The sequence below is a fragment of the Anas platyrhynchos genome, chromosome Z (assembly GCF_047663525.1).
Source record: "Anas platyrhynchos isolate ZD024472 breed Pekin duck chromosome Z, IASCAAS_PekinDuck_T2T, whole genome shotgun sequence".
NCBI classification, from domain to species: Eukaryota; Metazoa; Chordata; class Aves; order Anseriformes; family Anatidae; genus Anas; species Anas platyrhynchos.
This window is the reverse complement of record NC_092621.1, coordinates 79,094,906-79,239,084: the sequence shown is the minus strand read 5'-3', so window position 1 is coordinate 79,239,084 and position 144,179 is coordinate 79,094,906. Positions and strand designations below refer to the sequence as shown.

General features: G+C 39.9%; 1 protein-coding gene across 4 annotated transcripts; it reads right to left on the bottom strand.

Moving 5' to 3' along the window:
• Positions 1–28,571: 28,571 nt before the first annotated feature.
• On the bottom strand, positions 28,572–142,977 carry VCAN (versican). Of its 4 annotated transcripts, XM_038169742.2 has the most exons (16): positions 142,694–142,918; positions 142,504–142,604; positions 135,432–135,507; positions 125,845–126,216; positions 115,329–115,503; positions 115,087–115,214; positions 100,692–100,985; positions 85,385–88,546; positions 60,477–65,987; positions 58,587–58,700; positions 56,207–56,320; positions 48,767–48,925; positions 47,719–47,801; positions 33,757–33,901; positions 31,238–31,420; positions 28,572–30,742 (listed from the first exon to the last, which is right to left on the bottom strand). In XM_038169742.2, the coding sequence occupies exons 3-16, from the start codon at positions 135,499–135,501 to the stop codon at positions 30,612–30,614; spliced, it is 10,641 nt and encodes a 3,546-aa protein (XP_038025670.2). In that variant the 5' UTR covers positions 135,502–135,507; positions 142,504–142,604; positions 142,694–142,918; the 3' UTR covers positions 28,572–30,611. The 4 variants fall into 4 exon arrangements, with proteins under 4 accessions (XP_038025670.2, XP_038025671.2, XP_038025667.2 ...); XM_038169743.2 differs by lacking the exon at positions 142,504–142,604 and having other exon boundaries at positions 88,130–88,546; positions 142,694–142,977; XM_038169739.2 differs by lacking the exon at positions 142,504–142,604 and having other exon boundaries at positions 142,694–142,974.
• Positions 142,978–144,179: the final 1,202 nt, after the last annotated feature.

Here is a 144,179-nt window from a genome sequence, read left to right as displayed (position 1 = left end):
CACCAAAAATGCAGCAATATTCAGAAATTGGATACCTATCAAAGTAAGATAGCAAAGATCACCTTCTTGTGAAAGAACACTTGCGGCCTTGAAAACGCAGAAAGTGCCTATTACTCATACTGTCAAAACAAGTGCTTGAAAGTAGCTAATCTTGTGTCAAATGCACTGCTCAACAAAATAAAGAAGAAATAATTCTTGATCAACACACCATCAAGAGTTTAGGAGATAAAGCAACCACCTTCCTGGGAGCAGTGGAACCTCTATTTTAAAAGTTACTGGTCTGTCTTGTGCTACCAGCACTGCTAAGAAGGCCCACAAAGACGCAGTAAACTTGCTCAACAAAACTTAATTCAGGACTTTCAAAGTAGAAGATGATGTTTCTTTTAATCAAAAGTAATTCATTCTGTCTTGTTTCACCCACTCGTTTCCTCATCTGGACAAAAATGCTATGTCCAGCTGTTTTGGCCAGTGTTACTGACATGCAACATCGACAACAAGGGACACCAGCTTCCCATCACATCTCCAAGGTTTGTCTTGATGGCAGCAAGCTAGCTTGTATGTAAGTCTTTAAGCTCCTTAGGAGTCAACAGTCATTACTCTTACCTCAGTGTCTTACAAGGTTGGTGCTTTACTCACCACTCTCCTCAGGATTTGATTTCATATGGCTAAATAGTTCCTGAAAGCCACACAGTCCCAAGACCCGTAGGTGTTTTATGGTCATGGGTTTGAAGTGACTCTAGGCACTTTCCTAGCCAGCCAGCTCATCTCTCCCAAAATAAAGACAAAGAGATTCAGAAAGTTTTTTTTACAATGTTTCCTAGATTTAATTGAAAGGATATTTTCTTCATCGTGCCTAATGCCAAGGCCTGAACCACTGCTTTCAAAACTCAGGAGAAGGACTTCATTGTGAAGTGCAGAGATGTCTCAAGCTCAGCAAATACTCTATTAAAGCCATTGCATTCATGTCCTTCCTGCCAAAATGTCAGTGCTGCTATGTCACAGCATCCAAAGATTTCCATGTTTGGTTGCAGCAATATACTTCAATCAGAGCCAAGATAATGGAAGAAAAAATAAGGACTGGTGAAAAAAAAATAATATAAAAAAAAATAAAGAGAAAAGAAAACACCATCAAAACCCCCAAAGCAAAACACACACAGCTAATACTTCCTGCTTCAAATTTTTGAACACCATCAATTTCTCTCAAGCTTTGAACACTCTCAAGAGACCTGTCAGGAACATGTCAAGCAATAAATTTCACTGGAAGTCTTCCAATGAAAACTTCACTTTGTATTGATTTTTGGTGAGTGGCTGTTGCTTGATCAGTATGTCTTCTTCCCTCTTGCAATGAGGTCTCTGTTAAGGTGAAGAATAGAAGTTAGAGCAGGTGGCTAGGATGTTTTCGTTTTGTATAGGCTGGATTCAGGCATGTTATTCAACACTGAGTCCCTGTGTGGTCTTACACAGTTTGTGTTTGTATCTTCTGTGTGTGTCCCATGTAAAATGGAAATAATTTTCCCTGCCTCATCCAAGCTGTTATCAGGCACAGAGATACTACAGCTGTAGGAGCCCTGCAGTACCCACAACAGAGTAAGTGTAAGCGCAGTCATTTGAGCAAAGAGCAACACAGTGGGTTATCCTAAGTGTTGTCAGAAATGATGCCTACCAGAGGAGATAGTTGATATGTAATAATCCCTAGCCTCTCTCCTCGAATAAAACATTTAGCACTAGGACAGAAGGATAATATGCACAAAACTTTAATCGGAAAGCTTGGAAGTTGATTCTTCCCCCCTGGGTGAGAAGGAGAAACTTCAGGAGGGTCTTGTGGGTCTCAGGTTTCAAGGGAGGATCAGGGGCCATTTGGAAACCAGCAGGAACTCATAAATCAGCCGGGAGGGGACTTTATGCCCATGGAGGAGGGAAAGGAGATCACTAACCCCTTCATCTTACATGTTGACTTAGCCGCATTGACTGGACATCTCAAGATAAACTGCCAGGCGTCTTTTGAAGAGAAGGCCCTGCTGCTTACTGTCTCTTGCCAAGAAATCAGCAAGTTTTGTCTGCATCTCAGCTGGAGTTCACAGCTGTGGTCCCAGAAGCCATGAAAATGCCTTACCTAAATTCCTCTCTGGCTGTTTAGTGCTTTGTTCAAGGCTTTCAGGTCTCCTTCGCTGCAGGGCCTGCATTATTCACCACCGCGGCCCTGCCTGTATTATAGCACAGCAGTGCGGATTGCCGTCTGTCAGCAGGCCTGCTCGTTTGTCCCTTTGAACTGCCAATGTCTTTCAGATTGGGCTTCCTTTACTGTCAAATGGGGCTTGAAATGTCCCTGGTCCCCTGCCCTTCTGCTACAGCTGCACCACGAGGCTGAGACCAACCCGGTTCCTCACAGAAATGCTGTTCCTCAAAGAATGCACCCCCAGAGCTCTTGGAAGCAAAAGCACTGGGAGCCAGCACAGCTCCCCTGTGAACAACAGTATTGACTACATGGTCTTTAGTGCTTACAGATGCTTTTTTCAATATAGAGTCCAAATAAAATAGGCTCTGTGGAGGCTGGGGACTCAAGGAGTGCACCAGAGCACCGCCAGGATCCCCCCTTCCACTTTCTAATAAGAAACTTGTTACTGCTCCTGTCTAGGGTCTTCTTTTATATTTACTTGTACAACACTTAGTACAATCACTTTATTTAATGCCCATTTTTGAATAAACATGAAGTAGATGGACTTTGATATGTGAATTCCACTAAGTTTGCCTGTTTTGCCCACTAATATCATGACTAAAAAATAAAAAGTTTCTGTTAATAAAATTATAAAACACATTAATCAAATTATAAAACAACAGCTAAAATTAGCTTACAGACCTTTCACAGAAAACAGAGTTTAGATTCACATTCCACATTTCAATCTAGATTTTATCTAGAGAAAGTAGCCTCTGTCTCTAGATGATTGGTTTGTTTGGTAATTCCAGATGTTGGGCTTAGTCATCAACACTATTCCAATCCTTCACAGTATTCAAGCAATTACAAGGAGATGGAAAGACAATTTGCATCGCATTATAGATTTTCCTCTTGCAGAAGACATACAATTAGCTATGCGTTTCCCGCCCTTTGCCTCTATATGACAAGTTTTGAGGGGAAATACTGAAGAAGCTGCACTCTGGATATGCAGCTCAGGTTCACAAATGTATTTTTCTTGCATATTAAAATGACAAAGCCAATTCTCATAGCAGGCCCAGAATCACAGGAAGAGTACTTCAGATTTACACATGATTTAGCAAACTTTCCTCTCATCCCACTTCCCAGACAGGCCCTAACCGTACCCAGCAAGATCTCACTCTCCTGTTTCTCTCAGTATTAGTCTATGCTGCCTGGCAAAGAGGGTCTTTGTATTGCACAACTGGGAAGCTTCTGTAGACCTTAAAGGGTGTTTAGGAGAAGAGATGGAGAACTGGCCTAAAATAAACATGGAAAACAATTGCTCAATGTTCTTCTTGTATATTTAACATTACTTGCTGCAATTGCCATGGTCATTATAAGTTATCTTTAATACAGCATAACGAGACCCACATTTAGCTCTGCTGTTCCTCCATGTGTGGAATACTGTGGCTCTCAGTTTAGAGAATGCTAAGGTTTTCAGGCAGGCCTCAGGGAGACTGCCTCTATTCAGCTTCCTATTGCAAAACTACTAGAAGTGAAGTAAAACATGACCTTCCACAGGAATCCTTTGAGTTATATATAGACACTAGTTTTGTTTTGCAAAGAGACTCTGGAGATAAATGTTCGGGAAAAAATGGAAAAAAAAAAAAAAAAAAAAAAAAAGGAAGCCATCATGCAAAAGTTGCAGAGGTCTTTATCATGGTCAGAAGAAAGAGTGCAGATACCACCATTGTGGATAATTTTTGCCCCAAGGTGCCTGCCTGTCACTTTGTTTGGATGAAATGCTACCTAATTTCTAAAATTAGGGATTGTTTCTGACTTGTCGTGCTTACTGCCATACCAACAAAAATGGAAGTGGAGATCACTGTCAAGGTTTTCAAAAAAGTGTGGGGCAAGTATGGGGATGTACAAAAAGAAGATACAAAGAGAAGAAAATAAAGATGTACCTACCATGTAACAGACCTTCTTAGAAAAACTATGATTAAATGAAACTTAAGAGAAAAAAAAAAAAAAAGTGTAAGACTGGATCAAAGGGAAGAGAAAATAACTGCTTTGTTTCTAATAGTGGGTGATTTTTATTACCACTTAACAGTGGGTAATTCCTGTAGTATCATCCAAGCTTAAATGGCGGTTGCACTTGTGTGAAAAGACAGCTAACCACTGCAATGAGAACTTTAAGATTTAACTTTTTTTAATTATAGATCTAAATTAAATTAAAATAAAATAAATAGACCAGATGCCTTTAATTTCTTCAGAGTGAGTAAGATGAGACAAACAAAACACAATCAAGCTATTATTCATGTTGAGAGTCACACTTACTTCGTGATAGAGTTACAATCCTATCCCCAAAAGATCCCGTATAAATGCAACTAATTGGACATAAACATAAACATGCAAATCAAGTCAGAGTACTGGACAGTTCTCAACAACTTATGAAAAGACTGATTCTCTCCTAACTCTGCAATGATCTGTCACACCGTGACTGTACTTAGTTCAACAGCAGATTCTCAATGAGAGCACAAGAGAAAATAACCTCCATCTGGTTGGCGTTCGCCTTTGGTACTTGAGCCCAGGGTCACTGCACTGAGGTTTCATTGCCAAGGGCTTGGTGGAAAGTTTTGTGCAATGAGGGAAGAAGAAACTTATGCCCAGATCCCACCAGGGAAGTGCCCTTGGCACTCAGTGGAGCTTCTGGGAATTACCTTTTCTGGGGTGAGGCCTAAAACTCATATTTGGGTGAGGAATAAATGCTAAGTCCTGCAGAGGGTCATCAAGGGCTAGCTAGACTGTGAACTCCAAGGTCATATTGAAATGACCTTTGAACACTGGTTGTACAGGGGATGTGTCTGCTTTATCAATATGTAAATCAACCCTTATATAAACCAAGTAGAAATATATTTCTACATATTGAAACATTCATCCATTGATCTATCCAGGGTTCTAACACCTCCCCCTCATGCTGATAGCCTTCTTTCACTCCTCACAGTGCCCAATTCCCAGGTGCTAGTATCATCATAGACTAGTCCTGAATTCTTTATTTGATTAAAAGATTATTTAATAGCATTACTTGACAGATAAACATTTTTGCAGGGCACTCAGGCAAAAGACTTTGCTGCTTGCCTCTTTCATATAACATCATAACTTAACAGATAACCTTTGTGATATTTGGTCATATAGTCTTGCCACTTCAGCTGTTCCTGCCAGAAGCATAGCTCACCAGATTGTCCAGTGATACTTTGGTTCTTTCACTTGTCATTTTCTGAGACACTGCAAATACATTTGAAAATTGTGTTCCCATATTAAACATATTAAAATTGCCTTCTCTCTGATCTTGGAATACTCATGTAGGAACAAATATTCTTCCCAGTCCTACTTAATCTGCATCTGACCTTTGCAGTTACAGAGACTACAAAGGAATCATAGAATGGCTTGGGTTGAAAGAGACCTTTAAAGATCATTTAGTTGTACCATTACAGATTTCAGTTCTGGGTGCACTTCAATTTGAACTCATTTCTTGTCACAAGGATCCACATAAGATATCTATTGTATGCACAACATTCACTTTCTGATGCCTTTGTCAAGAATACATGCCCTGAGAAGAAGAAAGAAAACGATTATTCTAGCAAATATTTTAAGGATAACAACAATATTAAGGATACCAACAAATATTTTAAGGATACATAATAAACATTTTCGTGTAACAATATACACACAGTCAAAAACTATATCTTGTCCCTGCCAACTTCAGCTGTTCTGTGATGCTAGTTCATCCAAATGATGACATGCCAGCTTCACACCTTCTGGAACATGTTGCACTACTGCTACATAAAATTTTGAATGAAAGTTCTGGTCCATGGATACATATCTTCAGTGTTGACCAGTTCTCTCATCAGGCATCAGTTTTTAATTGCCTCATCAGTGCCTCAACACGGAGTCAGTCAGACCTGAGAAACAGGTCTGAGAAACTAAGAAACAGGTCCCTACCATTCTGAGATATTTTTCATGATGTTTATTACAACCAAGTGTAGTAGAAATCTTGTGAGATTGGACAGTTTAGCTATGCTTCCAAAATGCTGGATTCCACTCTCTATGCAAACTCTATAGTTTCATTTCAACATTGAATCAAAACTTGAAACCATATCCACAACCCAACAGGTCTGAATACTAATACCTTGGTTGTTATTTCATTTGTTTCATATTTCTGCTTGAGTAGTTAAGTCATCCTATTTAAAAGGAAACTCTTTTCTCTTACCCTAGGTAACCGTTAATTGTAAAAGATCATGAAAATTTAGGGCTTTGGGTATTCCATTTAACATTTCCTACATTACTTATGGTTACATGACGTTATATGACCCCTATAAGCTGAGGCAGCTGACTGACTTTCCAGACACCATACCACTATTCAGCTGAGATGGATGTTTGGAAATATTCTGAGACTTAAGAAAAATAATTGGCAGGACTCCATCCTGGATGTAATATCAAAGTCCAGCACCCAGGCACAGATTGAAACAGGTTTTCAAAGAAGAAGGGATGGTTGTTGTCATGCTGCAGTCAGACCTGGGAGCTGAGCATGAAATCACACATGGAACCTGATTGCCTGCTACCATGGGACACTCAGGCATCACCAGGTACCATGTACTGCTGTGCAGAACTTCGCTTCCAGAAGTGCATGCAGCTTTATCTCAATAACACCAAGCCACAGAAAGTTCATGTTCCAATTCACTTCAGTGGTAATTGTACAGACTGTGAAAACACTTTCCTTTTGTTCATCTTTCCCTTGTATTGCTTGTTAGCCATTCCTTCCCAAAGTGACATAGAGTTTGTCAGTGTCCTCTTATAGCCATTTTTTGTGCCTTGAATGATCGTTGCTGTCTGTGCACACTTGTTCCCTAAAGCACCCAGTTAACACTAAGCCTATATTCAGCACCAGCTGCAGACACAAACACTCACCTTCCTACTTCTACCCTATGCAGCGCTGCTTATAAATCCATGTAGCAGGAAAATCGTAGTCTGTCTGTGCATTTCACCTGAACTTCACAGCCTTTGGGCATTATGTTCACAACAGGCATGCCTGCACTGCAGCATCTCGCAGGATGGATCTGCACTGCTGACACGCTGGCAAAGCACAGTAACAGAGACATGGCTAGGACAGGTGCTTCTTTCCCTTGTTAGGGCAATGCCTCCACCTCCACAAATTCTATAATATCAGAGCTAAATTCCATTCACAAAATTTAAATAAAAACAAACAGTGGCAGTTATCAAAACAGCATTTATTTTTCTGTCAATGACTAGAATAGCAAAATATATTATTTTAAAATTTTAGGGCTCGGGTCCCAGACATCAAATTACCATTTAAAGCAATTAGCAATAAAATCAGCCAAATCTGCAGATGAACTTCAGGACAACTCATACAACAGCATAATAGTAATGTTTTTAGTAGAAATAAGAGACACAGAGTTGCCTCTCTACCCAAAATAGTCTGCAAAGACCAAATAATAAAAGGATTTCAAATATGATTTGTAGAATTCTCCATGGTTTTGTGGAATTTTAAGGCACATACTTTAACTAAGACAACTACTGATCTTTGCAGCCAGGACAAAGAAGTATGTATAAGGAATGTTGTACAACCCCCCATTTTTCATTATTCAGTACCTAGTGTGGCATGAAAATTGAGGGCATTAACGAGAAGAGGAGACAAATAGTTAAAACTGAGTTGGACAGCGCTGTGTGTAAAGAAAAAGAGGCTGATTCATCTGAAGCACCTCATGCAGCTTTGGGTTCATTTAATTGTTCCACATCGTAATTAGCTGCAGCAAGGACTTACATTTCTGTAGCACCTGCCCCCAGCAACTCCTCAAGTCTGTGGAGCACAATTTTAAGCCACCTTTACCCACAGACGAGTCTCCCCACCTTAACCAGCCCTAAGCACAACTGAAGACAGAGTTGCACCGAAGCACGAGGCATGATCTGGAAGCACGGTCCGGTTCCTACAGAAGATTGCTTCCCTCTGATAACGCGGGGCACACATTGCTCTGACGCCAAGCGTGGCAGGCTAGGTCGTGGCCCCAAATTCTGCTCCCCCAGCCCACCCGCAGGCGGCCCCACGCAATAGCCCGCCGCTGTCTGACATCTAGCGTTGGATTGCGCGAAGGACAAGGTCCCGCATCCTGCCGCCTCGCCTGAGGGTGTCAGGACCCCTGCACCGTGCAACATGGGCCCTGTGCTGCCCGCACTCAGGCTGGCAGAGCCAGGCCACTGCCAAGTCCTTGCTCGTCCTGATGGGTTCGCCTCTTGTTGGGGGGACATTGGACTCGCAGATGTCCCCCCCAGTGGGGTGACCTGTGGGGTGGTTGTGGCATGGTCAACATGTCAGGCCAGGGGAAAAACCCAAAGGCATGCAGCCTAACCACAAATGGATATTTTTGTCCCAAACCAAAATCCTGTCTGCCCTCCGAGCCTCTCCTCTGCAAAGGGCTGGGGGCAGGAAGTGGTGGCAGAGCTGTCCCCCATCACTGCTTCTTCGGGGCCAGCCCCTCAGTGCTGGAGGGCACCATCCAGTCACACTGTGAGGGAAAGGACAGCAGAGATCATCCAAGGTGTCCGATGCAGCCTCTTACTGGTGCCAGAGAGGGAAAAAGAAAAGTACATTGTTAAGATAGAATAACTTGATAACATATAGCTTGATAACATAGGCTATTACTAGTACTGATCCCAAAATAAATTAACCAAGTTAATTCCATCAGAAGAGTGAATAAAATAGTGTTGTTCAGGCCTTCTCTTGACAGTACACAAGATCAGTTCATAACCAAAAAACATCTGAGGAAATAAACATCACTGAGTGAGTTTTAGTGCTGTAATTTCTATGCAAATTGCAAGGAATGCTGGGGTTGTATTTTAGATCCTTAATTGGATATCAATGTAATGGTCACTGCTATACAGAGTTATTAACACTTATAATTTCAGTTCTTGTCTGTGGACTGCCAAATAAACAAAGCATAAAGAGATTTTCAGACAATCCTGATAGAATTATAAACAAACAAACAAACAAACAAACAAACAAACAAAAAAGCTTGCAGAGAGCAACAGTGCTTGCATTCCCAAATCCACTTCATGCTTTTGTACACTTACCCTTGCCTTTGCACCTCTTATAACACTCCACCTTTATCACTTACTGTCAGGTGAAAAAGCAAAATCTGCAAGAAGAGTCTTTCTTTTTGACTGGATGATAAGAAAAAAAAAAAAAGTTCTATACACATGGTGTGTATTTTCTATTTGAAACTGTATTTCTGAATTGTTATTAAATTTGCTATTTTCACAGGGGTTGTGTAGGAATATAATAAAAGGTGAAGGTTATAGGTAGATACATGTCTTTCATTCAACTCACTGATGCAGTTTGGAAAAAGGACTTTTTTACATTAAAGGGGAAAATGAATGCCCCTCCATCATTTGTTCTGAAAAGAAGGCTTTTAGTCTTTCTTACAGTGCTTTCTTTTAACCCTTTCCATGCTGACAATACTTAGGTCAAACTGGAGAGGTCTAACTTGAATCTCCATATTGCTAAATTCCTGCAGTACACTGTTACTCAAAGAGCTGTCATACACTCCATCATGACTACAGGATGCTGAAGACAGACATTGTAAAATTCAAGGATATGCCTTTTCCTTGAAAAATGTCCCCTGAGAAAGCACACAGTACACTTTCCTTGTAAGAAACCAGAATAAACAAAAAATTCATAGGCCATATGAGGTGACTTTTTTTCTTATGAGCCTGAAAAAAATAAAAATTAAAATCAACAGATGAAGTATTTGAGGGTAATTTTGCCTGGCATTGCTAGAAGCCAAATCAGATTGTGAGAATAACTCCTCATATTGTAAAGGACAGAAACTAATCACAAAGCTAATAAAAATAACACTTGCCATACTCAGCTACTAACAGGAAATAAAACTGCCAATGAAGTAGCAGAGAATGAAATGCACAAGAAAGTCATTTAAAAAGTCTTGGCATATTAAGCACTGATATTTTCACTGAAAATGCCCCATCACCGTACATTGGTAAGGCCATCAATTTAGAGTGTTTAGGGTAGAAGGACAGAGGCTTTAGAGCCAACATCCTGTAAACCCCTTCAGCCAAGGACGATTAAATCCATGGTAGTTACGGAAGAAAGATATGTCAGGAAAGGAGAAATCCTAGATGACAGCTTCAAACGCTTCTCCCCCGTGTGGTGAAGGGAGAAGGTTACATCCCCAACCAGCGATAGCTGTCAGTCCTAAACGCTATCTAGGCTAGGGATGTATGCCGCAATCACCTCTCAAGGTCAGTCCCCCAGAAACTAATCAGGATGCTATCAACAGCACTTTGGAGCTGAAATAAATAACGTGTGCTCACCTGATCAATGGACAAAAACAAACAAACAAAAACCACCAAAACAGACATTGTGCAGAGGTTTTTTTTTTGTTTTCTACATTTTCTGACAACACTATTGAAAAGTGAGTTTAGAAAACTACAGGTCTAGGGAGCTAAAAAATTAGTTGCAGTCACTGACATTGATTTTCTTTAGCTCTAGACATTGCTGTTTGTATGTTTAGCAGCAGGGTGATGTCACTTTGCTCTTGTTAGTTTACTTGATATTCTTCCTCATTAATGATATATGATTTTAAAAGATATAGTAATAACCACTACATCTTGGACATCAATCCCCAGGAAGGATGTACTAGATTACAAAGACTGTCACATGTATTCTTTATAAAAGTTTCATCTCTGATCCACATCAGGTAGCTTTGAACAGGAGCTTGCCCGGGAGCATTTCAAAGCATCTTATCTTTATTGCTTCTTGAAAAGCAAAATAAAGTCAAACTCATGGCACGTGTCCCTGCACAGCACGTGTGAAGAAATATCCTGAGAAATATGCCCGAGTGCAGCCGATTTTTTTAAAGCACAGTGAAACCCTCTTCTTCCTAGATTTCTCCATGAATACACACATATATATATGTTTTAAAGAATAGTTTTGCTACAAGTCAACCAACCAGCCCCCATCCAAGAAAGCATACCACACTTTGCTCCAAGGAACAGCTCACAGAAGCTTCATGGGGACCAGTCAGTGCTCACACAAACACCTCCCAAAGGATCTGTGTGTGCGCTGTGGGATGCTGTATACCATAGTTTGATCAAATGGTCCTCAGACAGAGCTGGTCTTACTTCAGTTAAATCCACAGGCAGAAAAATAACGTGATGTTTCAGGCTTCTAACTTCACAGGGACAGACTGCTGCCAGTGAGCTTCCTTATCTGCATGGCATTTGTTGCTGTTTGTCCAGTTTAATATCAGTCCTCAGTGGAAACACACACTATGCATCTTCATGTCAAAGTAAAATTCGAAAGTGTACCTTAAAATAGTGGCCAACATCACATTTCTTGAAGAAGCTAAATTACAGCAAAGGAGGAAAACAAGCAACATTTTCACTGAAAACACACAATTTTAACCCCCCCTTTATTGTTTTCTGCTTTTATGAATGATGCCCCTACCATAAAGACTGAGACAATGGAGGGAAATGTTTTTCACCTCAGTTTCAAGACTTTGGCAGTGGCCATAATGAAAAAAATATAGTAATAGGCAGTGGAATTTCCCCAGTTAGTTAACCACAACATAGCCAATGAAACACACATAGTAGTCATCCATGCAAATCTTATGCCTCAAGATATGTCTTTTAAAGGTGATTTTGATGTATAGAACCCGAGATTATTATTACTATTATTAGTTTGGATTTCCTATGCGGGCTTCAGATTCAGCATTTATAGCAAAGGTTAACATTCCAACCAGATCCAGTATAGCCCTGCATGTTTTTTGTCAAAGTCCCCAATCATGCAACTATGCAAGAATGTAGCTTTCATTAAAAAGTGAAGATATTCAACCTGAGAGTTTGCAAAAAAAAAAAAAAAAAAAAAAAAAAAAAAAAAAAAAAAATAAATAAATAAATAGCATTACAACATTTCCAAAGTTAGAAACCAATTTTCTTAAGAAATCCTACAGTCTGACAACCTGTCTGAGGACTTTTTTTAGTGTCTGACATTAACAAGACTCTCCTTTGCTAAAAATGCCGGGCTTGAAGGAAAAAAGAAAAAAAAAAAAAAGTGTCTTACTTCACAACTCTGTACTGTAGTTGGAGAAATGTTGTTATCATTTTCACAATTTGCTTTAAAATAGGAGAAAAGAGATGTGTATAAAATATAAAGGTGCTGCACACCAGCAGCTTATGGTTCAAATAAAAGGTAGATGCATGTGCTGTAACTATAAAAATCTCAGTGGATCCACACAGAACTTCAATGGGACTTTTTCAGAAGACCAAGATGGCATTTTCTTGCAAGCATAACCCTTGAGTAACGTGCAGTCTGTTGGTGCAGTGGGGTGCTTGGTGATAGAGATAAGTTCTGTTGGTGTGGAGGAAGTCAGATCACACCAAGATCATGGTATTTCAGAAGTCCAGGTAGAGCACCTACAACTCATTCAGGCAAGAGCACCAACAGAGCAAGAGAAGGGTGCTAGAAAGCAAGACAGGGTTAAAGCACAAAGCTGGGAAAATCGTACTAAAACCGGAGTCCAAGGAGCATGTCAACATTGCTTGATGAAATGCTGAGGCCCAGGAGAAGGATGCTGTTGCAACAGATAGGAGACGAGAATCCACACTGTCATAGCAGCCATGTGGATGGCTTCAGTGACCCAAGCATTGAAGATTCAGAAATCTCCAGAACCTGCAGTGTGATGACTGCAGACAGAGAGGAGGAGCAGGATCTCTCTCCCTTTCCCAAAGATCTCTGTAAGATGGGGTCTGGGAGCTGGGGAAGACCCTTGTGCTGAACAGGTTGATTAGCAATAAGGGAGGAAGCAATATGGACACACCAAGGGTGGGCACCACGAACCTCCAAGGCCACTTCTACAAAACTGAGATAAGCCAAGCTCTGAAGCGAAAGGAAGGGACTTGTGTAGACGAAAGGGAGATCACTGTAGTCATCTTTTCATTTGCCAAACCATTATCAGTTGTGAAAAGCAGACATTGGCCCATAGAATCAGAGGGAAGCATCATCCTTCTGCACAAGCATGCCATGACCACCAGGAGGGATTTTGGGAAGGAAGACTTTTATCAACAGCAACACCAAATTTTGCACTGCTCTGTAACATTTCTGAGATAGCACCCAGTTTGGCTAAACTTCCACTTCTGCTTTCAGGGATGTGTTTGTAGCTCCTGAAAAACACAAACCTTAAAAATTGAAATTACACTTCCACAGTAAACAGTGCTTCCCCATGCCTTTTCTGTCTGAATGTCTGAGATGACAGAAAATGGCAGCAACCCACTTTAACCCAGCCATTTTGAACTTGGTCCTGAACACACAATAAAGCAAAACATGTACATTTCAACATTTTTTTATGTAGTTGTCTTTGGCTTCATATTGGTAAACATTGCCTATAGGCATAATGTTAATTGCATTGCATAATAAGATACCTATTACATTAAAAAAAATTGGAACAAAGCCTCAAATCCTGGGTGTACTGAATCTTTTATTGCTGAAAATCTGTTTGTACAGCCCAAATCCTTTTGAAGAACAAGTGTGAGGAGGTGTTAAAATATTGTGAGAGCAACCTTGTCATGCTTATGTGTTTCCTTATGATCCTTGGACAGAAGGTGTGTCTACCCAGCATCTTGCAACAGAGTGCAGCTGTAAAAAATTTCTTTTTAGCATGGCTCATACTTCATAAATATGATTAGAAATTAGTACAATCATTTTTTTAAGCTATCCCTTGTTTTCCTTCCTGACTCTGTTCCACATCAGCACAGATTATATAAATCTGCAGATGATATAAGACTATGCAGTTACCCAAAGCAATATTCTGAAAAGCTGAAAAGCAATATTAATTATCACTGACTAAAAAAAAAAAAAAAAAAAAAAAAAAAAAAAAAAAAAAAAGTATACTGTAGTTTTGCAAGGTTTAGGCACATATGCACCTAATTTGGGTCTTTAAATAGATAAATTTTCTTTTAGATAAGTAATACAGAGAAGTAAATAAAGTGCCTTCACTTCTAACTCTCTGACTGACGGTATCTCTCAGAAATTAGGTAGCTATGTGTCTGCTGCAGGAAAAATACAAAGGAGAAAGATACACCCCCCCCCTCCACTTTTTGTCCTTTAAAAAAAAAAAAAAAAGATTTTCCTTAGCTTCTGCTATCGTCATCCCAAGTTGTTTTGCCCTGGGGTATAATTACATGGATTCAGTTTTTACATGTGTATGAAACTGAAGAAGTGATAAACTTTAATAAAATCCACGTACTCTAACACTTAGAGTTTATCTCATTTTTGGGTGTGGAAAGAATGTTTTTGAAAGGAGACTTCCTAATGCCCACCAAAACTGATCCCAAGACAATGATTATTTTTCCTAATATGTCTCTGTTTTTATAGAATCTTGGAATGGTTTCTGTTGGAAGGGGCACTAAAAGATTTCCTGTTCTTCCCTTTTCCTGTTCTTTTTCCTTATCTGTACTTATAATGTATATACTTCCAATTGTGCTTTTTCTTTTTCTTTTTCTTTTTTTCTTTTTCTTTTTCTTTTTCTTTTTCTTTTTCTTTTTCTTTTTCTTTTTCTTTTTCTTTTTCTTTTTCTTTTTCTTTTTCTTTTTCTTTTTCTTTTTCTTTTTCTTTTCCTTTTCCTTTTCCTTTTCCTTTTCCTTTTTTTTTTTCTTCTTCTTTTTCTTCTTCTTTTTCTTCTTCTTTTTTCTTCTTCTTTTTCTTTTTTTTGTGCTTTCCCCACAATTAAGGTAAGTCTAAATGAAATGACCCCATGTGTTTTCATTTCCTTGCACAATGCTAGCTTGTACAATTGGTCCTTGCTGAAAGTAGGTGGCAGGGGCAACACTTTTCCCACACAAGCTCTGACTGTAAGTGAGGGATCCCAGATGGCATTTTTGGCAGTGGGATCTGCCAAGCAGCAACTGCCTGCTTGCTTTGGAGTGAGAGGTCCTAAGCAAAAACAGATTCAGGCAGGGGTGGTTTGGGGTGCTCGGTTGCTCTTGGAAGAGCACCAGCCAAAGGAAATTTATGCTGTTGGCCCCACAGAAGGCAGCAAGCCTCCTGCCACATCTGGTCTCCCTCACCCCAAAATGTCTCTTCAGGGTGGAGGGAAAGAGATGTACAGGTTTGCCTTAGACTTGTGTTGGGCTCTGCTCCACAAGCTGTGGAGCCTCGCATGCTCCCAGCAGGCTGCATGGGCATATTAGGCTGAAATTGCACATGCCATAGAAGAGCCAAGAATGACCATGAAGCTGGGTATCAGACCAGTGGGTATCAGCCCTTTTACCTGGGAAGGCCCCTTTTTTCCTTCAACCATACAATTAAATCCCAGTTTATTATATGTATTCTGGCCCATCTTTCAGATTGGTTTATTTGCCTCTGCAAAACCAGATCACAATACATCACTGGAAGAGGGTTCCTCCTCTGCCTGGCTTTCTCGTAAACTTCTAGCCAGGGTTCTGCATTGGTCCTGCAGAAACTTCCTATGCCTTTATCCCTGAATCTCATGCCATGGGTAATTTAGATAGCTGCAAGCAAATGCTAGAACACTCTGCCAGTGAGTATTTGTAACAGTACCTTCACATGTCCTCCTGGGAATCTGTGCTGAGTTCTCCCACGCTCAGATTGCACAGACACACAGGTGGTTGAGTGAACCCATGAAACACTGGAACATTGCTGTAGAAAGGTGCTCAGTTTTTGAGTTAACCATTAGCCACATACCTTATGCCACAAAAATGGACATAGAAAAACTTTTGTCAGAAAAGCTCGTGGTTCATGTAAGGCAATATAATTGATTAAAAGTAAACTGGATTTCTCCAGTTTTGAGGACATAACATCCCATTCACTACGGGCTGAATCTGTACTTAAACCATGTGTGACAACTATTTTAAGCTCTAATGGAGTGAAATTAAGGCTATTAAAGATTTTCAGTTTCTCATTACTCTAGGAGACACACACCTTATTGTGATATGCTATACATCTTTTTCAGTCTGACAGCTTTTGTGAGTTTTTGCAAGCTCGAGAGCATTACCTACTGAATGACACTTTCTGGGTGAGATAGAGGGATGCCTGCTGAGGTCAAAAACTGTTTCTCAGATGCTGGACCATGTAGCATCAGGGTGGGATATCTATTATGAAAAGTAAGGAGGCAGCAGCAGTTAAATGCTAAGACTGCTGGTTACTTAAATGGTGATACAGCCAAGATGGAAAAGAAGTTTACAAAGAAGTTACTGATTTTCCCCTTGAGCTCTTTGCTCATCACCAGTGCAACACAAACTGAAGATTTTCAGCCAAAATATATTATTTCCACAGTGTGAGATAAGCTAGAGGCATTTATACCCCTGTGACCTCAGGAGGTCACTGAACACATTGAGAGGCAGTGCTGGATTTCCAGGTACAGACAGCACTGGACACTTGAAAGAGAGTAAGAAAACAAAACAAAACAAAACAAAACAAAACAAACAAACAAACAAAAAGCAACAACAACAAGAAAACAAGAAAATAAAACTACACATTAACTTTGGTGGATTATCACCACAGAAGTTGAGAGAATTGTTTTGAACACTTTATTATTTCTTTACAAAGGAAGGGCAAGATCTGCGAGCTTCAGAGATGTAAAGTGAAGCTTAGCAGCAGCTGGGGAAGGTTTGAAGATGTGCCCTCGAAGGAAGGTGGCTACTCCAAGCCACACATGCAGCAGAGTAGCCAACTGTGTTGTGTGCAGGGACAATTGTTTTGATCTGCACACACTTTTGAGAAGCATGGTGATTTAACAGAAAGAAGATTTACTCCAACAGGAATGAGCTGCAATTATCCAAGTAGCCTGAAGATTTTTTGGACCATGCATATTACCTCTAGTTGCAAATGTAACTCTATTTTCAGGGCATTACCTTGGATGTTTCAGAATACCTGTAGCACCAGCACCAGTTATCCTATGTTCTCCCTTCATCCAACAGCACTTCCCTCCTGCTGTTGCTGAGGCTGGGGGCACATCTCAGCTGCTCCATGGCTGCCAACACCACAGCCCCAGTGCTGACCTCAGCAGCCCAGAATCATCCCTAATCCCACTCCCTTTGGAGGACCAAAGCTGTGCCTGGAGCCAGCTGGGCAGGGCATGACAAAAAGGGCTAAATTTCTGTGATTTCATTCATCTCTCCTTTGGCAAACACTTTTTTTTTTCTTCCGACCTAAATCATTCCATGATTCTCTGTAATCCTCTAAGGTGAATGCTGATGGTGTTAATACTGCCTTGCAGTCACCCATCTGACTCCATTAATATACAAATATTTTTTTTATTTTTTTTTCCTGAAAAACAAAGCTTCCAATATGTAAAGCTTGTGATAAAAACAGTGTGATAAAATATAAAGTAACTCACTTAGTGTAATTACACATCAGGTACTGTCCACTGTACTTGAAAGCTCAAAAAACGTTTGTTGACCAACCTCCAAGCTTTTCCATAATTTTCATATTCAGAATCTCATGTTCAGGAGGAATCTGCTACTCAAGCAACAGTAAGGGTTGCTGGATATCCTAAGCTTTTCACTTTAGAAGTCCTTTCACTTCAGGAGTAGGTTGATGTCACTCCAAGTACCTTGAAAAATCTTGTATCTCCATTGCTTGTCATTTTAAACTCGAATGGTCAGCTATATATGTACAAACAGCTGTTTCTAACAATTTCCCAGAACAGGAAAGCCAACAAAAGTGTAGTCCACTTGTACAAACACAGGCTAAAAGTTGTGTATTAAGTCCTAAAGGATAGTAGCAGCTTAAAAATATTGTAACGGAGAGTGCAAATAAACACTGTATTACCAAATGAGAAATCACACAATTAGGTCTATTTACTGAAAACTACAGCTGTGTATCTTTTGCTATAGCTAGCAATGATACTCATGTGCATTCACTGAGGATGCCACTGGCTGGCTGGTATAAATTGTTTTGTATAAGCTCAAGTTCTTCCCTAATACAAAGTTAACATGGATTGATTTTCCATTTTCAAATCAATACCTATGTTCTGTTCCTCCCATCATTCTCCCTGCATTTTTCTCACTGACATAACAATTCCCTTTTATAACAGTATTAATTTCACGTGATTTTCATCTGTCTTAGTCTGCCTTCAGAAATGGCTGTCTGGAAAGCACACACTTGGGGAGGGAGCCAGGCTGCTTGTATGGAAGGGACACAGGACAGAAGGAATCAAAACATCCCTTTTCCCTTATTTATTTATTTTTTGTATTTCTCCTTCAAACCACTTTAACTGCTCCTTGACAGTGACGATGCAGTGCCAACAGATAAACCTTTGCTCCGAAATGCTGCAGATACCACATGGTAATACCAGATGGATATTGGCTCCACAAGACGAAATGGTGTGAATGATTAGGTGTCATGAATCGCTCTATGCTGTGTGTAGGATCTCCTTATACACTGCAACTACTAGAAAGCTAGAACAAACTGTCCAACCCGTTGAAAAGAAGACAATTTTATTTTACCCAGAGCAAAGGGAAATAACCAAATGTGAGGGAAGGGAGTCAAGAGGCTGTAGAGATGCCAGGCAGGGAAAAACAGGGCTTTGGCTTAAACATCCACCTGAGGGCCAGCTCAGGCTGCAGCACTGAAAAAAAAGGTTTGATAATGACTTTTGGGAAGGGTTTAAGAGTTGGAACAGTCCACGGTCCTGACACCACTGGGAGTGTTCAAGTAAAGGTTGGACTTGGTGCGTAGGGACGTGGTTTAGTGGGTGACATCGGAAGCAGGGTGATGGTTGGACCAGATGATCTTGGAGGTCTTTTTCAACCTTAATGTTTCTATGATTCTATATTACACTGCTCAGAGGCAAGAGCCAGAACTGGAAAAGATCGTCTGGAACACAGCACAGGACACAGCCGTGGCCGTAGCCTCTTGGATGGAAGGCATCCCGTGCGACAAGTCGCAAGCAAGGATGGGCATGGTCATCAGCCATCCTGGGCCATGCACAGTCCTTCTTGGCATCCATCCAGAGACTACAGGCCTTGTTCCTACGATTGGCACAACAGCAGCGTAGGGAGAAGGCAGGAGGATCAGTCAGACAGCCGCAGGGATCACAGGCGTGCCTATCAGCCCTACCATGGCGCAGGACCCAGCAGTGGCCATAGCATAGACAGCAGCGTTGAACCAATGCATGGAAATCAAACGCACCGTGGCATGGTACCAAGGCATGCAAGTGGACAGCCCTCTGGTTCCACACCCCAGCCTTGGTGAGTTCCTCTACCTGAGTACTTGTTAACGAGAGACATGGAGAAAGCTGAGGTACTCAACAACTTCTTTGCCTCTGTCTGCACTGGTAGACAGGCTTGCTCAGTCTTTCATTTCCCTGAACTCCTAGATGGAGGCTGGGGGAGCAAAGTCCCACCCCCTGTAAGGGAAGAGTGGGTTCGAGACAACCTGATGAGTCTAAACAACAGGTCTATGGGACCTGATGACATGAATCGCAGGGTACGCAGGGAACCGGCTGAAAGCCTCTCTCCATCCAAGTTCTAAAGTCCTGGCCCTCCAGCGATGTCCCTGGTGAGTGGAAAAAGGGAAACATCACGCCCCTTGTTCAAAAGGGCTGAGAAAGCCAGGTCGTTTAGAAAGCAGAGGAACTCCTACTCAGTCTGGGGAGGGAGAAGAAGAAGACGAGATAGGCTACTCCAAAGTGGCTGCGCCATCCAAGGAACAGGAAGACAAAGGGGAAGATATCGTAAGGGCATCAAGAACTACCCGAGGCCTATAGCAGCATAAGCCGAAGAGGGAATGAGTGGTAAAAGCACCCTATTGGGACTGGCCTGGATGCTCCGTGCATCCTTGGCATAGGCTACCTCAGGAGAGGATATTTCAAGGGCCTTTTTTCTTCAGGGAACCAATCTATGCAGGTGGCAGGCGGAGATGGTTTTTCCCACTTGTTCGTTCCCCGCTTTCTCCTTCACCCGCCTCTTCTCGTCCAGACTAGTGAAGGCAGCTCTTCAGGTCTTTGAATATCCTGGGGGTGTTCAGGCCAGCATGTTCTTCTTGTAACGTCTCCCGAGTGAGCTTCAGCTATTGTCCAACGTTAACCGACTGCTTAGGAATGCCATCCAGAGGTCTGTTCTGAGGCAGGAGAGGTGTGAGTGGCAGGCAGTGTGGGAGGATATGGACAGGCACGTAGAGCAGCGGACACCTCCAGTGCTTTGGAAGTTCACCCCTGAACAGGTGCAAAATCCTAACAAAATGGCAGAATGGAAGGCTTGGAAGAGGTGTGTCATCACCCTGGCAATTCCAGAGAGACTCAAATCACTGCAACGCGCTGGGGCTTGGCCCAGTGCAGTTGCTCAGCACCCGCTGAGAGATGCCCAGCCTGCCCCCGAGCAGCCAGTAGCCCTGCCGTCCCCCAGCCAGCCACCCCACAGTACTTGTCCAGCATGACGCCAGATGGTATGGAATAGCCCTTTGGCTAGTTGGGCTCAGCTGTCCTGCTTCTGTCCCCTCCCAGCTCCTCCTGCACGCCCAGCCTCCTCGCTGGCAGGACAGAGTGGGAAGCTGACCAGTCCTTGACTCCGTGTAAGCACTGCTCTGCAACTAGTCAAACACGTAGAAGACTTTTCTTCTCAGAAAGAGCGGACGGGCGTTGGAACAGGTTGCCCAGGGAAGTGGTGACATCAGCGTCCCTGGGGGTGTTCAAGGCAAGGTTGGACCTGGTGCATGGGGACATGGTTTAGTGGGTGACATTGGAAGCAGGGTGATAGTTGGACCGGATGATCTTGGAGGTCTTTTCCAACCTTAATGTTTCTATGACTCTGTATTCCACTGATCAGAGGCTAGAGCCTGAGCTGGATAAGGTCATGTGGAACGTGTGGAACAAGGTAGATGGGGCTGCCATTTGCTAGGTCCTGCATTTTTGACACCTAACCTCACCCACAAAAGTGGCCTAAAAGAAAGCCAGAGAGGGACTCTGTCGGGGAGGGTAGCCACGGAACAAGGGATAACGGCTTAGAACAAATGGAGGGCAGATTTAGATTAGATGCGATGTGGGGAAGAAATTCTTCACTCAGAGCACAAGCGCACCTGGGAATTAGGGCTGAAGATGCACCTTGCTTCTCTTCTTGTGCATAAGGAATAGAACTAATGACCTAAAAAGCAGTGTTAAAAATAAATGCAGGGCACAAGATGGGAGGTGCAGGGCAGTCCCCGTGGCCAAGGCGCAGCCTTTCACTCTGGCAAGCCAAATGGCCCGGGCGAGCCAGCCCCAGCACAAGGGGCCCTCAACCCTCCTCCTTCCTCCACATGAGGGCATCTTCCAGAACACTCCCAACGCAGCCGCCCAAACTTGGCCACGCATGGTCCATTGCATCACTGAGGCTTGCCGGGGTCACAGTGGCCACCACTGCACCGCCCTTGCCTATAAAAAGGCCCCCCTGCCGCTGGCCCGCCACTCGCTGAGCTTCTAGGCCCTCTGAGAGCCGGCATTGGCGGCAGAAGGAAGACCAGAAGCAGCAAGGTGAGAGGCGGTCCTCGTTGGTGCGAGCGGACAGCGATGCAGTCCCAGCAAGCACCAGCAAGGAAAGCAACTGAGAAGAAGCGTCACGGGCAGAGGCAGAGCACCAGCGGCACAACAGACACCAGTGCCCAAGGCAGCTCTGGCATGCAGCCCGTTGACCACTATAAGCGGTACCATTGGCACCGCAATGATGCTGGGAACAGGCCAGCCCCTCAGCCATCCAGCAACAGGGGGCCCGGGCCTTCCCAGTGGCGCAACGGCGGCGTGGGGAGACAGTGGGAGCATCAGATGGACACCCACGTGAAGCACAGGCGTGCCCCCAGTCCACAGCAGAGCGCGGGACCCAGCCACGGCCGCTACACAGATGGCAGCGTCGGCCCCACAAAGGGCAAGGAAGCACACCGTGGCATGGGACAGCAGCGTGGAAGCAGACAACCCTCTCGTTGCGCACCCCAGCCTGGAACCGTCCCAGATGGAAGGCATCCCATGCAGCCTGTCCCAAGAAGGGACGGACTTGATCATCAGCCATCCCGGGCCACGCGCAGTCCTTCCCGGCAACGATACAACGACTACAGGCCCTGGTCCTACGACTGGCGCAACAGCAGCGTGGGAAGAAGGCAGCAGGATCAGTCAGACAGCCGCAGGGAGCACAGGCGTGCCTATCAGCCCTACCATGGTGCGGGACCCAGCCAGGGCCATAAACGAGATGGCAACGTCGGATCCACGCATGGCAATCCAGCTGACAGTGGACGTCGTCATGGAACGGAACGATCGCCTGGTTCAGCACCCCGGCCTGGAAAGCTCTCGTCTGGAAGGCATCCTGTTTGGGCAGTCCTGGGCAAGGACTGGCTCAGCCTTTTGCCCAACACCGAGGAGCCCATGGAGGTGGAACCTCCACAAAACCTGGACGAACCAATGCAAGTAGATCCACCTCGGCCAGAACAGGCATGGGACTTCCGCAGCGCGTCTTTGCTGTCTGCTCTGCAAACACAAAAACAGCGTCGCAGGAGTGCGCGGCCAGCCCCCTACTCGTTGTTGCACAGGCTCCATCGCAAGCATTAGCTTGCGATGGAGCCCCCAAACACCATGGACGTCCTGCAGGCTGACCTGCATGACGTCCCGGCAATAAACCACTCCGTTGCCAATTCTCAGGGGTTGTGTGAGTGCTTCTTTCCCATCCCCCAGCCCTTGTGCCAGAGGTGGCATCTCTTCTGCACAGAGCCTCAAGGAAGAGCACAAGAGCACAGGGCAGGCTACGACTTGGTTGCCATCATGGAGACATGGTGGGACCAGTCTCATGACTGGAGTGCTGCAATGCCTGGCTTAGCTCTTCAGAAAGGACAGGCAGCACGGAAGGGGTGGTGGTGTGGCTCTCTATATTAGAGAGTCTTTCGATGTTGTAGAACTCGAGGCTAGGAATGACAAGGTCGAGTCCCGTTGGGTTAGGATCGGCAGGGACAACAAGGCTAGTGTCCTGGTCAGGGTCTGCTATAGACTGCCGAACCAGGATGAGGAGAAGGATGAGGAGTTCTACAGGCAGCTGACAGAAGTTGCAAAATCTTCAGCGCTTGTACTCGTGGGGGACTTCAACTTCCCTGACATATCCTGGAAGCACAACACAGCCCAGTGAAAGCAGTCTAGGAGGTTTCTGGAGAGAGTGGAAGAGAGCTTCCTGACGCAGCTGGTTAGTGAACCTACCAGGGGTGGTGCCCCGCTAGACCTTCTCTTCACAAACAGAGAAGGATTGGTGGAGGATGTGATTGTCGGGAGCTGTCTTGGGCAGAGTGACCACGAAATGGTGGAGTTCACTATTCTTGGCGAGGCCAGGAAGGGGACCAGTAAAACCACTGTATTGGACTTTCGGAGGGCTGACTTTGGGCTGCTCAAGACACTAGTTGGTGGAGTTCCTTGGGAGGCGGTTCTGAAGGGCAGAGGGGTCCAGGAAGGCTGGGTGCTCTTCAAGAGGGAAATCCTAATGGCGAAGGAGCAGTCTGTCCCCATGTGCCCAAAGATGAACCAGCGGGGAAGAAGACCAGCCTGGCTCAACAGAGAACTGTGGCAGATTAGGAGGGGGAGAAGTAAAGCAAGGAACCACTCACGGGTTGAGATAAGGATAATTTAATTAAAGGGAAATAATAATAATAATTAAAGAATAATCATTATGAACTAAACAATTTAACTAAAGGGAAATAAAAAGGGAAAGGGGAAAGGGGAGGGGGAAAGGGAAAAAAAAAAAAAAAGTGAGGTAAACAAGCCACTAAAACAAATGAAGGCTATGTGGAAGTGCATAGGAAAGAAATTACTCTCTACTTCCCACAAATGAGCGATGCTTGAGCACGTCCTTGAAGCAGGGCCTCAACGCACGTAGCCGGTGTTCGGGAGGAGGACCGACGTTTTCACAACGAGAGCCCACCCCTCCCCTCTTCTTCCTGTTTCCACCTTTTATTGCTGAGTGTGACATCACATGGTTTGGAATATCCCTGCGGTTGGTTTAGGTCAGCTACCCTGGTGATGTTTCTCTTCTCACTTTTTGCCCACCCCCTAGGAGGGTTAGAGAGAGGCCCAATGCTGTGCCAGTGCTGCTCAGCAGTAGACACAACACTGGTGTGATAACACTGCTGTTCCAGCTACAAGTGCAGAGTACAGCACTGTATGGGCTGCTGCCGGGAAAGTTAACATTCCAGCCAGACCCAGTACACCAGCCACCCCGTATTACTTGTCCAGCATGACACCATATGGTATGCAATACCCCTTTGGCCAGTTGGGGTCAGCTGTCTTGCTTCTGTCCCTTCCTAGCTCCCGCTGCTCTCCCAGCCTGCCTGCTTGCAGGATAGAGCAAGAAGGTGAAAATTGTAGCTGTCTCAGCAGCCATGGGGGATGGGGGCTGTCTCCTCTCCTGCCACGAGGTCTGTATGGATGCTGTATTGGGAGTTGTCTCTCGCCCTGTTGATCTACGATGCGCTTACTAAGTCAGGGTTTGATCACCTTAAAAAGCTGCCCGAGTTTAAGATGATCAAGCTGCAGCAGAAGAGGTATGGTCTTTGCTGTCGAAGGAATTCTTCATTCAGAAAGGCATTTAAAATGATAATAGTAATAAGATATTAACATATATTGTACATGGGCGAGACCAAAGTTTATTTTAACCCTGAAGAGAGCAGCCTTGGATTCTAATTTTGGACTCGATGATCTTGAGGTCTCTTCCAACCTAGAAATTCTGTGATTCTGTAATACATTTGGAATCAAAACTTCCATCTTCTGCTTAGAAAAAGTCACACTTGCTTTTAACCTGTGAAGGAACAGGGCCCTTAAAAACCACAAAACCTTTTCCTGGATCTGCTACAGATTTTTGTGTATTACCTCTCCCAAGCCTCTGCATTATGGCTTTTCATACCATGTAGGAAAATTATTTTTGATTAACAACTTGAACACACTAGTGTAAGAAACACAGGAGCAAAACTCCTGCTATTCACCTGCTACCAAAGGCAACCACACCATTTCTTCCCTCTTCTGAACTGTTCTCCTCCTGTGCTAAAGTAGTAAGGACTTCTACCATCACAGAACTTCTCACCACTGGACGAAGCAATTTCTACAGCTTACAACCAGAACTCATGTAGCTGGTACATCAAACTGTTGTGTCTGTGCAGGACCACAACCGGTGTTTGCATTGTGTGTAGCTTCCCCATTCTTCTGACCATCCCAGAAGCAGGATTCTGGGTCACTTCCTGCTTGAATTTGGTTGCCAGTGTCATGAATCCATTCTCATCCTTGGAAGAAATTCCTCACTGACACATCTCCAGGACTGATTTCTCTCTCCCTTTTATTTTATTTTCTTCCACCTGCATTAAACCATAAGTTAGCCACTATCATAGTAGCAGCCGATGGCTTCTTCACTTGAAAATATTTGTTTTCCATGGAAGTTAAAGTTTGCATTACGTTGTGTTTTACAGGCCCTTAAATTTCCTTCTATTTCTACCACTTGGGTGTTCAGGTGATACATATTTTTCTGTATTTCCTCATTTTTCTTCTTTCCTTAGAATGGCTGTGCTTGGCTTCACCATGTTAACAACCTTGCTTGGTGTGTTCACATGTTACAGCTTCCACCAGTGCTTAGTCCAAATATCGCTTGTATCCCTTTCACAGCTTGTCAGGAAAAGCAGCATGGTCACAAAGGCCTATGCACATTGCTGCTTACAATAAATAATACAATGAAAAGTGGTATGTTTTTGCTGAAAGAGACTACATTTGCCTTTGAGTTTTGGTGCAGCTGAACTGAAAACATTTTTTTTCCCAGTTGTTTTCAGTATATAAAGACTTAAACATTTCCTGGAGCACTGAAGCTCTGAGACAGCTGTGGTTAGCTGCCCAGCAGGGCACACTGCAAGTCTTTTAATCGAGCTAAGAAGGTGGTCACCCATTCGCCCTGCTACGATAGCTCTGGTTCACACCAGGGTTCATACCTCTCTGCCCATTAATGCCATGGAAGTTGATGGACCTGCTCTGAAGCCCTAGGAGGCATCTCTGCAGCCTTCCTTGGGGGACGAGGCCTCAGGCTTCAGGCCTCCTGTTTTGGAGAAATAACTGCAAGACTTCTTTTTTGGGTAGACATTTAACAGACAACAGCCCAGCAGATAAAAACATGGCCCTTCTGGATGAAGAGTCAGCATCTACATTGTGGAAATAACAAAGGGAGAGGTAACTTATTAAAGCAGCAAACAGCAGCAGAGGGCACTAAGGATTTAATTTTAGTCAGAACTCGTGCTCTTAGGACTCTTGCCAATATCCAGCTTTTCAGCAGTTACACAATAATATATAAATTGGTAGCTGCTGCTGCTCCTCCTCCTCTTGCTTCAGGTTGTCTTCAGTCTGCCAAGCTCCTGTGCTGCAGAGCTTCTTACAGCTCAAACTTGCACTGGTTTTTGCAGGCTCACCATCCTCTTATCAAGGAAATATCTCTGCATGTGTGTGCTAGTTTTTGCACCCGCTCAGTGCAAGGATGCTGGCTGCAGAAATGAAGACCTTTCGCTTAAGAAAGTATCAGACATGGACCCATACCATACCCATAGACTGACCCTTGAACAATGTTCCTTCAGCCACTGCCCTAGGAAAAAATATCCTCACTCCAAAGCTCCTTGCAGGCTGTCCCTTCCTTTGGCAGCCCCTTGCCAGCCCACTTGTATCTTGCTGGCATGCATGTTGCATGCCAAGGAACTTGTGTTTTCTCCTACATGCCACTTCCATCCACAGTCTCCATCTTGGGTGAGATGTCCCACAGAAATAAATGGCCTGCCAGAAGATCTGCCATCAGGAAGCTGTCTCTTCCTACCTAGCTTCAAGTTGTGTGACACTAAAATGGCACAGCTGGGATACAGGGATGATTCCAGTAAGCAGTACATCCTCTTGAGAACAAAACAAGTAGCCTGGCTCATTTCTACCCTGTGTAGTGCCAGCCTCTAGAGGAGGTAGAGGTGGAGGACTCTCCATCTGCTGGGAAGTCAAATTCAGCCAATGTGGTAAGGGGCAGGAAGACTCTTGGAATAATGAAGTCTACTCTATTTGGGTATTCATAGGCACATGAAACACAGATGCTCCCATGTGGCATTTGAGCCCTCTGCACTGACCTGCAGCTTGAGCCTTGTTTGGTCCAAATGCTCCACATGCTGACAGCAATCTGAGGACGTGCAGTGCACACCTGGACTCCTTTCGGCTAAAGACTGTAACCATCAACACCCCATCCTCTACTAACCTTTCCATCTTCTCCTCTACAGCTGTTTCTGCATCCCATTAACAGGACAAAGTGGATTAGTAGAGAAAAAGTGTTTAATACTTATGCAGCAGGGGGAGACTACTACAGGAGTACTACTCTGGTGTTTGTCTTGCATGGATTTGTCAAATGCAACTTAAAGCAGAGTTTCTGGAGCAGACACCGGGGAACTGGAAAATATTTGACAGGATTCTGGGTTTACCTGGAAGGCAAGAAAGCAGAGCTAAGGAATACTCGTTAAAATAAATACATAAATAAGTGATCTGTGTTTGAATCTCTGGCTTTGTCTTCTGTTTCTATAGGCTGATCACAGCATCCTGCCACACTCCTGAGCTTGGTGATGCTGCAGGTACAGGAATGCAGCTGCTTGCTGTGATAATGTCCCGGTGTCCCACCAGACCTGGCCCTGCAATGTGAGTAGATGTGTTCCAACTGCATGCTAGCACTGCACCACTTGGGGTTTAAATCAGGGTTAAAAAAAGTCTTCAGAGCTGAAGAAAGCTCCATTCTCTGTCTAAATAAACAAGCATGGGTAACAGGTTGGTTAGTTTTTTTTTTCTTTTTTTTTTTTTTTTTTAATAAGGAATGTTGTCAGTCCTATTTTATTATGCGTAATAGAAGGAGGTGAAAAAAATCAATATAAGCACTGCACCTAATCTACTTAAACTACAATCACAATGTTATGTGAATGCCTTACAACATTGTTTAAATCCAACAAGAAGACAAGAAAACAACAAATCTATGCAGGGTTTTTTATACATACGGTGAGAAAGTTTGTAAAGTGTTAAAATATATTTTCTGTTCTGTATGCTTCTGGTACAAGGAAGTGATGTGCGGAATACTGTATACTTATGAGCAGAGCCTTGACTTATACAAGCAAAATTCGACTTCAAAACATATACCGTATATCTTAAAATATTACTCCAAATCTCCTACAGTTGCTCATATAAAGTCAAATCCAGCACCTACTAAAGTTCAGCCAGCTGACTCTCTGACTCCAGTGGGCAATTGACTAAGCCCATGATAACTGTGAAGTACCTGACAGTCTAACCGTATTCATATGAAAAAAATCACATTGCATAGATTTAAACAGGAAGACATGCAATAACAAGACAAGTCACAGTATAGCAAAACCTTGTTTCTTTGGTGAAACAGAAGCAGATATAAAAGTTACAAAGATTTTAGACTTTCATTCACAAAAAACAGACATTCACATTATACACTATACAAGATAATATAAATAGAGAAAAGTATTATGTGCATTGTTTGGGGGTAGGGGTGGGGAATGAACCGGCCAACGCAGTGACGCATTGCCATGTTGAACGCACAAAGACTGGGTATCCATGGTGGAGCAGTCACTGCAATTTTTTAAGAGATGTTGCCTGGGACTGTAATCAATGTTCCCAATAAACCATGGCAAGGTCGCCTCATGGGCAGTTCTGCCTGGGACAAACTTGTACATGTTGGCTGGGTTTTCAATTCTTTTCCTTTCCTTTTCAACTTCTTGCATCATATCCCCACACTAACACAGAGGCATAAGCCTCCCAACTCTGTTTGTATTTGCAGTGTTATTTTGAAAGTTGTACATATGTATCCTAGGGAACTTACTTTATTTATCTTTTATTATTTATTTCTTTTCCTGTGTCCAAAGACGTGCAGGGAACTTTGCAGAAATAACCAGACACAATCCTTTATGTGGAGAAGTCCGTTCAAACATTACCTTCTACACTTACTATACACATCCAGGTCAGTTGTCGCGCTGACCAGGGTAAGAAATCATAATAGAAAACTCCTACGCACACACTGCACCAACTACAACCTAAAACCTCTTTGTGCACACAATTCTTCCTAGAAAGCCAAGATCCTGATTCTTCCATAAGTCACACAGTTCTCACCCATCTAACCACAAACAAATGATCCTGTTTAGCAGGAATTTTGTTCTCTGGGAAAATAGCAAAAGATGGTTCCAAAAGTGGAGCTCAGGGGCTAATACTGCACTGGCGAGCTCTTTTAATCTTCTTTGCATGGGTAAAATAACATCCAATAAATTAAATCAGTATGGCTTACTTCATTTATTTATGTACGCTTCACAGCTGCAGCATTCATACACAAACATTCATTACTTTATAAAAAGATTAAAAAATGGTTATATATACAAAATTATTTACTTTTTTGATTTTTGTTTGTTTTTTACAAAAAAAGATCCCCCAAACGCTAGGTCTATCTCCATTTTAGAATGCAGAGACCTGTAATATAGACCTTGTGGTTAATGTTGTGAAAGTCATTTTTTTTTTCATTTTTTTTCTTTTTTTTTTTCCTCTTTTTTCTTTCTTTCAGAAAAGGTGGCCCTGGTTGATAAAGTTAATGTATTAGCACTTGGATTTTTACAGGCCCTCCTTGTCATATACAAGTCCTCCATGCAGTCCTTTCTCATGAATGATGAGGCTGGAATGGAGAGCAGAAAAAAAGTTCCACATTGCAGTCCCTAGTTCATGCTATATCCCCACTTTATGTGCTCTAAATTTTGCATCACATGGACACACACTGTACCTTGGATGGTAACTGGCACAGTTTGCATTAAAAAGAAAAAGTCATGTCACTTGTGTGTTTATCTTCACCTTGTAATAGCAAATTTCAGTCAGTGAAGTTATTTCAACCATTTCCAGCCTAGGTAAACAACATAAAAACAATGTCACAAATGACTGAAGACCTCTGAGGCCATTCTAACCATAAATATGCCTGAACTTAGTGTGACTTTTCATTTTATATACAGGATTTTTAAAACAACACACAATTAAACAACATTAAAATCATCTTATTTACATTTTCATTGGTGCTAAAATTGAGCTGTTTAAATATTGCAGAAGGCTGGTATATGTCATAAAATGGTCCACACTGATGGCATATAGAAAACTAATAATCATTATAGGCTGGAAATGGTCTCTTTTTATCCCCATAAGCACTTCTCCTCTATATAATTTTTATTTTTTTATTTTTTTTGTTTTGTGATAAACACAATATTTTTGCAAAATGCATTGTGAATACCGGAGTCCATAGTTTCAAAACAATTTGATAATACTCCTATAAGTGATAGAAAAGGCACAGAAAGTTAGAACTTTGGCTGAAATGGTGGAAATCCCCATTCACCATTTAGCACTCAGCGCCTTGAGTCCTGCCACGTCCTGATCCAGCGATGGTAGTGTTTTGATGAATTTAATGATGTTCCCTTTCCTGATGAAGAATGTTTATAGTAGTATTTCTTAGAATAAGTCCTTTGGTATGTGGACGCTGCAATGAAAAGGAGGGAGAAAAAGAATATATTAATTAATTTGAAATGATTTCAGCATGAATGGACTGGCTATGCTTCACATTAATTTTCTATTATTCGTGATTAATTAGGGAGTTAACAAATGATTAACTGATACTAAGGCCATGTTACAGACAGGAGAAGCATCTCTTGAAAACAGTTAGACCACATCTGCAGAAGGCATTGTTAGCATTATTGAGAACCTATGAATTCAGAGACTTTGTAAGAATGTTGCTGCTTAATTGAAAAGAATCTTAATGGCTTTTCTAAAAACAGAAAAGTAATGTTTTTATTAGTTGTTGATTTTTCTACAGATAGTGTGAGCTGTACTGCTGTCATAATCTATAATATAAGGTTTGCACTTCTCTTAAAAATATACTAATTACTTTTCATTATTTATCATTACGGATGCTCATCTTTACATTAATGAATCTATTGTTTCTGAGGCAGCACTGATTCCTTTTCAGAGAACTTACGATTCATGCATGTAATTTTAGGCATATCCCATCTTCCATTCCCTTGGCACCGGATGGTTGGAATATGACGCTGGATGAAGCCATCTTTGCAGTGATATCTAATAAGTGAGTTGATCTCATAACGAGGTTTCATCTTTCCAAAGGTCTTTGCATTTTCCACAACAGGAGGCTGACCACAGGCAACTTAAAGGAAGACAAAACCCCAAACATCAGTTTGTAAATGCCTTTCTGAGGTAAATTCTGTCTATGGGGACGTGTCAAGAGATTTTAGCAAAAATCCCAAGAGACATGTCCAAATAAGGATAGGGAGATCAGTCTTTTCTGTAGTTCTCCAGTTGTAAACTGCAAAAACTGGTAAAACTGCAAAACACATGGTTAATATTTCCTTTTTGGTTTAAATTTGTGATATAAATTTGAACCAAAAAAGTTTTCATACTCACACAAAGAAAAGATTTTCACTGGAAAGCTGCAAAACCTGAAGAGCAGTGAAGTTATTACAAGCATTTAATAATAATAAAAAAAAAATAATAAAAAATCTCATTCTCAAAACTTCTCATGTCTTCCTCAACAGCAGACTTTTTAAAAGCACTTAAAACTCATGCACCCTTCAACACACAATGAACATGTTATCAAAATGCTGTAAATGATAACTGGGCAACAGTGGAGTGCACAAGAGATTTTGGTTTCTTCTTTACTTTCCCAGTCTAAAAAGACAGAGAACAACTAAAGTGTTAATATACATCCCCTGGCAACTCTCATGTTTGAGGGTTCATTGACCCAGGGAACTACTGTGTTCAGCAGCATCATGGAGCAGGCCCTCCTGGAAGACCCTCCTTAGCTTGGTCTAAGGCACATGGAAAATAAGGAAGTGATTGGTAACAGCCAGCATGGCTTCACTAAGGGTAGGTTGTGCCTCACAAATCTGATGGCGTTCTATGATGGGGTTACAGCAATGAAGGATAGGGGAAGAGCAACTGACATTATCTACCTGGACATGTGCAAAGCATCTGACACTGACCGCATGATATCCTTGTCCCTAAATTGGAGAGACATGGATTTGATGGATGGAGCATTCACTGGGTAAGGAATGGTTGCACTCAAACAGCTGTGGCAGACAGCTCAATAACCATGTGGAGATCAGGAAGGAGTGGTGAACCTCAGGGATTGGTGTTGGGACCATTGCTGTTTGACATCTTTGTCAGTGACATGGGCAGTAGGACCTAGTGCACCCTCAGCAAGTTTGCTGACAGCGAGCTGGGTGGTGTGGTGGACATGCTGGAGGGAAGGGATGCCATCCAGAGGGACCTGGATGGGCCTGAGAGGTGGGCCTATGCGAACCTCATGAAGTTCAACAAGGCCAAGTGCAAGGTCCTGCATATGGGTCAGGGCGATCCCAAGCCCAAATACAGGCTGAGCAGAGAATGGATTGAGACCAGCTCTGAGAAGAATAACCTGGGAATGTTTGTTGACAAGAAGCTCGACACAAGCCAGCAATGTGTGCTTGCAGCCTGGAAAGCGAACCGTACCCTGGGCTACACCAACAGCAGCATGAATCATCTGGGTGAAGGAGGGGATTGCCCTCCTCTGCTCTGCTCTTGTGAGACCCCACCTGGAGTCCTGCACTCAGCTCTGGGACCCCAGCAGAAGAAGGACAGGGGCCTGTAAGAGTGTCCTATATGATCAAAGAGCTGGAGCACCTCTCCTGTGAAGACAGGCTGAGGGAGTTGGGGTTGTTCAGCCTGGAGAAGAGAAGGCTCTGGGAAAACCTTACAATGGCCTGCCAGTGCCGAAAGGGGGCTATAGGAAATCTGGGGAGGGACTCTGTGTCAGGGGGTATAGTGAGAAGACAAGGAGTAATGATTTTAAACTAAAAGAGAATAGGTTTAGATTACCTATAAAGAAGAAATTCTTCACTCTGAGGTTGGTGAATCCCTGGTACAGGTTGCCCAGAGAAGCTGTGGATGCCTGATCCCTGGAGGTGTACAAGGCCAGGCTGGATGGGGCTTTGGGCAACCTCATCTGGTGAGAGGTGTCCCTGCTCATAGCAAGGGGGTTGGAACCAGATGATCTTTAAATTCCCTTCCAACCCAAGCTATTCTGTGATTGTATGTAAGCACCAGCTCTAACAGTGCATAAGCCCAATGTGCCTTTCAGATTCCTTCAGTCTGAACCTCCCCTGGTGCAGCTTTGTGCCATTCCTGTGCATTCTGTCACTGCTATGCACATCGTTCACAGTGGCACGCAGGTAAAGCAGGCCTGCCAAGTACGTAAATGCCTCTTTTGTTGAGATCTGCAAATGAGAAATTTGTCTGGTTTCAACTAGGAGTTTCTATTGTGTACCATTTTGACCTTGACTCAAGAGCAGATTAAGAAAAGTTTAATACGTGGATAGAGAAAAACAAGTTTGTGAGGCTAACTCAGCTCTAGGCTCACTGTATTGGTCACCAGAAATCACTTAGAATTTGTCCCTTTGTGTTTATAAAACTGGAATTATGCTATAGTTACTGCAAAGTTTGTACCTGTTCCTTTCTTGCAGGTATAGGTCAGGTGATAATTGCATGGAACATCATTCCACTGCCCATTCTCATGCCATATTATAACAACACAGTCTTCTCCAGCAGAAAAGAAACTGTCTGGCTGGTTTGGTCGCCAGTTCTCATATTGCTGCAGAAAAGAGAAGCACACCCATTATTCCCAGTGTTGGAATATATTTACATTTCATTTTACAGAACACAAAATATTACTGTTGATGATGAGCAACCTCAATTGTTTGGTTCAGGCAGTTAAGCACAAACTAAACAAAACTAGATTTACAATATCTTCCCACTCTATTAACAGACAAAAAGTATTTTGATGCAACATTTTACTTACTGTAGACTGGTATCAGGTGAGTAAAACAAGTTGACACAATTCAGTTCAAGGACTATCTCAACAAAAATGTGTTGGATCACACTCTACCTTACATAGGCTGAAAGCACAAAGCCAGGAAATGCAATGAATAAGCTACTACCCCTACTAGTCCATGTCTACTAAATGACAAACCACAGGCTGCGTTCTCAAATTCAAATTATTTATTCTTTGACTTCAATTAATGAAGCCATGCAATAGGATGACTTTCAGAATTTTGTGTGAAATAAGTAAAGGTGTCAGAAAGTGGCCCCAGATCACTGCAGATTGATATTGCCATTAAAGGTCTTAGGTGGCAGACTGAGAGTATAGAGCAGCTTGAGAAATGATGATCCAAATTCTGCCTTCTGCAGAGAAATTACCACCACAGACATCTGGATCACATACATATGAGTGAAAATGGAAACTGGCACGGTAGTTTTAGAAGTAAAAATCTGATTGTCAGTATGTAACAACAAGTTTCAAATGGCAGAAAAATAGCTTTAGCATTAAATATATATATATATATATATATATATATACATATTTTTTTTTTTTTTTTCTTCCTGGCACTGCACCTGGAACTTCAACACTGACATGTTGATTTGGGCTGACTCTGCTTTTTAGGTTCAAAGCTGTCAATTTGCAGGTTTGCACTTAATTTAACCAAACAGCTCTGCACCTCCCAGCTCAGCACCTGCCCAAAGGTGTGTCCCTATCAAGAGGGACAGCAGGAAACCAGCAGGAAAACAAAGGGATTATCATACAGATAGATAATCTATCCAGCGTCTTTGATAGGGGACATATGCACTACTGTCCTTGAAGTTAGCAGTGGTGGGTTACTGTTTACTCCACTTCTTGTTTCATCTTGATCCCAACTGAAGCTCAGTAACTTGAGATTTCCTTAATGTTATGCAAAGAAAAGCTAGAGGAAATATGGGAAACTATTCTTAGCAATTTTCTTTGAGATTCCTGTTGTGTCACTCCAAGAATTTGATGGTGGCTAAAAATAGATATCTAAAAGAACAGGAATTCACATAAATGCCAGGCTTTAATTGGCAGATAGTTCCTTGTATGGTCAAAATGACAGAGTTCCTACAATGCTTACATCTTTCTGTCTAGAGTTGGCCCACATAAATGTCATAAAAGTTTAGCTTTCTATTTGCTTAGCTTTATGAAATAACCACTATTCATTGCCTGTGCGAAAACGTTTTAGTAATACAGTTTACATATTCTGTGCGAGTAGTATTTACCTTACAAGGAATCAAGCTATGAACAACAATAACAACAACAACAACAACAGCAAAAGAGTTAAATGCATATTTTCCTGTTATGTGTCCATCACAGGTTTTAATTATCCAAGCAATTTAACAATCATTATTTAAATAAATTTGTTCTGCACTGAATCTGTTACCTCTAGCAATTCATAAAACATCTTCCTACTTATGTGGGACCAGCTTAACTTCACCTCTATGCTTTAGACTCTCATAGTCCTAAACTGCAACACATTCTAACTTCTTTACTGATGTCCAGAATTCGAAAACTCACATCAACTGAGAAATGAAGAGTATGAGCTTTTGTAAGCACGGTAGTAAAATACCATATACATGTGTCAAATGGGATCTGTTGTGTGTGGGCCTCCTGCAACACCTGGTACAAAAAAATAACCAACAAAATTAGCTAAAGAAAATTCTGCATATACCTCATGATATCTCCTGGGCTGGTGAGGACAATGGGAGGTAAGGGATGTGCCCATGCACAGTGTGTATTATTGTAATTTAGAGTGCTCCCTTTTGCAAAAGGATATGTTGGAAGTGCTGCCTCGCCTCAGGTCTAGTGACTTGGCACAGCCGAGCTGGTGAAGGGTCTGGGAGTGTGCCGAGGCCATGTGAGATGCCTATTGCTGGCTAAGGCAGGGTGCACACACACACCAAAGGCTTAGGCTTACCCGTGTTATGGCCCCCCTCTACTTGCAGGAGGACACAATCACACCTCACATCTCACCACCAACCCTACTGAAAGGTACCATCTGCTCCTTTGAGAATATGCCAAGACATAGGGACACAAGAAAAAAGCTGTGAAAACAGCCAGGTTAATGGTAGAAAAGTTTGGTTAGTGATGCCCTGACAGCAAAGCCTCGCGGCTCTGTCTTGTGGAACTGCAGCTGCAGAGAGCTGCATGCTTCTGCAGGGGTCAGTGTGTGGGAACTGGGATACTTCATGGCAACTGGGGGCATGTGAGCTGAAGGTGCTCAGCAGCTTGCCAGCTCCCACCCGAGCCCAAAATTTGTCTGCTTTGTTGGCAGGGCTGCAGCATAATGGCAAGGGATTATATCTGGGCTGTGTGGTTTACTCAAGAATGTCTGATATCCTCCAGCATGACATGCTGTTACCTCATATCTAATATCATCATTGCATGAGTTTATTTTGGCTGAATACCTCTGATTTCATTTGGTTTCAGTGCCAGAATTGCTTAGCAGAGGAAGTTCCAGACTGCTGAATTGTTTCTTAGGTCCCCACCCAGCTCCTCTGTAGTTTTTCAGATCCTTATTTAGCCCCTGATAACATGATAATGATACAAAAAGATTCTCACAGTTTGAGTGGAATAAGTTGTTACAAAAATAAACGAATATTTTGCTTTCTTCTTACAGATGACATTTTTGCATGACCATGAGCTTGACTCTGTTTTCCACTTAAACTACTGTAAACCAGGGGTGCCTGCACTATGTCCAGTAAAACTACATCAGCAGAAACGTAATGGGAAAGAACCAAATCCCATGTTACATACTGCATTGTACTGTTTGTTTTCAGAGATATTCCTCACAATCTCTCATACAAAGTCTGTGAAATGTACAGACACCCCTCCCCTTGCAAAAAGAAGTATCCTAAACACTCAATTCATAAATCTCCTGTTGGAAAACACCACTCAAAATAATCTAAATAAGATGCCATACTTTAAGTGGCTACATCATTTAAGTTCTTTGTATATCAATGCAATTACTGTCTTGTAGAACAGCTATATTGTACAAAGAAAAAAAATAATAAAAGAAAACAAAGCCCAATATTTCAATTTCATTCCTTGGCAACATCTACCATTTGGGTTTGTTCATTTTTTAAGATCATGTCCAAAACAGATCAGCTATGTTCACAGAGGAGCCAAAGCCCACTTGTATCATTCCAGCCACCCTGCTACTACCTTGTCTTCAGGGAAACTGATGCTGTCTCAGCACACCAGCGAAGCCATGCTAAGCAGTGCTGTGTTGGAATTGATAAAGTCCAAGGCATCCTTTTACCAACAGTCATGCTTCAATCAGCACCATTAGCACTAGTTTTAGCTGTATCATTCATAAGGTATGATTTAGGGTCCTGAAAACCTAAAGAGATTCAAATGCTAAGTTCATACATGGAAGAAAGACCATGAGAAGAAGAAAGGCACTCAGCAGAAATAATTATATTGACCTAAATATTTTTACTGCCCTGGCTAATGTTAAAGCGCTTAAAATGAAAAGCACTTCCATACTATAGGACATGTAAGCTTATAGTGAGCTTCACAGAAGGTCTAGCCCTTTTCCTCCAGCTGTGAAGTATGTCTTGGCGGGGAGGCTGCAGGATGCTGACACTGCTGTGCCAGGCTCTTGGCAAAGCCCTCAGCATCCATGAAGGCAGGACACTTGCTTCATGTTATGAAAAAAAAACTGTGTTTTGGTGTGACCAGAAAACAGCAGGAACTGGCCTTGGCAACAACATTTTGATATCTGTACATGCATTTGGTCCTTTGGGAACCACACACTGTTATGTCTTGCCATCATTTCATGCCAAAAACAGGAGCTCCCACTGCACTCTTTTTGCCTTTCAGGAAATCTTTCTTGTACAGTCTTTTGGCGAAACTGAAACCCATACTAACACATTGGACTTAGTTGTTCTAGTTTCCTTTGATGAAGAGTACTGAAAACTTCCCCGTAGAAAGAGGGCAGAAGGTCCATGGGCTGGAGCCACAGTGAGGCAGGGGACCAGCTCCTCAGGCTTCCCACCTGGCAGCAGACAACACATGGCTGACTGTTTGGAAACTGATAGCCTGGGGAACAGTGGCTATGTATTTTCTTGCCTCATGGGAGGACCATGGATCTGATGATTACAAAAGTCCATGAAGATGTTTTTATAATAAAAGTTCAATTTATTTATTTATTTCCCCCCCCCCCCCCCTTATATCAGAATGAATTAAATCACAGCCTTAATCTGCCAGTTAGGTGGCAGGATGACAGTCCACCAATTAAATCCAAGAAAACCAGGATTACAGCAATAGCTGTAAAGTGGCTGATTTTATTAGCTGGTCACTATTTTTGTCATTCAGATGGTTGGTAATTAAACTGAATGAGCAGAGCCTTCCTGTCACAAACAAGATCCTGCCTTGTGGGAGATTTGTTATTTAAATTTTCAGATAACCAGCCTTACTTGAGGGACTCATTTCCTTTTTAACAAGTAATCCATTCAGCTTTCAGATGTTTGCCCTGTCAAGGTGAATCCAGGAGTGAGTAGTATCTCAGCTTTGAGACATGCACTTAGACATTTCAGCAGTTCCTTTATCTCCAAAAGGCACACCAAGTGGCTGAGATCAATAGCATGGGCTTTGCATTCCAGAATAGTCAACAAACACCATGTTTAACCAAGCACAGCTACTGATGCAAACAAAATGTTACTGCTTGACCTCGTTATTGTGCAAAGGCTAATGATCTTTTCTACAAAACTAAAGCTAGGAAACAGTTTACTTGGAATACATGTCTTATTTATATTTGTAGGGTTAGTGCCTTTCCTGCAGGGAAAATAAAGCATGTTTTCAGCATGTCCAAATGAGTTTAAAGTATAAACCTTTCTTGGCACTTTTTGGGACTTATAATTTCCGATAGTATTTTTATTCTATTTCTTTCTATCTGCTTCCCCCTCTGATTGCTTCAAGATTAATGTAGCAAATAAAATAAAACAAACAACCAAACAAACAAACTCAAGAACAAAAATAAATAAATAAATAAAATAACAAAAGTAAAGCTGTAGGGACTTGGCTGACACGATGCTCTCTGTGCCATGTCATCTTAAAGTGAAGTACTATTTCCTGTCTCATATTTTGTCACTAAATTAGTGTAAGACACCACTGCAAAACTTATTGGCTGCTATCCTCTTTTTTTCCCGCAATTCTGCTATGGAACAGGAATACTTTTTTTTTTTTTTTTTTTTTTTTTTTTTTTTTTTTTGCACAATAGCATGCATTTCTTAAAAAAAAAAAAAACACAAAACCTTTATCAGGGAAATCTAGTGAACAAGTCCAGCACTGGGGAAGTTCTCTTACAGCTTGATTGCTTAACTAAAAACTACATCTCGCTTTTAGAGATGTAATAACTTGTTATTGCCCATGGTTTTAGGTTGGCTGAACTACCACAAGATAGATCAGCACAAAGGTAGAATGAGAATAAAGACCAGCTCAGAATGTTTGTGGCTTATGCTGTTAGACAGCACTGAAACTGTTACTTGAGACACTCATAGGAAGTTTGAAAGGGATTGCATTTCTTTTTGGTAGAAATAAAATCAAACAGATCGCTGAGAAGATTTGGCAATGAATAAAATACTTACATTAACTTCACCTAGTATTTAAATACATTTATATACTGAGAAAGACAAGAAACTACCTTACAGCATAGGCTCTGTTTCACTTAATTTCACCCCAAAGGTCTGCAAAAGATCTTCTGTTTAATTTTATGAATGGGAGTAGTTTGACAGAATTTACCAAAAGTATTTGTGAGATTAAAAATTCCAGTCAGTGAATGCTTAAGCACATGCCTTGCATTAAAGACATGGGTGGTACCCAAACTCCATAGGGTAGATCCCATGCATACTTTAGGCGCATGCTAAAATAAAAGCTAAATGTATTGGCAAATCTTTGCTGGGAGAAATATGAGTCAATCAGAAGACAATTGCTATGTCTAAACTTGCCTATGGGTACAAAAAATATCACATGCCACAATCCCAATATTCTTAATACAGAGATCACAGTAGAATGACTTCCCTCAAGCCTCTAATCTGCGTATTTTGTTCATGGGATTTGGGAAAGAGGCAGGATTTGGACTGGGCAGGCACCCAAAACTGGCTCCCCATTGCAGTCATACAGGGAGAAAGAAGGAGTTTTGAACTAGAAATGAAATAAGTAAAAATCATCAGCTGATGTAGCTGAAATAAAAATCAATATGTATATGTTTTTTTTTTGTTTGTTTTGTTTTTTTTGTTTGTTTGTTTTTTTTGGGGGGGGGGGCGGGGTATGGAGGAGACGACTAGTTTTTTGACTTTTTTTTTTAAACAGAACCTCAATGTAACAAACTACACGAAAAGCACAAAGTGGCAGGTATGTCAAGAAATTCCCACTAGATGGCAGTGTCTACTCACTTCTGAGCCCTGAAGCGAACTAAGTAGTTCCGAGATCACAATTCTTCAGAAAAGATCTCTCTCTTATAAACGCCTTAAAAGCTAACTGAAGTCAATGGACAGCACCCCGATGACTTTGACCTGTTTGATCTGCTCTGCACCAAGTCCTCTCAGGGCAGTGACTTTTATCATGGTTCACACACTCTAGAGTTCAATTTTCTGGGTATATTGTGCGTGTTAGATATCCAGAAGTTCCCTTAGGATGGAGAATGAAAAATGAATGGCACAGGGAGCCGGTGAAATTCTCTTGTTAATGGGCAGGTGTCTTACCGTGGAAGATAAGTGTGGTAGGATGTTAAATGGCATAATACATATTTTCTGGGATTAACACCAGCTTAATTATGTATTATCAATGTGATGCAAATTGTGTAGGGTGTGACTTACTCTTTTTGTGCACAGCTTCCAGAAGAGTCACTGGAAAAAGAAAATCCTCCACTTTGTCATTTATTTCAACAGTTATTGCAGGTTTGAAGCTGTCCAAGAGCTTTAGCACAGGGCCAGCTGTAATGAGGCTCTGAAGAAACTGCTGGCCCCCTTGGTAAAAATAAGACAAAAAACCGCTTTGTACAAGAGGCCCTTCCTTCAGCCTACAACAGGCTGAACTAAAAACATAACTGTCATTAATAACATTATATAGTTCTCCCCCAGTTAAATGCAGGTCAAATGAGCATCTTAAAAAGAGTCTGTAATGACTGACTGCAGCACAAAATCAAAACATTTGGTAGATTTAAAATCTCCTTCTGCAGGGATCCTGTGGGACATTGGCACAATGAGCTTTTTGTTTGCAGCTGACTACAGTATTTTTTAGTTTGTTTGCTTTATTTAACCCTCGGAGACAGGCTACCTCCCTACAAAACCCCGTGCCTTTTGAAGGGCTTTGTGTTCAATAACGTTACTCTTTATGCGAGGGGTGCAGTTTTAGATTTGCTCAGGTCAGACCATTCTGATTCACTGACCAATAAAGTGGGGAAAAGAGAGGGCTTTGTTTTCTCCAGGATTAAACTTGGGTTTGGTTTTACTGTGTTTTTTATGCAGCTACCTAGGACTGACAACCGGAGGGCCAGCACTGCGAACACACGGCGTAAAGGTGCTGTGCCAAAGGGAAGAAAAACTAACGTGGAGTCTCTGGACAGTTTTAAAAGTGGCAATATGCCCCATTACTCTCCTAGCTGGCAGCACTCTCCCAGTGACAGACAATCTGGCCACAGACACTAGCCAGCTCCTTATTACGGCACTAATCTTATGTAATGGGAGTGAGCTTACTGCCCTACAAAGCACTAATTATCAACAGCATTTTCCGAAGGATATGAATAACTCCCCTTGTGAGACAGAGGCCCAAGGCACAACCCCAAGTAGCTATATGCGCTTAATCCATAACATGAATAGCTCCAAAGGACTCCTTTACCGCTGTGCCTGCTCACAAGGGCCCTTAACAGAGAAACGCCAGCAGCCCAAATACAATGGGGAAGCTGCCAAAAGCAACACCAGATTTCTTCTATTTGGATGGGTGTGCTTTACAGCTGTAAAAGTTACTATTCACAGAGCTAAGTGAATTATTTAAATTCAATTTCCCTAAGATACCTTCAAATGTCGCATTGTATTCACAGTGCCTTTGATCAAGCCAATTATTAAATGTTTCCAATGACAGTGTAAATTTTGTTATTTTGTAGTTTGTATTACATCAAATTTAAGATATACAAGGACCTAAGTAGGAATGGACTTCTTTTTATATAGTTGTATAGAAGTACAGAAGTTGTATAGAAGTATAGACTTCTTTTTATATAGTTGTATTACTATTTGGGCTTTGTCTTTTTCTCCTGTACCACTGTGATTTTACCAAAGTTATTTGACTTTTTTTCAAGAATTTTATAACATAAGTGAAATGAAGACTCTCTATGAATCATTGTAAAAGAGTTATTCACTATCCCATAAAAGCAAGAGAAAAAATTACAGAAAAGTGCAAGAATAATTTTGATTCTGTATTATTATTATTTGTAAACAAGCTCTTATTTGTAGCTGTTTTGATTCCCTTGTAAAATATCAAGCTGAGGAAAACTAATGCATTTCCACACTAAGTATCAATGGGACAGCCCCACAACCACACTGTAATAGAAGGAAAGCAAATAAAAAAAATGCTTTTAAAAATGTTATATTATTTCCTTCTGCCTCTTCTGTCTGTCAGTGCAGTGAAATGCATATACCTCAAACGTGCTGAGCAGAAATTTGCCTGATTTTGAGGACACAATGAATAATGAAGCTCTAGGAATGCTGGGGTTCTGTGAGCACTCTGAGCTCACTTCAGTGCCTTTGTTTTTGAGATTAACCTTCTGGAAATTAGGGTCTAGGTGGATGAGCCAAAATTTGCAGGCTACAAATCCCCTGCCTCTGGCCCACATGATCTTGTGTGTGGCTGATGCTACAGGTCCAGGCATGTGGCAGTGCCCAATAACTTACAGCTCTCACCACAGTGAGAGGTGAACTTGCTCCACAAGCCTGGGTCTCAGTTTCTTGATAGAACATTTTCTTTTTGTGTTGCACTCACACAGCTGCAATCAGCTCTTTTCCCTTGATAGGCAATGGGAACACTGGAAACACTGCCTAAGTGTTTTTCATGTGGCCCATCAGCTCCAGAAGGCAAATCCAACTCTCCCAACCACCGGAAATTCCGGAAAGCTCTTTCTTTTCCAAAAGAAAAGAAGCAAGAACACGTTGTAGATGAGAAAAAAAAATTGCTTCTTGCCATACAGCTACAGTACAACAAATCAGAATAAATTGGATTCGTGCAGGTGGCCAGCAATACTTTCCAGTGTTAGTGAAATTACATCTCATTTTGGTTTACATATTGGACTAGGTGCCCTAAGCTTAGCCAATGAGCTCCAGAGCTTTTGCCCTGACCATATCCAAGAAGCTCCCATTTTGTCTTTAAGGGGAATTTGCAATAAAAAAAAAAAAAAACAAAAAACGAAAAACAAACAACAAAAAAAGGGGGGGGGGGGAGGACAAATATAATGTCTGGCCAATAAAAATCTATATAATAAAATACCAGTTTCATGGAAAGCAATCTGTTTATGTGAAAGTAGTACCTGGACTGCCAGCTGAACTTTAGGGCACCAAAGGTATGACCTAACTACTTTAATCATGTTATTTTGCAGTTTTCAAGATCAATACATTTTTGGAATACAGGGAGTACAGCATGATGAAAAGGTAATGCTTAGCGGGAAGTGCTGAAACTATCTAGACTGCCCAATATGCTGCACAAGGTTATGACATTTTGCCTGAAAAGCAGGAAACTGCTGAGAAGGTTTACCTTGAGAACTACTGTACTACTAAGACCTAAAACTTGTCAAAATCCCCTAAAAGCACGCAGATAACTATTCATCACACAGTTCAGTGGGGTAGATCTAAAGGTCTCCTTACATACTGTTTGCAGGAACAGAATCTCACAATAATACAAATTAAGACTGTACATGTTTCTACTTAAAGATAAATTTTCCTTGTCCTAAGAGTTTGTGTTAAAGAAAACATTTTGAAGTTTTCAGCATTTAATGTTGAACATATATTCAAACGTAATCAATCTACAATACAGGCATGGAAAAATGTCATGTGGATCAAAAAATAAAAAAAACGAAAAAGTGTTTTGAACACTGTTACTTCTTTTCTCACTGAATTTGATTGTACCTGTTTTGTTATTCAAGAAACAAACATTTTATTTGGGTAACTCTGAGAATTAGACCATTTCTTCCAAAAGTTGGTTATTGGCTTTATTTTTGCAAGTCACATAAATTCCGGTTGGCATATGAAAAATAAACACAAGGAGAAATGGGCTCTTTTGACTTCTGATTTTTTTGACAGTCACTGTTTTCTATGGGGGATCACCAAGAATGTCAAGATACCAAAACTGATTGACAATAGGCAGTCCACTATTAGGCACCTAAATAATTGCCCCTTTTTTCAATATAAGTGTGAATCTGCCCAGGGTAATCTAGGTACAGTTTAGGCTTCCCAGTTAGAACCCTAATTTTATATGCTCACTTTTTAAAAGTCTTGGTCATATTCTCCCTACACAAACTTAACAAATCTCCTGTCCCACTGAAGTGGCATGATCTGATCTCACAGAAAACCTAAAGGCCCTTGCATATTTGATTGGCAAAACTGATATCCATTGGTTGGTCAGGGAGGGGAAATTTCCACAACTGCATCTGAGATTCTAACCCTTCTCACATTACCAGAACAATGACAAAGATGAATTCATCACATTCTCTAGCCCCACCACTGCAGCTTTTTAACACTCATCTCACATTAACAGACAAGAAGGCTCTGCAGGAAAAAAAAAAAAAAAAAGAAAAAAAGAAAAAGAAAAAAACAAAAACAAAAACACGGTAAAACAAAACAAAACTGTATTTTGGGAGCATATGGAAGTGAGGCAGCACAAGATTTATGTCATTGCTGCATATGACCATGAAGCCCACAAAAAATAGCTGAGCTGGACATGTGTATTCAAGAGCACACTGTAACTGGAAACAATGTACAGTGCACTTGAATGTATGTTTGTTCTTTTTCACTAAGGAACTTATGCAGGTGCTTTTGTTTGACTATCATATTTAATGGTGGCTGGCATTTAGTGTCAGTTTAAAAATTCTGGAAAAACACTTGGCTTGGTTTTGAGCTGAAAATGCCAAAAAGAGGACTGATTTTCTTCCATCAGACTCATTGGTTGAAATACCTTTTAGGTGCAAGTAAAATAATAACAATAAAGAAAAAAAGTCAACTGATCCTTTTTCCAGAAATTGCTAATAAAAGACATGCCAACACCTAGCAAAAGAGTTCTTTTCAACATACTGACTATTTGAGTTGTGGTCTTCTTATGTCCATGGAAAATGTGTACCAGAGTAATCCAGACCTTATCCCATATTGTCCAAAGGTAAAGCCTGTGGTTCAGGGATTTCTGATTCCAGTTCTAGGTTTGTGTCTCCTTTTATTTTTTTGGTTCAGGAAAACAAACAAACAAACAAACAAAAAAACTCTTGTGAAAGAGAAGTTGCAACTCTTATGTGTAAACACTGGTTATCACAGCTATTAATCTGCGCAGTACTAGGTTAGCTGTAGCACTGGGACAATAATTTCATCCATGATGTGTCTTGCTGCTGCTGCTATTCATTTGGTTTTTTCTTTTAAATCTACTGAGCATCACAACCCTTTTTAAACCAAAAACTTATGAAATATTGTAAGTATGATTTTCAGCTTAAACCAAGCTGTTGTCAGAAAACTATCAAGATAAAGATGAATGAATATATATTACTTCTATATGCACTGTCCACCTGAAAGTTGGTGTGGCTTTTCTGATATTGATAGTGTCTCCAACTTATCAGGGGGATCCCCAGCAGACTTGAAGAATTTTCTACTACACCAGAATTGTTGAATAGAATTCTAGACAGACAATAATCTCTTGGAGAGGAGCTGGGCAACAAGGACAAAAAAAGCTGATGCACCCTGATATGTAGAACACCAGAAGGCTGTTTAGATTTTGGTATGTGCAACAGTTGTCTCTCTACTCATAAATTTATTTTAGAACCTGAGGATGTATGAAATAATGCTTATTTTCATTATTGTAAATTATATTGATTCATTTAACACTATCACAACTGCTTTTCATCTGCAAATGCATAAATGATGTACATTTTTCAACTACATGGTATTCAAATTCATTGGAACTTAAGGACACCATCAAGGAACTAAATTTTATGCTTACAGTTGATATTTTCATTATTTCTGTTTATTACCTGAGGTGTAATGAATCACCACCACTAGAGGATAGTGTCATCAAAGTTAAACTATCCTCAGAGAGTGCCTGTTTCAGACAGTGAGGTGCAAGATGCCACATAAGAAACAGAGAATGAAATAATCCAGAATGAGTGAAGCTCAAGGCCATGCCCCATCTTGTGTTCTCAAAAATACACGAGAGGCAAGAGAAAGTGATGAAAAGAAATTCCTTCACTTACATCCTGCAAGACTATGTGGCTCCAAGCACAAATGGGTACAAACATGAATTAAGTCGTTTTCACCAAAGAATAACCAAGCAGTCCACTGGGCAACAAACATTTTCATCTTCCTTCCTTTTCTCCCCATTCTGTCACCTCCTACACATGTTTCCCAAGAAATGGCTCATTTATAAGTTATTTTAAAGGACATTGTGGCTATTTAAATAAAAATGTAATAAGTAAAGCTTGCTTTGATCCAGGTGTCTCTCTACCTAAGCTGTAGTCACATAGTATGCAGCAATGATCACTGTGTGCATGTGTGAGCATGTGCACATCTGTGTCCTGTAGTCCAGATGCTTTCTCCTTTAAGAAGAATTCACAGTTGGGGGTGGGGGGAAATAATAATCATAACTGTTTTTTTATATATATAGTGCTATTCAGTGGGTGTTAAACAGCAATAAATCACCTGTCCCTTCTACAGAAGTGTCTGTTTTGAATTGGAGAGACTGTATCAAGCAACTATTTGATTTAGGTCTGCTAAAGGTGGACAGGGAGTGTTTTCCCTCTCCTTCTGCTGACTTTCCTTCCTTCGTGTTTTAAGGCATCAGGAGGTATCAACAGCAACTTAAAACTTTATGGACAGATTATTGGTTGCAGGCCTCCTGAACTACCTAAGAATGACTGCTTCAACATCCTAGCCATCAGACTGCCACACCAACTAAAACAGCTCCCCAAAAGACCTGAAAGGCTTCTTCATGCACTCAAAAAGACAAGGGCTCATATGCCATATCTTCATCTGAAAAAATGCATTCTGCTCTATATATGTAAGGAATCATCTTAGAGATGAAAAACAAAACCATCTGCAGCACTGACCCCTAAGTAATAGGGGTCAGTGCTGCAGACTTTCTGAGCTTTTCTCTTTGGAAACACTAGGAGGTCCCACATATAAAATAATAAGAACTAAAATTAAGATTTTAGAACTACATCACAAATAGAAATTATCCTGAAACAAGACAGTATCCTGGCTGTTTGCTTGGATGCATATTTAGTGACTGCATGTTATCATGCAGCTTCCCTCAGTTCTGATGGGAAATTGATAAGACAGAGCAAAAAGAAAGGAGTGGATGATTTAATTTCAGAGGCATCTTACCAGTGGGCTACCATCAGTCCAGCGGAAGTCACGCTCAAACATTTTGTCATTGAGGCCAATCCACTGGTAGTCATGCCCAATACCTAATGGGAAAGGAAACAGAAGGATATTTTTATTAACTTTCCCATAAATGGGAGAGATTTCATCAAAGAAAAGAAAAAGAATTTGCACAGAATGAATCAGACATCCTGTTCTTAAGATTCTTCTACTCCCTGTGCAAACAACTATTTACAGGCTGGTTTTCAGCATTTTTATATTAATTTGGATGTCTATAAAAATGGAGATTCTTATCTAACTGTTTTAAACAATCATGCCTATTACTGACTGCATCCCCCCCAAAGAAAACAGATGAGTTTCCTATCTGGGTACACATCAGAAGAAAAAAAAGAAAAGAAAGAAAAAAAAAAAGAAAAGAAAGAGAGAGAGAGAGAGAAAGAGAGAAAGAGAGAAAGAGAGAGAGAGAGAGAGAGAGACAGAGGAAGGAAGGAAGGAAGGAAGGAAGGAAGGAAGGAAGGAAGGAAGGAAGGAAGGAAGGAAGGAAGGAAGGAAGGAAGGAAGGAAGGAAGGAAGGAAGGAAGGAAGGAAGGAAGGAAGGAAGGAAGGGGCAAATATTTTAATTTACAGTATTTTTCAAGTTTTGTCTAGGCTGTGACTGAGGTCAAGATTTTGCAGCATTAACTCATAGGAGCTATTCTTTTATACATGCCTACTAACATGGTGGCCTGGCCATTTTTGCCATGTGAAGAAAAGATCTAAAGCTACCAGAAAAAAATGTTTCATTAATTTTCTATACCAAAACCATAGGACTAGTTCACTTTCCCCCAAAATGAAACATTTTCTATGTAATAAGTCATAGCTTAATAGAGATTAAGGATCTTGCACTTAAAGACAAAGTGACAACCAAGAAAACAAAGTGCATCTTTGCATCTCTACATTCTAAAAGCATATTTTAACACGGAGATGTAAAAGTTTAGGGAACAGCCAATATGATCCTCTCTCTGAATCCTCAGTGCCAGTGCTTGCTTAGAGAGATGACAACAGTACATACGGTTCACAAAGATCTGCTCCTCGTGGGACAAGATGCTTGTCAGGTGGGCTCCCTGCAGACGGCATTCCCTTTCAGCTGTGTCCCATGTGCGCCGGTGGGCAAAGTATTTGTAGCACTGTCCTTGGAACTTGTGCCAGCCGTAATCACAGGTCTCCGTGTCTGTGACAAATAAACAAACCGTGTTTCTGATAATGGGCATGGAACATGGACATGTTTCACATGCATGGACTCTGTTGAGCAAAAGATTGAAGAAGATGCCCAAAACTCATTAAGTATCTTGAGTTCTAATTAAATTTTCATGTTTTTCTCTTTACCCAGTTTTGGTGTAAACCGCAAGTATATTATTTACGTAACCAGTATAACTGTACTCGGCAGCTTTCTGATCTTCTACTTTTCAAGTTATGCTGTACCCAGACAATCTCATAGGGATATTTTTACTCCATCACTCAGGGTGAATGAAATGACTTTATGTTAGACTGTCATTAGTCTACATTTCATCTAAATTTTCTGAGTCTGTTAAGCGGGGATTAAATTTTTCATTTATAAGGGGGAGTAGTTCTTTGAATGACTGCACTGAATTACCTTGGTTTGAAAGAAACTGATAACGGAAAATAATCATATAGGAACGTGCTTGTTATTGTTCAGTCCAGACACAAAGCTGCAGTATTATTCTTCTGAATTTACCCCTCCAAATCCTCCTCCAAAACCCATCTTCCATGATAAACTATAATTTAATAAACTCTAGGCATCAGTTTCTAAAGAAGGCTACAAAGCTGAAATACAATGTAATGAAATGCACATTGTCTGTGCTTGTACAAGGGATTGTGCTGATAAGAATACATAATAGACAGAAGTTCATATCAGCCAGTATTTCTTTTCAACTAAAGAGATATAAACGTGAGCCTTGGAAGAGTAACAATCTGTGGATTTGACGTTAATTATTTCGTCAAGGTTAGGCAGCTGCAAACAGAATAGATGGCAAGAAGCAAGGTTCTCATCCCAAGTCTCTTTCTGCACCAGCACTGTAGGAATGAATCATAGGCAAAAATCAGTGTTAGTAAGATGAACAATAACGAATATGATGCCTGAGTGTGCCTGAGCTGTGCTCAATGACAAGAACCTGTCATTAAGAAATGAGAGTTTGGGGGAGGAATGGGAAAAACAAACAAACAAACAAACAAAAACTACAGAAAACTCAGAATGTTTTGATTTACTGTGTACGAAATGGCACCATAAAGGACACTTCAGCACAAGGTTGTGGCATGTTCTGACTACAACTGGTTCCAGCAATCTCAGCACATGCTGAGACCCTGATGGGCCTCTGTTGCAGGGTGCTAAAGAACAGAAACAAAAGCTTGGCTTTTTTTTTTTTCTTTTTTTTTTTTTTTTCCCTACAAACAAGAATTTGCCACTTCCCACAAGATTTTGTGTCAATGCCAAAACAAAACTTTGTCTCAAAGGAACCATCTTGCCTTTCCAGAAGTATATGTACTTTCTGGGTGTGAATTAGATCATGTATTTTCAATAAATAAATATATCTAATAGTTAATAAGATGCTCTGGCCTAAGAGGCTCTCTTTACGTTAGTAAAGGGAAATGCCAAACATAGAATATGCCAATGACATACGACTGCAAATTCCTTAACTATGATATTTTTCAGGTCAGAGCAGCTACCAGCTGAGAGGCAGTTCTGGAAAATAAATAATTCACAACACAAGGCTGATTCTTAATTCAGAGCAGAGAGATGCCATTCACATATCCTGAAGCACGGAAGTGTCAATTTTTTTGGAAGTCTGGTTGCTTTTTTAAATCTCCTGAGATAAAAAAATAGACTTCACATATATATGAATAGATATGTGCAAACATATCACTTCAGAGGCTTACCAGAATTTCTCTGTCAGCTCCTGGCAACGTTAATAACACAGCAGTTATTGTCTTAGGAGTCTGGTATCAAAATCCATTTTTAAAAGTTGTCAGTACAGACATAAATGTACTGAATATGATGGCATAATGAGTTTACACTGGTCATCTCTCTTGTATTTTCAACAAGTTAAGCTCCAGAAAACTGCTTGTGCTTTGAGTAATCCCAGCTATGAAAAAATGACTTTAATTTATACTAGCAGCTTGTTAGTTTTTGATGTTTTCCCTCTTTGCATTCTGTACGAGGTGCAGGCTGCTGATACAGCTTTAATCTCTGGGACCTAGGCCATTTTAAAGTTTAGTCTGCCTTTGGCTCCCTTGAACATTTGTTTAACCACACAATGCTGACTAACAGTGATGTGTCCTCTGCAAAGGCACTTAAGTTTTTATTATTCATCTTGTTCAGGGACCACCTTGTCCCACAGGAAAGAAGTCAGATATAACAAGCAGTATTGCATGATGAGAACATCATAGCTGGAGAGCAGATCCAGGCTATGCTAAGTTAGCTTTGCCTGCCTCTGCAGGGAGGGGCTCCAGGACTTGAAAGAAGGTCTGATGAAGGGCTGAATGGGAAGCAAAGCAGCTTGAAAATAGCAAAGCCCAATGACTGGGTTCAAAGAATGAGATGTAATGGCCCGAGTATGAACTGTCAGCACCAGAATTCTTCCTCATAAGGCAGAGGATGCCAAACTGCAACATATGTACTCACAGTTGATATGCACGCACCCATGGTGCACATACAACTCTTCCCTCTTATCCAAAAAAACATGGACTTTTTTTCTTTTTTTTTTTTTTTTTCAAGAGGAAAATATTAAATAACTTCTTCAACACTTGTTTGTAGACCAAAACTACCAAAGAGAAGAAGACAGGGCTGAAGTCTGTAAAATAAATAGAATTTTTAGAAGAGGAAGGGAGAATTTATTTTTTTGAAAGGAAAGAGTCAAAGGAAGAGTGGAAAAGGAAGAAAGGGAGAATCATGAGGCCAGAGGACAACAAATGTGAACCAGGCAAATAAAAATGTGGGGACTGATTCAACTCTGTTGCAGAGAACTGAAAGAAATGCTGATTTGCCCTGACTTTGTGTTTGCGCAAGGACATGTATACATGAATATACTTTTATACACACACATATATATACATATATACAGACACACACATGTATTAATGCATACATATCTTAGTGCATTAATACAAATGAAAGAGAGACACAAAGGTAAAGGTAAGTGCTCCATATGGATATAGGTTTTTAATGCCTTTTAATGCCTTTCTTGAACCAGTAAAATCTAATTGCAGGTGACTGTAAACTTTCTGACTGAATCACCTGTGAGAACAGAGTAGGTGTGAGGACCTAGGGAATACAATACTCCATGTTCACTGTAGACTTATCCTGGGAGGTAGTCACAGCTTTCTGTAACCTTATTCCAGAATGTGACAGAAAGACTGAAAACACTACGTGCCATATTTATATTGTCTGACTAAGTTTTAAGATTTATTACAACTTACAGGCTTATTCAGTGATGCGTGCAAGGAGTTAACTTACACAACTTCTGTTCTTTGTAACTGCAATTGTGTATGTGTAACAACTCTAGACTGCATTCAAAAAAAAGAAGAAAAATAATTCGCTTTAGATTTAATGCATAGGCAGGTATTGCTTTTTCAACAGCTGCAATATGCTGCTGACAGTAGGTCCCTTGTCTTTAAATAAATTCCATAAGAGGCTTAAAGCAAACAAAGACAGAAAAAGAGGTGCTAGAACATAAGGAGAGTCCTGCTCAGCTGCAGATTTTATCCGTGACTGTCTGTCTTCAGGTAATGAACAAATGCCTGAGGCCCATTAGCCCACACATCTTGAGGAGGAACCAATTCTCTGGTAAATATTCAAAACAGTCCTTCCTCAGCTGAAAGACATCAGCTAGCGACCATCTGTTTTCAGAAAGCATCCTTGCACTTAGCCCTTCTCAAACACTTCCATTCCAAGCTATCAAGCTGTGGGAACAAAGTGAATCAAATGAGATAGAAGCCATCACAAGCATTTAAACAAAGAACTTGGGAAATAATAAAATAAAATAAAAAATAAAATAAAATAAAATAAAATAAAATAAAATAAAATAAAATAAAATAAAATAAAATAAAATAAAATAAAATAAAATAAAATAAAATAAAATAAAATAAAATAAAATAAAATAAAATAGGTTTTGCATGACAAAAAGAAAAAAAAAAGTTTTGTTTTCAGAACCTGGAAGACAGAGCAGCTGTCTATGTTATGCCAAGGAGGCATGTCTATTAACAAACATGTACCAGCTTAGCACACAGGCCCAGGCATGCAGCTGCATTTGGTAAGCTGGCTTGGTGAGGTGTGTCTGTAGGGATCCTGCAGTGGAGAAAGCTAGACTTTGAGTTTAAAAGGCAAACACCACTCCTTGAAAGCAGGTAGACAACTGTTAGAATAGCAAGGGGAGGGGACCAGGGGGGGAGTGGGGATGGAGGTGGGGGGAAAGAAAAGGGAACTCCCACCAGCCATGGAAGGAAAATGAAGACAGAAAGAGGTGCTCATCTACCCAGCTCTGACCTCACTCAATGGGATGCTGAAAGCTCTCCAAAGGGCTTTCCACAGAGGCATGCCAATGAAATGACCACTGGATCTCCTGGGATAAGACTCATACCAAGGCCTGCAGTCACCTTTCCAAAAACCTTTTCTGGGTATTTCAGCATATAAGAAGTGACATGCAAATGTCACTAAGTGGCAAACATCTGTGCTTTGAAAAGATACACGTGATGTGCAAAAGAGGGTATTTTCTAACAGAGGTCCTCTGCTCCCCTTTGATCTAGTCTGAATCAGAAGCAATGCTGGCTTGCTCACCTACCAGTCTAGTTTAGAAAGGAAACACCCTCGGTTGCTCTATTTCTAACATTAGACAACTTTAGCTCTCTTTAGGAAGAAGTTCCCGGGCTCAGATTGTCTGCTGAACTGCTTCCACCTGGCAAGAAAAATGTCTGTCAGGGAGCCAATTACAGCTCAGTGATTCTCAGAATTGATTTACTTCACCCTAGGTTAGATCACCCTGAAGGCTTCTCGACTCCCACCACCTGTCGGAGCTTCCTGACATGCAGCCACACTGTCCCCATGTCACATCTCCTCCTAACTCTAATACTATGCTAGATGTCAGCCAAAGATCTCTTATTCTATAAAAGTCTCAAGGGGACATTTTGGTAAAATTCTGAACTCTACTTTTTTTTTTTTTTTTTCCACACCAGTGTCTTGAGACTGGAGTGTAGTGAAATTGCCTGCTATATTCTGAGTTTCATTTTCAGAGGCAACATGCATTCACTGCTTCCATTCACTTCCACAATATTTTGAAAACTCAGCAACATGTCTAAAAAAGCCCTTCAACTTTTTTTTTTTTTTTTTTTTTTTTTCCTGAGGCTCTCTAAAATAAATAGTATATACTGGAGGGGAAAAAAAAAAAAAAGAGAGAGAAAGTAATGAAATATAATCTTGGTGTGCTCAACTCCACCTTTCCTGTGGCACTGAGGTACACATTCTGTCGTTCTGGCTGGTCTTTAAATCTAGTGAGGTCAGGACTGGTGCCTTGAAATAAAGCCTGCTTGCAAGACAACTGTGTCTGAATTGCCAACACAATTTTATTTTGTCTGGTGGAGTGGAAATTTGGCACTAACACTTTTCCCAAGTCCCAAACCACTGCAGGACTTTAAGTGGAGGAAATTTAAATTCCAAAGCTGAGTGAACAGGGCTCTGGTTCTGATTGACAAACTAGGAAATGTTCCCATTAACCACCTAAAATGCACTCTCAGGTTGGTCATAAAAAGCAGCTTAAAGCTACCACAGTACTCAGAGCCACTCACTGCTATGGATTTGCTGAAATGACAGGGAGGAGGAGGGGAGTGAGAACATTTATTTCTTTTGTTGTGAAAACACTGTCAACTTGTAGTTTTGGAGAGCAGATTCAGAAACTCCTTTCAAATCACAAGGTTAGGCAAACTACTGAAAAAATTAAACAGTGAAAAATGCTGGAGCCAGTCAGCTTTGAGATGGTTCTACTCTAACAAACAAACCTCTATAGGTTGAGCTGGAAGAGTTTTCAAACTGCCTTCCACTCATTAAAGGTGAAAAACAAACCTGAAAATAGGCAGTATTCATTAAACAAATCCAAAGGTCCACTTCATTCACCTGTAAATGAAACCACTCAGCTGAAGAAAAAGAGAAAGAAGGATATTTTTATAAGCTTTAGAAAGTATGCTTTAAAGTACCTTTTCTTTTTTTTTTTTTCCATGGAAACGCCTTCATTAATTTTAGTGACAGAACAGATTTTGCTACCCTTTCCCCCCTCCTACAAGCACATATTAAGTAATCATCTTGCAGAGTAAATATTTCTATTAAATACAGCAGGATTTCTTGCAGACATGCAAATAACAGTTACAGGAACCTGGATGTTTAATCTAGTTTCAATTGCCTGGTTTAGAAGATCTTTTAAAACATCCCTGTAATTGTGATCCTGCACCTATTTGCCCTAAAACAGAGCAAAGCAACCTAGAAAAATGTGGGATGATGATGTCAAGGTTATGGTGCCCTGTGAAAGGACATATAATCTGGCATATTCAGTAGACTATTCCTACTTTCCAGTGACACCTGTTGGAAGAGATGTGTTCTGATGTGTCTTTCACACTGTATAGATTTTTTAAAGAGAGATGCTCAGTCCAACAGTAACTCTTTCCACTCATTATCCCATAAGCATCACTAGTGATGAAAGGACCTGGTTATGTGTCTTCGTAGTAGTCTGCAAGGCAATATGAACAGGCTTTGTTTGCCTTGGAGCCACCTGAAAGCTGTATGGCTGTAGTTACTCTGACACAGAGACTGCCTGATATATCTGTTAATATTCAGTATGGCAATAGTATGAGTTTTGGTCAGTTTAGCATGTGGCTAGTGTTTGCTCTCATTCAACTGCAAAGATGGTGCAGATGCAACCTTAAACAAAAACTCCTGAGCCACAAATCATTGAAGTCTACCATACTCAAATGTTATTGAGACTAAAAATTGTAATGTCTTCTCATCACTAGCTACTTGCCAGTTTTTAAGAGTTTCTTCAATCCCCCCTCTTCTAGAGGAGGCTTTGCTTAGCTACTCCAGAAGAGAACTGAAATGAAAGCAGATAGGTATATAAAGTTGGAAGAGTCTTAGCTGGATGGTGGTATGATTCATCTCTCAAAACGAAGTTTTTAGGTTCCTTCACTGATTGGAAAAACAAACAAGTAAACAAAAACGCAAAAAGACAAAACAAAACAGGTACACCCTGCTGCTCATAATGAAGAGTAACTGTGATGTAACAATGCAAAAGAACAAGAGGGGAAAGGAAGAAAAGATAAACCTCATGGTCTAACAAAATAAATGTACATAAGCATGAATTCAGGTTCTTTTACTCGAGTTAGACCTGAAAGAGTTAATGGTATTTTAATGACTACACGTGACCTAGGTCACCCTAGATTTTAAAGTACACCTTACCTTGCTCACAAAGAGCACCTATATAGCTTGGCAGACAGAGGCAAGTAAAGGTGTTGAGGCCATCTATACACGTGGCTCCATTGCGGCATGGGTTAGACTGGCATTCATCAATATCTACAACATAAAGATAAAAGTGTTTTTATAATCCACCCACCTCCCAGAAAGGAAATGTTCTTCAGCCTTGCTCATAATCATTACTAGGACCAGTTCAATCCAGAAGAACGAAGTATTGCAAAAGATCCAAGACAGCAGTTTTATTTGTATGATAGTTAATTTCACTCTGCACAACTTTCCTTTCTCTTCACCCAAAATCAAGCCGTGTTCTCCTCAGGATATGTGACTTTAATGATCCACAATTTTATATCCTGCACTCTGACTCCTGAGTTAATTTCTAAAATCCAGATCTTCAGCCCCACATTGTGCAACTGAGAAAGAAGTCATGCTGTGCAGTATGCAATATTTTATCTTATCAGTAGAGAATTTGACTTGAATGTGTGATCATGGCATGAAAAAATTTCATCAAATACTGGAGACTCAAATATCTTCAAATATTTCATATGTTAGAAATTTCATATCATCAGAAAGACTGTTAGTTTCAGACTTCAAAGCTGGGTGTCCTAGATCCTTATTATTTTGTAATTTCTTCTTTGTCTCATTTCTTCCTTATCTAATCTTAGCAAAACAAGGATAAACCATCATAAAGATAATCTCACTGAATGTGCAGTCAGATAGCAACATTCACAGCCATGCACAGGTTACTCCTGAGTCAATGGCTCCATATTAAACAAATGACTTTTCTCTCCCCTACTCATCTGGCTTCTTGTTTTCAATTGGATGACCAGTCCATTTACTATAAATACTACGTGGATGTATTTGCACAGGCTATAAACAAGTATGTCCTTTTATAAGAACAAACTGTGTTTCTAATGAAGATTTCGCAAACACCTTAGTCAAAGCCAAGCTGTTGTTAGTCATTGGCTATCAAAAACTTAAAAGAAGAATTAAATATGTATCTACAAACCAATAGTTGTGAAATCCTAGGAATGATCACTGCATTATGTATTTTATTTGTTGTAATAATTTGGATAGCTCTCATTGACTTTTTGTATTTCATATGTAGAATATTCTGAAATACATGTGTAGAAATGCTGAGGTTTACTTTCTCAAGCACCACCAAACATATTTTTAAATGGCAACTGGCAGTGGAGAGTCCCATTCCAAATTACTAATAAAATGGTAAAACTTCTACAGGGTAAGAAGTTGCCATATTATTCTTTTATGATCTAAAGGAAGAAAGAAAATTATTCTCTCTGATCTCTGGGTTGTAAATAGTGGATGCCACATTTCTTGACAAAGAAGATCTAAGATGAAGCATTTAAAATGTGACATCTATCTCTAACAACCCACTAGAGAAATACTGGATTTATCAATAAGCCCTAGGTAAGCAGAGAAAAACACTAGCTAATTATTTTTTTTAACTATAATAATCCTTTCTTGTAGAAGACAAATAAAACCACAGTAGTCCCGACGATTATCCTATACTAATATCAACCTTTGGGTGGATTGAATTTTTCCTCCCTAGATGCACTGATGAGTGGAACTCATTTAAGCAATACTGCATCTATTTTTTTCTTTCAAATTCAGCAAGTGACTGTGTAATAGGCAACCCCCTAATATTGATCAGGGAATTAAACTGAAAATTAAAAAAAAAAAAGAAAAAAAAAAAGACTAAAACAGTTTTACACAAAACAGCCAAATAGCCAGTTTCATCATACATTGACTTGTTTGTTTGGAAAGAAAAGCTGGTCACCCTGAACTGTACTGGTCAGTCTCTTGAAACCAACACTCATAGCAGGGAATGCCAAATGTCTTAGGCAGCATGAGGAGGTCCTCAGCTGGAAGAGTTACCAAAATACTAATTTGTACTGAAGATGTATCTGACTATGGTCATATTTGCAATTTTCTTGAAAAAATATCAGCAGGCATTCAGTGTTCAGCTTCCTTGCTATGTTTGGGACTAGGCTATACCCTTACAAATAATTACAGAAAGATTTTAGGGAATTATCCCAAATAATAATGTAGATGTATTCTTATTTGATATGTTTATGAATTTAGTGTTAACTTGTCTAGGACACGCAGTTCATTTAAATACTTCTCTTATATTTGTATGTGCACCTGTTTGTGCAGTTTATGGGCAGAAAGAAAAATGGTTAATAGACATTCTTCAGTCTATAAGTAAGGCCTTACTGTAGAATTTATTAAAATGTTTGTCTTCTTCAACCTCAAAAAAAAAAATAAAAATTTGCAAATCTTGTGTATGGAAATTTTATACTTCCAATTAATCTGTAGATAACCCAGTATTTAGATGGCATCACCTTACCTAATTCACACTGCTCGCCATTGAAACCTGGCAAACATGTACAGATGTAAAATGAACCACGTGGGTAGCAGGTACCACTATTAAGGCAGGGATTGCTTTTGCATGGATCTTGTCCTGTTAAGTAGAAAAAGAAAGTTTACTCTGTAGCCTCAATGAGCTGATATCTTTTTAAATTTTTGGAAAAAGAAATCTGTCTTCATTTCTGCATTGATGTTTCAGTGTTTACTGTTGTTACAGAAACTCTAATAGCAAAATAGAATATTAGAAATAAGATAGATTTGTAAAACAGTAAAGCTTATTTTGAGGCATCACTATTTCCAACTTTTAAAATAACATGGCATTTACTATGAACCAGTATAAATAATTTTCAGAATTACTACATTTTTATAGCAATTTGTATTATATTTGGCAGTCACAATATTATACTGAGGATTTAGTTTGCATGACATGACAATTAATTATAGCTGAAATCAGTTAAACATAAGCAAAATGAATGGAAAATGCTTCTGCTTTTTTTTTTGAACAGGGTTAGTTTATGTGGAATGATTGGGTACACAGAACATGCATCTCTTTAAAATACTGTCTGTCTGCTGACATTTCATTTCATTATATTCAGTCAAGCAATGCCTACAAATTCTTATTTCTTTGAAAGGATGTTTTCACAGATGCACATTTCTCACTTGTCTTTCCTTAAAATACATTTCAAGAATACGAATAAAGGTACTGAATACATATGTAACTGAATTAAACATTAAGATAAAACTTACCTGCTGTGAAATCCTCATTTTTTATGGGAGTTATCATTTGAATAGCTTTTTTCTTGCAGAGCTTTGATGCCTTCCAGTGATGTTTATTTCAACTGAGTTTACATACCTGGGTATTTGTAATTGATTTAATCCCTAAGAGCAATCATTCACATAAACAAAAATTCACTACATAACCATTTCTAGGTATCCACTTCTCAGAGTTAGAGGAAAATCATGAAGATAGTCCCTCTGGGATACATGAAGAAAGTCCTAGCTCTAAAAACTTACAAAATGGGTAAGAGACTCTTGTAACCTAAGTTGACCCAGAGACAAAGTTTATATTTTTGGTTACATTTTCCCAAAATACTTTGGCTATTCTTTATGAAACAAAAGATAAGGTCTATTTTACCATTTTAATCTGGAAAGTAAAGAACTAGTCTTCTTAAAGTACCAAGTACCCCATCAAGTCATGGGAAGGAAGAAGGTTCAGTTGAAAACCTCTAGGAGAAAATCCTGCCTACATGAATCCAGGCATGTAAGTGGACAGGATCTTGCTTTGGAGGTTTTCAGAATATCTCATCTCCATAAAACATGGTCCTTGTTTTAGGACTGCCTCACTGCAAGTCCAAAATGAAGGGCTGTATTAAGTACCTAACCATGTTTATTGCATGTTTGTCTTCCTACAGACTGCATATTTTCCTGCTATGTAATATGTTATAAAACAATTCTACCTGTTTAGCAGCTGTGTAAGTACTATTGTCATGCCAACACAGAATAGCTATCAGATAAAATAATTATATCTGTCTCCACTGAAAACTGGAAAAAATAAGTTATTACAGCTGAATTCTTTACCACAATGAGTGTTCCCTTCCTGTCTTTTAGAACTTGCTGGTCACCTCAAATCTGATCCAGAGCTCCACGATGCAAACACTCAGAAAAAAACACTGAGCATGAGTTTCAGTCCCCCCATCCTTCATTTTGTCACAGTAGGGTTTACAATCATGCCGATTTCAAAGCTTGAGGATCATGAGTTTTGTTGTATTTCACACAATGCTTTGATTGTCATACCTCTTATCAGAGTTAAGACATACATTTACATGTATCAAAACAAACAAATATGACAGTGATCGTATGTAGAAGTTACCTGGTATTTGCACTGCTGTGCCTTCAACTGAACCCACACTCGTGCCAATCAGGAAATCTGATCCATTAGTGACTTCCGGAAGGGAAAATGATGAAGTTACAAGTTCAAGAGTGTTTAGCTCCTTAGAACTTATTGTTGACTGCTTATTTGGATAAGGATTTTTTCCAGGGGCTGTATTGTTTGTTGCAATGTTAGAAGAAATTGTTGTGATCTCCTCTCGACCAAGCAAAGCTGATTGTGGTTCTGTGCTTCTATCCAAAGGTTGTGAAGACAAAGTTAGCATTGTAACTGCTTCCTGTTCAGGTTTGAATAACCCACCTTCTACACTGTTAGGTGAATCTGAAACAGGTGTGGAAAGAAGCCATGGGATCTCCCTCTCTGTACTCCTGTCACCTTCTTGACTAGGGTTGTTTGCTCTCTCTGAAGACGATTCAACTTTTATGGTGCTAACATTTGGAACATCTGTGCTTGCTTTTTCTCCAAAATTCAGAAAAGCAGTAGGGAAGGTATGTATTGATGAAGAATCTCCAGAAACAGTAGTTTCTTCCTCAGCAACCAGATCAGTTACAGAAGAATCTGTCTCCTCTGACCTGTCTGTTACAAGTTTATTAAAGTGAGGAGTACTTTCAGTAGTTGGACTTTCTGATTCAGGCTTAGGAGAAAATTCTAGCAGAGAAGCCTCTGTTGTATCTAGAAGGTCTGTAGTGGGTGGTTTATAAGTTGCTGCAATAACAGAACTAACCTCTTTGAAAGTTCCTTCTGATGAGTGACCAGACTCAGTGCCCTTTGACGATGATGTACTTGGAATGATCATCTCAGGATACTCAGACACTCCATTAACTAACTGAACAGTTACTGAGGATTTAGTTTGAGGTTCAGAATAAAGGCTCACTGAATCTGTTTCTTCATACTCTGCCAATGCTGATTTTGTTTGTATATATACTGTAGGATGCTTTTCATCATTGCTGCTAGATGACACAGTTGTGTGTTGGGAAGGACTCTGTGTTGTGACAATACTTACATCAAGCGTGCCAGTTGTCAAAGCCTTTTCAGTCTCAATAGTTAAATCTGGTGTAAGGGAAGGAACCTCAAGCTTCTTATCATCCAGTTCTTCTTGGCCCATTCCAGAAAACCCAGAAATAGACATTGTTTCACTCTGATCTGCTATGACTTGGTTGTTTGCTGAAGTATTCAGCTCATATGTGTCTTCTGTTGTGCTTGTCATCAGAACATGTTTAGTCTCAAATTCAGATTCTTTAGACTCATGAGGCACATGAGGGCTTACCAATGAGGGTACTGTTGGAAGGAAAATTCCCATCTCATAAAGGCCAGTAGTGGTGAGAGTTTCTGTTGCAAACTTCACAGTATTCCCTGAACCTAAATCCTTGTCATCCAATTTTGGTCTCTGCCCAGATGTTACTGATTCACTACTTAGCTGGGTGGAAGTAGTCAAAGAATGACTATCACCAGTTCCAAGTGAATTTTCTTTGATTACAGAAAAATTAGGTGTTGAATCATATTTATCCACGTCAGCTTTCATGCTATCATCACTGCCATATGTTGATTGTATGGCAGGATTGGGCATTGTCTGCACACTTATAATATCTTCTGGCATTGATTTGGAGTGATCCATGTCTATAATAGTTGTTTCTTCTGATGGGATTTCAAGTCGTTCTTCAATTAGTGTAATATCACCATAAACAGAAACATTCAATATAACATTTCTTTTATCATCAACCATTGGAATAATTTTCTCATATATGCCAGTATCACTTGTTAGTTCTTCTGATGTAATTGTCTTCGGTTCAGCAGCAGTTTGATTTGCCACAATCTCTTCTTCTGTAAAAAGGGATGCTAATCCTGTAATCACAGTCTGTGATCCATCTGTCGGTGCCTCTGTTGTCATAACTTCAGAATAAACTTCTCCAGGAACACTAGGTGAAGCAGTTAGTTCAACTTTTGTCAGAGGAGGTATCGACAAATGAGTAAATGTGTCATGGGGAAATGAATCTGAAACACCAACCCAGCCAGATCCCTCTCCAGAGCTTTCAGGTAATAATCTGCTTGGCATTTTTGTTGCTGAGGTTGCAAGTGATTCTTCTGTTTCAAGATTAGGAGTTCCACTCAGTATTACAGAAACAGGAGTTATGACATCTTCAGTCAGCAAATGTGAAGTTTCCTCATGAGACACAACTTTAGAAGTAGCTGTTGGCCTGTCTGTTTCATTTTCTCCCCTCCTGTGGTTCATTTCCTTATTGTGAGGTTCTTCAATAACAACAAAATAATGTGTCATCTCCTTGCCTTCAGAGCTGAAGTTCTTGAAACTGTCTTCAGCTAAAGCTGGGGAACTGGTGATCATCGAGTCTGCAGTTCCTGACAGCAGCTCTTCTGCAGAACTTGTAATTCCTTCATTAACTTCAGCATACCTTTCAGCGCTTCCTCTTTCAAAGTCTTGTGTTTTGTCAGTTGAAAGGTTGGGTCCTACATTAGCAGGATGAAAAGGCAGAGGACTTGCAGTACTTGTGATTTCTTTGACAGCCAATGGCACTACAGAAGGAATAACAGTAAACTCATCTCCTGATCCTTGTCCCGAAAATAACACATCACCAATGAGATCATTATTTGGTAGTTTTTGTTCTTTAGTTGTCAGGAGTGATATGGCAGTATCTTCTGTAGGAAAAATACTTTGTACCAACTCCTCTTTTTCCTCTGTAACTGTAATTGGAGAGCTTACGTATTTCCTTTCAATTGTTACAGACTCAGTTACACTATCATTATTAAATAGGAAAAATATTTTTTCACCAGACTCAGTTTCTAGTTTCTTTTCTTCTGAGTATGGTCTGACAGTGGGAACATTTAAAAACTCCAGATGTTCATGGTTAACCTGTGTACTTCTGAAGAATGGATCTTCAGTCGTTTCTGCAGAAGATTCTATCACTTTGGGGGAAACTTCCCATAGCTTATCTTCCTTTGAACGAGTATCTTCTGACAAAGGAAACTTTGTAGTAAAAGCTCTCACTGTCAGTTCATCAACTGTTTTCTCTTCCATTTTTATGTCAGTTACAGTTCCCATTGTAGTTACTTCATGTTCAGCACTCGTGACTGGCTCATCAGGTTCAGTAGTGAATGCATGATCCACAGATGACGTGCTGACAACACTTCTGCCATATTCCTCTCGTGATTCTTGTTTCCTTGTGGGTGAAACTGCTGTTTTTGTAAATGATTCAGTGAAAGTTTCTGCTTCTCCAGAACCCTGATCAATAAATGGGATGTGATCTTCAATTACTTTTTCATTAGGTCCATTAGACATTAGTTTTGTAGTGCTGCTGTCACCTCTGAATTCTTCTCCAGAGCCAGGCTCAATCAGGAGAATTTTGCCCAAAGAGCCAGTTGAAGAACTATCTTTTCCATTTCTGCTTTCTGTAGATTCAGCTATTGCTTTTATATTTCCAGTACTGTGTGTCACCATGATGTCAAGAGGGCTGTTATTAACCACTGATTCTGGTGATGATGTGACTTCAGCTGTTTCTAAATCCTTTGCTTTAACTCCTGGTGCAGCATGAGGTGTTTTATCTTCTCCAGAACCATGACTAGATTTTATTTCAGAAGGAGCTCTTGGTTCTACTTCCTCTGTTAGTTCTCCTGGATTTCCTGTACTAAACACAGTCTGAGGCATCTGACTTTCTACTCCAGACTCCTTTGTCAAGCCATCTGACCCAGTACTTGAAACTGATCTTGCTGATTCACCTGTTCCCACGTGTTCTTCATATTCTGCTGTCTCATTCTCCAATGAAACATCTGTGATGTAAATTTTTCCTTCATGCTTTTCTGTTTGCATTTCAGTGACAGACCTTGATGGAACTGAACTCAAAGTAGCAGACTCAATGATAATATCTATGTCTCCAGAACCTGCATCAGTAAATGGGGAGCCAGTACTTACCACTTCTCTTGTGGGACTCCCTGATAAAAAGTCTGCTGGTTCTTCAGCTGATCCTTCATTGATAAAAAGCTTCTTCTCTCTCAAGAAAGGAACGCTGGTAACCTTTTTGATTTCAGAATGCATGGTACCTGTTACTGGTACTGTTTCTCTGAGTGGGATGGGTTCCTGACTTGCAGTTCTGACTTCATCAGTAGTGCTTCCAAGTTCATTAAATTCTGATTTTCCCTCTGCAATAGTGGCTGAATTTTCCTGACTTGAATAAACTGTAGTCTGTATTTCTTTTTCTACCTCAATTTTATTTTCAGTTGGTACCGAGTTGCCAACTACTTGCTCTGTAATAAGCTTAGACAGAGAATTGGTGGGAACAGTTGCTTCAGAACTTTGATCAAAAGTAGAATAAAGATTGCTTGTTCCTCCAGGCAAAGCAGAGGTGAGTCCTGAAATGGTTACAGAAATTTCTGTGGGCACTACGGTGCCAGAACCTAAGGAAATGTCTTGCATTGGAAGTGTTTCTGTTATTGCCATTTCTGTTGTCATGGCTGAAGTTATAGCAGCGTCCTCTTCTACATCCCCAGAACCTTCTAGAACCATAAACGAAGATGCGCTTAACTCAGGCTTTGCTGTCTGACTTGTTTCTTCCAGAAGGCTTTCAAAAGGGTAATTTGCATCAAGTTTAATAGTTGATTTATAATAACTTCCTGGAGCAGAAGTCTCCTCTTCTGGAATAAAGCCTCTCAAATCTGTGCTGACAGTAGCAGTATCAAAACCAACATCAAGACCAGCAGTTACAGCAGAACTTTCCATGGTAAATGCATTGGGAGCAGAAGTTGTACCAGAAACATTCTCATCATCTTTCTGTCTTGACATTGCCACAATTTCTGTGAATGCAGAACTAGACAAATCAGATTCAGTGGAGCCATCGCCAGAAGATTCACTAGTAATCAAAAGCAAGTTTTTTGCAGTTTTAGTAGAGCTCTCCTCAGTTCCATGCCATGTTACACTCTCCTTATTTTTTTGTGGTGACTGCTCATATACAGAAGTAATCTCTACTGATTTGTCTGTTGTGGCAGTTTCAGACTCACCACTATACACTGGTTCTAACATTGCAACATCTGCTGTCGGTTGTGTAACTTCGAATGCCCCTATTACTTCCCCAGCTTTGCTTGGTTGCATTGTACCAGAAGCTTCAGTTTCAGGTATTATGAAGGTGTTTGTTTCATTGATTTGTGAAAAGTTTACATTTTTGGAATGTGCAACGCTTTCAATTTGGTCACTTCTCGCTTCCTCAGCTTTTGTGCTTTTAGGTGCACTTGTCACCTGTTGCTTTCCATTGATGAACTGCAAAGCTGGAGGAGTTGTAACATCAGTAGTATTTTCACAGTCTTCCTCCTCTTCAAATTCTATAAAGTTTGGAAAGAAAGGATCCAATATTATATATTCAGATGAATCCTGCACAGAGTCTGAAGTACAGGGTTCAGTCTGAGTTGATTCTGCATCAATGTGGGGTTCATCTATTGCATGAGGAAGCATGTGGCGACTGAACAGATCCAAAAGTTCATTCACCGGATGATCTGCAAGAAAAAAAGAGCTTTTCATAATCCCTAAGTAACAGTGATGGTTGTGCATTATAGTAGACACATGAAGTATAACCAATCTATAGGAGAAAAAAAAAACATTCAAAAAGAAACATAGTAAATTCAGTATATTCTTCCATTAACACTAAATTAAATGCTCTCCCAGTGTTCTAATTTCTAGTTGAAGGTCATGTGTATTGAATACATTGCTTATGTAATGCTGTTCATTACTGGAGGTATTCCCAAACCCATGCCAGAGCCAACTTCTCCTGTGCCACATAGCAGAGACAAGATGAAACCAGTTTTTTAGACCAAAAGACTGTGGTTCCAACCTACAGCAACTACTTATACAGGTTTGTGATGATAGCTAGCCTTCACCAAAAACTGAGCTTAGATGAAACTAAGCAAAGTGAAGTCTAAAGCAAAATAGAACATAGAAGACATGTCTCTGTAGCTCCATTTATCCTCGTGATAGAGTAATTCAAATTACTAGGGACACCATTAAAAAAAAAAAAAAAAAAAAAAAAAAAAAAGCTTTATTCTTTCCACTTCAAACCTTGTGCAGTAAATGAAGTCTTACTTATCAAAGAAGTCTAAATTATTTAACAGATAAAAAGTAAACCGATTCAAAAATCAGTCACCAGTCAGACAGTATTACGAGTAAAGTCCAGCCATTTTTTTCTGCTTATTACTCACTTTAAATTATTCACACACTCCCACAGACTGCAGACCTCTAATTTTTTTCTCTAGCTAGTAAACGAGATAAAGAAGAAGAACAACGGTCTAAGTAGACAATGTTTTAGCTATGGAAGCCCTTATGTATTCCTCTAAGATTTATGATCACAAAGTCCACAGACACTTTAAAAATGCACCTTCTCAGAACAAATGTTACATCAAACCTTCTTTTCTAGACAATAGACACTATCCTCATTAAACACATACATACACCAGACTCAGAAAAATATAAATATATCAGGCTCTGATTGATACAACACTTGTCTGGCTGATTTGAAGCTGGAAACTTTGTACTAAATTCTTATTCCATGAACAAATCTTGCTGGTTCTATCTTTAAAACCGTTTTGTCCAAACTGAAATTATTTTTTGTTGTTGTAAACTGGCATAACCAATATACCTCTATTTACTTGTACCAGTAGAGAAGAACATACAGGACTCTTAGAGTCTTACAGCCTTATCAGTGATGGATGCTTCTCAGAGAATACTTTCAGGTGTTCTGGCATACCAAGTGAATGACAGAGCAAAATTTAGAAGTAAATCTAATCTAAATCTATGAACACTATTTAACCTCTAGAACTATTGAGCCCTCAGAGACAGAGTAATCAGGTGATCATTCTGGAAAAGAATGTATTAAATCATATTAAACTGGTGCACAGCACAGCACTGTGAAAGGCTTGCGATTCTTGTCTTGAGTATTTTGTGCATACAAATTGACTGCAGCTTGGGTCTTGAAAAGGTCATTGCAGCTCTATGGAGAATTAATGTTCTAATATCTCACCCCTTGTTTACTGCTAAACTTATGAAGTATTACTGAGTCTTCATTTCCACTAAAAGATTCAGTTTGTACAGCACTAAGTTCAGGGCTCCCAGAGCAAAGAAAAAAGGTTGTCTTGTACCTACCTGTCTGATGCCCAGCTACTCACTATTGCGTCATTGAAGCCTAGTGTTTACTTTGTGCTATGAAAACTCTGTTAGATGACTACAGAATTAAACACCTCCTCTCTCCCCAGCATGTGCTTGTAGGGAGTTGTTTTATGCAATGCTTGTAATGAGAGAATTTCTCCCTGTTCCTTTCTCCAGTGTTTTTGAAATATTTACACACACTGCCTGCTGCCACAGGGAAGTACAGCTTCTGCAGCCATTTATTTGAGTTTTCCCAGATCTACCTTTCAAATTTTATTCACACAGAAAAGCAAGATTTTTGCTATTTGTCCAAGATGACGTGGAGATGCATGTCTACAACTAAGTAATACAGTCACATTCAAAACCCACAAATTTCAGCAAAGAGCAATACTAGTCACTATAACAAGGAATCATATTTTCATAAAAAGTAGAAGCTCTCATCAGCACAGAATTGTACGCTTTCTTTTCAGAATAGAGAATGCAACAAATACACAAGAACTCAAAAAATGAAAGAGGGAAAAGGGAACTGCACTAAATGTACAGAACCAGAGAGCTACATAGGAAGATGTGCACAGACAAGAAAGATGGCTTGTACTGTGTACACAGCTTAAGAAGGAATATGTATAAGTTTAAGAAGGAATGTGTATAAATAACCTGGTATATAGGCTAGCCTGGCATAAGCATTGATTATGACCTCATGTACAGCTGTTAGGATTGCGTGCACAAAGCATGTAACATCCTTTTGCACAGAACCATACATATTTAAAAAAAAAAAAAAATCTGGATGGGACAGGATAGGTTGTAATATGTAGGAGGGTACCATGACTAACAAGTTCTGACCAGTGTATTATTTTTGTAGCAGTGCACACCTGGGAGCCCTAAAATTATTAGCTCATGCTAAATCATTTATGGTAGGTAATAAATTTAATGAACAACATCTGTTCCAAGTTCACCTAGAAGATATATACAAATTCTTACATACACAAAGATCTCTATCAGACATTATTTTTACTTTGTTAGCTTTTTCAAGATCTCACATGCCACAGAGATCCACATAAAAGAACCTTAGCTATGGTATGATATTCCAATAATAAACTTTCAGGAGGCTCTTTCATGAAATACTAAGTATTTTTGGTTTGTCTTTTTTTTGTTGTTGTTGTCTTTTTTTTCTTTTTTTTTTCTTTTTTTTTTCTTTTTTTTCCTTTCAAGAACAAAATAACCAGCTTTAAGAAAACAGAAAGGAATTCAACTGAATTATTTCTTATTAAAATCTCTTGTCCTTTCTACAGCTTTGATTAATCAGTGTTAGCAATCAAGTTCCTAATGCTCAGCATTAACAGATATGGTAAGTTTTCTTAAACTCTAGAGAAAATCAATAATTAAACAATGCAGGTCATATAACATGTAACCTTGTACTCAAAGAATAAACAAGATACTAGGATGAAAGCCTAAGTCCTATCACTAAATATGAATAGGGGACAGAAAACTCTTAAATGGTTTATTTGAATCCTCAGGGCAGACACACAAACACTTGCAATAGTTTTGAACTGGTTACATATAGCTGACAGATGTTGCCCATATTTATGTTAGTGTCCATTGCATCTGCAGGGAAAGACACATAGATGTGAGCCTGCTAATAAAAGACAAGATGAGGACTTTAAGAGAAAGGAATTTAGGTCCTAAATATTCCTATCAATAGTTTGCACATTACCATGACAAACAAGCCAAAAGGAGCACTTGTTCAAATAGGTGCTTTCTTACTATCGCTTCCAGAAGAAGAAAGTAAAATCAAGTAGCTAAAAAGCAGTAAAAACAAGTAGTCAGTCTAGATTGCCAATCCAAACAAGTCCTAAAGGAGAATTGTCAGTAAGGCATTTTACTGAAAAAATTGAAGTATGCAGTGAAATAAAGATGAAATAGATAGGTGGATGAGTGTATATGCAGCCGAGAGTGCTTCTTAATCTATTTAATACATGTAGACATTTAAAATTACCTGCATGGTACAGGCATCTATCTCAGTAACAGTCAGCTGGGTGTAACAAATGGAAATCCCCAGCTCCAGGTGCTTTTTTAGCCATAAGAGGATTTGCCTACTACTACTCAAAACCACAGCACGATGGATTGAGGTGGCATTAATTTCCATTTCAACCCTTCTAATGACAGTTGGTTCTAAGCCCAAATTGTTTTTCATGGGCCAAGGAAAAAGAGATGCTCCAGTGTTATCCAATGCTACCTTCCACACGTTCAAAAAAAATAATAAAGTTTGATACCAGTCTTTCTTGAAAAGATTTTTAATATTCTACACAGATCAGTAAAAGGCTTTTCAAGATCATTGTTGGGGGACAGACAGTAGAAAGTATTTTCTTTCTAAAAACTCTTCAGATAAACAGCTGAATAAGAATGAATAAAGAATTAAATGAAAAACAGTTTCTAATGTTTTCCAAACTTTCAAAAAAAATGAAAAAATATAAATCAGAAGAGTTATGTATAAGCATGTTTTTCTTAAGTCTCATTCATAATAGGACAGTTTATATCTGATTTGACACATTGAAGATAACACAATTTCACCTGTGGATTCCTGCATTTTTCCCAAGATGCATGTGAGAAGTAACAGAGTTTAGTTTTCTGTAGAACTACAGGAATGATAAACTCATGAAACACACTGAAAGATTAAAGAAATTTTCTGTGGACTTTGAATCAGGCCCTGTATTTTGATTATAATAGAGATAAAAAGAAGAAAGATCTTTGAAAGAAGACCAAAACCATTTCAGACTGTTCAGACTGCCTTTTAAGTGTGAGTATCATTAGATCGTGGGACACTATCACAAACTATGTTGCAATCACTATCAAGAATCCATAACCACAAGGCTAAGAGGTAATAAATAAGTAAATAAATAATAGTTTGCAGTAGTCATATCTAGTTCTGCACTTGATAACCAGAGAATTTTGGTTTTGGTTTCAACAAAATTATATCATTGCGGATTTAGTTCACAGTATGACTAAAATAACAATAAAATATTGTCCACATTTTATCATATTTCTGTACATGTGACATTTAGTGACCGTAAAAAAGGCAATGTGGTAACTTGCAATGAAAATAAGAAAACTTTGTCTCAGAGGGAAAAGCAATAAATCATTTAGGACAAAAACTGTGCTTTACATATTAAACTATCTTGTTTCTTCCCCACAGATATGTACTCTGTGTTTATTTTCAAATGCTTCCTCTTCTTTGCTGCAGTTGGTCACTATGATACCATGACCGCTATCTCCTGTAGAAGAATCCCATCGCTTGCAGTACGATAAACTTGCTCCCCACAAGCAATGGCCTTGAATGTCACCTAAAAAAGATCGTGTGCTCAAGGACCAGGGGACAGGCAAAATTGTAATCCCTAGCAGTCAGCGCTTCTTGGAAGAATGGACCATCAGCTCAGGCAGGCTGTTAAATGACAACTCAAGTCAGATGTCTCGAGCAGATGTCCCTTTATACAAGCTATTGATTAGACCTTTAAAAAACATTACTCTGAGAAAGGCAATGCAAAGCGGGAAGGGATTTTAAAAATTTTCTATGGAAAGCACACCAATAGCAATAAGGACTTAAGGCACATGAATCTGTATCTTACTCATTTTTGTATATTCATAAAATCTAGTCTAGCCTCCCATATGAAATGAGTCACAGAATTTCACTTAGTCCAACCTTATTTTGTGAATCAAAACTGCTTTGAAAAGCTGATCCAAACAGGCAATCTATAGAATGCTTTAATAAACATTCACATTGTGTTTGACTAAGACTTTCTGAAGAACTGAAATTCATGGCATTTATATTGTACCTCAAAATACATATACATTCATGGGACACACCTGACAGGTTAGCAAAAATGATCTACCAAAAGTGAGCACACACTCAGCAGACTTCAACTCAGCCAACAGGTGTCTCCACCTCTTCTGGAAAAATATTTCAGAGCCCTCAAAGTAAGAGTTCAAAAAGAGTTATTTAAACTGTATGAAAGGTCAGTGAAGGCTCAAGTCTGGGCTTGGGAGAGGACGTAGCATGAGGAAAGACTTACACAGCTTTATGTCACACATTGACTCCCCTGAACCTCAGCTGTGCTGAGGACCAGCTTGGCAGTCTAGACTGACTCAAGCAGGTTTATGACTACAGCTCTCTGAAACTCTTCCAGTGAAAAAAACTCAAACAATGCCACATGAATGTGTCAGTCTCAATGAATATTTACTTTTACTAGCATAGTGAAGAATGAGCAATCTGACAAGATGGCCCTCATTAAAAAAAAAAAAATTAAAAAAAATCTAAAACTAGGTAACTAGGTGTGTATAGGTGCATAGAATTCTTTTTTTGTTTGTTTGTTTGTTTCCCTAAAAATGTTACATTTAAATTGCTACAGAATGCTTCAGTTTTACAGATATAAAGCATTCTGATAACATCTTTTGGACCATTTTTTTTAATGGAGTAGGGATTATATTGTTCTTCTTTTCATCTCATTTCAAAGGAAATAAGATTTTGAAACACAGACATTTCCTGCTGAAGGAAAATTCCAAGTGTCAGTCTTAAGTAAATGCAATTCCTCTAACTTGTGCCATCTTGTAATATCATTAACCTACCTAAGCACGGTCAAAGTACAATACTGCTTCAGGCATACCCCATTTCTCCCAGCAGAGACAGGTGGGAATACTGCCAAGGAACTGGTCTAAGGTGTTAAAGAAACATAGCTACTATTATACACATCTAAGTAAAAGACAACAAAGAAAGGTCCTGAAATAATTATTTTTTTGATTATTTTCATCCTTCTACCTCCCATTAACATGGACAGTATGCATGATGAGATCTAGCAAAATCCAGTTCTTGATTACTGTTTAGTCTAAATAAATAAAGGGTTTTATTTAGCTCACTTAAAAGTGTTCCCCTGCTGGAGATGTATTTCTAAATCTTTTGTTATCTTTGGCTCCTTTTAGAAACATTTAAGGATGTAATGCACATTTCCATAGGTTTATTTTTTTTACCTTCTAAATTTAATCAACATTTATGTTTTCTTCTTCCTGTGACAGTCAAAAGAGAGAGTAATATTTTTAAAATTTCATCAGCAGGAAAAGAAGGAAAGAAGGAAAGAAGGAAAGAAAGAAGGAAAGAAAGAAGGAAAGAAAGAAGGAAAGAAAGAAGGAAAGAAGGAAAGAAGGAAAGAAAGAAGGAAAGAAAGAAGGAAAGAAAGAAGGAAAGAAAGAAGGAAAGAAAGAAGGAAGGAAGGAAGGAAGGAAGGAAGGAAGGAAGGAAGGAAGGAAGGAAGGAAGGAAGGAAGGAAGGAAGGAAGGAAGGAAGGAAGGAAGGAAGGAAGGAAGGAAGGAAGGAAGGAAGGAAGGAAAGAAAGAAAGAAAGAAAGAAAGAAAGAAAGAAAGAAAGAAAGAAAGAAAGAAAGAAAGAAAGAAAGAAAGAAAGAAAGAAAGAAAGAAAGAAAGAAAGAAAGAAAGAAAGAAAGAAAGAAAGAAAGAAAGAAAGAAAAAGAAAGAAAGAAAGAAAAAAAATTAAAAAAAAATATATAGATTGTATAAATTAGCCTTGCATAGAAATCTCAATCACCCAAGCAAATCTCTGGAAGAAAATATTTGAAAAGAAGAATTTGTACACAGCTGGATGGGTAGGAGTTGAAAGAAATTCAAGGTGGGTGGTCAGCCTTGCCTGCTCAGATTCACTCCATGAATCTGCTGTACCGTATTTCAGTGTCTCTCTTTCCATGCACGATACAGTCCCACTGAAAAACTCAGTATCAGTCGCTGGCATGTTCTTAAACTGCAGCCTTTTACAGCTATACCATTCCCACAAGTTCCCACTTGACCGAATTGCTGGTGATGACCAGAAACACCTGTGTAGAGTGTACGTCACTTATGCAGACATCTGTTTTGCACAGGACTCTGGCCTGCATGGTTGTGCTACAGCATCCCTGCCAAATTTTAAAGTAATAGACATGATGATACAAAAACCATGTCAGCAATAAATGGACTGTTTTATTGTAAAAGAGTATCACAAAACCTTCTGGCAATCTTTGGTGTTTCCTTCAGCCTAGTTGCTTCCTGCATTTTCCCCCCTGACGCAGTGGTAAACTTGTTAAGAAAAAACATATTGAGCAAAATGTCAAGTTGTTAAAAATGGCAGTCCTGCAGTGTCACGTCTAAACCCCTGCAAGTACCGAATACAGTTCCCTGTATAATGACAGAATATTTGTCAAAAAATATCCTAAGGAGGACTATTTTCTTCCTGTTTCCTCTCTGCTCCAACATGTCATTAAGAAACCAATGCTCCCACCAGTGGTGTCTCTTCCTGTATGATCCATGAGCATCCTTCCAATGACAACATTTTACTTTCAGCCTACAGAGAGGACACTTCTAAAATTTTGCAGGGCTAAACAACCCAAAACAAACCACTTACAAGTACAAAAATCCTTTTCTCCAGCTGAAATCCTAAACACATTAAAAGCCAGACTGTGCAGCCACACAGTATCTGGATTAGCCAGTCTGTCTGGATACATATATACTATATAGTATATATGTATAGTATACATATATATGTGTGTGTATATATATATACAGTATATATATGTATATATACTGTATATATATATATATATAGTATACTATATGTATAGTATATATATTATATATATACATATATGCAGAAAAGTGCAAACCCAGAGGCCAGCTCACCAGGTCAGGTGGCTAGTAGAAGAACTGTCTGGGAAGGAAAGCAAGACTACTTCAGTCTTGATCTCATGGGAGCTTTTCCATGTCTGAGGAGGAAACAGTGAGAGATCAACAGGCCTTGCCCTCCCTATCCCACTCTCACTGCTGTCTCGCGGTTACACTCACTCCAGGGCAACCCCTAATGCTTTTGCCATTATGCAATGGAATGAGAAAGAAATAATTCTGTCCCTACTAACGTGGGAAGATTGTGCCCCTTCCCAGAAGAAATACAAATGACTTACCAATGCAAAAATCTGGGGCCAACATCAAAATGCTATAGCTACAGTGTTGAAGCAGATGTCCACCATTTGGCAACTCCCATAGCTGCTCTTGAAAAGCTCTATAATAAATATTAATTCTCCTGTCCCTTTCCCTGGTAAATGTCAACAATATTTGACTAGAATTGAGACTAGACTCCTTCCTGTGGTAATTCTTGAAAAATTTAAGTCAATATCACAATAATGTAGGAGTAATACAGGTTGTTTTATGGAGTAGGCAAGGACTAACTTTTACTTTCTTTTCTTAACCTATGTCATTTGCTTCAAAGGGGGAATTTTATGCGGCAGAAACAAAACCAGAAAATATTTTGATGTTCAAGCTGCAAGACAGACAGTTGTTTTTATATATACAACTACATATTTATGTGAATATGTTATTACCCCAGAATATTGGAGTAATTTATGGAAATGTGCTGCCACTTATCATGATGCTTTTCTGAAATTTTATCCCCTACAATCTTCCAAGCATCTTTCAAGCACCTCGTAAGTGCACTTTAACCTCTGCACAAGCCCTCTGGTTATGCAGCCAGCACTCAAAACCACAACTGATCAGACACACTGATTGTCTGCAGCCCCTGCTTCCCCATTTGGGACAAATTTAGAGCTATGAATTATGTGATAACACACACTCACTCTGTCATGGCAAATCTAGTTTATTCATTGAAATATGAGCAAATCTTTGCTAGAATAGCCCACTGGGGGACAAATCACCCTTGTCCTAGACCTATCTGCTTGTGTTACTACCATTATCTTCATAATAGCTTAAATGCAAATGTATGCTTTAGAATAGTTGAGTGATTACACACACAGATATTGACATACATGGCATATGGATTTTTAAGCATTTTATGCATTGCAAATATTACTCAAAAGACACAGAATGAATTCTATAATTGCAATTTTAATGGACTGTTGTTAGTATCATCTCTTGACTTGGAAGGAAAAAAAAATTGCACCCATTTGAAATTTATCTTTAGGGGTTAATAAGTATGGTTGCTCTGGGTATTAAAAAAATCTAAAGCAGTCTGGGGATAAACTGGACCAACATAAGGGTGTAAAAGCCTCACTGTTGCAGACAGAATGACACAAATGTGACTAAAATATATTTTTAGGCAAAGGAGTGCAGTGTCATGCATGTCAAAGTCTTTCAAAAGTCAAATACTAAACTTGACACATAATTTCTTCCTGGATCAATTTTGGGGTGCCTTTGATCCTCGCTTTTCTCAACTTTGCAGGGACATGTGCACAGCAGATGAAAAAGACAAAAGAGTATAGCTGAAAAGGAGGCCTGATGGAGCAGGAAGACTCCAGAATGAGCTAATAACAACAGAAGACTTATCTGAGAGCAACCTGCAGTATACATGCCAATATTTTACCATTTCATTGCTTGGAGGTGGGAATAGAACATATGACACATACAGAGAATGAGTTTCTCTTTAACCATGTAATCACACACACACACACACACACAGACACACACAAGAATACAATGAGAAATGTTTTCACTTTAAAAGCAAAGCATTTTTCATTTTTCTATCTACTTTTTTTTTTTTTCTTGGAAGATTTGTTTTGGAAAAATACTAATTTGCTTTAAGAAACATTAGGAAAAAAAAAAGTAATCACAACATCGTTCTTAGAAAATACTGGCAATCAAAAGTTTTCAGCCAAGTAGATTGAAAAAAAAAATAAAAATTCAGATGTCCAGCTCTGATAAGCTTGGTGCAGCTCTAAAAAAGGCCAAGGGGGCAGACTATTGACTATAACCCTAATAACTAACAAACTCTGTGCTATTCTAATGCATTTTTATGGCTACTGACTCAGAACTAGTTCAGCATGGCCACTGAGGGTTTCCACCAGGTTCACTCTCCATTACAACTCCCTGACTGCTGTCTCTTTTCACCAGAGATATATCCCCTGGACTTTATCCTAACCTCTCAGCTAGATCATGTCTATGCAGAATTTACAGAGGACTTGAGAATTTGGCTTATAACATTTAATATTTAACTAATGTCACTGGCAATCCACTACAAGCCTGAGTAGCAAATGCATGATCAACACAAGAATCACTTCATCCACCATTTCTATGAGAAAAAACAAACAAACAAACAAACAAACAAAAAACTTTAGACAAATCCCACAATAAAATCTGACTAAAAAGGATACTACTCTGTGCATATAGGTATTCTGTGTACGTACAGGTATATTCTATACTATTATATTCTATTTATTGTGGTACAAAAGTGTATTAAGTATGTGGAAATTGTTCTCCAAATGTCAAAAAACTCCCACTGAAACTATGGAACTCTCACCAGACTACATGAAAAACTCGACTGTGGTTAGAAAATTTACTGAGAAAAAAAAAAAAAAAAAAAAAAAAAGTACAGACTCAATACACAATACACTCTTTGCTATTGACACAGAGTCAACAGCAAAGCAGGCACGGACTTCTGGAAGACAAAATTACTCCTGGACGGGACCAAACTTCCAACTGCCTTTCTTCATTTATGAAGACAAACTTCTATGTGAGTTTAGATAATGAGTTCTTCTTTAAGCAAGCATAGTAACAGTGGACTGGTCAGGCAAATACTAAGACAATTCACTGAGCAATCTTTTTTTTTTTTTTTTTTAATAAATGTGAATTATTCCACAGAACAATATAGACAACTTCAGCTCCATGTCCCCAAAGGCTACAGAAAATATGTACAGACACTCTGAACATATTCTGACTTGTGCCAGAAAATAATTCCCAAGTCTTTTGAAAGAAACCAGCGGGTATTATATATATTATTGATCAAATTTATCATCTAAACACTGTCAAAAAGAGGGAAATGGAAAAAGGCTAGCTGGATCAGCAAAAATGAATTTAATCACTGGATCTAAAATGTGCAAAAAACTGCAAAATGACCACTGAAAAATACATAATAAAAAAGAAAGAATAGCTGACCAAATATTTTTAAAGTGTTATTATCAGACTAAATATTAAGTGATCCATCTTAAAGGGATGGCTTCCTACTAAGAGCTTTAGTCTTTGAATTGCTTATAAAAATATCTTTATATACACTTCCAGGATCATATCCTGTATTCAACCATAGTTTCATTGTATCCAATTAATCATTTCATGAAAAGTAAAACAGTATAGCTAATATTGTCTGAAAATGGAAAAAAGTTGATATCCCATCATAAATAGTAAGATTTCTTACAATCTGGATAAATTCAGAAGACTTTGGTACAGACAACCACCTTCCTTAAAAAATTAATTCATATTCTAAATGTAGTTTCCATGTAAATGATAGTTCATCTTTTTTGCCAAAGGATTTCTTAAGACTTTTTCCATGTAAACAAAACTTCTAAAAGGATTCTTCTTCCTTTACAACAGATGTATGAAAAACTACATTGTACCTATGAATAAAATTCCTTCATTTGTCTCATGAATAAACAAAGAGCTATAAGAAAGCTAGAAATGTGTAATCCCTATGTCTAGAACTGAGACGTTTCCTTGGAAACAATGCAAAAACAGCAGGGAATGTGTAGGCATCCTCTGAACAGTATTTAATGTGAGGGCACTGTTCCTTGTATCTATGGAAGTCTATAAAGGAATGTGAAAAAAGAAATTATTGTTCTATAATAAGTCTTCAGGAAGAGCCAGCAATAGTGTCCTAAAAACTACGTATTAATCCACTGTCTCCGTTTCTTGTGAAACTTTCTGAGTATCAAGTTTTAGCTTTGTTGAGTATGGGGTTAGTATTTTCATTTTCCCTTTAAACATTAATAAATAAATAAATAAATAAATAAATAAAAAGTGTCCAAAAAAGCTCAACATTGTTACAGTTATTCATTTACTAGCATTTTCTTTCATGCTGGACATCCTTGCTGTTGCACTTTAAGCATGATTTACATGTGACAGTGTTCTACTTTTTGTGAAAAGCCCTTCACAGCAACAATGCAATGTGAATATTCTGATACAGAAAAATTCTAGCTGGCTTAATTAAGCAACAGGTCTATCAGTTAGTGTTAAATGTGTTCATTAAGTCCCTATGACACAAATATGCTTTGAAGAAAAAATAACCTAATTATAGATGAAACAGAAGCTGTAAATGTTACGAAGACATTCAGATACCAACCAACCCCAAAACAATTCTGCTCTAAATCACCTCATTGGAATTACTGTGGTGTGATTACACTGGGAAAGATGATATCAGAATCTGGCCATATTAGCTGCTATTTAACACTTAACTACTCAAAACAGAATGAAAAAATGGCTCTTTATGCCACATTTTACAAATAATATGGAGAATTCATTCATCAAGGGTATGAAAATTACTTGAGCATTACACGAGACACTGACAAACCTGTTTCATTTGGAAATGTGTTCCCAAACCACTAGGTGTTTTTCTTTCTAAGCTGAACACATAAGCCCAGTGCTTGAAACAAAACACTACGAGGAAGGACTCTACTAACTATTCAAACATTGAAGTAAAATAAAACCTTGTCCATTGACTACAGCAGCAGCAGAGAATGTGGTCTTTCTTCAGGGCTGGTGAGGGCCATCAGCTGCCATAGTATTAATGCCAGCTGGAAAGTTACAGTCAGTAAGTAGACAAGCCCAGCTTTTGCTAAATAAATAGGAGGTTTTTCATTTAATAAGATGGGAATTTGGAGAGACACCTTATTATTGCTCCAACATCCCATCAGAAATGAGGTTAGCTCAGTCTAGCTCAGTCTAGTAGCACAATGCCAATAGAACTGCAGCCACAGAATATAACCTCAAAAAGTACACAAGTGGGGTTGTACTTGCAAATTAAATGGCATTTTGGTCACCATAATGTTCAGGTTCATTTGGATCTCCCTTTTCTCTTAAATGAATGACTGATACCAGGAATTAAACTGTTGCAAAGAAAAGCAAACAACTTGTGCAGGCAAGGATGTGCTATACAGACATACATGTATTCATTTAGGCATTTGCATTATGTGCTATCCAGACATATCCATTTGGGCATGTTAGCAGACACTGCATAAATCACAGAATGGTTTGGCTTGGAAGGGACATTAAAGACCATCTTGTTCTAACCCCCCTGCCATGGGTGGGGACGCTACCCACTAGATCTGGTTGGTCAAGGCCCCATCCAGCCTGGCCTAATTGATGAGAATAAAGCAGGAGAATGAATTGAATGCAAGATAAAGATCTCCTCTTTACAATAAACTTTGATTTTAAAAAGATCCTAAGCATAAATAGTAAGTTTCAGTAGCATATACTTATCATTTGAGGTAGGACACGTGATTTCAGCACACAAATGAATTTCCTCTCCCTCAGCAGACCTCTCTAACATAATAATTAATACATTGACAGTTACTGAAAAGTAGACCAAGACTTACACGTAGCACATGTGCCTATGCTACAAAGAGCAGTGTCCAGACAGGCATTTGCCAGTGGGCATAAACAAAAGAACCTAGAAGGGAACAATGTGGGTAGAGGTGCAGAGAGCTACAAGCATTCATGAGGGCCACATGGAGAAGGTGCTGGAGGCATGTGCCACCCCTGCCCTCCACACCACCACCTAGCAGCATCCCAGCACCCAGAGCCAGCAGACTCCCAGAGCATTTCCACTCTTCCGGGCACACATTCCCCCACAGAAATGATCAAAATGAAGGCTGAATGGGGACATGGTTATTCTCTATAACTGAACAGAGAAATAAAAGTATCAAGGGATAAGTGTCAAGAAGACAAAAGACCTATTCAGTCTGAAGATAATGCTGGCAAGAATAAGCACGGGTATGAACCAGCCAAGAAACAATTCAGGCAAGATATTAGAATCAGGCTTCAGGAGAGCCATGACGGTCTGGGAGAGACTCCCAGAAGGAGCTGAGAAAACAACAGGATTAAATGAATTTTAAGACGAGTCCTAAGACAGACCTGAAAAGACCCTATTCTGCCTCTTTTGTTCAGCTTTATGACTATGACTCATTAACATCCTGCATTCTGCAGTACTCATTTTCATTCAGATTTCACAAACCCTCTTGCATTTCTAAGACAGAAGTATGCACGTCAGAGAACTACATGTTGAAACAGAAAGGTTTGTAACTTTTTTCCGTAAAATTCCACATCTACAAAACACAAGTTCCTGCAATTTTATTCCACTCAAAGCTGGAGGGGACAAGAAACCAGACAGTGCTGGTGTGAGTCCCAGGGTCCAATAAGCACTTTGAAATATATTCACTAAGCAAAGACTTTTAAATGTCTCCAAAAAATGCAGGTGTGCAAATTACTCCTGATACAGACAGGAGTTACGTTTCCAGTATCCCCTCAACCACTGTTAAACAACACCCCCACAAGCATTTTTCAGCTCATAAAAGCTTTATGAGCTGAAAAGTTCCTTCAAGATTTTTATTTTTTTTTCCAGCTGTTGATCCATTACCTTCCAGCAACAGCATCAGAGCTCACCACTACAATAGGTAGGAGAACTGTTAGGAGAAAAAAAGAACATGAAATGGCAAGTTTTCCATCTTTGCATTGAAAGGAGGGATGTCTCCTATCCTATCCTATGCAACAAAAAAGTTCTAGTGTGGTCAGACGCCACAGTGAGGTCTATTTTTCTTTACCCCTTTGACAACATGGTCACCATCCAGAGGGAGCAGCCTGCAGTTTCACACAAGCGAATGAAGTCCCACGTTCACTCTATCATGGAACATCTGTGTGGTCCTCTTTGTAACAACAGCAACAACAACAACAAAAACAAGAGGATGTTTACCAGTGCACAAATCTATTTTCCTCCTTAATTGGAACACCTGCCACAGATCTGCCATGGGCCATAAGAAATACCATGCTTTATACCTCATTAGTCTGTGCACCTGCCTCACACTTGCTCACATGGACATTTTCTCACTGAAAACTACCATATTCTTATACAAACAAGCAATTTAATCCATCCAGTGATGTGTTCCTTTCTATCAGCATCTGTGTGCATTTAATTTAAGCTAATGAGGATGACCTTCTACCAGGCCCCCAAATCACTTCTGTTTCCACGGGTATAATTTATTATTCCAAAGTAACAGAAATTCCTTTATGAAATGTTTAATTGATTGCACACATGCATTTTAAAAGCTAAAAGTATACTTATTTAGGTCTTGGATGTCATGAGAAAAGAAGTCCTATAGAAGAAACTGTCCCTGGATGTCTGGTCTAATAAATTTAAGGTGCTACCGTATTTTTAAATAAGAAATATTTAAGCTATATATGGTACTACTTCACGTTAATCTGTGAGAGTATAAGGCAGCCTGAGATCCTTGCCAGTAGCTTTAATTGACTTTAACCCAGTCAACATACAAGGTCTTTCAAGTGCAGCTTGAGTCCACAATAATAATAAAGAATAATATCCCCCACATTCCATACATCCATAACACATTCCATGCATCTCCAGCACATTCCAGCCAAGGACTTCAAAGCCCCTCAGCAAAGGTGGTGCCAGCTTAACAAGGATTTGAGACTGAGAAGAAAGATGTGGGGAATTCTCCCTGTTTCTTCTCCCTCTCTGGCAACGTGGACATGGGGACGCATAGGATGCCTGCCTGTTGCTAAGGGTCTGCCACCATCCTGCTCACAGGGACCTGTGGACCACCCATGCCCCTCCACGCCCCATCAGGGAGCCTTGTGGGACACCTCAGCACATTGAAGATCCATGAAGCACTCAAATACCATCATACAGTGAAGCCCTGCTTCAGTGTTAAGTTGTTGTTTCTGGTGAAAGATAAATAGCAAGGAGGTGAAGAAAGATTTTTTAAAAATTTATCTCATAAATATTTCCAGCAATTAGGAAGGAAAATATTATATTCATTTATATACAGTTCCCCTTATACAGCAAACATCTTGAAATTATTCCAGTTTACAACAGCTGTTATCTGAAAGGATTGGTAAGCAAATTGTCATTTCTTAGGATGTACTTCTGGATCTTGACTTTAAAATCATGAAGGCCTTTGCTGATATCCTTCACTGATTATTTTATTTAAGAATGTTAAGCTATATTTTCTGGAATGTATGACAAATCAAAGGTGGAAAAACTCTTGTTTTATCAGGGAGATGTAATGATGAAAACAATTTGTTGCTATCATTTATATGAGAAAACAGTCAGAGGTACAATTTATGTAGTTCATGTATGACATGTATCAATTTTCAAACAAAGAATGATAGGATAGAAAGTTAAACTACATTCTAGTGAAGAGTATGTGTTAGTAATATTTGTCAAATTCATTTCTCTTCAACATCTCCTATATACGTTTTCTTTAGCACAAATAGAAGTTTATGGACTGCGGAACAATGAAGTAAAACTGGGCTGGACAGGCTTTTTCAGATGCAGGGTGTCATTTCTGGAGAAAGTAAAGAAAACCCTAATCCAAATTCTCAGACAGAATAAATCTTTGCCAGCTCTGGCCTAGCTTGTAGTAAATAGGTATAGGGTGGCTTTTCTCTGTGGATAGCTAACTGGTGGGATTTCCACTGTTAGAGGTTGGAAACAGAAAAATAAAGAAAGCTCATTTTTGACTGTGCACTTGGTACATGGTAAATCCTTTTATGCTTAAAGAGAACACAGATACTGCCATATACGGTATTTCATAATATTTCAGGATTTTTTTTATTTTTTTTTCTTCTATCCTATAGACCAAATCAATCCTACAGGCAGAGTTTTAGGGCTGTATAGCTTTAGTTTTTTAATGTAACCAACCCTACACATATGCACATATATATGTGGAAAAAAAATGGGTGCACAGTTCAAGAAAATTTGTAAAGATGCAGAAGATAAACTCTGAAGAAAGTCTCTCCTAAGGACTAGATCACCCAAGTGAGACCAAATATAGCTGCTGAGAGTGACTGTACATTGATCAGCTGTCCTTTAGATAGTCCAGAAATCAGAAATTGAGTGAACTCCTAATTTACTGAATCACAGTATCCACACCATTCCAAGGAAAGTATAAAACAAGACTGCCCTTGATGTATACACAGAGAAATCCTGAACTGTACACCTTATTCACTCTCTGAAGAAAACAATGAGATTCCACACACTCCCAAACCATCCTACTTCTTACCATCCACCCGGAACAGCTGCCCAATCCGATCTACTCTACTGTGTGTAGTACACCAAAGTATAATTCAACAGTGTATGCAGGAAAGGTTGTTCACTGCTGCATAGCCCAACTATTAATTATTAAGCTGAATTAACCAAAATTCCTCAGGTACAAAAGCATTTAATATGCAACTTAACTCTTGTCTTCAGAATTCACCTTTCTGTTCTGACTTACCGCTCTTGTCTCATTTGAGACTTCCAAGATACTGGCAACACCTACATCTTCAGCCAAAATAATGATAACGTGTCAGAGAAACAAAAGTAGTGTTCAAATGTTGAAAAAAAGAGAACTGTTATTTTCTGATACAGCAGGTTAAGTCACCACTGATATGACTTGTGCAGTTTTAAATCTTGCAAACATAAAGTAGGGTAACAAGCACAAAGTAAATGAAGATACAAAATCCACCACATGGAAGATCCAATAGTGATACGGCACATCTCAAGGGATCTACTTCTTCCTTTTGATTTCTGAACATAATTCTACCAAGTGTAAACCTGATAAAACCAATCAAAAAACTTCCTTAAATCATGATTTCTGTTGGAAAAATTCTTCAAAGATATGGATGTTACAGCAAAACAGTTTCTTATATAACTATTCACGAGCATCACAGACATCTAAGCCATATAAAATAAAAAAATAAAAAATAAAAAAATTACTGTTTTTTTTCTTCCAAAACAAAATATTTTTTAAAAAATGCAGTATTGAACCTGCTAGATATTTGAGCTTAATCCTTTTTGTCATTTCTTCTACATCTTATTTTAAAAAATAAGGTTTTACCAAGGCATCTTAAATAACAGTCAGTTTACAGTCTTCTTCAATGTAAAATCATATAGAGTCCAGCTATTGTGTTAAGGAGACAACAGTCATTATAAAACTCAACAGCTCATCACTACTTCAGGAGTTTCTGTTCTGAATACCCATGGAATTGAAGCTGCATACACATGTACAATGCCATCAGCTAAAAAACAGAATGCAACTGTAAAAATCACATCAATTTGCATCACAGATTCTGTAAAATGGATACAAAAAATACTATGATATGCTACAAAAGCCTGTAAAAACCCTTCCCTCAAATCAAAGGAGATTCCACCTTTGGACACAGCAGAATGCATTAAACTTTTTCAGCTGACTACACTGTACATGGCATTGTTAATTGCTACAGACTAATGGAATGTTAAAATAATCTAGTGCTTCGTTTAGGACTAGTAATGCATGGAATGGAAGCTGTGAAATTAAAATGCTTGTTTCACAGATAGCTGAAGTTAAATCAGTGATGTGGAAATATTAAATAAGAAAACTGGAACATAACAATCATGAATCTTAATAGGAAAGCAACAGTTTCATACCATTCTTACATAGAAATTAATTTCACCTGAAACCATATCTATAAAACTTTTCTAATCATTTGTATCTATACATAAAACTCTTCTGTTCATTTTTTAATGGATAGAAAAATAGACCTACCAATACTTAGTAAGTTGCTGTCTAGATAAAACTTGACCTTTGCATGCTTCAGTGATCCAGGAAGAACCTCCAGTATATTCTAAGGGTGTTACACCAGTGTGTTATGGTAAACTGTCCATTGTGGTGGACTGCAGGTCTAAAAGGCAAAATCTTACCTGTATCATTGCCTGTGATTTGAATAACATACAATCTTATGTCAGTTCCACTATCAGGGTGTGCAGTAGAAGGAGACACCTCTTGAGGTTGTAAAGCCTCTGTGGCCTCCTCCTTCACTGTGGGTGGTGCAGTAGGTCGTGCAACTGCAGTAGCAGTTGATGACGTGAAATATTCCTTATCAATTTCTGGTTCTACCATCTTCCCTGTCAGATCATCTTCAGCAGTGGCTTTACTGGGAGAAATAGATTCCTCAATTATTACGATGTCACTGCTGGTTACCTCCTCCTCTTCTTCAGGAATGATACGTGGTGACTTTTGAGAAACAAAAGGTTGGGATGCTGATGTAGGCTGAATTTTGCCTACTGTGCTAATAGAAGATGTAGTTATATCACTGAGAATTGTTGTCTTCTCTGTTGCACTAGCTGAAAATGTAACTGGTTTGACTTCTTCTGGTTCTTCTGATATTCCTGAACCTTCCAGAGTCTGATTTGGAGAAGCTCCCAAAGTCAGAACAGTAACACTTCCTGCAGTAGAGCGACCTGTGGGCATCGTATCGGGAGGCAGCACAGAATCCCAGCTCCCTACACCTCTCTCTTCTTCTATGGTGGGGGTTCCTCTGCTTTCGTACGTTCTTGTTTGTGTACCAGCTGTTACAGGCATCTCTTCAGTGATCTTCTCTTCTTGATCAGTAGCAGTCTCAGCTTGGGGAGTCACAGTGGGATGCAGGGACCTGGTGCTAGTTTCAACAGGTCCCAGAACTCTTCCATATTCTGTGAGCTTTACTGCTGGCACTGATACTTCCGTTGCTATATATGTCTCATCATAGGCTGAACCTGTTTCGTCATGTTTTTCCTGAATGGTTGTTTGAGATGATTCAGATCCTGTCGTCGTCTTTTGTTCATGCATTTGGACAGATGTCATAGAAAAGGTAGACTCCGTGGCAGTATCTGTTTCTTGATCTTGATCTTTCGTGGTGAGTTCCTTTGGGAACACTTCACTATCTTTTGCAGTTGCTTCTGTATGAATGCTACCATCAAAAGGAGTCTGATCCGTAACTTGTATATCTCTAATGACCTCACTATCTACAGTAACTGGAACTAGGGAAGCATTGTGTTCTTTCTTTGTCTCCACCTCTGTTACTTCTGTAAACATAAATGATTCCTGTGTCCCTCCAAATCCAGCTGATGTTGTTCCTTCTCTGTCTTGAAGTGTTGCCAGTGATTCCTCTTCAGTCGATGTCTCAACACCTGTCTGACCTTCCTCTGTCACTGTGTGTTTTGAGACCTCTGTCATAGAGACTTCTTCAGCAGGTGTCACTACTGATTTCTCAGTAGCCTTTGTTTGTTCTACTTCTGGGGTAGGAATGGATGTTTTCAAAACATACCCTGATGTTTCATCTCCTTTGTACTCGGTCACCTCCATGACTGTGGGCACAGCACTTGGTAATACAGTACCACTTGAGGAGCTAAAAGGTATTCTTGTTGCACTGCTTTCATCCACCGATATTTTAGATACTGTGGTCATTTCTAAATCTAAAGAGCCGCTTGTGTGGAAGACATCTGTAGTACCTTTACTCTGATCAAAATCAGCTGATACAGTTTCTTCATCACTTTTTGTTTCCATGCTTGTCTCAGGTTCATCTGTTGCTGCTGACACTGTAGTTCCTGGATGCTTTGTATAGTCTGTCATTTGCCCTGAAGATGACGTAGGCTCCATTCCAGAGATACCGTCTTCTGTATCTAACTCAGTAATTCTCTTAGTATAAGAGGACTCCTCTGTCATATAACCCTGATCTTTATCTGTCTGCAGCCATGTGCCAGAACCTGGAGGAGCATGTGTGAACTTCTCACTTGCAAAACGTTCTTCAGATTCTGCTGTAACAGAAGCAGGAACAACAGTAGTGACATAAGGGACCTTAGTATCTATTGTTCTAATTTCTGGCTCCTTTGTCTTTTCCTGCTTTTCTAAAACATCTGATCCTTCTGTTTGCTGAGATGAATGAATAACAGAAGTGACGCCTTCTCCAAACTTCTGCGGGGAAACGGTACTTCCTGAGAAAGCAGTGGGTTTGGATCCTGTGTGGTTGGCAGTCAATACAGAAAAGGATAAAGGCATTCCAGCTGACACAGTGTGCTGCACATCTTTTAAGTCCTCTCTGCTTCCTTCAGCTGATGCCTCATTATCAAGCGCAGTTGCAGAAGAACTAAATTTAATGAATGGAGTTGACTCATCTGCTGTAGAAGATTGTCCAGTGGTTACTGCAAGCTCATCTATGAGTGTCTCTGATACAGCAGGCACCTCTGACTCTGGGACGCTACCAGTAGCTCTATCAGGCATAACGGTGTACATGCTCTCTCTGCCCTCCCCCTCTGTAGTAAGATCATACTGATCAGTGAATAAAGCTTTAGGGATTACAACAGTTGTGAGTTTCTTGTCAGATTTTGCTTCCATTGATTTTTTTGTGGGTTCTTTTGTTGAGTGGGCACTCAGATACATATTCGCTTTAGTTAGTGAAACTGAAGTCCCTGTTCTGGGAAACTCTCTCTGAGAAGTCGGTACCAAGCTATCTGTAGCTGTCATCACAGGACCCACTTCTATTTGTTCAGTCTGATTATCAGAATCATGCTTTTGTGTGTCTCCTGTTTCAATATCTTCCCACGAACCAGTGGAACTCTTAGCTACAGCTGTGCTATCCTGAAAAATTACAGAGGTCAAGAAAGCGTCCTCAGTGCTTTCAGACCTACCTTGTTCCTTGGGCAATTCTGCTTCAGAGTAAGTGTGCTCCAGTTCCAAAGCTGCAGATGTGCTCTCTGTTAGCCTAGGTGAAACATCATATTCAGTCCTTCCCAGTGTATCATAAGGGCTTATTTTGCCATCTGTGACAGTCTGAGGTAGAAGGGTGGTTAACTTAACGTTCTCCATAAGCACCTCCATTTCCCTTTTCTCCTCAGTCACATCAGTAGTCATTTCTGTATCTTCTTCAGTCTCTGCGGTTGTTTGCTCCCAAGCAGGGGCCTTTGTTTTGGTGACAGACACTTCAGTAATCGAAGTCTCAAAAGCAGGAGGTTTAACAGTGACTTTAGCAGATGATGGTTTCTCACTGTCAGTTTTCAGAGCTGTGACCTGCTTAATGGTTGTAGGCTCTGTTACGATTTTTTTACCTTAAAAAAAAAAAAAAAAAGAAGAAGAAAAAATGTTAAGGAACTGTTCAGTAAGAACATAAATAACATCTTAATTCAGTTTGCATGTTCCTAATAAAATGTTACACTGAGAAATAATATAAGGGTAAAAAACTTTAGACAACTGTTGAGCATATAACAGAGCTTTGAATGACAACATAAAGGACCATATTAAAAAGCTGCAGGACATCTAACTTAATGCTAGATGAAATGAGAACAGGAGCTGTATTCTGTTTAGTCATTGTTTATGTAATTACCCCTAGAAGTCCTAATACTACACAAGTATCCATGAAATAGCTAAGTACTTACCAAGGAATGTAAAAGTTTATTACACAATGTCATGAATGAGTGGTACTGTAAATCTGGGGTTTTCTTCAAAGATTTCTTTACCGTACAACTCAAATGCATAAAGAGAGTAAAATACCACTTTAGTTTATTTTCAGCACATAATTACAAATCATAAAAATGAACCCTCACAGGAGTGAGAACATGCTTAAGCAACAGGAACAAACATGCCATCAGAAAATCCTGTATTAAAATGCCACAAAAGCTGCTGCCCTGTTTTTAAATTACACAGAGAAATTTAGATTATGGGTAAAGGTGAGAACACTAAACCATAGGACCATAAACTTAATACTGTAATGATGTTGATCTCTGGAAAACACTTCAAAGATATGCATCTGAACCTCCTCCACAGAGAAAAGTGCTTCTTGGGGAGTGTTGAACATGAAAAGACAGCGTTGAATCTTCTGAATTATAGGAGCAGAAAGGGTGTCACTATGATAGATAGCTAACAAGACACAAAGAAAGTAAAATCTTTCCAGTGAAGCAAAGTATGATGGTTTGAAGAATCCTGTTACCCATCCAATGTCTTTTCCTGATACAGATTTCCACCCTAGTGGAAGAAGAAATGCATCCCACTCCAAATTCTGATATTGGATTTAAGACTCCTGAAAAAGGTGAGTTTGTGTTCAGAAAACAAGATTAATTCAGGAAAATCCCAAGGTGGAAACATCTTTCCCTCTTTCAGTTCTTCCAAATCAGTCATCTTCAGAAGGGCAATGGGTATGGACAAGTGGAAGATGCAAATGTCAAAGATCAGTGCTGTCAATTGCCAAGTGACTGAGAGTCAGGAGCCTTACATGGATGACAGTTAAAAGCAAAATATGGCACTTTAAATCACACTGAGTATATGAAGAATGCATTAAACTGATTGTGTGTAAGAGAACTAACTGCTTACCAGAGACAGACACAACTATATGTATAGCATCTTTCAAAAGAAGATATTGTTGAATATGTATTTGAGCTAAGAAATTTATTCCTCTAAAATGCAGAAATCAAATCAGATACAGTGTTTTATGAGACAATCCTGAAGCCAAGGGCTCCTTACTATTGCTGTGAAATACTAAAAGAGATAGGAAACTCTGCCTGGTATGAATACTAGTCTGTTATTGGGGAAAAGCGCATTCTGAAATTGGATTTTTACTGCCTGACATACAGGGATGAAGATGTTCTGGATAATGCAGCAGTCTCTGACTTGGAAGCTATGTAATGCTGGGCAAAGTAAAGGGATTAATAGTATGCACAAAAAACAGAGCATAAACAGAGGAAAAAAAATAGGAAGGCTCAGCTGAAGGCATATATTTTTAAAAGAGTTTATGCTCAAGCATACCCAGTATGTATGCACAGATCAGTTACTTTCACACAACCATGCCTAATTGGGTGGTTCTTTGATATTGTAGATATGGATTCTGCATGCTTAAGTTAGGGACAGACAAATATTTGTTCAGTTTCACACACCAAACTTTGAAAGTGCCACCTTTGCAAGAGTGCTATTTGATTTACCCTGGCCTAGACAGAAGCAGCTTGCCAGATGCTGTCTGCTTAGGATTTCTAGAACAGGTGGATTTACAGAGCAGTGAAACGAGGAAAAACAACTTTCCTGAAAGAGCAGTGAAAGTGAAAAGGAAATTGTGAGGCTAGAAATGTATGACATCGCTGCTTTAAAAGTGGTAGTTTTATTTGCTAGCAGAAAAAGGAATGGATTTTTTCCCTACCATATGTCAGATCTTTCTTGTGCATGCATGTGGCATTATAAAGGAGATTCAGCTACTTATATATATATATATACATATTATTTATTTATTTACTTACTTATTTATTTTGTACATTAAAGCACTGAGTTGAACAAGAAGGAGTGAAGTTCTTGAAATCCCACTAAGTAAAGCACAGCCTTAACAACAGTGGTTTTTGAGTCTTGGATTTCTACAACCTGAAGTGCCTGCTTATCATTGCTCATGTGTTATTTGAGTGTGAGGCAGTGTTCACATAATTAAAAGTTTAAACAGTACTGTGCCTTACACTGCTTTTCATTGCTGAGTGCACCGGGTTGGTTTAAGCCACAGGGTTTCACCTCAAAAGCAGGGAGTGATAAATAGGTTAGCACTGCTTTGCTGAGTGGCTACTCTTCTACAGAAGAATCCACAGGTTTGTCTTACAGCTCTTCTTTATGGCAAGGTGGGAAGCAGGCAGCATATAGTCCTGTATCATCTTTTCTAAGCACACAATGGGTTTCCCTAATGCAGACCAAATTTGCCTTCCAGCCAACATTATTTACTCATTCAGTGTCCATTTACCGTATTTCAAGGGATGATGAACATTACTTTTCAAAAGAATATTGGTATCTAATACTATTCAACAAAGCTACACAAAAATGAGGGCATGAATAAATATTTTACAATCTGTGAAGAAAAAGGTAATTTTATTTCCTCACTGCTGGGAAATTGTGTACACTTACAACCATTTAAATAATTTCTCAATCTCCTGGAAATATTTGATAGACATAAAAGTTCACAGGTGTATGCCTAAGATACAGTTAGTTGTTCATATGTCGTTATCTGCTAATTACTTAATAAAATAGGTGTATGCATTAATGGAGTTAGTCTGACCAAATACCAAGTGCATTTGATTCAGTAAATATTAATTCATATATTGGTTTAAGAAAAGTATGTATGTATTTTAAAGTGTTTATCAATAAGCAACCAAATCTCTTCTATGCAAGCAGACAGGCAATTGCCAGTATGCAAAGAGCAGTTCTGGTTCCTATCAACTTAAGCACCCCTAAAACTGCCTCATCATAAATATGATATATAAGACTTTTGATAAACATCATCCAGGTTTTTCATCTTTTTTGAGCAGATCAAAAAAGATGCTTCTTCATGGAGAAATCTATCAATGTTCTTCTTTTTTTTTTTTTTTTATTGTGAGAAAAGAGAAAAGCAAAGACAAGGTTGCCTTTTTAATAGGCTCGTCATCAGTTTGAACTGTTGTCCTCTCCACCCAGATGTTTTGTATTACCGTACTCCTTGCATCATGCACGCAATATGCTATCTCCTTAGTCATTCTTCTGATACAAGACATGAGGCAAATTTTCCTAATAAAATTCATGAACGTATTAGAAGCAAGAAAGCAAATTATCTCACCAACAGCTGCTCATATCAGACTATCATGTAGGTTTTTAATCTATTTCTTTTATATTAAACAGCCTGAATGAAGTTGGTTTTAGATGTAGTATATGGTTTTACAGAGATACTACATATTTTCATTCTCTGTTTATTTATTTTATGTTTTCACCGTGCAGCATTTTTTTTCCTTTTCTCTCCCACCATTGTTTAACTAAGGATTTAAAATAATGGAGCAATATTTAAAGCTTAATATCTTTTCAATATTTTCAGGAAATCACACTGCACTACTTCATATATGGTTTGACTTTGCAATTACCAAACAAGGATTTTAATATGTTCTGTGCTGTTTAATAATAATTTCAGGATATCTGGGTATACTTTCTGGAGGAGCAAATGCTTACTTTAAAGATTACATATATGTATTATAACTTTTATATATACACTTTCAGCATAATCAATTCCACAAAATGTTAACCATGTGTCTAAAAAGAACCACTTGAGCAGTTCCTTTGCACTCAGAAAAATTGCTTGTGTGTTTACATTTAGGAATGTACTTAGGAACCTGGGTGAACATGGTCCCTACAAATAGGAAAAAAAAAAAAAAGAGAGAGATTATTTTGAGTCATTGCCAACATTCAAAACAATTAAAAAATGTTTTAAATCACAACAAGTCCTGGAAATACTGAATTCTTTCTGTGGATTCTAGCAGCCAAAATAAACTCTTCCAAAATATCACTAGTGTTGAAAGAGTCCAAATTAATGGTTCAATATCTTCCACTCACTTTTAGCATGATGTCTACACTAGCAAGCTGATTCGTTTGTTTCATTTTAATATACTGTTACGTGTCCATTCCTGTTTGCTGCTTTATTAAGTTTGTTCTGGGTGCCTGTCCCTTCCCTTCTACCAGCCCTGGTGGAGAGGACAGCCTTCAAAGTTCCCATGTCTCTGCAAGCTATGCCAGCTGGAGTTTAACTTACTGGACAAGCCTAAGAGTAAGACCAGATCAAAACAATAAAAAATAAAAACTGGTCTTCTGGGTTACAGACTGAGCCAGAAATTTGTCATTTTTATACTTACTCAGTACCCTCTCTCTTGTTCATTTCAGGAAGCAGAAGGGCAGACAGGGGATGTGGAGTTTTGTTCATTTCACATGGGATGTGTGAGACCATAAGGAGGCTTCAATATCTGATACTGCAGATGTATAGTTTCCCCATAACTCCAGGCACATACTCCCACTTACCTACACTGTGTTTTGACATCAAAACATGAGCCAAATATAATTAAAAAAAAATAATGAAAAATCCAAATGCAGTATCCTTTATCATTTTGCACAAAATATGTGCAAAACCAGAGAAACTAAATGGCATTTTTTAAAAAGAGTAATAATAATTAAAATAAATAGCTAGCCAGCAGTCTAACTAATTTGCAAGAAAAACTTAAAAACAAAAAGAAAGATTATGCATCTTCTTCATAGTACTGGCTACGGTTCCTTTCTGCCAGCTAAGAAAACAGCGAAGGCAGCAGCACTATGAGATCAGTGATCACAAATCCTGTTAAATGAAACCACTTGCTATTTCATAACATCTGAAGTCAGATGGTTAAAGGGGGAAGGATGTTATCTCCTAGTTTCCCCAGATGTAAGTGTTGTTCTGTGAACAAATTATAACCTGCCTATCTACAAAGAACGATAGCAGAAAGCATTTCTCTTTCATGTTATTCATCATGAAACTGACAAAAGAAGACAAAATACAGGTGAGTCTCCTTAGTCAGCTCTTCCTAATGAAATATGTGTCCCAGCACCAAATAGAAGCAATGATCTTTGTCTTCTGAATGTAGTAATAATAATAAATGATGGAAGAATGAAGAGAGCTGAGGTTGTCATTTGGTCAGGAACTGACACCAAAAATCTTGCTGCTTTGCTCTCCCCACCTATTGTGAAAGGAGACAAATTACCCATGTGTCCCATAAGTTACACAGTTCCCACAGCAGTGAGCACAGATAATAAAGAGCAAAGACAATTTATTTTTCCTCCACTTAAATACTAAAGACTGGATTTTTTACCTCTTCCCTTTGTTGCTCCTAATCCCACCCTTGCTTCCTGGTCCTCTGAGCGATCTGAGGGAATGAAAGGAAAATGCCTGCCACCATGTCCCCTTTTCTCCACCCTTTCCCTGAGTTCACAGTGGTTACCCTCAGGGACTGCTCTCCAGGAACCCACCTGTGAAATCACTCAGGGAACTGCATGTTCACTTTCTCTGACAAAAAGCACATCCCTCTGAAGCTATACCTCCTGAGCCACCTAAGGGCTGCAGCTGGATCAGTTTTAGAGGTCTTGGTCTAGGGGGCTGACTGATAAACCAAGTTCTCTGTCCTCATGCTTCACACCATGCCACCACCTCCTCCTCCTTCTATGGGCCAGGTACTAGAGAAGTGTGTGGCACAAGTTGAGGCCTTCTTGTCCATTTTCAGCATGGCCTGCATGGCTTCTCACAATTCCTCCACCATGTGAACATGGCAGGGTGGGATAAGAAACACGCTAGAAGCTGTTATTGCGCACAGCCTTTGGGATGTCTGCCTGTTGCTACAGACCCTGCAGAGAGCTTTGGGAATGTATTCCTCCTGCACCTGGTCCAACTTATTTCTGGAGATCTCTGCGGCTATGTAGGTCTCATTAAGCACATGTGAGAGAAGAACAGAAATTCACCACCTCAGCAAAATAATAAAAGCCAGAGAACTGTGTGTAGATAAGACCTCACCTCTACTGAGAGGAAATGGAAGCATAAGCTGAGCCAACAGCCTTGTATACTGACCATAGGGTCAGTGCCATCACATTCAAATGCTTGCCTTTCAAAGGTATTTTGACCATCCTGATAATAGACTGAGCTGTGAAGTGGTGGAGGATGCTGGCTTTAATATTCTCACTACTCTACTGTGCTTCTCCTAAGATGAACTTTTTTAAAAAATACTTTTCCTCAGATTTACAGTACTGTTCATGGAGTATCACCATGCCTAATGTCTCCAGCATTCTGCAGTCTTTCTCAAACTGATCAAAAATGCACAGATATGCCTTAATATTGTCCCCGACATCAGGCTGGAAAAAATCTTCTAATCCAGGAAATAGCTGGGATATGTAGCTACCGACGGTTGCTGTGGAGAAGGATAGATCTGCCTAGTTATTCAAAGTTTTCCAAATTAAGTCACATGCAGCAAAAGAGAGGACAACAATTTTTCTGCCAGCTTTTGAGCTATGCCTAAAAATTTTATCCTTTCTGCTGCCGTACAAGTCATGCTCATTCGAGGTTTCTGGGCAACAGTTTGTGCTTATGGTGGCTCATGGTGGAGGACTTTTTCCCCACTTCAAGAGCCTGCATAGCAAAACACTGCTTTCAAGTCACCTTAGGTTACAAAACCCCACATCCTAGTGAGAATTGGCAAGAAACAGGGGGTTCAGTTTGAAGATGTTATGGGGTGGGCAGACTAGAGGCTTTCACAGAGACAATTATTTTACCCTTTTGTCTTGCAAAGTCCTAGACTGTAGTGTATTACAAAGGCTGTTGTTTCCTTTGCCTCCTTTGTGAAAATGCACTCTGATTTTGAGCATTAGACAGACAAAGCAGCAAACAAGCAGGCCCCCAGTCATGAGCAGCAGACGACTCAAAGCCACTCTTAATGAGGCTGTATTAGAGCAATCTAAACAGCATGGACCCCATTTGTGGATGACCACATGCAGTATCTGTCTCTGAACTGGAATTTTCTAATCTCCAGCTAGAATGAAATCATACATAAAGAGAAATGGCAAAGGTGCATGAAAAAGAAAGTTGAAATGAAAGAGCAAATCTGAAACAAAATGGTCAGTCCAGAGAAATGACTCCAAAATGGTAGATACATGTTTTGAGTCAAGCAAAAAATGTTTCAATGAGAGGTTCTCCAAAATCAATACAGGTCCATGGAAGTATTCAGCTTTAATAAAACAGTGTTTCTCAGCAAAACACAGATTTATTTTTCAAAACTTCAACCATTTCTCTGTATGTAGTTCATCTAGTTCAATTCTGTTGTCAGTATGTAAGACAAAAGCCATGTATTGCTTTGCATTTCTGTGCATTCCTGGAGCACAATTTTTCTACAGATACTGTAGTACAAAATGCCTAATCCAACATCTGTTGAAGTCCATTGCAAGATTTATCCCGATGAATTTAACCTGATGAGATGTGGGGTAGGATAGGTGACAGGATTAAATAGCATATAGCTCTATGCAGCAGCTAAACATTAAGTAGGTACCCATTAAAAATGAAGTATTCTTTGCTGAATCTTTTTTATTCTCTTATAAATAAAAAACAGTGTTCCACAACTGTTCTTCTACCTTTAATTCTTCTTTACTTTTTTTTTTTTTTTTAAACTGTGACTAGAAGTCCTGTATTTTTACACTTGAAAAACTTTTCCTCTGATGATGAAGGCCATCCATGGAGGCCAAGGAGCTTCAAGTATTTAATCATGTGTCCAACCAGAAAGTTTTTCAAGCCTCATCGGATACATGATTAGGTACCTCTTAGAAAAAAAAAAAAAAAAAAAAAAAAGAATTAAGAAGTCTGGCAAAAGTCATGGAGGGATGAGATGAAACACACGGATAATGTTTCAGAAACTCAGGGCCATGTGGTTTCTGTAGAGTCAAAAAATCTGTGATCAAAGTGAAGAAGGTTTTTATTTTTTAACAAGATTTTTAGATTTTAAATCATGTATTATTATCATGGGCCATTTTTATTTTCCAAAAGTCAAGACACTTTGCACAGTGTAGCTTTGTAACCAGAAAACAGCTGACATTAAAATGCTGAATTTAAGCATACAGTTAAATGTTGTCCAGATTGGCTGTTTTGTTGAAATTAGTGCCTGCCTACTGTTTTTAATTTACTGCTCCAGTTACTGTTTTTTAATATATTTTGACCACTATGACTCCTTTTTAAAAGTAATTCAGATTTTCAAAACACTGATTGAGGTCTCTTTTAACTGCAATTTAAAATTAGTGTTTTTTGATTTTCCATCAAAGAGACTTTAAATCACAAGATAGATAGGAGTGAAGATCTTAAGGAGGGCTGAAGAAAAACCCTTTCTTACCTGCAAGATTAAACTTTGTAATGGTTAAAACAGATGCCTGCTCTGCCACAGACCTATTCCTTCAGAGTACATGTAAATTTGAGTGCTAGACTCATCCCTTCTAGGGCTGTGTGGCATTTGCTTTGGTGGCCTTACTCAGGGAGTATAGTCTTACTCAGCACGACTAAAAGCACCAAGAGTAGGCCTTTAATCACTGCCACTGCACTTCAAAAGAAACACACAGCATGTGGCCAGAGCACTCGAAGCTGGGTCAATGGGAACTTCTCTGGCTTTCACACAGGAGGCAGAGGAAACCGTACAGGGACGCTGTAAAAACTGAGGTCAGTGCATGAACATCTGTGCTGCAGACCCTCAGCACTGGTGCTACCTGGATAGCTAGCTTCGACCTTCCTCATCAACAGAGGCACTCATTGTTTTTCCTTTCAGCAGTCCATAAATGCATGTAGACACTTCCCTCTTTTATTCTTTTTCAGCCACAGAAGTGTTCTGCTGGTATGATTGGGTACTCAGGTGATGAGGAAAGTACAATGGTGTAATGTGAGACACCTAATGACCACAGAAAGAGCTATCGGCACTGCATTGAAAATAACTGTAAAGAATCAGGGTCTTGGAGAGGACTGTTTTGGCACTGTAGGAACCACTGCATAAAACTTCATATTGAGTTAAAAAAAAGTCAGAGCCGACAGAGGATTTCATGTGTTATGTTACTACACTGAAATACTGAAATATTGGGAAGAAATTGAGAATACTGGAAATACTGAATATTGGGAAGTGATAGAGAAAACTTCTGGATAAAAGAAGACTTGAAACAAGGACCTAAAATTAAAGCTAAACTGCCTTTTTTTTTTTTTTAATCCCTCTTTCTCTGCCCCAGAAAAGGGAGAGGGTGGCTCGCTCTGCAGTCGCTGTTCAGACAGCTGTCTGAGACATGAAAGACCAAGACGCTAGGCAGTGCATCTCATTACTCACCACATGCATAAATCTTATACCAAAAGCAATGAAGAATTATAGAGGGTTGCTGTGAGATCCCAAGTACCTTCTGAGAAGGAGAGAGAAAGTTATCAAAAAATTCAGAAATGTATGGCAGACAGGCATTCTGAAGGAGGGCATATGGTACAGCGTTGCACTTCTGTATTTCCTTGCACAAAAGGAGGTGTATTTGGCAAAACCTGAGTCATCTAACAAGCAGCATTTAATTAAGTCTGGTGTAATGTTGATTGCAATCAAAATTGCTAGAGAGCAAGCATGGCCTCTATTAAATTATGTTGGTTCTGTTTCCTTTTTTTTTTCTTTTCTTGTAAAATGACCCATAATCATAGTCTGTCTAATTCTTGGGTTGCAAACTGATGAAATATTTATTTTCTGGGTAACAAGGGCAACAGTTTGCAGAAAGAGTGATTCTTAACAAAGATGTTTTTAGGACAAATGGTATGTTACTAATTTACATGTATTATTTTTTTAAGTAAAACCCTCTGAAAGTATATTGAAAAGGTACATGTTGTTTGGAAGGGGTGAAATTCACTCACACTAGTATGTTGAAAATTTGTAATTTGTCCTACCTACATACTAGATTACAGGCAAACCACAAAGTCCCCCTACTTTGCCTTTTAGATGGTCTGATGAATGACGTCCCCTTTAGTCAATTTTACCCACAACACTTACAAATAATCATAGACAATTTTGGGAATGGACAGAAGGAGTGATTTGACAAAATTCTGTTCTGCAGATTAAAGCAAACACTCCTGAATGTAATCAGTCCTTAGTCCTTCATGCAGTTCCTTTGGTGTCCACTAGGACTACTTCCACTATTTCCACATGCAAAGTTTTGCAACATTTTTTTTTTCCAACAAGCAATAAAGAACACAAAATAATAATTTAAAATATTGCGGGTAAGAATGTGTGAGAACAGTCAGAGCATAACATTACACCAGATGTCAGGATTTGTTCTTAGACAGTAAGGTTTGGTCATAAATGAGCCTTCAAAGCCGGAGTTGGAAATATCTGTGGCTGCAGTTCGCTCATCATCCACAAAAATGGGGACACTACACAATGCACATTTCAAGCATTTGTGACTGATAAAACAAGTCACAGGACTGAGCCCCCTACAAATTCTATTTTCTTAGTTAAAGACCAACTCAAGTTGCCTTCACTCCTTAATGCCAATAGTACCATTTGCAACCAAAGGAACTTCATCAGAGAGGCCTCCAGGGAAATTCTCGAGTAGTCCAACCTCCTTATGCTGCTGAGGAGGCTGCAAGTCCTCAAATGTTTAGCTGGGAAGACACACTCTAATCTAGATGTGACCCACCTTCCAATAGAATCAGTGTCCTCTTGCATCAGGAACAGTCCTGTGATGGAAGGGATCTTAAAGGACAGAAACAAGGTGATGGGTTCCTCTGCTAATAGACACAGTTAGCTGGTCTGTGATATTTGAAAGGCCTACACAGCAGCCCACAAGTTGCACATCATGATATGCATGGAAAAGTTATCTGGAGGTGTACGAGAAGTGGAGCTGTAAGTAGTCATCACTAATGACAGAAGGAAATGTAGGAGGGATGTTCTGCAGGAGGCTGGGCAGATGGGGCCAGGACCACCATGGTGCCATAAGAAGCATGGTCAGTTCCATGAAGGCCTAAGAGACAGGCAGGGATCTACAACTATAATGCAGAGGTAAGATGATGTTATAGGGAAGAGAAGCTCAGCTTTACTAGAAGCTGGTGAACCTTCTGGGACAAATGGAACCTGTTCAAGAAGTAGCTGCACCATAATAGCAGAGCCAGGCTGCTAGTATAGAAGATGGAAGAGGTTACAATGCAATATTTAACCCCAAAGACAAAGGAAAGCTGACGGGCATGGAGGAGGTCTGGATTAGATTGATGCAATCTACTATGTGGATGTGGTAAATACTTGACATGTCTCTGAAAATACCAGGAGGAACATAAGTGGCAGTAAGAAAGGCAATTTAGAGCAGTGCTGGTTGACCAACACATGAAACATTAGGTGAGTAATTATAACTACTTTAGAAGCCTATATATGGTGCGGCAAAATGTCTTGAATCCAATGATAGCCCCCAGTTCACTGGCATCTCAGAGACCTAAAAAAGGCCTGGCTTGTACACACTCTGTAAACAGCCTGTCTTACTGCCATCACTGGAAGTAGAGTATCAGGCTAGATGATAATCATTTATCTGGTCAAGTACATTTCTTCAGTTCTCATGTTCATTGGGTTTACACAGAAGAAACCAGGGTGCAATCAGGCACTGAATTATGTATTCCACAGTCTCAGGCTGATTGTGGATACGGTGTGTCACTCCACGTAAGTACAACAGTACCCAGGCTGGAATCTTACCTTAAAATTTTGCCTCAATCTGCCAATGTTACTTTAGGACATTTGTTTTAGTTTGGCTTTCCTCTATTTTTTTTCAAAGCCATACTGATAAAACAAATTTTAAAGACTGATGTGCACCGCAAGAACTGAAACAAAACATATATTAAATGCTTTTCAGGGTTAGAGTGGTGAGTGTACTGAAAATTATAACTAAAAAAAAGCTTACGTTCATAGCAGTAGGCATCAAACTTGCTATCTGGGTAAGGAAAGCCTGTTTGGTTCTCATAGCGATACAGGGTTCTCACCCCAAGTAAACCTCCACCACACTGGGGCCTAGCCACCGAGGCAGGGTAACGAACACTTCCATCCGCCAGCCAGCCGTAATCACACTGGTCAAAGCCATTCCTCCAGGCAACATACAGGTTTCCAACAGAAGCAAGGACACCATCTCGTTTCCGACACAACTCTTTAGCTTCCTCAAAGGTGAGCTTCTCAGGAACGGAAACATGAACCACTTCATCTAGAGGAAGAAAAAAATAACAAAGAATGAGCATCAAATTCCACGATCAAGTCAACTTAGCTTCCTTCCTCCTGTCCTGTAAGTTTGCTTTCAAATTTTGCTTGATCAGTTTTTTGCTTACCCTTTTGCTCAAAAAAGCAGATATTCAGAAAATTAAAAGTCTCAGATTTCATTACGAAAATGTGCCTACCTCAAAGTACAATTATTTTTATACAAACATTATGCAATGAGTTACATTGTGGCTGGAGATTGGGTCCCTTCCCCAGTCTCTAGGCAGAGGTAACAAGAGCCTGGAAGCTCCTCTGTGACCTCTGTTGGAGTAGACTTTGTGACTCAACTATGCTAATTAAATCCAGTCCAACAGATTTTACTTTCTCAGTAAAACAAATCCTTTACATCTGCAAGTCTTTTACCTCACCTTTTTAGTCATCACTAGAATCTCACTTGAGACACACACACAAAGCAAATGCTCTTCACTGCTGCTCCGCAGCAGCTTCGAATGTTGTATTTACATCAGTCTTGACCTTGCCCCATAGGGAACACAGGTGAGGGAATGCACTAGGCAAGCTGTGTGCACAAAGCCCTTTTTGTGTGAAAAGCTGAATTAATCTAGACTGCCCCTAGTATAATTTAGTTTCCATGGAACAGTAATTTGAAAATAATAACTTCTCAGTTGGAAACTGAAAGAAAACAAATAGCATGTCAAGTATTCTACTTCAAAGTCAAATAGCCATTATGCAGTTGGATCTGTTGCCTTGTTCACCCAAACACTATAAATGAAATCAAGGCTCTGATGTCTGTGCCCTGGGAATGAAGTAGTAAGCTGACTCCTTTCTAGTTTTCATTCAGGCTTCAGACCTAAAATCAATGCGTTCAGCTGTAGAAACAGAGCAAACTCAAAATATCTGTTACCAGACAGTACTTCTCTTCCCCACCCCTTGTACGGTGGACCAGAACACAATGGACAGCACTGCTAATTCACACTGGACATGCAATCTGCCATACCTCAGCAGTTGTCTCAGGGTAACCTAGCAAAAGGCAGACAGACTACATCACCCCAAGCACTTTCATTCACTTCAATATTACACTTGTTTCGAGCTTGAAAGGAATGCAAGCGTGAAAGGAGGCAACGTGCCAATTTTCTTTTTCCTCCTAGGTAGAAACTCTGATTTGTTATTACAGCTGTAATATCAATTCCACCGGGTAAGTTTCTTTATGCATGCTGTAGGGAGTGTCCAACTTAGAGGTAAAGTACTGTAGCTACTGAGGGACAGAGCACATCTATAAGGCACACTTTAAGGTAAGGAAAGTGAAGAATCATTCACCTCTCAGAAGTGCCAGAGTGCTTCATTCAGCTCTCCAGACCATAAAGACAATGCACTTTTTTATTAAACACTTCTGCAGAAGACAGCTTTTTCTGCATCAAGGGGCAGATCTGGTATTATGGCCAATAATGAATGGTGGATGCAGCTATCCCACAACACCATCCCCATGGCAAATACCATGAAACAGTGGAGCACAGAAAGACCACTCTAAAGCAGCCCCTTCTGTTCTGACGACTCTTCAGCCATGCAACAGTTGTGGTGTATATGGAAATTAGTAGTTAAAATTGTTGCAAATAAAAAGCAGATAATATCAATCCAGGTAGACAACAAAATAAGACAAGGGAAACAATGTATTTTATAGGTTTTCTCCCAATAAATATGATGCATCAAAAAGAAAATAATGTCAAAAAATCCCACAGCATTCTTCCTGGGAGAAACTTACTGAAGACAGAAAAACAGGTAAACGGTGCAAGATTAAAAACAAGCAAATTTTCCATCAACTAATCTGGATCACCTCCTCCAAATGAAATATCATTGAAGTTGCAGATATTTAATCCTCTGAGATGATACCTGCAACTTGTTAAAGCAAGGAAACTTCGCGAGCAGTTTTGTCTTGCTATGAGATTTCAAAACACAGAGTTCAAACTGTACTTTTGTAGAGTATTTTGCAGAGAACTTACCTATCCAAATTGCACAAGCAGATTTTTATACAGAAATATACTTTGAATTTGCCTTTGAACATGCCTGTTTATGCAATACTGAGGGCAGTGCAATTTTAAAAGAAGGGTGGCATGTCTTCCTTTATACTCAATCTATTCTACTGTACCATCAGCAATTTATTTTGTTTGTCTGCTGAATTCGGCTGCTCTCATGCAGACACCATCTTTGTCAAAGGGTGTTCTACCAGAAAAACTAAATGATTAAAACACCCACATGTTTAAGAAAAAATGCAGTCTAACCAGAACAGTCCAGCAAGTAAAGTCCAAAGTTATTTTTTTTCTTTGCCACTCATTTGGCAGCTTAACATTAAATAAATAAATAAATAAATAAATAAATAAAAGAGGTTAAATTCACAAGGAATGCAAAAAGGTACCAGAGTGATCAGTAAACTGCTTTTATTGTCATTCCATCATATAACAAGTAAATATTCATGTATTTCAGGAATGTAGATGACAAAATAAAGGGTAAAAACATGTTAAAACATAGCAGCTTGCAGTTGTTCTGGGTAAAGAGTGGTTTGCAGGAATAGCAGGAATTTATCCTAGGAGGTATGACTCTGCAATTTGGCTGTCCAGTATGAAAACAAAATAAATGTATATATGTTTGTTTGAGTGTGCACTTAGTATATGTAATAATTGTTGGCACAAATTGTAAAAAAATAAAATAAAATAAAGCATGGGTTTAATAAAGGCCCCTCATTATAAATTTTCTGCAATCTGCTTCCAAAGCCACATTACAAATAAAATAAATAAATAAATAAATAAATAATAATAAAAAAGTTTACGTTTTCTGTCAAGCACTTGAGAAGAAAGCAACTCTCAAAATGCTTCATCAACTGGATAGCATCAATTTCATTTGCAGCAGCCCAAAAATATGTCATGAGCAAGTCTGCACAAACTTTTCTGCACCTTGAGCAGACTATGGTCATGTACACCACATGCACAGCAGTCAGCGCTTCAGGAATATACTGACCCAGAGAGCACAGAGGAAATTTGTCAGAACCTACTGTTTGTGTATACCGGTGCAATCACTTGGAACGTAGGGGTATGTAAAATATTTGTATTTCCTAAAACCAGCCGTATGTAATTGAAACTCATACAGAATTCCCCCATCCATATGATGAGATAAGTTGCTATCCATGTCACCTTTCTGACATGATTAGTGTCCCACAGCAGTGTGGAAATTCAGTTCATAGTATGTAAAAAGAATGCTGGTCCTACTTTTCTGAACATGCATTTAATACATGTAGCCTGTAAAAATTATTCCTGTTTTTGGCAGCAGAGTGGGTTCCATATTTAGCAAGAGGATTGCTTCTATCAGTCTTTTAAAGTGTCTTTATGATGATATTTGAAAGCACCTCCATTCCTCAGCCAAAAGACTAGAAGAGTACCCCAGAGAAACTCTGAGAAACATTGATAAACAAATGGTATAGCCACAAACACCAGAGTAGGGCAGATTTATTATCATTATTATTATTTTATGTTAAAATCTATCTGCAATGTTTTTATATCTGTAGTCCACTCCAAGGAACTTAGCAGTGTTATGCAGGCAAACCCCAGGGCTTAGACCAGCAGATGGAGAGGAACTAGTTCTACAGTTCCAGGGAACAAAATGGAGACCATGACAATGTTTAGACTGCAGACAACAAAGTAATGTGTATTATTCCTGGTAACTGTTTAATTTCAAGTTTCAGGTCAATTGCACACCCATGGTGGTCAGAGCAATTGAAGAACCCCCAGAACTTTCCTGTTACATGGATTTGTTTTGCCTGGTTAAAACAGACACCTGACATGTCTTTTTCCCCTCTTTCCTTCTCCCCTCTCTTTCAAATACATCAAGCTACATGAAGAAGCCAGCTTTTTCCCTTGAAGACAAAAGCTGATTCAGCCCTAAGGAAAAAAACTTTAGATCCACTGACTTATCAGCTAGTTTTATAGCAATCTTCATTCCTTTGAAGGTTATTTCACATATTCTCTCTCATCAAGAGACATCTCACTGAGCTGGGCATGTTTGTAGGTGTGAATTTCATGAATCATACATCTTAAAAGCAAGCACAGAAATGAGGGCAGGCTAGAACCATAGCCGGGGGTCAATACACAACATGTATTGACTAGGGCAAAAGTAATGAATCTAGCTGTAGCCCTCCAGCACAGACCTCATCAGTAATTTCTCTTCCCATAGGTGAAACCACAGTTAAGGGATTGGTGTGTTGTTACTTCCTAGAGGAGCTCTTCGAGCCTGGCTATGTGGCAATCTTTCCCCAGAACACAGCATCATCCCCTCAGCTTCACATGCCATCATGCAGTGTGCCAGTATCAGCCAAATGAAGTACAAGTCGCTGACACCTGGCAGGTGAAAGTGTCATGTAAAAGTGATTTTACACTTGACATGACAGAAATTTTACAGATGTTTGAAGGATTCTATGAAACTGCAGAGACATTTAAGAGAGAATATGGGAGTTTCTCACAGAATGTTTTTACAGATCTGGTAACACACCAGGTGGTGTTGATGGTGGCTGGTCAACCACCTAAGGGGTGTCCTCCTTATTAGCCAACCCATTTGGAGAAATGACTAGGAGAGCCTTGCATTTATAATGCAATCCCCCTTTTCACCTGTATTAATCTCCCTAAGTAACAAGACTCTTAGTTATGACTGTCCCAACTGGGACTGAGCAACACAGGGTATACATGTAAGTGCTCTCACATGGTTGGGTGCTCAGATTCTACAGCCTGCACTACTTTCAGTGTTGCGTAAACAAAGACATAAAGAAAAATCAAGGGAATCCAGATGGATATTAAATTCACAGAACTCTAATTACCCACAAGAATTTCCATTTTCTCCTTATTCCTTTCTATCTTTGGCCAGAAGGCTCTTGCAAAAAGGCATCTGCACTCACCAACAGGACTATTAGACTGCTTGTGTACCAGAGTAGAAGAAATACTGCCCGCATCAATCCCACCTGTACACACATACATGAAGACATCAGAAACCACTACCCTTGTCTTGCTTGCTCTGGAAAAAAATGCACATATACATCTGGGACAAGATGGACCTGAAAAGTTTTATCTGTCTTCACCACAGGAAGTGTCCTCAGAGGCTACGTACAGTTAACTTGTTTATTAATCTAGCTCATGCCTCAGCCTTCCTCTCCCAAGCTGCACAGACAAGATTTGTTGTCTCAGCTGCACTTCTGTTCCTCCGTCCTGCTGCTGTTAAGGGCTGCTTCTCTGACACACCAGGCTGATAAAGAGGTATCCTTAACAAAGTCACAGATTATGGTGAAATGCTCTCTAGGAAAGGAAAACCTGGAAAACCACTTTGGATGTCCAGCTTCATTCAGCTGTATTCTTTAGAGACAACAGACAGAGTTCTGCTGCTTTGAACATTTTGGCACACAGACCTAAGCAGCTAGGTTCAACTTTAAAGCAGAAGACTAGACAAGATGAAGAAGTCTTTTTCTCTCACACGTTAGAACAAGTTAGTCGATTCCTTTTGATACACATCAGTAACAATTTAATTAAGCTCTCCTGATTGTCTTGAGTCTGTTTTATGCAAAACTATATGCTGAATAGGAATCCATTGCACTTGACAGGACTGGAAGGCTACACTTCTCCCACAGGCTTGCCCTCAAGCATGACGAGTAGCTTGGCAACTGCTATACCCTTAGATAGCTCTGCTGTAGTTGCGAAGTGTCACTGTGTAATACAAAGGGGAAAAATTAACTTTAAATTCTTTTTTTTTTTTTTTCCCTTTTGTGCTTTACTCTCAAAAAGCATTGAGAAGTCATGATTTTTGGAACACCCTAAAGACAAGTTTTGTCATGTTCTGAGCTCAAACACCACATTGTGCATAAAAAAGCACCATGGCATTATTTCCTATTCAGTCTCCTCTAACTGGGATCCAATAGAATCCAATGCAAAAGCTGTGACCCTATTAAAAGTCATGAACTGAGAAGAAAAGACCATTAAAAGACCAGGTCTTTTTAAAAATCTCATTGTTGCTCTGGAATCAGAATGGGCTCCACAGAAGATCTTTAGCTGCCCAAAACACAGAAGACAGTTCACACCTGAAGCTGTATTTTAGATTATGACTTTTTAAATCATTATTGTTCTCACACAAATTTCCATGACAATAGCAAAAATGTGTGAGACTAAGCAGAAAGTATTTACAGGACATCTGGTTTTGTTTTTTGACTTTTTTCTTTTTCTTCCCCACACTCACTGGGGGGCTGGAAATGGTGTATGGAAATGAGACTTTATAATCTTCCCCACAGCTAATCCAAAATAACTTTCTTAGCATGACTCCCCATCTGCATATTATATATGCTTATTAGACATATATGGCTTCTAACTGGCTTTGGCCAGAAGATGATGCTACATGGAGTAGTTTGTGCTTTGGCTTTGCAGCATGCTCTCACGGTTCCTCACTTCATCAGTGGGCTTTGGCAAGCAGATTTCACTTTGTCTCCATTTCTGACATCATGGCAGTGTCAAATGAATCATATACAACCTTATCTGAAGACAGAACCTCCATCCTCATCAACCACTTCCTTTCAAGGGAGTATCCTGTAGAAGACACTGGTACAGACACTTTTCAGTTGGAGGTGTGAGGAGAACCTCAGACTTATATCCAAACATTTGGAGCTGAATTGCTTTAGATTAAGCTCTTTATTAATAAATCACCTCCTGCATTTAAAGGTATTCTAAATGTTTTTTAACACTTAGTACAATGAAATATGCAATGAAATATAATGAATGTAGAATCAGCTTGTAGTAAGAGTCCATGCCAAGTACCTATTTAATGATATATTGACTCTACATTCTTGTTTTTATCATTAGGAGCTCAGAAATTTTAAATCCTTCCCAGAAGTATTCTCCCATGTTTTTTAGCAAAACTCAAAATATTTTACACATAATTGTACTGTCTATAATTTCTGTGGCTTTTCTCAGAGCAAGGAAATGGCAAGACTTAGCCTAGACAACTGGTTTTAATTTAAGCTAATTTTTTATGTTTCAAGGAGAAATCCATGTCTCTGGCTAACTTTGTGATTTCATGTGGCCAGAAAGGAAGAAAACTGAAATGGTGTTGCTCCTACAAATCCTCAGTGTAACTACCCAAATAAGTACCGTAAATTCAACACACATTTATGCGATGTATTGAGAGTATTCTTACCACCATTTATGGCCTTCTGGGGTAACAATATCTCTAATACTGGCCAACAGACCATTAACTGTTCAATGACTTCCATGATGACATCTCATTATGGCCCAAATTTTGATATCATTAATCAAACACCATCTTATTCCATGAATAGTCATCCCACTGGCATGAGGTCTCCAAATAAGGATTTATTTATCACAAGTAAGTCTATTAGATTTGGCATTGAATAGAACACACAATGCAGATATGAACTTTCAAATTCCCATGGAAAAAAAATAATGTCTAAGCACAGCTCTACAATATGCTAAGTGGGCTCCATCAAAAGAGGAGTGACCAACAGCTTGAGGGAGGTGATTGTCCCTCTCTACTTTGCCCTGGTGAGTCCCCACTTGGAGTGCTGCATCCAGGTCTGAGGTACCCAACAACAGAAGAATATGGTCTGTTAGAGTGGGTCCAGTGGAGGGCCACAAAGATGATCAGAGGGCTGGAGCATCTCTCCTATGAAGAAAGGCTGAACGAGATGGGGATGTTCAGCCTGGAGAAGAGAATTACAGCATTTCAGTACTTACAGGGGGCTTGTAAAAAAGATAGTGAGTTTTTCCATGGACAAACAATGAAAGGAAAAGGGAGAATGGTTTTAAACTAGAAGAGGGGAGATTTAGATTAGAGGTTGAGAGGAAATTCTTCATTAGAGGGTGTTGAGGCACTGGAACAGGTTGTGCCCAGAGAGGCTGTGGATGCCCCACCCATGGAGAAGTTCAAGGCCAGGTTGGACGAGGCCCTGGGCAATCTAGTGAGTGGCATGGCAGGAGGTTGGAACTGCATGCCCATGGCAGGAGGTTGGAACTAAAAGGTCTTTAAGGCCCCTGCCAACCCAATCTTTCCTTTGATTCTACTATTCTAAGTATCAGTAGTTATTAATGAACTGCTGACAGCGCTCAGTACAAGAGAAGGATTACACTTCGCAGAATCAGCCTTGGTTGGGTGAACAGGGAAATCATAAATTTGACAGAAACTTGAGTCCTGAACTGCTAAGTCTTCTACCAATGGATAAGTGTGCTACAATACTACAGAAGAGAAAAAAAAAAAAAAAAAAAAAAAAAAAAAAAAAAAAGAGCTATTTTTACGCAATGTTCACTTCTAATAACTTCTGTTGACATTTTATCTAACTGTCTTCTGTGGATGAGTGGTTGCAAAGAATAATCCCACCGAAGTTATGTAACTTCAAACAAGTTCTGTATTTAAAATTATCATTTGTTCTTACAAAGACTGTTTCTGCTATATAGACAAAGCCATCTTGGCTCCACAGCTCTTTCTTAAAAAGAAAGTCTGGCTCAGAGACACAGGTTTAATTGAAGGCAGTGGAAAAAAAAATAAAAAATATCCTGCATTATACCATGACATGGTACTGTTTCCTTCTAACACTGCATCTGTTCCTCTTCATCCAAACAGAATAAATTAACTCCCTTGCATGTCAGTATAACATGCCTACAGCATATATCAATAAAACTAGGACTCTTTGGACTTCTGGAAATTATTTTCTGATTTGAGTTCATTGAAAACTTCTAAACAAAGAGCCATAAAAGAGAGAAAGAGAGAAAGAAAGAGAGAAAGAGAGAAAGAAGTGAGAAAGCGAGCGAGCGAAAGAGGAAGAGGAAGAGGAAGAGGAAGAGGAAGAGGAAGAGAAAGAGAAAGAGAAAGAGAAAGAGAAAGAGAAAGAGAAAGAGAAAGAGAAAGAGAAAGAGAAAGAGAAAGAGAAAGAGAAAGAGAAAGAGAAAGAGAAAGAGAAAGAGAAAGAGAAAGAGAAAGAGAGAAAGAGAAAGCAGGAGAGAGAGAGAGCAGGAGAGAGAGAGAGAGAAAGAGAGAAAGAGCAGGAGAGAGAGAGAGAAAGAGGGAGAAAGAGAGAGAAAGAGAGAGAGAAAGAAAGAATGAACAAAAGAATGAAAGAACAAACAAAAGAAAGAAAGAACGAACAAAAGAACGAATGAAAGAATGAACGAAAGAATGAACAAAAAAACGAACAAAAGAAAGAACGAAAGAACGAACAAATGAAAGAAAGAAAGAAAGAAAGAAAGAAAGAAAGAAAGAAAGAAAGAAAGAAAGAAAGAAAGAAAGAAAGAAAGAAAGAAAGAAAGAAAGAAAGAAAGAAGGAAAGAAAGAAATACTTGGTTAGCTATTGAAATAATCCAGCATTAAAACTGACTGACAGAAGCAACAAAATCGCTTTACAGTGGGCTGAGGTTTTATAGCTAATTGGCAACTATCTCTTCCACCATGGTCACCCATCCACATAAAGGGCTTTACTGTTACACAGAGAGCTTAAAGATGAGCACATTAGAAATAATACGCTCAGCGTTGGCCTGACTCTACTTTCTTGATGTCGTTGGTAAAACCATAACTGACTTAGAAGAAATTCTCCTCTCTTCTCAGGTTCACCTTATTACCACAGTAAAGTGCTTCTAGTAGCAATACCATTATCTATGGACATGACCAACACAACCCAGCAAGTGAGACAGTTCCATGACCATTTGGTCCTCATGGGAGACTTCAACTTTCCTGATATCTGTTGGAGGGACAACACAACAGGGCATAAGCAATCCAGGAGGTTCCTGGACTGAGTTGATGACAGATTCCGTCTCCAAGTGGTAGAGGAGTAAATGAGCAGAGGTGCTATGCTGGACCTCATTCTCACCAACAAGGAAGGGCTGGTGTGGAATGTAAATCTCAAGGGCAGCTTTGGTTACAGGGACTACAAAATGGTGTAATTCAAGACCTTTAGGGTAGAAAGGAGTGCACACAGTAAGCTCAGTACTGTGGACTTTGTTAGAGCAGACTGTGGCCTCTTCAGCAATCTGCTTGATAGAGTGCCATGGGGTAAAGCCCTAGAGGGAACAGATATCCAAGAAAGCTGGATAATATTCAAGGATCACCTTCTACAAACTCAGGAGTAATGCATCCCAACAAAGAGGAAGTGAGGCAAAAATGGAGGAGGCCCACAATGGATGAACAAAGAGCTCCTGGTCAAACTCAAACACAAAAAAGGAAGCCTACAGACTGTGGAAGCAAATAAAGATAAGTTCCTAAAGTTGCTAACACATTATCCATCATATTTAAGAAGTTGTGGCAGTCTGGTGACATTCTGGACTGGAAAAGGGGAATATTATGCCCATATTTAAAAGAGGAAAAAAGGAAAATGTGAGGAAGTAAAGGCTGGTCATTATCACCTCTGTCCCTATAGAGATCATGGAGCAGATCTTCCTGGAAACTATGCAAAGGCACATGGAAAATAAGGAGGAGATCAGTGACAGCTAACATGGCTTCACTAATGGCAGATTGTGGCTGACAAAGCTGGTGGCCTTCTACCATGGGGTTATAGTGTAGGTTGATATGGGCAGAGCAACTGATGTCATCTACCTGGACTTGTGCAAAGCATTTGACACTGTCCCATACAACATCCTTGTCTCTAAATTGGAGGGACATGGATATGACAGATGGACCACTCAGTGGATAAGGAATTGGCTGGATGGTTGCACTCAAAGAATTGCAATTGATGTCCAGGTGGAGACCAGTGATGAGTGGTGTTCCTCAAGTGCTGGTATTGGGGCTGGTATTAATTAACACATTTATCAGTGACATGGGAAGTGGGCTTGAATGCACCCACAGCAGGTTTGCTGATGACACCAAGCTGTGTGGTGTGGTCAACACGCTGGAGGGAAGGGATGCCATCCAGAGGGCCCAGGGCAGGCCTGAGAGATGGGCCTGTACAAACCTCATGGAGTTCAACAAGGCCACATGAAAGGTCCTGCACCTGAGCCGAGGCAATCCCAAGCACAAACACAGGCTGGGCAGAGAAAGGATTGAGAGCAGTTCTGAAGAGCAGGACCTGGAGGCTGTGGGTGACAAGAAGCTCACTATGAGCCAGAAGTGTGCATTTACAGCTCAGAAAGCCAACTGTACCCTGGGCTGCACCAAAAGCAGCTGATTCTCCCCCTCTGCTCCTGTGAGACCTCACCTGGAGTGCTGTGTTAAACTCTGGGGCCCCCAGCACAAGAAGGACATAGTCCTGTTAGAGGGGGTCCAGATGAGGGACAAGAAGATGATTAGAGGGCTGGAGCACCTCTCCTATGCTGAGGGAGTTAGGGTTGTCCAGTTCAAAGAAAAGAAAGCTCCAGAAGGACCTTATAGCAGTCTACCAGTACCTAAAGGGGACCTACAAGAATGCTGAAGAGGGAGCTGAAGAGGAACCCCATCCCTAGAAGTGCCCAAGGCCAGGCTGGATGGGGCTTTGGGCAACTTGCTCTAGTGGGAAGTGTCCCTGCCCATGGCAGGAGGGTTGGAACTAAGTGATCTTTAAGATAAGGTCCCTTCCAACCCAAACCATTCTGTGGACCTATGAACTACACATGCAGCCATCATTTATCACACTTCTATCTCACAATCCTTTCAGAGAAAAAAGAGGTGTACAATATGTACCAGTGTAAGATGGAGTGTTCTTTTCTTAGTTTGGTGGAAAAGATTCTGGAATATTTTTATAAATCTGTACTCTGAGAGTATTTAGATAAAGGCTAGGTAAACAAAATTTGCATTTTTTAGGACCACAGATAAACATGCAGGCATCTTTGCCTCCTGCAGAATTTCATTCTGAGCATGTATCCATCTCTGTGAACAGGCTGTTACCCTACAATGTGCTTTGCAATTGTGTTGGAGAACTTTGTTGGATCAAGTGTTCAACTGCAGTCTTCAAGTCAGAGCAGTTTTTAAAAGTCTTGTCCCAGGCTCTGAAGTACCTTTAAGACAAAGGCTAAAACTGCATTTGCTTTAAACAGTTTTCCACAAGCTACAGCACAAGGAAGAAGGTAAAATGAGCATACTTATTGTTATGTGGTTTGATAGATCAAACCCCCTTGTATTCTTAAATTTAAGCCTTTTCATAAATGCTAAGAGATTCACATCCAAGACTTTTTTTTTAATTATTTTTTTTTTTTTTCTTTAAATCTCAGTGAGAATATTTGACTTTGAGAAACTGCTGGCTCAAATGCATCCTGGATGAGCTTCTCCGTATTATCATACTTCTTTGTACTTAAGAGGGAAAGGAAGATTGTTATTTGAAAAACATATTTGGTCTTCAGCCCAGGTCAAAATTGGATTTTGTAATATAGGAAAGACCTAAATTGAATTTATAAGCCTTGATTCAGGAGTTGATTCAGAATTCAACTCCATCAAGGATTTACAGGTAATGAATGTTATGAATTCTATGTGTTTGTATATGCTGTTCACTGACAGATACAGATGGAGCATAAGTAAAATTAAGACAATACTAAGCACTAACAAAATTCCATTGGTTAATTTTCAGTTTCTAAGCTTGAATGTTTTAACAGTGTTTGCTTTTTTTTTTTTCTTTGAGAAATCTTTAAAGTAAACATAGTCTGGGACAGATCCTCAACTACTAAATATAACAGAAAAATGCTTACTGATATCAGTGACTAAAGTCTCTAAAAGATATCATCAGAAAACTTTGCATGATCTAATTTATTTCTGCTCTAATATAGAATACAAATAAACACTGAGCACCTTAATTTTGCATTTGTACATATACAAAGGCAAGCTTGTTCAGAACCATAGCTGACTGTATTGTTCCAATGACTTCAACACTAAACTAAATGTATCAGTCAAGCAGCAGCTCAAAAAGCCTATAATTAGTAACTACAAGTATTTTTTAGAAAGGAACATTGAAACTGGTATGGAATACAAATCTCTCAAGACAGAAGCAGTGTGACATATTCAGACTGTTGCAGTAAATGGAAGATATACTTTGGTCCTGGTTGCAAAGTATTTCTGTACCAGAGTGAAGTTCCCATGCACATAACCAGCACAAACCCAAAAAAAAAAAAAAAAAGGCTACAGAACAGGAAAGGATATTGCTATGCTTATATTTTAAGTATACATATTTAACTTGTCACAGTAATGTCTAAGCATAAGGATATCTGGTATTTGGAATATATCTATAGGCCCACTGAAAGGATAAGGTTAAATTCACTTCAGAAGGGAGTCTATAAGAAATGAATATAATATCACAACTGTAACATGAAGATTTGAGCATGCTAGAACAGCCAAATCACAGAGAAATTTATCATACTTTTTTTTTTTTTTTCCATCCAACTCTTTGCAGAATGAATATGGATCACAGAATCTAACCATGGACCATGAGTTACTGTAGGGTTCACACCACAATCCATGGTTTGTAGTTACCATGTGGAAGGATCATAATCCCTCTTTTGCATTAGAGCTGTTTAATTTGCAGCTTTGGCAAAGACTATGATCATACTATTGAACTGCAAATAATTTCACTAAAGATGCCTGCTCATCAATGGAAAGTTCTTAATTGTTTCTTTTTTGACACTGAGATGCCCCTTTTCCAAAGAGATATTATTAAACTTGGATTGCAATTAAATATATTTCTAATTTTATGTTCTGGACATCTAAAAACCTTAATTACATACCTTATGTACTATAATACAGTTACTGGCACAGGTATTTTATCCATCTTTATATATATATATGATATATATAGCTTCTCAAACATTTAATGCATTTCTTTGAAAATCCTTTTATAACATTGAAAAAAATAAGATGTTTCAACAGGAACTTTTGTGAGATCTACTGTCACTAACTATAGCAGCTTTAAACTTGACTGTCTCTTTGTACACTCCACATTGGCTTTTAATTAAGGCCTGCTATACCACAAACTATAGGTTCACTACATTCAGCAATCCTCTGCAGATTCAAAACAGTCAAACTGCATTGTACACAGAATTCCTTATTTATTTGCCCTTCCACTTTAGAATCCCAAGTCACTCTGAATTCTGTCATGTAGAATAAATATGGACCTATCTTACCTTTCATGTGTTCCACATAGCAATACACATCATAAGTTTCATTAGGAAAACGACGCCCATATGTTCTGACTCCTTTTTTTCCCATTTTATCTCCAAAACAGCCAATTCTTGGATGTCTAATTGGATACCTGAAATGCAGCATGTTCATATTTATTATTACAGCAAGTCAGCACATTATGTCTGTACAGGCTAAGCATATTAATTTGGAGAAGCACTCTCAAGGGGCCTTTTAAATATCTCACCTAACAGTCTGGTCAGACAACCAGCCAGCATCGCATTGTTCAAATCCATCTTCATAGGCTGCTTTCAGTTGCTCTGGGCTTGCTATGACAGCACCATTGTCCAGACAAGTCTGCTGAGCTTGTGTAAAATTCAGAGTGTACCTGCTGGTTGCTGCACGATAGTGAAATACAACACCTGAAAAGATAACAAGTTCAGATTACTGACACATCTTACATCACTTCTGCAGTCATCATTATATTGTAACTTTACCTGCATATTGTTACAATGCTGAAAACAGATGGGTACAATTCAAACACCAGAAGGCTACAAGATATTCCATCATATAAATGATGTCTCCCCCTCTAGTGGCCGCTACCAGTATTTATATGACACCCTATGTTAAAATAGTTGGAATTATACTCAGAGTACACAGAAAAAGTAATGAAACTATCTAAGTATTTTCACCGGTGTGCTACAGAAAATCATGACCAAAAGGAAGACTGCACACTAAGTACATCCATGGCACCACACAGCCACCATGACTAGTCAACCAACTGCACTGTAGGCATGGCACGTATGCTATGGGTGCTACCTGATGCATTGGCTTATTGGCCCATCCACTTGCAAGTCAAACTGTGCCTAAGCACATCTAGTCATCAGAAAAGGCAAGATTAAAACCAGACTTTCCTAAGCAGCCAGCTGCAGTTGCTGCATGCAGAAATGCCAAGAAGAAAAAGGGCATTCCTTGAGGTCTGGTAGCCGCAGTGAGGCACGTGGCCAATGGCGACACCAAACAATTTGTGCTTCTGATACAGTTTTGATCGTTGGTTATGGCCCCCATGTCTGTTCCTATGCTTTCAAAACTTACTACAAATGTGACATTTATAAACATATGTCTGGTGGTCAGTTCTTCATAACTAGGTTTTCCTGCACACAGTACGAGTGAAACAGACAAAACAAAGCTTGCTTTTATTTGGGGCCCTTATGGTTCTGGAAAGAATCTAGACAATTTCCAAAGTTGCTTGAACATGTCAGATGTTTGGAGAGGCAGAGGTAGAGTTAAGATGGTTTTGGTTAAGACAGGTTCTGTTGAGGAGATACATTGTGTTTTCTATGTACATACAATTCCCACTGAATTCGGTAACAGCTGTGCATGCACACCTAAAACAACCTATAAAGGCTGCCAACTGTGAGGTGGCAGAAAACATATAGCCCATCTGGCAAAATCACTTTCCTCTCTATCACTAGTATCTCTTACAGTTTAGCATCAAAAGGATGCCTCCTGATGATGGCTGAAAAATAACTTTTAACCTTATTTATTCCACTCTTAAAATATTCAAAAGCATTTTAACATCATAAACTACTACACAGAATGTCTACAAAACAGGGAAATAAATCTTTATTTCATTTTTCCAATTATTTTATTGCAGTATTTCATGATGAGGAAATAACATACTGTAATATGGTCCAGAAAAATAGTGGCATTGTGGCAATAATGAATTTAATGAAAACTTTTTGTTATTAGAGCATTGTTGAAAGGTGGAAGAAAGATGGAAGAAGTCTGTTAATTTACTACTAAGTAGTAATATGGGTAACTTAGTAAAGTGGTAATTCAAGAGGTTCCAGTGTATTTAGAATTTATTTTTTTTTTTCTCTTACAGACCAAGTCAGTAAAACCGTGCCATTATCAGAGGTCTGAATATGGCCAATAGTTTCTCAAATGAAAACAGAACACATTTCACAGACAGGTAAGGCAAACTTCAATCATCAGACACCAATTTTCATCAAAGCTACTGGCAGAGAAACAGGAAACAGAAGAGGAATCATTGTGAACCCCCCTATTTTGTTATTCAGTATGGACCCACACACCAGCTACAGCCACTAGCTGGAACCTCACAGACCACTACAGTCCCTATAAAATGATTTTTCAGAGTTGCTGACAGAATCCATAATGCATAGTGCTTCTTCCAAGCAACGATGTAATTTCAGCTTCAGATGAACCCAAGCGTCAAACTGGCAAAGATAGCAAGTGAAGAATACATCTTGAAAAAATAGGGCTATGTTTATATTCTTAAATTAAATATTCCAGGTGCCCGCAATTCCATCATCAAGACTGTTAAGTTGTTTGACTAGCTCAATGCATGACTTGGCCCTGGCCCCGTAACACCCTTCCAAACAATTTCTGGGCAAACATGAGGAGTTAGGAAAGCCCAGGAACAACTTCCAGTGGGCACCTTCATCCCCTCCTGGGAGCCAAAAGAACATAATGGTATGGATGAAGCCACACCGCTCCAGATGGCCTCCGTGCTACACCACGGTCTCGAGCCAGAACATTTTCTTACTAATGTAAACTCTCTGCAGTGGGAGACACTGAAAGGGAATGTCAGAAGGAGAGCTTCTCCAGCTCCTGTAGTTCTGTACTTTCTCTGTTGTAGGGCATCCTCCATTGCCTGGTGAAGGCAAATTTATGGACCATTTGTTTTGCCTTAAGTTGTGCAAAACTTTATTTATATATGGATGTCTGTACTTACATACGTGTGTGTATAGCAGTATTTTGGCTTTGTGTACCCCAACCCACACAGTCCCTTATCCCCTGTCCATCACAGAGCACTACCTTACAACATGAAAAGTTAGAAAACAATCACTAATTGCTTTTGGAATAATTAAAGGCTTAAAATAATAAAAATATTACTTGGAGATATATTTTTTTAAGCCGTGGTATGCATTATTTATTTTAATTTATTAGGTACTTAGTAACATGGTCAACACCATGGGCCAGGTACTCATGGGGTAAATCAGCACAGCTCTATTCAGTGGTACAAGAGTAAATAAAAAAAATGAGGTTCACTTGACTGCTTGGTGCCTGGGGTCTAGACATAAGAAACGGGCAAATTTTACATAGCTCACGATGGAAGTGGATAAAACGTTTACCCTGAATCGTAAGTATGAACCTGTAATATTCACAAGCTGGTCATCTTGGCCTGATTGAAGGTTATTGTACCAATAATATACAATATTTGACACTGAGTATTACTCAGAGTCAAACCAGAAATGCACAAGTATGTTAAGCACTTTACTCATTTGGTTTGTCATTTTAATAATAACTAAAACATATTTTGTACAAATTTAGATTTATTGCCTGTAATATTTTTTCCCCACAAGTTTGCTTAACTGATGTAGCATGACTTCATCCAGGCGCTGCTTTTCCATACAACCACAGGTTCACTGAGTTAGCACAAGACAGCAACATATTTCTCTGAAATCACTTTTTTTTTTTTAAGTTTCAGAATGCCTAAATATATGAATGCTTTCTCAGCAACCAGTTACCTTGCCTCTTGTTTCCTACATGCTGGAAGCAATTACTGCCTTTCTTGACTGGCATATGTGTGGGCTCTCTGCAATACCTGAGTAAGGCAGGACTAAAGAGTTAATGTGACTGCCAATTTAAAGGAGCTTTTGCAGTGCTGAGAAAATGCCTTTGGTCATTTGTAAATCCTGGGAAGGAACTTGGGGAATGCTTTGTTCTCCTCACCCTGATCCAAAAGGTAAACTTCACCTATTCTCAGAGTTTAAGGCTCGTCCATTTCCAGTGAGGAGCCAAAGGACATAAAAGAGCGTCCAAGATGAATGGGAAGGAGGACATGTATGTATAAGCCTGTGCAACAGCTGCAATAATTAGAAGACCCCCTGGGGCTAAGAAGATTAAAGTGCAGGACTTTCATTGTTTCAGTTAGACAGAGAAAGGGGGGAAAAATCCATTGTCCGAGTTTTTGCACTTTGAAACATTTGTAAAGGATTTTTTTTTCCCTTTGTCTATTTGCTCTCTGAAAGACAAGGCAAAAAAAGTTACCCTAGAAACAAATAAAGCAACTGGAAAACAGACTACAACAGCATAATGTTGTCACTGAACATCTGGCAAACAAAGTCAGTCTAATTACAGGAAGGAGTAGCAGTGTCTGCAAGAAAGGGCACTCATAGGAAAGTAATTTGTAGCATCCAAAATTCACTTCTGTCTGAGAAAAGAGAATGTCTTTTACTCTTTCACCTCTGCCTTACACCAGTGAATGAACGTGTGAAGTATTTCACTTTTAACAAACTAGGATTTCCCTAGGTAAGAGACTTGTTCTATGGTTTCACACCTTTGGGCTGCAGTTTTTCTTTATTACTTGCCAGGGTATCATGCTGCAATACCCCCTGGGACGGCAGGGGAACGGGTCTTCCAAGATAGTTCTTGCCTTATTGTGGCTAGTAAATGACAGTTCACTTTCACTAGTGAGCTCACACTGCTGCAACATGCCCATGTGGAGTCACATAAAGCCTAAATTTCACAAGTAGTCTCATACAGCAAAGAGTACCTAAAGAGAAAAGATTATGATGGTAGTGGTCATACTGTTAATTTTTAGGTCCAAGCCTTAGTCACAGTGGTGCAGACCCTTCAAATATCCCTCACTGCCACAGTTCTGCACAAATTTAGTGATCCTTCTTGCTTTTAATGTAGAAAATAACTTACATGACAAATACATGCCAAAACAGAGGAAACAGGAGTGAGCACTGTATGAGAAGAAGGAACAGCACAACATTTTCAGCTTCCTGCATGAGTAATTCAGCTGTGTTCCTCATTCGAGGCTTTGCACCCATTTTCTGACCTGTTTTATGCTCTGGCAACCTGAGAGGAACAGGGCTGCATTGCATCAGCAGGAGATTGGTTGCCAAATGCCTCCAGGATCCTCTGAGTGTGCAGAGAAAAAGTATGTACCAACTGCTCTGCTCCATCCTCCTGCTCTCCAGGAGCAGAGATTTATTGCACCAACTTACACATCGCTCCTCTGTGCAAAATCTTTGTCTCCATCCTCATGAACTAAAGCAACAGCTCACAGGTGTATGCAGGCTTCTCTGAACAAGCTGTTCCAGAGAAGGAAAGCAGCTGATGCTGAGCATTACCTGTGTTTTTCTTGGGAAGGAGTTGCCAAAGTGGAGGACTGGGTTACTACATCTGCATCACCTCTGAATTGGTCACCTGCCTTATTATCTCTGCACTTGACCACATGAGCGTTCACTGAGGTGAAAACACTCATATCAAAATTAAAAGTATTTAAAATTTAAAACCAAAAAATACGCAGTCCCTCTCAGAGCTGCCCTCATGTTGGGCGATGACTGACAGGATAAAAATAAGCGCAGCCATTCGTGTCAGCCTCTGCAGGACCCTCTCTCTGCAGGTCCTCCAGCCCGACCCAAACCACATCCATCAGCCACTGCTTCCACAGTTCTTGCACCAGGGCAAGGGCCACAGCATCCTCCACCCTGCTGCTGAGGTGCCCTGTGCTCAGACCCGGCTCTTTCTGACCCTGAAGTCAGTTCCCCCCTCCCTTTGATGGTCATTATGCATTATGCTCTTTCCTCATAGCTAAGGGAGCTGGAGGTTCCTTAGCATCACTCACTTGGGAAAGTACAAGCTTAAAAAAGAAGCAGACAATTTTTATTTAGTTATCAAGGAAGCGCGGAGTTTCATCATCAACAAGTGATAAAGTTTAAAGACAGATAAATCTAAAAGATTAAAAAAAAATCTTCAAACACCATACTTCAGCGATAATAAAGGGGAGTTCTGGCTTCAGAGAGAATAAATCAATTAGGTTGTCAACACACAATCTCTCAGGGCTCAGAGCACAATTGAGTGGCAGTGTTCCCACATTGGAAACAACTCCCATTTATTATCATTATAATGCCTGCAAGAAAGAAGAGTTTGCATAAAAATGAAAATGTGAATTAACGTCTACTCTGCCTCCCTAATTGCTGCTTCTTCCCATTAACAAGGCTAGTATTTTAAGCCCAGGAGTTTCCTTACTTTTTTTTTTTGTTTTTTTCAAACGCAATTTGTAAAAGGCTTCTCAGAAATGCAGTGGATTCAAATAGAAACTAACAAAAGAAGGCCGATGAAAACAGGGGACTCCTGAAACATCAGTAAGAAAAGAGTAACGCTATTGCTAAAACTTAATCACTGACAAGATGGGTATTTAACCACAAGATAAAAAAGGGCAAGAAAATTGAAGGATCATGTTTGCCAATTCAAACCTGCAGACATCTCCAAGGTAGATAATAAAATAAAATAAAATAAAATAAAATAAAATAAAATAAAATAAAATAAAATAAAATAAAATAAAATAAAATAAAATAAAATAAAATAAAATAAAATAAAATAATCATTTTGTTTACACTTGGTCATCTATATAGCTTTTTAATATCCCATTTCATAACACCACACAAAATGACAAGTTCATTAAATGTTCAATGATGCAACTGTGTTTAAGAATGAAGAATACTGTTACTCTGCACTTTTAGGTCAGCTTTTTATGAGCTATTGTGAAACTATTTTATACAAGTGGACTTTATTATACCTAGAGAAAGGGAATGAACATGGAAATAGAGAGGCAGAATAACACTTTTATTAAATCCTTTTCAGGATACAACTCACCAAAGTTTGCTTGCCTAAAGGTTAGGAGTCTTGTTCACACTATCCATCTAAGTCTCTCTGGTTAGGGAAGAGGGATATGAGCTCCCACAGAGCTCATCTCACCCACAAAACTCAACAGAGAGGAGCTGAGAGTAGCATGAGCCAACATGCTTAGCTTGGGCCAGGCACCTGACTTTAAATTGCTGAAGGTAAAACTTATCCTACGTCATTTTCCTGTTTTCTGATTTCATACCTAGCATCCAACTCCCAGTTGTGAAATTGTGATTGGTAAACTATTAGTGGGCAAGCAAAAACTCAAGGATGATCATCAGAGGGCCTGAAGATCACTGTCTATTGGTAGTTAACCTCTACCTTGTCCCTATTAACATGTCTCTGCTGGGATACTGGTGAAATGCCCCAGTGCCAAGAAGCAGCTAGAAGTGGGAAGGGAGAGGAAGCTTGGTGTCAGCTAGCAAGAAGGGAAAAGCAACTCTCCTCATTATCTGAAAGCTTCTAGTGCTTGGGATTTTCAGGTAAGAGTGGCAAGGAAACAACGAGGAATGAAGGAAAAAATAACTTTGAGCATCCAAAAATTATGATAATAGAGTAGAATAAAACAGCTGGAAGGGGCCTACAAAATCCAAGCACAACTGCCAAGGGCTCATAACGTGAGACAGTTTGTAAAGTGCGTTTAATAATATCAATTACAAGATGTGTCTTGAAGATAAACTCAAAACACGTTAGAAAAATACAATTGCAAGAACTGACAAAGGAAAAACGTTCTGAGAAAAGGGGAGAATTTCAAGTAGAAAAGTATAAAGGCAGCAGAGGAGACAACACCTCAAAGGACAAACAAACATGAATGACATGTGTTCTGCATATTCCACTTTTTGTAAGAGCTCCAAGTGCATAATACTGCAGGACTGTTAGATCTATTTTGAACGCAAAATCTTCCTGTCTGAGAAGCTGATGTAATTACAACAAGCAAGCATGGTGTAAGAGAAGTATTTCCTACAATTAGTGACAGGAAAAGAGGTATCCAGCGTGACGAAACTGTCCTTCTGTGTGCAACTGGAGACCTGCCGGCACTGGCTCCTTCCCCGGCCTCACGGACAGCTCCATGGTTGCCATTAACTAGCAGGGTAGGCATCTGGCGGGCCCAAGGCTTCCTGTGTCGACTAAAATTAAGTGTTTCCCTCCCTTCTCTTACGCTTTCACCAGCTGTGAACTGAAAATAGTAACATGCAGGGTATGGTTCAGTCTAACCGCGCAGATCTTTGGGATGAAATACGCAAAGTGCCTGACGAGTCATGCAAATGGGCAGTCTTGCTTGATCTTGGGATTAATGAAGGCATATATCACAGCACATAACATTGTTACTTGCAATGCCAAAGGAACCAGATTAAGTGACCCAGCATGTCCTTCTGGTCCTGTGTTGCTGCCTTTCCCATAATTTATTAACTTGATTTAATGTACAGAACAGCACTGTCACTGAAAGAATAGAAACAGAAGAATGTTGCTTTCTGAAGCATCAGTAACACTCCTTCTACCTCTAAATTGTCACCACACAGTCAGTTCGGCAAAAGCTTCCAATTGAGTAATTCTGCTTTACTTTGGGGTTCAGCTATGATGAAGCAGTTTACTATAATATAAGCTGAACCACAGTAACCACTTTGTCCATATACTATTAATTCACTGAAAAGGTGAAGCAAAACATGTCTCTCAGACCTCTGAGAAAGAGTGCTACTCAAATGCACTTTGTCTTTCACTCCATGAGCCTGGAATGTGTAAGTTACCAAAACTGGTGACAATCTTACCCAGGTTTTATGGGGGTCCATGCAAGCACCAGCTCCAGCTCTACTTGGGAGAGTGGACCAAAACAGTGCTGAACCACCCCAGATGTCACCTCGAAAATTACTGCAATTAACATGGAAAGAGGATTCTCCCATACTGTGCTAACAACAGGCGACAAACTATGCACAGAGAGGACACACCTCTCTCCTTTGGCAATTATTATTTTGGGGTACAGGCTCAAAAAGTTGATGTAATTAAATTAAATTACATTTGTGACAAATTCATTTGCTTTTGTTATCCTTTTTTTTAAGGTAAAAGTTGAATTTGCAAGCCTGCAGAAATCCTTACTGAAATGAGGGCACAAAATTTGAGTGGCAACACTAATATTAAATCTTTAAAAGTCTGATAAATGCCATTTGTAGTTAATACAGAATGGAATATAATATATATTCGATATAATAATAATAATAATAATAATAATAATAATAATAATAACAACAACAATGACATCTAATATATAATATATAATATATTATATATTATATATAATATAATAAAATGGAAAATCAAGTGAAAAAATGATAACTTAAAAATTCTGTTTTCTGTGTGGGTCAAAATCTGGCTTCTTCTCCCCAGATTTTAACATTAAAATAAGCACAGAAAAGAGTAGTTTCAGAGAGAAAATGGTGTGTGTGAAACTTTCTTTAAATTCCAAAATGATCTGAATTGTGCATCTCACCACAATGTTCTGAAGGAACACTAACACGAGGTAAAGTATTGCCATAAATCATCTGATATTTTATTGTAGTGAACATCTGGTGCTCCTGGATATAGCTATGTAGTCAAAGGAGCACTTGAAAAGGAAGAAGGAATGCCAGGTACATTCATTAGTGAAAAATAATGTTCAAACCAGGACTTCTTTTGCTTTTGCCATTAGTATTAAACAGCTTATGAAGTTATAAAGACATTAATAGTTACACTGATTTATTGTATTTCCAAATTAAGACCACACCTTCAAAACCTTTCGTTGAATAGATGCCAAAAGACTGCTAAAGTTAAGTTTGACATACTGGATGAACAACGCATTATTAAGCTCACCAAAAATCTTAGCCAAAGCCATGTCTTTCAAAAGCAGATACTAATGTTTGTTTGGAGGTTCAATCACTTGAGTAAATAAATACCCAAAATTCAGAAAACACCTGAGTGCAAAGAAGCACAAGGCAGAGTCCAAATCAACGCTTGTGAAAGCTGGTACATCTACATAGCACAGTGTTCTCCTAAGTGGAGTAATTTGGGCCCAGACTGCACTGACATGGCATAGTGCCTGGGCTAACATGTCCTGCCTTTCAGCAGTTTATTACTTCAGGCTTAGTGCCAAACTGACAGGGCTATAGAGCATCAGGCTCTGGAGCAGTCTACGCTGTACTTATCATGCTGTAAAAACAGGATCTTAGGAGAACACCTACAGATCCTATGCTCCTTTTGCCATTTACACTCTATTTAAAGCCCTGTCCCTTCTCTTATATTTCTTTATAAGAACAATTCTCTTCTTCAAAGTTTTGGAGCCTATTTCCTTTTAGTGCTTGCAAGCCAGCTATTAGCCCTGGATCCATGGAAGAATGTTAGCTGCCTTCTCCCTATGTGTTTTCATGCAGCTGCTGGTTCTCCAACCTATCCAATAATAATTATGTGAACAAAAGGAACTCTTCCTTTGTGCTTGATGCTCCTATCACAAAAAGAGTGGTTCTCAGTTTACACATGGCAAGCAGCAAGAGAAGCCAGCCACAGCTCCATCAGGGCAAGGCAGTTGCTTCTTTTCATTCTAGAGAAACTATTATAAAGCAACTACTTCTGCCCAACAACTCTGTCTTCTTGTAAAGACACTGATATTTTCAAATAGATCTGTTATATTATGTCCCATGGTTCAAAAGGACTGCTTTAGGAGAACTTTCGAAGTATCTGCTAAAAACAAATTGTAAAAGCAGGAGCTCATCTTGCAAAGGATATAAAACCAATCAAAGAATCAAGCTACTATGGGAAGAACTGAAGGGCATTATTTCCAAAAATCAAAAGTAGCCTCCCAAAAGGTGTAACTGAGAAATGGGAAAGCCACAGGCCGGAAAATATTCTTAAAAAATAAACAAAAAGAGAATGGAGCAAGTCAACACTTAAGGAAGGACGACAATTTGCTAAACATGGTCCTTTCAATGCCTTCAAGTTACATGGTAATTATTAACTTTTGCCATGCTGACTGTAATCACTGCTGACTAAAAATGAAAAACATAAATTCTTACCGTCAACGGCCAATGATACAATGCCTTGTGTGTCCTCAACTCCATACATCACATCACAGCGATACACCCCTGCATCACTTGCACGCAGCTTAGAGAAAGTCAGCGAAGCATCACCAGTCTCCTCTGAATGGGTTGGAACAGACACCCTGTCTTTGTAGTTTTGGCCTATTTTGATGTTCCCATTCTGGGCCACCAGGACCGTGGTTTCTTTTGCATCTTTTCCACTTTTATCCAGTTCAACCTTTGACCATTTAATTCGAAGATATTCAGCTGCATAGCTGGAGGCTATAGTGGGTGTGGTTGAAAAGAAGCATGGCAGGACTGAAGTTCCAGACAGGGATCCCTTCACCAGGGTTTTTTTTTCTGCTTTAACTAGAAGATGGAGGGGGAGAGAAAGGAGATATTGCATTAGTGGACCAGCAAATTCAGAAATATACATTTCACTGGCATTTAATGATTAACAGACCAGAATTCCATGAACCTTAGTTGGTTCATAAGAGCTCTGCTCATTGCAAGGTAAAAAAGAGTTTGTACCAACAACCCCAGCCCTTAGTTGAGCCCCTTCCTGCCTGGACAAATTAATTCACTGATTTATTTATTTATGATTCTTTGATTTATTTTCTCCATTTGTTATTGTAGTAAAGTAATCAACTTTCTTTGGAAATTATTTTAAAGTTTATAGATGGCAGCTGAACTGTAAGAACTATGTTTTCATTCTTCAATGGAGTAAAACCACTCTCAGTGACAGCTGGCCAGTTATCACATATTTGTTTCTGGGAAACAAACAAACAAGCGAACAAACAAAAAACAAACAGGCATTTAGGGGAGCTACTGACTTTTACTCCTTGTCTTACCTCAAAACAGCATGTTCATGTGCTCAAGTCCTAGAAGTATGCAAAGTCATAGGCTGTTTTACATTGCACCCCTTACACCATTAGTCTTTCAAAGGTTAACTCTTTATTGCATACATGCTGAAACAAAAGCCTTTCCAGTTATATCCTCCCAACTAGTCATTCTTTCAAAATTATTTCCTTGTAGCCTAGGGGCCATTAACACATTGAAGAAATGAAGTATTTTAGGATGTTAAAGCAAAAAAGGAAGCAAAGTGTGCAGAAAGTCCCTACTTGGCTCAAACTTGACTTGATAGGACTTTTATCATGTTTATGACATCTCCAGCTGCAAACACTTTACAGTGAAACGCTTCCATCTGACAATATCCTGAGGGGAAAGTTGACTACTGTTCATCCAACCTGCACACAGCAACTGTCTAAAGACAGGATTTCAGTAAGATTTATTTTCTGTGTCATGTTATTTCACCATATTTAATTGCTTAATGAAGATTAAAAGCTGACATATAATAGAACCTATATCTCCTCTTTCACTGACCTGCACTCACACATTTCTTCAAAGGCTGAATAAGATGATCAGCAATTTTAAGTCAGCTAAGATTCACGACGTTTAGAATGAAACTATCTTCAAATACCAGCCACCAGCACAGTGAAATAAGAGACACCAGCACATGAACATTACCTAGCTATTTATCTATCTCTATTTATCTATCTATCATCTATGCACAAAAGGAGTAGAACATTTTGAAACACAAAAGAGAGAAGGAGAAAGGGAAAAGAAAAAAAAAAAGAAACTGCTTATTGATTATTTTAACAGTAACAGGTGACATTGTGTAGCATAAAGAATTTAATAGTATCATGTAAAGTATCATGTTCAATACAACAATCAGTAGCTTATTGGCCATGAATTTTGATAATAAAGAACTAATATGAAAAAGAAAAATATTGAACTAACCAAAAAATACCCAGAAATTGGAACAGAAGTCCTTAGGTCATTTCCATTCATGCCTACCTAAACTGAAATGCTTGGGAACACAACACAAAGACAATCAAGATATCTGTATCAAAACTGATTAGACCAGAGAAAGTATAGCAGCAATGGTGTAGTGCTGTGTGAATACAACTGCACTGCATATAATCTCAGCTGAAAAGTCCACATGGAACTAGACTGTTTGAGTAGATCTACCAGCAAGTTGCTTCACTCTATGATTCAGGCATGCACTGAGATTTTCAGGCTTACTTTAACAAGCAAGCAGAGACTGCTGATGCTACAACTCACATGTAACAGTCAAGCATTAATTGCTTCACACAGCCCGGTCCAGATTTAGCAAGAATCTGTATGTAAAACAAGGGATAACAAAAACAGGACCAATATAAAACTGAAGACTAGAGAAATTGCAAACTGAAATTGAAGACAAGCCTGTAGAAGTTACAAAAGACTAAACACCAGTTCAAAAGCTTTGATTGCTAACACGTTGATTTGGGTAAAATAAATAAATAAATAAATAAATAAATAAAAACACCACCAAACCATTGAAGCAAGAATTTGGGGGAAGTAAGATACCACTTACAAGGAAATAAAACATTGACTTCCCTAATGTTAATTGATTGCTAAAAACTTGAAAGGGCTGCTTTTATTCTGAAGATTTATAATGGGAAAACATCACTGGCTCTTATATCACCTTTAATTTCTTGAAACATCATTGAATTACCGTGGGGTAGAGCCAGAAAAATAGAATGAAGACTTAGTCCTATCAGTTGTGATGGAAAAACTGCCAAATTGCACAGGTGAGAGATTAAAATCAGTCTCAAAATATTTAGCATTTATTATGATCTTTTGTCATCTATATACATTACAGGAACTTCTTAAATGAAAAATGACCTCGTTACAATTATCTTGACTGACGGAATTTTAATAAACTTTCAAGAGTGTTGTTTCTGGTTATGTGTGATCTGGAATATCAGTACTGAACCCTGAGGAAATATATTCTCTTTAAAAATTGTGTCTTCACATCAGTAGACTGAAACCCTTGGCAGCGAAAACATATCATCATGATATGCAAACTAGATTTACCCTACACAGGACCACAATCTAGAAAAGGGGAAGACCACGTAGGTACAAATATATATCTAAATGTAGTAAGCATTATAAAGTGCTTTTTAAAAGCACTTTATGTTTTGACTAGCAGATGAGGAGAATGAGCAAAAAGACAACAGAAGGTGAGAAAAGATCTTTTTCACTACTGAAAAAAAAATATATATATATATATATATATATATATGTTTGACATTAAAAGCTAGGAGATGTTACTTCACGGTAACAAAAAACTTGGTTTCTTGCTGTAGTCCAAGCAGAATTTACTGGCCAATGGAGAAAGTATCAATATCTTTTATTAATCCATATAGCCTTTTTTTTTTCTTTAGTATTTTCCCTATGCTTGTACTCTAATGTTGTGTCTCTTTTTGAGCTATTATGCATGTTATGTGACAGACTATTCCTTAGAAGGAATTTGAACACAACTTGAGAAAAGTAAGTATTGCCCACATCACAAGCTTTCCAAGTGTTCCATATCATCACTGTTTCATGACATATCTTCACCTACCCATGTAGGACCTAAAATACTGGTAATATCATGCATTCTTCAGCAAGAGATGGTTCTGAAATGTCTAAACTGGCTGGCAATTAATGTGAGCATTCTGTCACTAACTAAAATGTATCACTCATGGGCATACTTAATTCATTAGTGAAAATGCACAGACAATAAAAAAATAAAATACACAGTTAAATCCAAATCACCTGGCAACAGACACGTCTTGGCAGAACTCCCAGCAAAGTCAATGGGAGCTTTGTACAAGATGATGGGACTGCAGTGTCAGGCTCAGAGCACTTCGTACAGGCAGCTTACCAGCAAGTCCTGTGGGCCTTAGCATTTGGGTTTTTGTGTCTTCCTCAATTTAAATATTAAATATCTCCAACATCAGAATAAGTAGCATGAGTAGAATGAAGACCTTTCCTATGTGATACCTCAACAAAAGACAGTCCTGTCACGTCTAAATTACTGGGTAGGATTTTCACAGACTTAGTATTGTGCTATTTTCCCCAAACCTAAAGCTAAGATATATTAATCTGTTTATCATGGAGATGATGGCACATAGTACTTTTTTTCTTAAAGTAAAATAAAATAAAATAAAATAAAATAAAATAAAATAAAATAAAATAAAATAAAATAAAATAAAATAAAATAAAATAAAATAAAATAAAATAAAATAAAATAAAATAAAATAAAATAAAATAAAAATTACAGCTTGACTTTTCACACTGTTTTTCCCCCCTAGCAAAAATGCCGTAGGTCTTCCTAGTCTACCATTTTGGCTGTAAACATAACTTATCTTGCCAATGACATATGGCTTGCTATCTTTCTTTTGAAGTTGGAGAAAAACTATAGAAAAACTTCTCACTTGAAAGCAAAGCATCTCCATAGAATTCTTTGTACATTTTGTTTATTTATTTATTTATGGTAAATGTTACAAAACTCTTAAGGTAAAATTTTAAACGATAAAAAAAGGACAGAACTCTGCCATGTTGTATTACACTAACCATGTGAAAATACCAATAGGTATGGAATGGACAAAAAGTGGAACAAATGCCTTACGTGAAGTGACAATGTTTATAGGAACAATTTTGCTATGAAATTAAGCTTCACTGAACAGAATGTTGTTACACAGTAAGCAGACAAAAAAATGCTTAAAGGATAAGATTTTATTTAAAGCCACATTTATGAGATAAAAGTAATCTCATTTTTGATTTCATCCACAACCTACATATACATACGATATATCTGTCAAGAGCAACTGAAATGACCAATGAAGTTGTGTGTTCTGTTAATCTGACTACTAATAATAAGTCTAAGAGAAGTCTTTTCACTAACCCTAATTTCATTAACCCTTTTTTAAATGAAGATATTCAAAAAATAAAATTAATAGACTGCTTGCACAAACTTATATGAAACTTTGGGAGCAGACATAACTGAGGACCAAGACCCAAAGAAATTTTAATAACATAATAAAAAGCTTGCCATGCAAATATGCTAGGTATTTATGAACATGACCATTCAAATAAGTGAGAGTGGAAGAGAAAACAAATACATGAATAATAATTAGTGATGAATGCATAAAATTTTGAATGCCTATAAGTTGCACTGTTCTAAATTAAGCTTCAGCTTTGTTATGGCTTAATCTGACCCCAGATTCCAGGATTTACACTTTAAAAAAAAAAAAAAAAAAAAAGAGGAAGAAGGGAAGGGGAAGGGGAATGTTGAGGTGAACATCCAAATCAAGCCTTTCAGGGCCACTGGCAAAGAAAGGGAAGTGTTTAGGATGATGTTCCTGAATAATTGAAGCAGCCTGAATGATGCCAAAATTGACCATCAGACTGAATGACACATGATTAAAGAATCAGATAGGAAAATAAGGTTAGTTACCAAGTATTACAGATGCTTAGTATTTTCAACTGAAATTTAAAGTTTTCAACAGAACATATTTCCTAGTAGAAAATGCCAACTCACCAGAACTTATTTTTTATAAATTAATTGTTGTTTTTGTGAAATTCCCCATATGAGTTTTGAAAGAAAGACTTTAAGTTTTCAGAACAGTTTTGCCTGAAAGGAAATATTGCTATTAATTATATGCAAGTGACTACTTAATTAAGACATATGGGGTTACCAGATCCATTCCAGGAACAGAGGTATGGGAATCTGTGGTTCATGAAAGATTTTGAGGCATAAATTTTGCATTCAAAAGCAGGATGTTAAAAAAATTGAAACTTAAGAAATTCCTTAATCATCCAAATGTAAACACAGATTTCATTTTAAAAGTTTGCTTTGCTTTTAACTAAAGTAACAGCTGTATTAGAAAAGTTTGTGATCTTGTAGCACCTATCCTCAAAAATGTGTGTATATATACACACAAACTGACTGTTAACTTCTACAAAACAGAAGGATATGGATCAATCCCAGACTCTATTGGATTGATTTATGAAAATGTTTTCATCATCTTTGTCCTCTCCACCACGGCCACACTCTAAGGAATCTCACGTTTAAGAATGTTTGCGGCAAAAGTACAACCCTCAGCTTTGAAAATAAAACTCATGAAGTTTACAGTGTATTTCAAGGAACAAAAGAGTTTTTCTACACTTCTTCCAAAAGCTTCAGGTGAATAAAAACAACTTGGAACTTGGTCTATATTCCTGAGGTGACCTTTCCAGCACTTTCACATAGAACTTTTTGTTTGCTTGAAATTCTATTCTGGAGGTCACAAAAGCAATTTTAGAGGTGATCAAAGGTGGATTAAATTAGGAGACATCTAAAGGTGCCATCCTGTGTTCCACCACTATAAGGGTCAGACCCACTTCTCCCCCCAAACTCCCAGTCCCCTAATTCTGCCAGTTCAAGCAGATGTGAAAAGCATTGAGAAAGATCAAAGACATAATCCAACTGAAAACTAAGCTGAAAAAAAAAAAAAAATAACCAACCAAAAACAAGTCATCCACTTTCCGGCAAATCATTTACCTGATTCAGCTGGCCATATATGATAAATAAGTGTCATCACAAAGCAAAACATGCCAACTAGCACCAGGGGATAGAGAAAGGGCAGAACTACCCCATCTAATACTAAAATATATGTGAGATTAGATATAATAGCCCAAATATAATAGCCCAAAATAATCATGAACAGACTTTAAATCAATCATAGCAGAAACATCAGGTTTAAATATCTTGTCAGATTCCTTTCATAGGCATTGGAATGGGCTTCCCAAGGAAATGGTTGAGTCACCATCCCTGGAGGTCTTTAAAAGGTGTTTAGATGTAGATTTTAGTGATACAGTTTAGTAGAGGACTTGTTAGTGTTAGGTCAGAGGTTGGACTAGGTGATCTTGGAAGTCTCTTCCAACCTAGATGATTCTGTGATTCTTTACCGAGTCCTGCACCTGGGGCGCAATAACCCCAAGCAGAGCTACAGGCTGGGAGATGAGTGGTTGGAAAGCTGCCTGGAGGAGAAGGACCTGAGAGTATTGGTTGATAGTTGGCTGAATATGAGCCAGCAGTGTGCTCAGGTGGCCAAGAAGGCCAACGGCATCCTGGCTTGTATCAGAAGCAGTGTGACCAGCAGGGCTAGGGAGGTGATCGTCCCCCTGTACTTGGCTCTGGTGAGGCTGCACCTCGAGTACTGTGTTCAGTTTTGGGCCCCTCGCTACAAGAAGGACATCGAGGTGCTTGAGCGGGTCCAGAGAAGGGCGACGAAGCTGGTGAGGGGCCTGGAGAACAAGTCCTATGAGGAGCGGCTGAAGGAGCTGGGCTTGTTCAGCCTGGAGAAGAGGAGGCTCAGGAGCGACCTTATTGCTCTCTACAGGTACCTTAAAGGAGGCTGTAGAGAGGCGGGGGTTGGTCTGTTCTCCCACGTGCCTGGTGACAGGACGAGGGGGAATGGGTTAAAGTTGTGCCAGGGGAGTTTTAGGTTGGATGTTAGGAAGAACTTATTTACCGAAAGGGTTGTTAGGCATTGGAACGGGCTGCCCAGGGAAGTGGTGGAGTCAGCATTCCTGGAAGTCTTTAAAAGACGTTTAGATGTAGAGCTTAGGTATATGGTTTAGTGGGGACTGTTAGCGTTAGGTCAGAGGTTGGACTCGATGATCTTGAGGTCTCTTCCAACCTAGAAATTCTGTGATTCTGTGATCTCTCCTTACATGCTTTCCATCCCAAGATCAGTTATCAGTTTAAAATCTTTATACCTCTACTCCTTTGAGTGATGTACTACAATTCACTCCATTTTAAAGCTGACTAATTATGGATAACACTCTACCGTATCTTAAACCAGACATTTCTGCCTTGAAGAAAGCTATAACTTAGCAAGTAAAAAGTTATAAGTTTGCTATGTAGACTTACATTACCAGTTCATGACCTCTTGTGATCATCACTTACTTTGTCTCTCAGAATGTTTCATATGAACAAATTATTAAATGCCTGGTGTGGATCCAAAAGCCATACATCAATGTGCATTTACAGACATTTTACTAAGTAAAAAATGGGGGAAAACAGCTTAACATTTAATAATCAAATGAATCTCTGCCCTTCTTGAATTAGAAAACGGAAGCTCAGTTTTCATGTCTTGCCCTCTCTCTGAAGCTTTGAGTTTGTTGTCTGTGAGGATGACTCTAATCATCCTGGTTTGTTGTGTTCTTAGTGAAGACTGGAGTAAAAAATTAATTTTAAGGAGGAAGGCTCCCAGCCTGCTTGAGGAAGAGGAGGAAAAAACATATTTTTAAGTCAACTCCACTAAACACAACACTCTTTTCCTTTATCTTACAAGACTACCTAAAGACTTTGCTAGACACGGTATAAAAATAGGATAAAAATGGGTATATTCGATTTTCTAAAGGCTAAAATCAGTTCCTAAACAGGAAATAAAGAAAGAAAGAAAAAAAGGAGGGAAGAAAGAAGGTAGGAAGAAAAGAGGGAGGGAAAAATGAGGGAGGAAGGGATGGAGGGAGGAAGGTAGAGAGGGAAAAGCAGAAAGAAGCAGATAAAGTATAAGTAATAGAAGGAATACAAGAAGAAAAATTCGTGTCTTGCCTTGAGCCTTGGGGAAGTTATTATCCCAGTTTTTTGAGTTTGCAGCAGCTGTAGGGGCTTTTTCCTCACTAGTCTTGAATCAAAATTTCAAATACCAATAGCAACCACATATGAATAGGTACTTCAGTTTTAACATGTTATCACCATGAGAAGCAAACACGGCTCTTCCTTTCCACCCGAAACTAAGACCTGCACCTGCCTTAAGATGTCCTTGCTCTAAGCCCCAGCAGCCAGGAGCGTGCCACTACTCCAATCAGGTAAGCTGACAGCAGCCCCTCACAACAGAATGTCTGGCAGCCGCACTGCCCACCACAGCTGCGTGCTCCTAAGTGGGCCACAGAGCCAAGCATAAATTGGGGCTACTGGTTTTCCCCATACCCCATCTGTATGTATATATGTACCTTTCACCCTGAATACAGAGAGGGTGTCAGTGACCTGTAAACCCAAAAGGCTTCGGTGGTATGACTTACATGAGAACAGTCATTGGAACCTGACGGGTAGGTATGCCCTAAGAATCCCCCACTTTATTCACCACTTCCGCAGCTTGTCTACGTCCATCCTGGCAGTCTGTTCTTGCTCCTCATCAGCAGCACTGAAGCCCTTGTGGAGGGTGTCTGCACTAAAATTAGCCCCTAGCAGCCCTCACCTTATCTACTGCAGAGAAGCTCTTCTGTGAATCAGGCTGAATGTACGAGGCATATCTGAACAATAGGTCCAACATTTCACAAGCACAAGCTAAAGGATTAAGACACATTCTTGAACATTTGGAGAAGGCAAGCTGTTTTGCTTCACGCTATGTAATGTTGTTATCACGCTATGCTACTGCCTTTATCATCACTTGAATTATAGTATGGCACTTACAAGCCTCCGGAGACATCAGACAGGTGTGTAAAAACCTCGTCAAAAGCATGCCCACCCACTAAGTGTTTTTTGTATAAATCAGTAAGGTAATAGGGAGAAAACAGAAACAAAGTTAGGTACACAGTACAGTAAAGACAGTGGCAGAGGCAAGAGCAAAAGCCAAATCTCCTAAGTCCTGGGAAATATTCTACCAATTCCCATTGTCACTAAAATAAATATTACTAAATGAAACGGTATATAACAGACTTACCTTTAGGTAGCATATATGTTATAACTAACGTGGAGCACATCCATATGATACTTTTTATATTTAACAACATCTTGACCTACAAATAAAGAAAAAAGGAGTAAGTGGTTAGTAGTACATTGTGTGACAATTCAGTACATTGACATTTATCATTGACATTAGAAGGAGTAATCTGCTCGGGAAAGATGTTCAGCAGGACAGTACAGTAATCCTTAATACACTGATCTTTTGGCATTTTATTCACTGTTTTAAACCTAATTCCATACAGCAGTAGCAGTACATGGATGCAACATGACGACTTCTCCCTGGTGAGGTCTTGCCAGTTCAGCTCCAACCTTCAGGTGACTTTATGTCTGTAACACAGACTGTCTTATCATTTAGCACCAGCAAACAACCTGTTGTGCATGAAACAGTTCTGAAAATGTTTCCCCTGAATCTGCAAATACCCTGAAAAATTAAGAAGCATGCTAACGAAAGCATTATAATTCCCATAAATGTCAACAATTATGATGCTTTTGTAAGTAGTCTCTCCTCCACATAGCTACACATATGCACTATCTAGCCATCATAGGGAACAGCTTTCAAAAGCAGTTCGTCAAGCACTGACCTTAAAAAAAAGTTTTTAATCACAAAATCCCAAGTTTCCTGATATTGCTGCCAAAATACACTGCTTGGGTTCTGAACTTGGGCAAGTAACCCGAACTCAAAGACATCACAGCTGAATTGCTTTATGGAACAGCGAAACAGAGATTTAGTAGATACAGACCTGTGTTATCTCTATGAACCTTGTGTTACATATACATATTTTAGCATTTTTTACATTAGCATTTTAATATCTTGCTCTTTACATGTAAGGTTTCAGGGTTAAGGCATTAACAAACAAACCCACAAACTTCCGCAAGCTATCCCGAACATGACAGCAAGACAGAGTTAACTTCTTCAGAAAGCTACTGGTGATGTGTTCAACCTCAGGGAAGTTTTCCACACAGCTTACAGCTTTAGCCCAAACTTTATGGGAGTCTGTGTGAATTGGCATCTACCCTGTAATGGCTGGATGGTTGAGAAAAGATGCAAAACATCTCAAACCAAGCCCTTCCAGTGAGTCAATCTCTAGTATAACAGCATTGTGTTCAAAATTCCCACCCAAAAGGGTTGAAAACCCAAGAGTTTTTCATTCCCTATATGCGGATGGCTAGGGCTGGCTGGTTGCACTGGGAAACATGTGCTGCAGCCTATTCCCAGGGTGTGGAGGAAAAGAATACAGCTGCTTTCCACAGAGCAGGCTGCACCTTGCCAAAGACGCCCCATCTCTGCTTCATCCACTCGACAGCGCTCAGAGCATGATGTGATATCACTGATTTGGCAATGTTAACTTCACAGGATTTTTATGACTGAATCCCAAACAAGAACCAAGACCTCTTTGACTTCATTCAGTTCGAGGACTATCCTCCATTAAACTTTTCCTGAAGACTCTAACGCCAGACAGACAGTTTTATCTTCCCTACAATTTGCAAAAGCAAAGTTGTACATGGAGAAGACAAAAGTGGCTATTTTATAACTCTCTATAGTTATTAGTTTGATAAAAATCTATTCTGTGTTCAGTATACCAAGCCCCCACAACACACTGAAGGCACTGATGAGCAAGAAGGTTGCACATGGTAAGAGCTGCAGATGTCAGAGTCCTTCTAAAGCAGTGGTCCAGTTTTCAGACACAGGCAGATATTTGTTTGCTTAGATAAACACTTAAATTATCTTCATTATTACACAACATCTCAGAAAATGAGAGGTCACGGTGAGCCTACAGATGTGCACAAACCAGAAGATGCTTCAAGCATCCCTTGAGTCCTGAAGCTTCTGGGAAGCCTCAAGCACCAAAGCCACTGCAGAGCAGCTTCTCAAGTAACACAAGCACTCTGAAGAGTGGAGAAGAGAAGACCTACAGAATTCTCCACCCTCACATACGGTGAATGCAGGACCCGCCCGCGGAGCAAGAGCTCCGGCCTTTGTGAAGGCATGATGGCTCCAGATCTCCCTTTGAGCTGCTCTGTCCACATGTGTTTCCCATGCGTCACACACTGGCTGTATCAGCAGCTAAACAAAAATCTAGAACAAATTGTTTACAAGTTTAGCTTTTGTGTTTACCCATATGCCTCATCTCCCGCCTCCCCCAGAAGGCAACCTTGGATTTTCTGACCAGAAACAAGGGAATCAACAATGAAATCAAACAAATTCACAAAGAAAAAGGAACTAGCAAAGGGCTTTCATTTTCCCTTGTGCTGTGGCTCCAGCATGTATGAAGGATCACATCCTCCCATTCCTCTCTACCTTGCATACACACACACAGCACCATAGATCCAGCCCTGCATGGGTGACTGCATTATAAAAGCAATTTGAGGAATTGTATGGAAAACAACACCTTCAGCTTTCAGCCACGAAAAACACATATACCCCAAAAACATACGGAAGCAGAAAAGACAGCTATGGAGAGATAACTTCCTGCTGAAGACCAGGTGGTACTAAACCATCAGAGTATTCATGGTTGTGATCTCTACTCTTGGCCTTGTACAGAAGGCTGCCGAAATTACACCTGCTGCATTGAGAGCTTGGACAGCTCAAAAATAAATAAATAAATAAAATCACCCTCATTTGAGCAGAGTTCAATATGAGATACCTGCCAAAAATCCCCACCCAGCACTTGGAAAATCACCGCTCAACCCTTTCTTTTTTTAAATCTCCTCCACCCTGAGGCTCCTAAGCAATGAAAAATGCTGGAGAAAGGGTTCAATTCTCACCCCTGAGATTCATGAACATGACTCCCATGCAACACACCATACATGATGGTTTTCACACTCTGGTCCTCTGCAGGCTCCCATAAACACTCCTGGGTTACTGAGTGCTGCTCCACTACAGCTGCCAGAATTAAATGTGCAATCACCCCACCGCCTTGTCTAAGCAGCGGACAAAAAAAGCAATACCCAACTCAGCCCCCAAGGGCAGTCTCGCCTGGAAGGAGAACACAGGGCTCTTCAGACCCCAGCAATCATTTCAGGAGCTGCAGGCAAGGCAGGGCACTGCAATCAGATGGCGCTGCTCCTGCCTACGCTCCTTGTACCACAAAGACTGCAGCTGACTGTGCTCCTGGACAAAATCCCTGCTCTAAAATCAGTTGTATTTCCCATCCTGCTCTCTGCAAAGGCCTCTGCTGGCTGGCAGCTGTACTGCCCCAAAGTCCACAACAATTAGCCAAACTCTTTCCAATCATACCTTTTTCCATACACTTTTTTTTTTTTTTTTTTTTTTTTTTGCCTCGGTGTCATTACACCTTGAGGAAGAGAAAGCCATAATGCTATGGACACAGCAAGAAAATCCTGCCAACTAAAGGCTGCACGACTTGAGTAAGTGTTTAATTTCCACCTTCTATTTAAAAAAAAAAAAAGTGTCTTACTTCATGTGACCACACTCAGGATGCCTGCTGGCTAGTGTCCAACTGGACTGGTCCAGTTTATTAGGAGCTACTGCATACAGACTGATCCACAGAAGTCATTTGCACTACATTTCTAAATTGGATGCGACCCTGAGCACAGTAAATTTTTTTAACCAAAAGATGCCAAGTCCTTGATATACTTCACATCTTTAAAAACTAGCAGAGGAGGTTCTCTCTTTGGGGAAAGAATAGAGCTCTTATTTTTGCAGGCACTCTTACTTTCCTTGCAAGAGCAAAGAGGCATAGGAGCAATAAGTTCTGACCTTATTCCAGCCTGTGCTTAGTTTGCAGTGTAAGCTTGATCTCACACCAATGCTATTTTAATTTAACCAGATGGGAGAACATCACGTCTCTCTTTCTAATACCGGGTTAACAAAGACAGCGAATTGTCCCGGTGTGAGACAGACTGACATGTACCAACCAAGAAGTCTGCCCAGCTCCTCTGAAGTTGGAAAAATGAGACATTAGCTAGTTTCCTAGAGGTGATACTGTCACAAAAGGGTGCAGCTTCTCAGGTTGTGCTGAGATTGATTCAGCACATTTTCCACAGCTGGACTGCGAGAGCTGGATATGTTTGCAGAAAGCAGTCTCTACCCATCTACCCTCCTTGCCTGCACAGTGAAGGTAAGGCTCATACAAAGAAAGAATTAAAAAAAAAAAAAAAAGGAAAAAAAAACAACACCTATGAGAACCTGGCACTGGAGACTTGAGGTTGCTGCTCCTACTAATGGGTAAACCAGCAAATTACACAACTTTCCAGCAAAGCCTGGGCAGGCTAGAAATGACCTATCCCAGATGCAGCATCTCTCTTGCTGCTCTCTGAGCACTGGCAGACACCTTCACGGCTCCCACCCTTCCTCAGAGACACAGGCTCTGTGCCGTATTCTGCGTCTGCATGCCTCTAATCCTTCCTTCAGTGACAAATTAATTGCCAACACTTATCAGCTTTAGTGTAAGTGCCGTTTAATTGACTTTACTGGTGACACTACGCCTCGGCCATGTGATTAATTAGTGGGCCGTGCTGCCACATGGCCAACTTGGCCTCGGTCTGCTTCACCAGCGGCATCTGCTCAGCCTGTCACCACTTGCAGAAGACTGTGAGGCCTTCACAGAGGACCTGAGGGCACCTCCAGCATCGCCTCCTCACCACATAAGGCACGGAGGGGAGCTCCCCAGCCTGCTGCCGGCTGTCCCAGTCGTCATCGGGACGCAGATGGGAAGCTGACCAGAGCACAGCGTGTTCTGGCAGCTGCCCCTGGACGTCCCCCCGAGGCCTTCATTTAACACAGAAGCAGCCCTGTCCCTTCGGGCAGCCTCACGGAGATGCTCCAGGACCCCCCCTGAGGGGTGTGGGGGCTCCCAGCACCCCGTGCCCCTTGGCTTGAGGGGACAAGCCGAGCCGAGGCCACCAGCCCCTGCCCTCCAGCCCTCCTCCCCGCCGGCTTCGGGCCTGTTCCGTGGGAGCCGCCCCCAGCACGGCAACGAGACTGGGACCCCCGCCCCGAGCAGCTCCTCCCTGCCACCATTTTATGGCCGGAGCCCCCCGTCCCCCGCCAGGGGGCGCCCGGGGCCGCCGCCGCGCCCCGACCCGTCCCGTTCCTCGACAGCGCCCCGGGGGGCTCCGCCGCGGCACCCCCCGGCCGGACCCGCCGCCCCCCGGCCCCATTCCGCCCTCCAGCCCCCCCGTCTGGGTGGGGAGAGAGGATGTGAGGGCGTTTTGGGGTGCAGACGGTGACCCCCGCCTCCCCCGAGAGGCCCCCGGGTCCGCCCCGCCGCCAGGGCGCTGCGCGGCTCGCAGCCCGCCAAGTCTTACTCATCCCCTTTTGGAAGGAAACTTCCTTCTTTCTCGCCCCCTCCGCCACCTCCCTTTTTCTTAAAAAAAAAAAAAAAAAAAAAAAAAAAAAGGGAAACCACCCAACATTCACGCTCTGGTTGTCCCAGGATGGGTTTCTGCAACACGTTTCGACATTCATTGCTTAGAGGAAAAAAAATAAAAAAAGAAAAAAGAAAAAAAAAAAAGGAAAAGGAAAAAAAAAGGGCTGGGGGGAGGAAAGAAAAGAAGAAAAGAAAAGAAAAGAAAAGAAAAGAAAAGAAAAGAAAAGAAAAGAAAAGAAAAGAAAAGAAAAGAAAAGAAAAGAAAAGAAAAGAAAAGAAAAGAAAAGAAAAGAAAAGAAAAGAAAAGAAAAGAAAAGAAAAGAAAAGAAAAGAAAAGAAAAGAAAAGAAAAGAAAAGAGAAAATTGAAAAAAAAAAGAGAAGGAAAAAAGGCAAGAGGGGGTAAAGGGAGGAAGGGGGAAAGAAAAAAAGAGGGAAAAAATAAGGAAAAAAAAGGGGGAAGAAAAGGGGGAAGGGGGAGAGGAAAAAGAAAGGAAAAAAAGAGGAAAAATGAGGAAAAATAAAGGAAAAAAGAGGAAATGAGGAAAAAAGAGGGGAAAAAAAGAGGAAGGGGAGGAAAAAAGACTAGGAAAGGGGAGGAAAAAGAGGGGAAATAAAAGAGGAAAAAAAAAAGAGGAAAAAGGGGAAAAAGAAAAAAAAATCATTCGGGGTTTAATCCCGGTGCCCGGCGGGAGAGGGGGCGGCCGGGAGGACGTGACAAGTGGGACAATGAGGGCTGTCCCTCGGCCGCTCCCCGCCGCCCCTTTGTGTGGGGAAGGCACCTCGGAGCTGCATGGAGGGGGCTGCCCGCGGGGCCCCCTCCCCGCGGGGTACCCGAGCCCCTGGCAGAGCCGCCCCCCGGCACACACACACTCACACAGACACGCACACACACCCGCTTTTTCCCGCCGTCGAAACTCCCTTAATTCCTTCCACGATGCTCTCTCACTTTCTTTGTAAAACAAAGGAAAACCCAAGGAGAGCGGCGGGGGAAGGCAGTGCCCCGTGCCCCAGAGAAGCTGGCCGCGGGGGTGAGAGGGGGCGTTTTGCTCCGCTGACCTTGTGATCCTCCTCCTTCTCCTCCTCCTCCTCCCACTCACCCCCCCTTCCAGCGGTGGAAATGTGGCTCGGACGATGCCTGCTTGCCGTCCTCCTCCGGGAGATGCTGCCTGAGCACCTCCGTCCCGCTCTGCCCCGACAGCAGCTTTCCAGGAACATCGGGGAAAGAAAAGGAAACAGAAAGAAAAAAAAAAAAAAAAAAAAGAAAGAAAGGAAAAAAAATAAAAAAGAAGAAGAAAGAAAATAAAGAGAAAAGAGGGAAAGAAAAAAAAAAAAAAAAGGGAAAAAGAAAGGGAGGGTGGGGGGAGCACACAAGGGCGGAGGAGGCTGAGCACACGCTTTTCCCAGCGCAAGAAGAGACCTGGTGGCAGGAAAGGTTCCCTCCTAGCACTGCCGTCGCCCCTGCTACACGAGCGCTTTGTGTATTTAGGGTCCGTACAAAGCAGCTTCCTCCCTTCTCCCTCCGGACCCCGTCGCAAACCAAGGTGCAGTTCTACCTTCCCGGCCATTCAATCCAACTGGCACCAAAAACTTCTGCCAGGGCTCCCACCCCAAAATCTTTTTTTCCTAGTTTTCTTTGTTCTCCCCTGCGCACGGAGGGGCTTTTGCGGGTCCCCGAGCATCCCTTCTCCTCTCCCCCCGCGCGTCGCTGAACTTACCCCAGGTTGTTTAAATTCGCCAATCACCGCTATTCTCTCCCGCTCAAGGTTTGCGGTTCAACTCTTTGTCCCTCTCCAGGTACCGCCGGACAAACGATCGTCTTAAATTTAACAAAGCTAGGTGTTTGCCGGCACCCGCGTGAAAAGGAGGGGGAGAGAGAAAAAGCGTATTGAAAAGAGTTATAGTTACCTTAAAAGGTAGCGTATTGCAGAGATTGCAAAAAAATCACGGCGTGGCGGCTCGGCTAGTCCAGAGATCCCAGTGGCCGCATGAACGAGTTAAAAAAAAAAAAAAATCCCCTTGGTGGTGGTGGAGCTGGAAGGAGGTGGCCGGCTCCGGGGTGCCCCCTGCTCCCCGAACACCTGCCTCCGAGCTGCGCCGAGTTGCACGGAGCTCGCCTGCAAGTTCAAATGCGAGGCTCAGCCACCCATCATTATTATATCATTGTACTGCCAGCGCTGCAGAGGAGGGGCGCTGGCTCGGCGAGAGGAGGGTTCTCAGCCTCAGCCAGAGCCTCCCTCGCAATCGCAGCGCTCCCGCAGCTGCTGGGAGCGGGAGAGACCCCAAAGCCCTCCCGCAAGGGGCTCCGCGACCCCCCCTACAAACCCGCACCGCCCTCCGCGGGGAGTCCCCCGGGCAGCCCTTGGGGGTCCCGGCCCCCCGAAGTCACCCTCCCCCTCCCCCGGGGACCCCCGGACGGGTCCCTGCGCTCGGCGGCTTCAGCCCCGCGGAGAGGGGCACGCGGGTGCGGGAGGTGCATTGTTCCCCAATTAAACAATTAACCGGGAAGAGAATGGGGAGACCTCCTCCTCTCTGGCTCCCGAAGCCGCTTGCAATGGGGAAAGTGGCTGGGACCGAGATCCCTTTTTTCCCCCCTCTTTGCCTCCCCGACCTCAGCGGAGGCTGCAATGAAAGAATATGTTGGTGATTGTTCCAAACTTCCCCCGCCGCTGCCAATTCACAGGCAGCCTTGCATCGGCAGCCTCCCAAGCCAAGCTTCTCCACCCTAGTTTTACGCATCTCCAGCCACTTTTCTTTTCTTTCTTTCTTTCCTTCCCCCCCCCCCCCCCCCTTTTTTTTTTTTCTCCTTGAGATTAGGCTCTGCATTTGCTGTCCAAACCTCTTGCAGATGAAGTCATAAGCAGAGCTCCAAATCACCCTGTAACAGGGGACTTTCACCAATTAAAAAAGGGTCTGGGGTGTTTCTCGGGCAGCTCCTTTCCCACACTGTACCTATCCCAGTTTGTGGCAGACACACACAGCTCCCCTCGGCCGGCACAAAATGCTGGCATGAACAGTGCCTCTGGCACACTGGCTCCCAGAGCAACGCGTGCCACGGCCCCCTTGTCCAGGAAGGTGTAAATCCAGAGTCAGAAAAGAAATGCCTGGAGAAATAGGTGTGTCTGACCATGCCGCTCTGGGCACGTTTCTGGCAGACCCGAGATACCATCGCGAGGAAGGCAGAGGAGGGGTTTTCCTCTGGTGCCTCTCACCCTCATTGTTCCAGCACCTCCATCCCTAGAGCCTTGCTGACAGTGGGTTTGAAACGAGCCCAGAGCCCTCACCTCCAAACACGGCCCTCAGTGCCAAGCTGCAGGAATGGGAGGTGGAGGAGATGACAGCCAAACAGGGGGAGACAGAAACCTGGTGGCTTTCACTGGCCCAGGTCAGTGTG

Excerpts from the sequence above, each read along its gene's own strand:
- VCAN (XM_038169739.2), bottom strand. The coding sequence starts at position 135,501 with ATGTTGTTAAATATAAAAAGTATCATATGGATGTGCTCCACGTTAGTT. Across the intron at positions 65,988-85,384 it reads AATCACAGGCAATGATACAG|ATCATCCGGTGAATGAACTT; the intron begins GTAAGATTTTGC and ends TTTTTCTTGCAG. Across the intron at positions 30,743-31,237 it reads TAAAATTACATGCATGAATC|CGTCCACATACCAAAGGACT; the intron begins GTAAGTTCTCTG and ends TTTTCATTGCAG.